Source organism: Oncorhynchus nerka, linkage group LG27 (genome assembly GCF_034236695.1).
Source record: "Oncorhynchus nerka isolate Pitt River linkage group LG27, Oner_Uvic_2.0, whole genome shotgun sequence".
NCBI lineage: Eukaryota > Metazoa > Chordata > Actinopteri > Salmoniformes > Salmonidae > Oncorhynchus > Oncorhynchus nerka.
In genome coordinates this window covers 42,794,734-42,938,912 of record NC_088422.1, presented here as the reverse complement: position 1 = coordinate 42,938,912, position 144,179 = coordinate 42,794,734, and the positions used below count along the sequence as shown (strand labels likewise).

At 45.1% G+C, this 144,179-nt stretch overlaps 3 protein-coding genes across 10 annotated transcripts; all 3 read right to left on the bottom strand.

Annotated features, from left to right (window-relative positions):
- Positions 1 to 26,225: 26,225 nt before the first annotated feature.
- Positions 26,226 to 59,872, bottom strand: LOC115111816 (dual specificity testis-specific protein kinase 2-like). Of its 6 annotated transcripts, none has more exons than XM_029638274.2 (10): positions 59,701 to 59,872; positions 50,773 to 50,888; positions 42,277 to 42,485; positions 40,223 to 40,344; positions 37,672 to 37,720; positions 35,022 to 35,171; positions 29,164 to 29,337; positions 28,923 to 29,006; positions 28,615 to 28,701; positions 26,226 to 28,193 (listed from the first exon to the last, which is right to left on the bottom strand). In XM_029638274.2, exons 2-10 carry the CDS (start codon positions 50,801 to 50,803, stop codon positions 28,077 to 28,079), a joined length of 1,023 nt encoding a protein of 340 aa, XP_029494134.1. In that variant the 5' UTR covers positions 50,804 to 50,888; positions 59,701 to 59,872; the 3' UTR covers positions 26,226 to 28,076. The 6 variants fall into 6 exon arrangements, with proteins under 6 accessions (XP_029494134.1, XP_029494133.1, XP_029494135.1 ...); XM_029638273.2 differs by lacking the exon at positions 59,701 to 59,872 and adding an exon at positions 56,698 to 56,968; XM_029638275.2 differs by lacking the exon at positions 59,701 to 59,872 and adding an exon at positions 56,698 to 56,968 and having other exon boundaries at positions 42,277 to 42,482.
- A 701-nt stretch (positions 59,873 to 60,573) lies between these two features.
- b3galt8 (beta-1,3-galactosyltransferase 8) lies at positions 60,574 to 63,502 on the bottom strand. The gene has a single exon (XM_029638271.2). The coding sequence runs from the start codon at positions 63,305 to 63,307 to the stop codon at positions 62,318 to 62,320; it is 990 nt and encodes a 329-aa protein (XP_029494131.2). The 5' UTR covers positions 63,308 to 63,502; the 3' UTR covers positions 60,574 to 62,317.
- Positions 63,503 to 64,082: 580 nt separating this feature from the next.
- On the bottom strand, positions 64,083 to 129,330 carry tncb (tenascin Cb). Of its 3 annotated transcripts, none has more exons than XM_029638267.2 (22): positions 129,027 to 129,330; positions 115,519 to 116,102; positions 113,951 to 115,171; positions 112,439 to 112,702; positions 111,643 to 111,758; positions 109,541 to 109,694; positions 106,837 to 107,106; positions 105,870 to 106,055; positions 104,424 to 104,513; positions 103,805 to 104,068; positions 73,375 to 73,650; positions 71,795 to 71,917; positions 70,992 to 71,135; positions 70,216 to 70,335; positions 69,518 to 69,661; positions 69,204 to 69,334; positions 68,726 to 68,858; positions 67,392 to 67,543; positions 67,047 to 67,143; positions 66,676 to 66,837; positions 66,251 to 66,414; positions 64,083 to 66,076 (listed from the first exon to the last, which is right to left on the bottom strand). In XM_029638267.2, exons 2-22 carry the CDS (start codon positions 116,003 to 116,005, stop codon positions 65,966 to 65,968), a joined length of 4,809 nt encoding a protein of 1,602 aa, XP_029494127.1. In that variant the 5' UTR covers positions 116,006 to 116,102; positions 129,027 to 129,330; the 3' UTR covers positions 64,083 to 65,965. The 3 variants fall into 3 exon arrangements, with proteins under 3 accessions (XP_029494127.1, XP_029494129.1, XP_029494130.1); XM_029638269.2 differs by having other exon boundaries at positions 73,375 to 73,647; XM_029638270.2 differs by lacking the exon at positions 73,375 to 73,650 and having other exon boundaries at positions 129,027 to 129,329.
- Between the last annotated feature and the right edge of the window lie 14,849 nt (positions 129,331 to 144,179).

Genomic DNA, 144,179 nt, shown 5'->3' with positions numbered 1-144,179 from the left:
TCAGAAAATTACAAAATTACAGACCTCTACATGCTTTGTAAGTAGGAAAACCTGCAAAATCGGCAGTGCATCAAATACTTCTCCCCACTGTACGTAGTGTGGGTGTCTGTGTGTGTGGTTGCGGGCGTGCATTTGTCTATATAGTCTGTGTCTGAAATTCTGTTTGTCCTACATAAAATAATTAATTCCTGTCGAAAAATGAGCGTGTGTGTGTGTGTTTCATTCCTCCTGGCTTTCATTTTGCAGTTGTCAGATTGGGAGCTCCTCCATTGAGGAAGGGCACCACCAGTGATGGGATTAGACCAGAGAGCCCAATGGGCTTGTCAATAGAAATCACTCTAACAGTGCATCCTCACAGCCACTCTCCCCAAAACAACACAGGTTGCAACCCAAATGGCTCCCTATTCCCTCTATAGTGCACTGTTTTTGACGAGAGTTGTTTAGTATTGTTTCTTAGAGCGACATTAGCCTGGGTGCCAACGTTTCTGCTCTCTTGCTAACTCTTTACGGAATTGCCATGTTTGGCTTGACAATGACAGTGGAGTAGGCAAAACCACAAACAGATCTGGGACCAGGTTAGAACGAAATATAATCAGCCAGGAATGCAAAACATTAACAACTGCTCTTTCCATGACATAGACTCACCAGGTGAATCCAGGTGAAAGCTATACTACCTTATTGAGGACACTTGTTAAATCAGTGTAGATGAAGCGGAGGAGACAGGTTAAATCATTATTTTTAAGCCTTGAGACAATCGTTGAATGGGCAAGACAAAACATTTAAGTGACTTATGGTTGTAGGTATGGTATGGTTGTAGGTGCCAGGCTCACCGGTTTGAGTGTGTCAAGAACTGCAATGCTGCTGGGTTTTCCACACTCAACAGTTTCCCGTGTGAATCAAGAATGGTCCATCACCCAAAGGAGATCCAGCCAATTTGACACAACTGTGGGAAGCTGTCATACCCTGTTCCTGTGATTGTCTCCACCCCCTCCAGGTGTCGCTTATTTTCCACAGCGTATTTATCCCTGTGTTTCTTGTCTCTCTGTGCCAGTTCGTCTTGTATGTTTAGTCAAGTCAACCAGCGTGGTTTTCCTGTACTCCTTTTCCATTCTCTTTTTAATAGTCCTCTCGGTTTTGACCCCGGCCTGTCTGCCCTGACCTTGATTCTGCCTCCGCTTCGGTACTGTCATGACGTTAGCCTGTGGGTGAGGTTTATGACCCCCCCCCCCATAAATACCTTTCTCCCTTTCCTCTCTCTTGACTCTACAGAAGGACTCTTGAAAAGCCTTTGTTAAACATAGAGAGTCTGGGAACATCAAAAGGTGGGGGGAAAGGAACCATATTTCGGTAATCCAACCAGCTGAAAATATGCGTTTGTACTAAATGAATATGATGCCAGATCAGTTGACGTCTGAGACCTTTATTACTGATGATAGGATGACATAAACTGTATCTTGGAAAGTCTGCACATTATAGTTATCAGATTCACATGGAATTGTTGTGCAATTTAAATGTTTAAACGTGAAACTATTTGTGAAAAGATGAAACGTAATTGATCTTCTTAATGGGAGAACGGTTTGTCATAGTAAACAATGCTCAACTCAGTGGCCCTGCCCATGTGAACAGACATGGGTTATAAACTATGAAACACGCCCTTCTCTCCCCTCCTATATAAACCCCTTGACGAAAATGTAACTTTGTGTTCCGAGGACGTTAGCGCGACAATCCTACATTAAAGGGGCTCAGATTATAAGCTGTTCCAAGGACGTGTGGACTTGAGGTCCCCACATTGAAAGGACAAAGACCACCTACAGAACTAAGCCAACCGTAGAGAACGAAATTAGCATCGAATTTCAAGGTGACGACCTACGTGCCAGAAGGATGAATTTCGACTATATCAAGATAGCCAGTCAGTTGATTATTGATACGTTTTTCCAACACATTGATAAACAGAGCAAAATAAAAATGGGCCTATAACAGTTAGGATCAGCTTGATCTCCCCCTTTTAAATAAAGGACTAACCGTGGCTGCCTTACAAGCAATGGGAACCTTCCCAGAGAGGAGATAGGCCAGGCGATTTAAGGGGCAGCAGCATTAAAGAAGAAATATGTTTTTTTGGGGTCAAGTTTAAGGAGCTCCTTAAGCACCTTGGACTCAGTTACCGCCTGCAGGGAGAAACTTTGTAGCAGGGCAGGGGAAAAAGAGGGAGGAGCATCGGGGATAGTCGCATTAGAAGATGAGGAAATGTTGGACTATTTCAATGATGATCAAAGAGTACCACCAAGGCCAGACAGAAAGGCAATTATAGACAGGAGCAACCCAGTGAATGATTTTGATGAAATAAAATGTATGTGACCGCTTCCGTATGTACAAAGAAAATGCAGCTGACATCATTTGTTTGCTTAAGCCAAGGCTTTCAACTGACTCTCTTAGGGGAAGGCCCATCTCTCCCTCCCTACAAGTACTGATCTACTTGAGGTTTTTGGCATCTGGAACCTTCAATCGTGAACAGGAGACTTCTGTAGTGTAAGTTAAACGACTGCATGCAAAATAGTCCACAAAGTATGCAATGCTATATGTGAACTGAAACAAAATTACATCAAGATCCCTGATGCTGCTGCCCACAAGGTATAGTTAATTGAATATGGGGACTTCCCTGGAGTCATTGGCTGTATAGATGGATGTCATATTCCCATCAAGTGTCCCTTTACAGCAGGTGCTGAGGAGTACAGGAATCGTAAAAACTGGTTCACAATAGATGTACAAAGTGTGTCCACTCCAAATTTGCAGTTCTCCAACATTATTGCACATTGGAAAGGTACAACTCATGACTCAAGGATTTTCCAAACTCCTCTTTGTATGCTCAGCATGAAGGAGGACAGCATCGTGGAATCCTACTTGCTGACAGTGGGTATTCACAGACCAACTTCTTGTTCACCTCCAATCTTCATGCAATAGGACCTGAGCAACAACAGTACAACCAAGCTCATATACGCACCAGAGGTGTAGTGGAGTGCATGTTTGGTGCATGGACGAGTCGTTTCTAGTGTCTCAGAAACACATTGCGCTTCCAACCAAGAAGATGCTGCGTTGTCATAATTGCAACAGCAGTGCTTCACAACGACCTCAAACAGCATCCTCACATTGAAGATGAGGATGACCCAGATGTTCCCTTGCTTGAGGCAGACAATGACAGCAATAGCCTGCAGAGGTGCTTTTGCTATGGAGCACTTCTCACAACGAAGATAGCTCAAGTGATTGAAGAAAACAATAGCCATGGATTGGTGACCAAATTTTTTTTTTTGAATTCATAAATGGAAATATCGGGACCCCGGACTGGTGCTGGTTTGAGAAGAACATTGGTACTGCCGTTGCTTCATGTTTATCTCCTTCTCCTTCATAGCCGACTCAACATGAAGGATGTGCATCTTCATATCATGATCGTCTTTTAAACACATTCGTTTCCGCTCATGAAATCCCATGGCCGGTGTCTCATGCTCAGGCTCTTTTTTTTTGTCCTCCGACCCAGGTTAGTGACACGACCTTTTCTTCTGGCTGCTGCAGATGTAGCAGGCTGACCTTCATCCAGTTTTATCCCTTCCAGGCTATTGTGATCATATGCCTCCTCTTTATTTTGGGAGTGCAAGAGATAACTGACGACATTACATATTCCCCGCAGTCCGGGATTGGCACATGTTGAATGAATGTGTCCAACCAAATGAGGAGAGGAACAGTCCCACATCTGCACTGTCCAAATGGTCATCATCTGGGATACCTTCCCGGGGTTGCTGACTTTCAATGATCCCGGTCAAACTAGTTCCCCAGCTCATCTGTCTTACTGGGGGGCTGCAACCAGTCTTGAAACGCTCCCTATGAGCAACATTTGTCTTTAAGTAGATTTTTATGTTTCTCCACAGGACCATAAAAAGACAATATAGAAATGATATCAGTAATTGTGTATGATATTGTTTGTGTTACATTTCTGCCCTGAAGAAGGCTGCCCTGATTCCGAAACATTGGGGATTTACCCAATAAATTACTGGGAGATTATATATAAAGTGTGCGTTCTCTGGGTGTTCGCCAGCTCTTGTTTTTTTATTCAACATTTCTGTCACACAAATACATTTATGCCTCACTGTGTTGTTTGACAAACGAAAAACTTAACACTCAAAGAGATCCAACAATAAATACATTTTCTTACCTGAATTTGTTGTAGCGTCTATTTGTTAACTTTTTCATTTGAGTTCAATTCATTACAAATGGTTGTCCAGGCATTCTTTTTCTTGTTTTCTGTTGATGAATCATCCTGTTTTCGAGAACACAATTTGCTTCAAGAGGGAACTTTTCAAAACCCTCACAGAAATTCTTTGAACGTTTTGTTTCACCTCCATCCATGGTATATGGTTTAGGTGACTTGCTCCAATTTCACACAATGCTTAAGTCCCATCCCTGCTTTTTGAGATAATTAGCAAAGACAGCACTGGACAAGCACTTCTGGGGCCTATTTGTCAGAATTAGGCCAATCAGCGAGGAGTTTGCTGTTTTGATTACGTTAAAAGTTTAGATAGCTGGACACTAGACTAATTTACCATTTTAAATAAATACTAACGGACATTGGCAAGTGTGAATTCTATTATTCTAACTCTCAACAGTAAGTTGAGACCCCGACTGAGTTCACACCCCAAATGTTTTAAATAAAATAATAATAACTGTACTGAAGAGCTCAGTGACTTTTATGCCCTGCTAGAACTGCTCCGGTTCACTGTAAGTGCTGTTATTGTGAAGTGGAAATGTCCAGAACCAACAACGGCTCAGCTGTGAAGTGGTAGGCCACAGAACGGGACCGTCAGGTGCTGAAGAGCGTAGTGCATAAAAATCATCTGTCCTCGGTTGCAACACTCACTACCGTGTTCCGAACTGCCTCTGGAAGCAACTTCAGCACCAGAACTGTTCGTCGAGAGCTTCATGAAATGGGTTTCTATGGCCGAGCAGTCGCAACACAAGCCTAAGATCACCATGCGCAATGCCAGGCGTCGGCTGGAGTGGTATCAAGCTAGCCGCCTTTGGACTCTGGAGCAGTGGAAGTGAATAACCATGCTTCACCATCTGGCAGTCCGACAGACGAATCTGGGTTTGGCGGATGCCAGGAAAACGCTACCTGACCGAATGCATAGTGACAACTGTAAAGTTTGGTGGAGGAGGAATAATGGTCTGGGGTTGTTTTTCATGGTTTGGGCTAAGCCCATTATTTCTAGTAAACAGCATACAGTGACATTCCAGATGATTCTGTGCTTCCAACTTTGTGACAACAGTTTGGGGAAGGCCCATTCCTGTTTCAGCATGACAATGCCCCCGTGTACAAAGCGAGGTCCATACAGAAATGGTTTGTCGAGATTTGTGTGGAAGAACTTGACTGGCTTGCACAGAGTTCTGACCTCAACCCCATCGAACACCGACTGCGAGCTAGGCCTAATCGCCCAACATCAGTGCCCAACCTCACTAATTAGCTTGTCCCCGCAGCAATGTTCCAACATCTGGCGGAAAGCCTTCCCAGAAGAGACGAGGCTGTTATAGCAATGAAGGGGGGACCAACTCCATGTTATTAATGCCCATGATTTTGGAATTAGATGTTCGATGAGCAGGTGTCCACATACTTTTCGCAATGTAGTGTATGTGACAGACCAAGCCCTGAATGTGATTTTTTTTTAACAGCTGGGGTATCCATATTTATGGCTTTTGAAATAATAGCACTGGACGAGCTGACCACAGGGGGCTTCCCATTTGTGCTAAGAGTAACATAACTAATAATGGAATTAAAATGTATGGGCACAAGATTACTGCTGCCAATTCCCCTGGGAATATAGTTATCTGTAGCAGTACGACAATAACACTGTGAAACTCAAGGACATTCAGAGCAGGGCTTGAGCTGTTGTTGAGCCAATGCTTTATAATAGCTTCTTCAATGTTGGCTGAGAACTTTGCCCCTCTCCTGTTTGGATGCAAACCATCCCTCTTATAAAGCTGGAGCCTCTCCCAAAAGTGTCAATGATCTCCAAATCGATTGAGGAACAGTAGGATTCAAGCCAGTAGTGTAGATGGCTAAAGCAATCAATTCCGTGACCTATTGTTGGTAGAGGACAGGAAATGAGAACCAGCTTGTCCGTCTCCTTTAGCCTGCCTATGAGCCCTCTGAAGTCAGCTTTGGATGGCTCCGACATATGAAGTTTGCTGTTGTTTGTACCAACATGAGTGATTACTGTGTGAGCAGTCGGGAACTGCTCCATTACAACAGCGACCTGGTGATCTACGTCCCGAACACAGGCTCCAAGGAAGCAGAGGGTCCTTACTTCCGCGATCACTACATCCCTAACTATGGAGCTTCCTAAATCAACCACCTCTAAAAGACGAGAAGGTTGCTGCGAGACTGTGGAACGTGCTCTGGGAGCTGAGCTTCCTAAATCAACCCCCTCTAAAAGACGAGAAGGTTGCTGCGAGACTGTGGAACGTGCTCTGGGGGCTGATCCAGGGGATCACGTTGAACATATCACTGGTCTTACATTTGTGTCCAGATTTCTCTATTGAGGCTTATGTCAAATGGAAGTAAGTTGCTTACTTATAAAAGGACAGACTCGGAGCTTCAAAATGGTATATCGTACACTGTAGTTGGAGGAAACGTGGAAAGTTATGCTGCTTTAAAATTGTATTTGTTATCCCACTTAAAAGACAAGTAGGAGAAAATGCCCGGAGATTTTCACACATTCCAAGAGAGCTCTTCTTTGTTTATGCCCATTCAGCATTGTTTTCACCCTCTTAAGCCTTAGCCCCACCCCACCCACACGTAAACACATTAGAGTCAGCATGGCATTGTCCTCTCGAAAGTAAACTCACTACTTGAACCCAGCTAAATTCAGGGCAGCAATGTTTCTGAGAGATGTAGCAACAATTTTGCTGTTGTCCATAGCTATATCTTTCCCAAAAAATCTGTGGTAGCTAAAATGATCTATATACTGACCGGGGTAGAGCCCATTCTGTTATAGACAGAAGCCTTTGACATGGCAGACCAATCAGGATTCATCTCTCGGCATGTCCAACCAATCATGACTAGCCAGGAAGGATCCTTTAGCTCAGTGCTCTGTACTTGGCTCAAATAGGCTGATAGTTTATCATCTTTATTCATATTTACGGATCCCGTACAAGCTTGTAATTAAGGCACATGAAAGTTCACCTGTTCAAGGAGGCATTGTCAAATGCCTCAGATCCTCTAACCATTCACATTTCATGGCAGAGGAGTATTCAGGCTCGTATTCAGGTCAGGATCAACGCTACAAGAGCCTACCGCGACGCAAGACAAGCATTGCAGGTGACAGCCAGGTAGGATTAGCCTGCTAGCTCTGGCACTTCAGCCAGGAGACAGTCAAATACAGCCAGGAGAAGAGTTTCATCAAAACTGTGTGAAGAACAGCACTAACACCTTCCCTCTTAAACTGCACTATTCAATCTGTTCTGACAGAAAACAAGGATCCCCCTGACACACACTCACACTCACAAACACACCCTGAAGTCAGTCTCTCTGCCGACCGGTTTTTGTTATTTCTTTATCTTTCTTTAAAATACACAAAAGCAATATACCATGCCTGACCCACTCTCTGGTCTTTCATGCACAGCCACTGACACATACACAGACACAGCCACCGACACATACACCGACACATACACAGACACAGCCACCGACACAGCCACCGACACAGACACAGCCACCGACACATACACAGACACAGCCACCGACACATACACAGACACCGACACATACACAGCCACCGACACATACACAGCCACCGACACATACACAGACACAGCCACCGACACAGCCACAGCCACCGACACATACACAGACACAGCCACCGACACATACACAGACACAGCCACCGACACATACACAGCCACCGACACATACACAGCCACAGCCACAGCCACCGACACAGACACCGACACATACACAGACACAGCCACCGACACAGCCACCGACACATACACAGCCACCGACACATACACAGCCACAGCCACCGACACATACTCAGACACAGCCACATACACAGACACAGCCACCGACACATACACAGCCACAGCCACCGACACATACACAGCCACCGACACATACACAGACACAGCCACCGACACATACACAGACACAGCCACCGACACATACACAGCCACCGACACAGACACAGCCACCGACACATACACAGACACAGCCACCGACACATACACAGACACAGCCACCGACACAGACACAGCCACCGACACAGACACAGACACAGCCACCGACACATACACAGACACAGCCACCGACACATACACAGACACGGCCACCGACACATACACAGACACGGCCACCGACACATACACGGCCACCGACACATACACGGCCACCGACACATACACAGCCACAGCCACCGACACATACACAGACACAGCCACCGACACATACACAGCCACCGACACATACACAGACACAGCCACCGACACATACACAGACACCGACACAGACACAGACACATACACAGACACATACACAGACACAGCCACCGACACATACACAGACACCGACACATACACAGACACAGCCACCGACACATACACAGCCACAGCAACCGACACAGCCACCGACACATACACAGCCACCGACACATACACAGACACAGCCACCGACACATACACAGCCACCGACACATACACAGACACAGCCACCGACACAGCCACCGACACATACACAGACACAGCCACCGACACATACACAGCCACCGACACATACACAGACACAGCCACCGACACATACACAGCCACCGACACAGACACAGACACCGACACATACACAGACACAGCCACCGACACATACACAGACACATACACAGACACAGCCACCGACACATACACAGACACAGCCACCGACACAGCCACCGACACATACACAGACACATACACAGCCACAGCCACCGACACATACACAGACACATACACAGACACAGACACAACAGTACAACCAAGCTCATATACGCACCAGAGGTGTAGTGGAGTGCATGTTTGGTGCATGGACGAGTCGTTTCTAGTGTCTCAGAAACACATTGCGCTTCCAACCAAGAAGATGCTGCGTTGTCATAATTGCAACAGCAGTGCTTCACAACGACCTCAAACAGCATCCTCACATTGAAGATGAGGATGACCCAGATGTTCCCTTGCTTGAGGCAGACAATGACAGCAATAGCCTGCAGAGGTGCTTTTGCTATGGAGCACTTCTCACAACGAAGATAGCTCAAGTGATTGAAGAAAACAATAGCCATGGATTGGTGACCAAATTTTTTTTTTTGAATTCATAAATGGAAATATCGGGACCCCGGACTGGTGCTGGTTTGAGAAGAACATTGGTACTGCCGTTGCTTCATGTTTATCTCCTTCTCCTTCATAGCCGACTCAACATGAAGGATGTGCATCTTCATATCATGATCGTCTTTTAAACACATTCGTTTCCGCTCATGAAATCCCATGGCCGGTGTCTCATGCTCAGGCTCTTTTTTTTTGTCCTCCGACCCAGGTTAGTGACACGACCTTTTCTTCTGGCTGCTGCAGATGTAGCAGGCTGACCTTCATCCAGTTTTATCCCTTCCAGGCTATTGTGATCATATGCCTCCTCTTTATTTTGGGAGTGCAAGAGATAACTGACGACATTACATATTCCCCGCAGTCCGGGATTGGCACATGTTGAATGAATGTGTCCAACCAAATGAGGAGAGGAACAGTCCCACATCTGCACTGTCCAAATGGTCATCATCTGGGATACCTTCCGGGGTTGCTGACTTTCAATGATCCCGGTCAAACTAGTTCCCCAGCTCATCTGTCTTACTGGGGGGCTGCAACCAGTCTTGAAACGCTCCCTATGAGCAACATTTGTCTTTAAGTAGATTTTTATGTTTCTCCACAGGACCATAAAAAGACAATATAGAAATGATATCAGTAATTGTGTATGATATTGTTTGTGTTACATTTCTGCCCTGAAGAAGGCTGCCCTGATTCCGAAACATTGGGGATTTACCCAATAAATTACTGGGAGATTATATATAAAGTGTGCGTTCTCTGGGTGTTCGCCAGCTCTTGTTTTTTTATTCAACATTTCTGTCACACAAATACATTTATGCCTCACTGTGTTGTTTGACAAACGAAAAACTTAACACTCAAAGAGATCCAACAATAAATACATTTTCTTACCTGAATTTGTTGTAGCGTCTATTTGTTAACTTTTTCATTTGAGTTCAATTCATTACAAATGGTTGTCCAGGCATTCTTTTTCTTGTTTTCTGTTGATGAATCATCCTGTTTTCGAGAACACAATTTGCTTCAAGAGGGAACTTTTCAAAACCCTCACAGAAATTCTTTGAACGTTTTGTTTCACCTCCATCCATGGTATATGGTTTAGGTGACTTGCTCCAATTTCACACAATGCTTAAGTCCCATCCCTGCTTTTTGAGATAATTAGCAAAGACAGCACTGGACAAGCACTTCTGGGGCCTATTTGTCAGAATTAGGCCAATCAGCGAGGAGTTTGCTGTTTTGATTACGTTAAAAGTTTAGATAGCTGGACACTAGACTAATTTACCATTTTAAATAAATACTAACGGACATTGGCAAGTGTGAATTCTATTATTCTAACTCTCAACAGTAAGTTGAGACCCCGACTGAGTTCACACCCCAAATGTTTTAAATAAAATAATAATAACTGTACTGAAGAGCTCAGTGACTTTTATGCCCTGCTAGAACTGCTCCGGTTCACTGTAAGTGCTGTTATTGTGAAGTTTAGAGGGGCTTCATGAAATGGGTTTCTATGGCCGAGCAGTCGCAACACAAGCCTAAGATCACCATGCGCAATGCCAGGCGTCGGCTGGAGTGGTATCAAGCTAGCCGCCTTTGGACTCTGGAGCAGTGGAAGTGAATAACCATGCTTCACCATCTGGCAGTCCGACAGACGAATCTGGGTTTGGCGGATGCCAGGAAAACGCTACCTGACCGAATGCATAGTGACAACTGTAAAGTTTGGTGGAGGAGGAATAATGGTCTGGGGTTGTTTTTCATGGTTTGGGCTAAGCCCATTATTTCTAGTAAACAGCATACAGTGACATTCCAGATGATTCTGTGCTTCCAACTTTGTGACAACAGTTTGGGGAAGGCCCATTCCTGTTTCAGCATGACAATGCCCCCGTGTACAAAGCGAGGTCCATACAGAAATGGTTTGTCGAGATTTGTGTGGAAGAACTTGACTGGCTTGCACAGAGTTCTGACCTCAACCCCATCGAACACCGACTGCGAGCTAGGCCTAATCGCCCAACATCAGTGCCCAACCTCACTAATTAGCTTGTCCCCGCAGCAATGTTCCAACATCTGGCGGAAAGCCTTCCCAGAAGAGACGAGGCTGTTATAGCAATGAAGGGGGGACCAACTCCATGTTATTAATGCCCATGATTTTGGAATTAGATGTTCGATGAGCAGGTGTCCACATACTTTTCGCAATGTAGTGTATGTGACAGACCAAGCCCTGAATGTGATTTTTTTTTTTTAACAGCTGGGGTATCCATATTTATGGCTTTTGAAATAATAGCACTGGACGAGCTGACCACAGGGGGCTTCCCATTTGTGCTAAGAGTAACATAACTAATAATGGAATTAAAATGTATGGGCACAAGATTACTGCTGCCAATTCCCCTGGGAATATAGTTATCTGTAGCAGTACGACAATAACACTGTGAAACTCAAGGACATTCAGAGCAGGGCTTGAGCTGTTGTTGAGCCAATGCTTTATAATAGCTTCTTCAATGTTGGCTGAGAACTTTGCCCCTCTCCTGTTTGGATGCAAACCATCCCTCTTATAAAGCTGGAGCCTCTCCCAAAAGTGTCAATGATCTCCAAATCGATTGAGGAACAGTAGGATTCAAGCCAGTAGTGTAGATGGCTAAAGCAATCAATTCCGTGACCTATTGTTGGTAGAGGACAGGAAATGAGAACCAGCTTGTCCGTCTCCTTTAGCCTGCCTATGAGCCCTCTGAAGTCAGCTTTGGATGGCTCCGACATATGAAGTTTGCTGTTGTTTGTACCAACATGAGTGATTACTGTGTGAGCAGTCGGGAACTGCTCCATTACAACAGCGACCTGGTGATCTACGTCCCGAACACAGGCTCCAAGGAAGCAGAGGGTCCTTACTTCCGCGATCACTACATCCCTAACTATGGAGCTTCCTAAATCAACCACCTCTAAAAGACGAGAAGGTTGCTGCGAGACTGTGGAACGTGCTCTGGGAGCTGAGCTTCCTAAATCAACCCCCTCTAAAGACGAGAAGGTTGCTGCGAGACTGTGGAACGTGCTCTGGGGGCTGATCCAGGGGATCACGTTGAACATATCACTGGTCTTACATTTGTGTCCAGATTTCTCTATTGAGGCTTATGTCAAATGGAAGTAAGTTGCTTACTTATAAAAGGACAGACTCGGAGCTTCAAAATGGTATATCGTACACTGTAGTTGGAGGAAACGTGGAAAGTTATGCTGCTTTAAAATTGTATTTGTTATCCCACTTAAAAGACAAGTAGGAGAAAATGCCCGGAGATTTTCACACATTCCAAGAGAGCTCTTCTTTGTTTATGCCCATTCAGCATTGTTTTCACCCTCTTAAGCCTTAGCCCCACCCCACCCACACGTAAACACATTAGAGTCAGCATGGCATTGTCCTCTCGAAAGTAAACTCACTACTTGAACCCAGCTAAATTCAGGGCAGCAATGTTTCTGAGAGATGTAGCAACAATTTTGCTGTTGTCCATAGCTATATCTTTCCCAAAAAATCTGTGGTAGCTAAAATGATCTATATACTGACCGGGGTAGAGCCCATTCTGTTATAGACAGAAGCCTTTGACATGGCAGACCAATCAGGATTCATCTCTCGGCATGTCCAACCAATCATGACTAGCCAGGAAGGATCCTTTAGCTCAGTGCTCTGTACTTGGCTCAAATAGGCTGATAGTTTATCATCTTTATTCATATTTACGGATCCCGTACAAGCTTGTAATTAAGGCACATGAAAGTTCACCTGTTCAAGGAGGCATTGTCAAATGCCTCAGATCCTCTAACCATTCACATTTCATGGCAGAGGAGTATTCAGGCTCGTATTCAGGTCAGGATCAACGCTACAAGAGCCTACCGCGACGCAAGACAAGCATTGCAGGTGACAGCCAGGTAGGATTAGCCTGCTAGCTCTGGCACTTCAGCCAGGAGACAGTCAAATACAGCCAGGAGAAGAGTTTCATCAAAACTGTGTGAAGAACAGCACTAACACCTTCCCTCTTAAACTGCACTATTCAATCTGTTCTGACAGAAAACAAGGATCCCCCTGACACACACTCACACTCACAAACACACCCTGAAGTCAGTCTCTCTGCCGACCGGTTTTTGTTATTTCTTTATCTTTCTTTAAAATACACAAAAGCAATATACCATGCCTGACCCACTCTCTGGTCTTTCATGCACAGCCACTGACACATACACAGACACAGCCACCGACACATACACCGACATACACAGACACAGCCACCACACAGACACAGCCACACAGACACAGCCACCGACACATACACAGACACAGCCACCGACACATACACAGACACAGCCACCGACACATACACAGACACCACCAGCCACAGACACATACACAGCCACCGACACATACACAGACACAGCCACCGACACAGCCACAGCCACCGACACATACACAGACACAGCCACCGACACATACACAGACACAGCCACCGACACATACACAGCCACCGACACATACACAGCCACAGCCACAGCCACCGACACAGACACAGACACCGACACATACACAGACACAGCCACCGACACAGCCACCGACACATACACAGCCACCGACACATACACAGCCACAGCCACCGACACATACTCAGACACAGCCACATACACAGACACAGCCACCGACACATACACAGCCACAGCCACCGACACATACACAGCCACCGACACATACACAGACACAGCCACCGACACATACACAGACACAGCCACCGACACATACACAGCCACCGACACAGACACAGCCACCGACACATACACAGACACAGCCACCGACACATACACAGACACAGCCACCGACACAGACACAGCCACCGACACAGACACAGACACAGCCACCGACACATACACAGACACAGCCACCGACACATACACAGACACGGCCACCGACACATACACAGACACGACCAGCCACCGACACATACACAGCCACCGACACATACACAGACACAGCCACCATACACAGCCACCGACACACACAGACACAGCCACAGCCACCGACACATACACAGACACAGCCACCGACACATACACAGCCACCGACACATACACAGACACAGCCACCGACACATACACAGACACCGACACAGACACAGACACATACACAGACACATACACAGACACAGCCACACAGACACATACACCAGACACACAGACACCGACACATACACAGACACAGACACAGCCACCGACACATACACAGCCACAGCAAGCCACCGACACAGCCACCGACACATACACAGCCACACAGCCACCGACACATACACAGACACAGCCACCGACACATACACAGCCACCGACACACATACACAGACACAGCCACCGACACAGCCACCGACACATACACAGACACAGCCACCGACACATACACAGCCACCGACACATACACAGACACAGACACAGCCACCGACACATACACAGCCGACACATACACAGACACACACCGACACATACACAGCCACAGCCAGACACACAGACACACACATACACAGACACAGCCACCGACACATACACAGACACAGCCACCGACACATACACAGCCACAGCCACAGACACAGACACACAGACACAGCCACCGACACATACACAGACACAGCCACCGACAGCCACCGACACAGACACAGACACATACACAGACACAGCCACATACACAGACACAGCCAGACACATACACAGACACAGACACAGCCACCGACACATACACAGACACAGCCAGACACATACACAGACACAGCCACCGACACATACACAGCCAGACACAGCCACCGACACATACACAGACACAGCCACCGACACATACACAGACACACACACAGACACAGCCACCGACACATACACAGACACAGCCACCGACACATACACAGACAGCCACCGACACATACACAGACACAGCCACCGACACATACACAGACACAGCCACCGACACAGACACAGCCACCGACACATACACAGCCACAGCCACACAGACACATACACAGACACAGCCACCGACACATACACAGACACAGCCACCGACACATACACAGCCACCGACACAGACACAGACACACATACACAGCCAGCCACAGCCACAGCCACCGACACATACACAGACACAGACACACATACACAGCCACACACACACAGACACACACATACACAGCCACCGACACATACACAGACACAGCCACCGACACATACACAGCCACCGACACATACACAGCCACAGCCAGCCACACATACTCAGACACAGCCACATACACAGACACAGCCACCGACACATACACAGCCACAGCCACCGACACATACACAGCCACCGACACATACACAGACACAGCCACCGACACATACACAGACACAGCCACCAGACACATACACAGCCCACCAGACACACAGACACAGCCACCGACACATACACAGACACAGCCACCGACACAGACACAGCCACCAGACACAGACACAGCCACAGCCACCGACACACAGACACAGACACAGCCACAGCCACCGACACATACACAGACACAGCCACCGACACATACACAGACATACACAGGCCACCGACACATACACAGACACAGCCACCGACACATACACAGACACAGCCACCGACACATACACAGACACAGCCACCCCACCGACACATACACAGCCACAGCCACCGACACATACACAGACACAGACACAGCCACACATACACAGCCACCGACACACACACACATACACAGCCACAGCCACACATACACAGACACAGCCACCGACACATACACAGACACCGACACAGACACAGACACATACCACCGACACAGACACAGCCACCGACACATACACAGACACCGACACATACACAGACACAGCCACCGACACATACACAGCCACAGCCACACAGACACAGACAGCCACCGACCGACACATACACAGCCACAGCCGACACATACACAGACACAGCCACCGACACATACACAGCCACCGACACATACACAGACACAGCCACCGACACAGCCACCGACACATACACAGACACATACACAGCCACCGACACATACACAGACACAGCCACCGACACATACACAGCCACCGACACATACACAGACACAGACACCGACACATACACAGACACAGCCACCGACACATACACAGACACAGCCACCGACACATACACAGACACAGCCACCGACACATACACAGACACATACACAGCCACAGCCACCGACACATACACAGACACATACACAGACACAGCCACCGACACATACACAGACACATACACAGCCACAGCCACCGACACATACACAGCCACAGCCACCGACACATACACAGCCACAGCCACCGACACATACACAGCCACAGCCACCGACACATACACAGCCACAGCCACCGACACATACACAGACACAGCCACAGACATACACAGACACAGCCACAGACACCGACACATATACAGACACAGCCACCGACACATACACAGACACAGCCACCGACACATACACAGCCACAGCCACCGACACATACACATACACAGCCACAGCCACCGACACATACACATACACAGCCACAGCCACCGACACATACACAGACACATACACAGCCACAGCCACCGACACATACACAGCCACAGCCAGACACATACACCACAGCCACCGACACATACACAGCCACAGCCACCGACACATACACACACAGCCACCGACACATACACAGACCAGCCACAGACATACACAGACACAGCCACAGACACCGACACACAGACACAGCCACCGACACATACACAGACACAGACACAGCACAGCCACAGCCACCACATACACAGACACAGCCACCGACACATACACATACACAGCCACCGACACGACACATACACATACACAGCCACAGCCACAGCCACACAGACACATACACAGACAGCCAGACACAGACAGCCACGACACACACACACATACACAGACACAGCCACCGACACAGACCACACAGCCACACATACACAGCCACCGACACATACACAGCCACAGCCACCGACACATACACAGACACAGCCACATACACAGACACAGCCACCGACACATACACAGACACAGCCACCGACACACACAGCCAGCCACCGACACATACACAGCCACAGCCACCGCCACCGACACATACACAGACACAGCCACCGACACATACACACATACACAGCCACAGCCACCGACACATACACAGCCACAGCCACCACACATACATACACACAGCCACCGACACATACACAGCCACAGCCAGACATACACAGACACAGCCACCGACACATACACAGACACAGCCACAGACACCAGACACAGCCACAGCCACAGACACACAGACACAGCCACCGACACATACACAGACACAGCCACCGACACATACACAGACACACAGCCACCGACACATACACAGACACAGCCACAGCCACCGACACATACACAGACACAGCCACAGCCACCGACACATACACAGCCACCGACACATACACACATACACAGCCACAGCCACCGACACATACACAGACACACCACACATACACAGACACAGCCACCATACACACACATACACAGACACAGCCACCGACACAGCCACAGCCACACACACATACACAGACACAGCCACCGACACATACACAGACACAGCCACCGACACAGACACACACCGACACATACACAGCCACACAGCCACCGCCACCGACACAGACACAGACACAGCCACATACACAGACACAGCCACAGACACACATACACAGACACAGCCACCGACACATACACAGCCACAGCCACCGACACATACACAGCCACCGACACATACACAGACACAGCCACCGACACATACACAGCCACACAGACACAGCCACCGACACAGACACAGCCACCGACACATACACAGACACAGCCACCGACACATACACAGCCACAGACCATACACAGACACAGCCACAGACACAGCCACCGACACATACACAGACACAGACACAGCCACCGACACATACACAGACACAGCCACCGACACATACACAGACACAGCCACCGACACATACACAGACACAGCCACCGACACATACACAGACACAGCCACCGACACATACACAGACACAGCCACCGACACATACACAGACACAGACCACCGACACGACACAGACACAGCCACCGACACATACACAGACACAGCCACCGACACATACACAGACACACAGACACACCGACACATACACAGACACAGCCACCGACACATACACAGACACATACACAGCCACAGCCACCGACACATACACAGCCACAGCCACCGACACATACACAGCCACAGCCACCGACACATACACAGACACAGCCACCGACACATACACACACAGCCACCGACACATACACAGACACAGCCACCAGACACATACACAGACACACAGCCACCGACACATACACAGACACAGCCACCAGACATACACAGACACAGCCACAGACACAGACGACACATACACAGACACAGCCACCGACACATACACAGACACAGCCACCGACACATACACATACACAGCCACACACCACAGACACATACACAGACACATACACAGACACATACACAGCCACAGCCACCGACACATACACAGACACATACACAGCCACAGCCACCGACACATACACAGCCACAGCCACACAGACACATACACAGCCACAGCCACCGACACATACACATACACAGCCACAGCCACACAGACACAGCCATACACAGACACAGCCACAGCCACCGACACATATACAGACACAGCCACACATACACATACACAGCCACCGACACATACACAGCCACCGACACAGACACAGCCACCGACACATACACATACACAGACACAGCCACCGACACATACACAGCCACCGACACATACACAGACACAGCCACCGACACACACACACACACACACACACAGCCACATACACAGCCACAGCCACCCACACGACACATACACAGACACAGCCACCGACACATACACAGACACAGCCACCGACACAGACACACAGACACACACAGCCACACATACACAGACACAGCCACCGACACATACACAGACACAGCCACCGACACAGACACAGCACACAGCCACATACACAGACACATACACAGACACAGCCACCGACACATACACAGACACAGCCACCGACACATACACATACACAGCCACAGCCACCGACACATACACAGACACACACAGCCACAGCCACAGCCACCGACACATACACAGACACAGCCACAGACACATACACATACACAGCCACCGACACATACACATACACAGCCACAGCCACCCACACATACACATACACAGCCACAGCCACCGACACATACACAGCCACAGCCACAGACACACATACACAGCCACAGCCACCGACACATACACATACACAGCCACCGACACATACACAGCCACCGACACAGACACAGCCACATACACAGACACAGCCACCGACACATACACAGACACAGCCACCGACACATACACAGCCGACACACACACAGACACAGCCACCGACACATACACAGACACACACGCAGGCACAAACTTTCCTCCCATTCATTTCCCCTTTCCTCTCTATCAGCACCAACTTCTGCATGTCACTCCCACAGCCGAGTAGGAAATCTATGGCCTCCTATACAGTACGCCTCTTTACAGCTTGTCCGACATTCATCATCCTTGCATTGTTCTCATTCCCTCCTTCCTTCACTCCCACCTTCATTCTTCTTTTCTCTCATTTGATTTTTGTCTCTCCAGTTTTATATCACTCCCCCCCCCTCCTGGCTGAATTTTCAATGTCATCATTTTTGTCCTCTAGACCCTCCTACTCTCTTTATTTACAGTACCTCTGCTTTGCTCTCTGCTCTGGATTGTACAGCAGGGAACCACACTTACTTCACTGTTCATCATTACTCACATAACGGTTAACAATTCAGTATATCTGTATCGATTTGTATGAAGGATGAGATATTTAGGTGTGATATAATTGGAAATATGTAAGTACATAGCCATTACTGTATGATTCTGTATTGTAACTAGAAACAGCCACAGTGGAGTAATATTGCACTATGCATAAAATATTGCACTCTGCCGGGGTGTGTACATGAAGCTAGGGTTAGGCGGGGTATTTAGGACTACATCCAGGCTCAACCCTAACTTCATGTCCATATCCCAGTTCAACCCTAGCCTCAACCACAACCTTAACCCTAGCTTCATGTCCACATCCCAGTTCATCCCTAACATCAACCACAACCCTACCCTAGCTTAATTTCCACATCTCGGTTCAACCCTAAACATAGCCTCATTAACAAAAAAACTCTCAATTTGTCAGGGCATGGACCCTACAAGGTGTCGAAAGCGTTCCACAGGGACGCTGGCCCATGTTGACCCCAATGTTTCCCACAGTTGTGTCAAGTTGGCTGGATGGCCTTTGGGTGGTGGACCATTCTTGATACACACCGGAAACTCTTTAGCGTGAAAAACCCAGCAGCATTGCAGTTCTTGACACACTCAAACCGGTGAGCCTGGCACCTACAACCATACCCCGTTCAAAGGCAATTCAATGTTGTGTCTTGCCCATTCACCCTCTGACTGGCACATGTACACAATCCACAGTCTAAAAATCATTATTTAACCTGTCTCCCCCTCTTCATCGACACGGATTGAAGTGGATTTAACAGGTGACATCAATAAGGGTTCAGAGCTTTCACCTGGATTCAACTGGTCAGTCAATATCATGGAAAGAGCAGGTGTTCTTAATGTACCGTGCATTCAGAATGTATTCAGACCCCTTCACTTTTTCCACATTTTGTTACTTTACAACTTTATTCTAAAATGGATTAAATATAAAAACATCCTCATCAAATCTACACACAATACCACAAAATGACAAAGTGAAAACAGGTTTTTGGAATTTTTTGAAAAAGTATTAAAAATAAAAAAACAAATACCATATGTACATAAGTATTCAGACCCTTTGCTATGAGACTCGACATTGAGCTCAGGTGCATCCTGTTTCCATTGATCATCCTTGACATGTTTCTACAACTTGATTGGAGTCCGCCTGTGGTCATTTCAATTGATTGGACATGATTTGGAAAGGCACACATCTGTCTATATAAGGTTCCACAGTTGACAGTGCATGTCAGAGCAAAAACCAAGTCATGAGGTCGAAGGAATTGTTTGTAGAGCGCTGAGACGGGTTTGTGTCGAGGCACAGATCTGTGGAAGGGTACCGAAAATGTCTGCAGCATTGAAGGTCCCCAAGAACACAGTGGCCTCGATCATTCTGAGCACACAGCCAAGACAACGCAGGAGGGACAAGTCTCTGAATGTATTTGAGTTGCCCAACCTGAGCTCGGACTTGAACCCAATCGAACACCTCTGGAATGACCTGAAAATAGCTGTGCAGCGATGCTCCCCATCGAACCTGACAGAGCTGGAGAGGATCTGCAGAGAAGAATGGGAGATATTCCCCAAATACAGATGTGCCAAACTTGTAGCGTCAAACCCAAGAAGAGATATGGCTGTAATCGCTGCCAAAGGTGCTTCAACAAAGTACTGAGTATAGGGTCTGAATACTTATGTAAATATATTTCAGGTTTTGTTTTTATACATTTGCAAACATTTCTAAAAACCAGTTTTTTGCTTTGTCATTATGGGGTATTGTGTGTAGATTGATGAGAGAAAAAAAAACAATTTAATGCATTTTAACGTAACAAAATGTGGAAAAAGTCAATGGGTCTGAACACTTTCTGAATGCACTGTATGTAGAGGTAAAAAGAAAGTCTTAAAGTACAGCCATGTTGAAACACCTAAAAATACACTCAGTTTGGAAGATACTCAGTTAAGAACAAATTCTTATATTCAATGACGGCCTAGGAACAGTGGGTTAGGGGCAGAACGACAGATTTTTACCTTGTCAGCTCGGGGATTTGAACTTGGAACCTTTCGGGTACTAGTCCAACACTCTGACCACTAGGCTACCCTGCTGCCCCACAATCTAAATTTTGTCATTCAAAGGTTATTTCTACCTCATCGCTCTGTCTCTGCATATCCTCCCCCCTCTCTTTGGCAGGGAAAAATCATTCTTAGGGTGTTATTTTTCACTGTTTGCTTATGTTTCACTCCTCAACTCTCCGCCACATTCCCACTTGACTCTGAAAGGATTTGGCCAGTGGTCATCATATAACAAACGACTCTGTCGCAGAGCTCAACACATTCTTCCAGGGCTCTGCCAGCTCTGATCTATCTTCAAACGTCTGCTTATTGGCAGAACAGTAAATCTTCTGTCACCACGGCACTTCAATTACCGAAAACAACAGTAATGTACAACCCCATTTACACCGAAAGTACTGGGCCGGCCGGGAGAGGAGAGCTTCTTCCCAGAATACCAATGACAGAGCTCCCTTCTCCTTGGTCCATCCATAATGCCTGCATCCCAAATGGAAGCCTGTTCCCTATATAGTGCACTACTTTTGACCAGAGCCATATGTAGTGCACTATATTTGGGTGTAGGGAATAGGGTGCCATTTGGGACGCAGACACTGTGACCTCTAGCTGTAGGTCCTGCAGACAGATTCACTCCTAGAAGCAGGGTTTATAGATCTATCCCTCCCAATATCGATTAACACTGAAACATCCCATCAGACCCATTAATAATTAATTTCATCCCATCAGACCCATTAATTTGCATTCTGCTCCATTCAGCACATTAGGGGTTACTGGTCGTGGTGGTGCTGGTGCTGGGGGAGAATGAATTAGCTGTGGACCTCGTGTGGTTGAATTGAATGAAATACTTTCTGAGGGCTTCAATAACGCACGTAGACCACTTCACCACGTCTCTCCCATGTTTCTTGGAAAGAGCATTATATAAATTATCTAGTAACCTTAATTGGACACAGAGCAGTAAACTGCCTCGTAAAATCTGATTTTATGACTGAGAATTCATCCCCTTTCCCTAGGCGTAATATGAGAGGAAATTGTAATATACAGTAATACTGCATATGCCATTTAGGAAATGCTTTTATCTAAAGAGACAGAGTCAGGCTTGCATACACATATATATATGATGTATAGAAAAATATTCACCATGGCACTCCCTCCAATCCATCTTCCTGATTGATTCTGGTTTTATCTACACATGTTGGGTCACCTCCAGTCTCTCCCTGACCTACTTTGTAAACACACACGCACACATGCACACACGCACACACACACCCAGTTTCTAGCTCGGGAACATGTAGGCATTCAATCTCGCTGACACACGCCCTGACCCTAGCAGCACGCCCCTTATTCTACCCACCAAAGCGTATTATTATACTTATTGATTCATCACTGACAACACGGCTTTTATGCATCATTTCTCTTATTTGAACCATCGAGGTCATATTCATGTCTGTGTACAGCCATGAATATGGATTGACATCATAAAGGTAAACTTGTTCATGCTCCCTTTGAGCTCTGGTCAAAAGTAGTGCAACTTTATATGGAATAGGGTGTCATTTAGGACAATGCTCTTCCCTTCCAGTACGCTTCCATGCCTGGGTTTGACATTTACAGGCTCTTCTTCATCGATCACTGGTTTCATGCACTGTCTACCACATTGACACTGACTGTGCATATATACATGGGCACACATCAACACACACACATGACACACATGCACAGTTCAATAGCCTATATGACATTTAAAACAATGCTTACTTGGTTCAGTAGGCTAAGTGACAGTTGCAGTGCCTGGTCAATCTCAAGTGGTGATTAAGCTTTGGTCGATTTACTGAAACCCAGAAACTCACTCTACTGTATCTGCCCAGTCTTAAGCCCCTATTAAGTAAAAAAAAAGTGAATTTGCCTGCGCAGTGTGAAAACAGTTCAGGTTGTGCTTTGACACACATTTTGTGCAATGCAACAACAACAAACATGTTTCAACTCACTTTTATGGTTTATTTGGAGGTTATTATTCATCTCTGCTGTTTAGTTTGTGGAGATTGTTGTGTGCCGTGTGTTCCCTAAGTAGAATCTTATTTCCTTAGTTCTCACACCTCCCCATATACCCATGGTACCAGTGTTCTTTGTGCTCAGCACAGCACAATCTAATAAAAGAAGAGATATTGCCTCAGTGTTTAATTATTCAACTCTCCGCAGATTTTTCAAATGATATATATTTGCTGTGCAAACAATTACCGCATCGGCTCACCACAGTCACACCAGGAACAACCTCACAAAGACCTGCGTACGTGCAATAAATGGAGTGACATCATCCCTAAACCCCGGCGGAACACCAGTAGAAGATAAAAGGGGAACAACAATGAAGCTATTGTTGAATGAAGGCATTTTTAGCCAAACATTATGACCAGTAAACATATTTGTGTGAAAGCACATTTGCACGGAAATGAGGGGTTTGAATTTGATGCTATTTCACAAAAGCTATACTATACTTACCCTGCTATAAATGACGACAGGGAAGAATAAAACTGAGCAAAAGCAACCAAGTGAGGCCCTTATTCCCAGGAAAAAAGCTAACAAAAACGTGGTCTTTCAAAACATATTTTACAAAACGCTACAACCTTGTGGGCAGTTTAAGTCAGTACATAATGCAATACTTGAATTTTTGGGTAAAGTACTACTGACAACTACACAACACTACACATACCTGCTACTCAGTGGAGGCTGCTGAGGGGAGAACAGCTCATAATAATGGCTGGAACGGAGCCAATGGAATGGCATCCAACCATGTGTTTAATGTATTTGATGCCATTCCGCCAATACTACTCCAGCCATTACCACGAGCCTGAATGAAATAGAAAGGGATTAGGAAACAGATTATCCTAACCAATTATGCTTCTTAAACACCATCATGCATTTCCCCATGCGTCCCCATAAAACCAAACCTCTGTGAGAGAGAAACCCAGTGGTCCCAGTGGATTCTGGTTCCTATCAGATTGTGTTATTGCTCAGGTTAACACCACACAGACATGTAATAAACAACGGAAGCTCCTAATAAACACCCCTGTATGAGAGGAGAGGGATAAAAGCCTTGATCTCAAGGGCCAGAGCCCTTACATTGTGTGGAGGGAACAAAGCTTCATCAGACAAAACCATCAGCAAGAAACAGTCCTTCTGCATAATTCATCAGTAGAAATCTATTCATTATTGTAATTTTGAAAGAGACACAAGCTGAAAGAGAGGTGAAGACCTGGACATCCATCTGAATGATGGGCAGCTCTGACAGCACAGCTGCCTCTTCCTTAGTGTGACACTAACATTACCTCTTCATAACAGCTCACCTGGAGAGAGAATGGGCCTTGTATGACTTCCTGTTGTTGACACATGGCACCCTATTCCCTTCATAGTGCACTACCTTTGACAACCGCCCACGGGACCACGGCCCATGGGGCTCTGGTCAAAAGTAGTGCACTATAGAGGGATGCAGCTTGTTTGTTCACACAACAGGAAGTGAAGAACAGGAAGAGAACAACCAGACCAGGTACTAGGACCATGTTCAGTAGGCAGGGAGGTACCACCTGAAAATGCTAGCTAATTTCAGTTTCAAAACGTTTTGCATGACCCAGATGTTTCAGATAAAGATGTTACGTACAGTACATCATAATCACTTTGTAAATTAACTATGCCAATGACCAAGCTTCAAAGAGCTTAGGGCCAGTCTGAAATCTGATTAGCATGGTCAAGAACACCTGAGGAGGTGGGGAGTTGCCCAGGTAACCAAACATGAAAGCAAAGCCACTTCTGACCCCCAACAAGGTTGTTATACAGTAGTTACAATTCTGGACTTAGACCGCCATTGATGATGTAAGATCCAATCTATGCCAAACACACATCAATCTTACCCTGTTCTAGAAAACAACTTTTATTGAAAGAAGCAATTCATTTGTAAAATACATGTGAATGTTTCAAATATGATATTTTTTTCTTTAAATGCCTATTTTTCATTTCTTACAAATGTATTTAGCTTTTCAGAGTAATGGTACACAAAGTCCAAATAAAGTAAAAACTTCCTTCATAGAATATCAAAGACCTGCCAGAGCGGGGGAGGATGGGGATATTTAATAATATTTTAAAAACCTAAAATGCAAAAAAGTAATGTCTAGATTGTTCAATTTGGGCTACTATTTAATATGATAAAAAAAAAAATTTAAAAGCTCTAAAAATACACTGTTTTACAACAACAAAAAGCAAATAAAATATGTCTCTACTCTTCAAGTGATACTTGAAACATCTGATTGAGATGAGCACACACTCACTGGTAAATACTGGTCACTTGGCAAGAGCATCGACTCCGCTGGAAAGTTCTCACAGACAGTTGTTATTGGCTGACTTTCCTACGTGTCAGCACTTTTTACATTTCCCTTAAAAACTACAGGCAACTACGGGCAAGATTTACAGCCACATGTTATTCATTGACAAGAAATATCAGATTGGATATTGGATGTCAAAAAAATACCGGATACTGTAGATACCGGAATATAAATGTGCACATGTACATTGCAAAAAAAGTGGACAAATAAATAAATAGGACAGATTGATTAAACATGCTGAGGACAAAGTGTTACATTGTATATAAGAACAAAAAATACAAAATCTATTGAAATAAGATCTTCGGCCAGGTAGAGTGAGCTCAGGGACAATGAATTGAGTATTACTGTACTGTAGCTAATGTTAGACCTATCCACTGTATGTAAAGTGTCACTGTGTTTGCTTAACAATAGCCAATAAGAAAAGGTACCCAATTTGATAGCACGCGTAGAGACATTTCAAGCTGAGGTGTGAGGTTACGAAACAAACTCTTGTTACATTGTGTACCCACCCACTGGCATCAGCCTGCCGTCTGCATTGTGCTAGCTAGCTGAACTGACGTCAGCAGGTCAGAATCGGGGCCGTGGCGATGTCTTTGTTGAGCTCCTTGTGGGCTGTGAACAACAACATCTCTACTCACAGCGCAGCCAACTGAACTGAGAGAGGCAATTTCACTTCTGAAAAGAGGTGACATGGAGAATTGAACATGACGTCTCTCTAGCGTCTGGTCATTTAGGTAGAGTTGAATAAACAATAGAAACTAGAGCTAGATAGACAATGGAAAACAACGGGGGAAGGAAAGGCATCAACAGATTAATGTCTGTATCATCAACACAAAATACGGTCATAAACAACAACACAAACTAAAACAAAAAGTAGAAATATTAGATGAATTTAAGGAAAGAACGTTGAAATAAGGTGAGATATGCCGCTAAACAAAATGATGCCCAACTGCTATCCCCCTAGGTAAGATATTCAGCTGCACACAAAGTGTGTGAACTGGTTAAGTAAAGCCTTCCAGCTTCCAAAGAGACCCTCTCTTCAAGAAGACACATATAGTATTTTTCATTCATCAATCCACCAGTCTTAAATTTGAAAGTTGTGGATCCACCCACAGACACATCTGTAGGTGCAGTGTAGGTAGGCACAGGCATAGAGGTCAGCCCCTATAGAGAGGTCATCCTGAGGAATCTCTGTCCCCTGGCCCTGTGCAGCTGTCTATTGTTGAGTCCCAAATGGCACCCTATTCTCTAAATGGCACCTGGTCAAAAGTAGTACACTATACAAGGAACAGAGTGCCATTTGGGATTCAGCCCATATATAAGTACAGAACTTCCTCCAGATGGATGGGTGGGCGGGGGCGTCGGCCAGACCAGGCTGCTCACCCAGTGGTCTGCTCTGAGTTAGGGGGCGGGTTAGGGGGCGGCTCAAGAGTCTCAGCGATCTCCCCCAGTTCATCCAGCAACTCTATGAATGCCGGTCTCCTGAAGGACTCCATCTGAAAATACAGAGGAAACATAAGGATCAGTACTGGGCCTTGTCTGGGGTTTAAAACAAAATCAGAGCCTGTATACACAAACCGTCTCAGAGTAGGAGTGCTGATCTAGGATCAGTCTTTAAGATAAATTAGATATTTTGGACAGGAAAAGACCTGATCCTAGATCAGCACTCCTACTGCTTTGTGAATATGGGTCCTGAAATACTATTTCTGACATATGAAGTCTGTCTGGCATCAGACCAGAGACAAAGAGATTTTGGCTTCCCATTTAAGTTTACACATAGCTAGGGCTCTATACTGGTCATCAGGCTGTCAGCAGCCATGTAACGTTTACTACAGTAAAGTTATGGTACCTAATTCTGTATCTACTATAGCAAGCCATGAACTGTGCTGTAAAGTATACTGCACTGTGTCTACTCACCAGACAGCAGCTGGCTGCCAGCTCCAACACGCGCTGAGGACACCCACTCGCCAGCTCCCTAAACGCACGCACATCCAGGCCGTAGTCCTGTCAAACACGCACATGCACAGCAGACATTACACATGGTGCATACGGCAGAGCTTCCACCCAGGGTACACGGCAGACAACCTGGATCTATGTCTAGAGTCGTACTCTATGTCTCCTGCAGCTCTCTATTCAGTATGTGTGTTTGTGTGAGTGTACATCAAAATGAACAAAGCTTTTTCACTGACGGTCGTACATAAGGCGAATACAAAGTTGAGCTTTACCTGGGTTCTTGGTAGAATCTCCGGGTCTGCAGGGATCCTTGCCAGTATTTCACAGAGTACAATCCCAAAGGAGAATACGTCCACCTGATGACAACACAGAACCACATACCAATCATCTAACCAACAATGAGCTGTGTTCAAACAATGAGAAAATGAAGAAAAAAACGAATCTTTCTATTAGCCTCCAAAGAGTGTTCTTAACCACATCTTATCCAATGAAGGGTCTTGGTGGCATGTATACCTTCCGGTCATAGGGTTCCCCGCGAAGCATCTCCGGGGCCATCCAGAAGGCAGATCCCACCAGGGAGAGCTTCCTCTCTGGGTCTTTAACCGGCAGCTCCACCACCTCTCTGGCCAGGCCAAAGTCTGTGACCAGGGCCTCCCTGCCCCGCGCTGTCACACGGATCAGACAGTTCTGCAGAGACAGACATAAGAAATCATATATTAGTATACAGTGCCTTCGGAAAGTATTCAGACCCCTTGACTTGTTCCACATTCTGTTACGTCATTCTGTGGAGATGGGAGAACCTTCCAGAAGGACAACCATCTCTGCAGCACTCCACGAATCAGGCCTTTATGTTAGAGTGGACAGACGGAAGCCACTCCTCAGGAAAAGGCTCATGACAGCCCACTTGGAGTTTGCCAAAAGACCCTTAAAAACTATCAGACCATGATAAACAAGATTCTCTGGTCTGATGAAACCAACATTGAACTCTTTGAGCTGAATGCCAAGCGTCACGTCTGGAGGAAACCTGGCACCAACCCTACGGTGAAGATTGGCGGTGGCAGCATCATGATGTGGGGATGTTTTTCAGCGGCAGGGACTGGGAGACTAGTAAGAATCGAGGGAAAGATGAACGGAGCAAAGTACAGAGATCCTTGATGAAAACCTGCTCCAGTGCGCTCAGGACCTCAGACTGGGGCCAAGGTTCACCTTCCAACAGGACAACGACCCTAAGCACACATCCAAGACAATGCAGGAGTGGCTTTGGGACAAGTTTCTAAATGTCCTTGAGTTGCCCAGCCAGAGCCTGGACTTGAACCCGACCAAACATCTCTGGAGAGACCTGGAAATAGCTGTGCAGCAACCTGACACAGCTTGAGAGGTTCTACAGAAAATAATGTGAAAAATGTCCCAAATACAGGTGTGCCAAGCTTGTAGCGTCATACCCAAGATGACTCGATGCTGTAATCATTGCCAAAGGTGATTCAACAAAGTACTGAGTAAAGGGTCTGAATACTTATGTAAATGTGATATTTCTGTTTATTTTTCATATTTATTAGCAAACATTAAAAAAAAAATGTTTTTGCATTGTCATTATGGGTTATTGTGTGTAGATTGATGAGGGGAAAAAAAACAATTTAATACATTTTAGAATAAGGCTGTGGCACTTGGATAGGAAGCAGGTGATATGGTCATAATAGACAAAAATAGAGGTCTTTGTCCACTCTCCAATCATAAAACATTATAGAAAAGGGCTCAGTGCCATTATCCTTACAAGGGAAGAGTGCACAATGTATTGAAAAGGAGGGTGCCAATACGTTTGATCTCTTATCTTTCTGAGCGAGAAAAATATGACTTGTTGTCAAACAAAAATATCTTTCTCTGAGCAATTGTATTAGTATAAAACAATATATATATATATTTTTTTTTTAGTATACAATATAGCTCAGTATTTTTTATTTTTTATTTTATTGTCTTTTTTGCTCATCTTTATTAAGGGTTCCAATCATTTTGGAGGTTACTTTATGCCATTAAGCAGACACTTTTATCCAAGGCGACTTACAGTAGTCTGCATACATTTTCATATGGGTGGCCCGGTGGGAATTGAACACCCAACCCTGGCAATGCCACACTGGACCACAGTATCCACATCAATATACCAATAACATGTATCAATATATACTATATAGAAAATGATTATCCCCAATACACAACAGTATGCCAAGATATTTCAACATGACATGGCAAGATCCAGCCGAATAAACAACATATTTAGGAGATTTCATTCGGACCCTTTTGTCCACTACAGTAGTCCTGCCACCATTAAGCATTTCTGTTATGACATCTGCTTGCCAGCAGAGGGCAGTGTAACACAGTTATAGTACGATCACTGCAATAAGCAAACTCTACCATACCGCCACACAACTTATTGAGTAAAGCAAATGTGTCTGAATATACAGACAACTCAACGGAACATTCTCTGCCTTGGAATCTCACACATGATCCTCAACCTGATGCGTTCAACATTACACCTGTCTGTAGGTCTACTTGATGCTTTAGATACCCGAGCAAATCAAATCAGGCGTTTTGAAAGCTGAGAAAACATGATGACAGACATGTCATGGAACAACTCTTAATTCTCTCCATAGTATAGGCAGATAACTGTATGTGCCCCATAGGGCTCTGGTCTAGGAAATAGGGTGTCGTTTGGGACGAAGCCGTTATGAAGGGGATACCCCAGACCAGACAGCCAGACCAGACACTCTTAAAGAGCCTGACTCAATGGAATCTGCACTCATCACCTCCCCTCCATGCTAAATGATTCAGTTCTGACCTGGGTTCTGCTGGTGAGCTACAGAGGTGATAATCCACCTGCTTTGGCATCTATGCTTACAGAGAACAAAGCCCAACTGTGTGTTCGGTGGTGATTACCATAGCAGAATATTTATTGTAAGTGTGGAGAGAGTGCATGGGAGATGACTGGGGCCTGGGCTCAGTAATAGTAGGTAAGCTACTATAGGACCCAAGATTCAACAGTGGAGTGGTTACATAAGTCGAGCAGGTAAAGAGACAGGCAGGCAGAGAGAGAGAGAGACAGGCAGGCAGGCAGGCAGGCAGGCAGCCAGGCTGCTGACAGGTAGACAGGTAGACAGGTAGACAGACAGAGGTAGTGAGAGAGTCAGGAAGAGAGGCATGCAGGCAACAAGCATGCAGGCAGACATGCAAGCAGACAGACTGGCAGAAAGACAGGTAGACAGGCAGGCAGGCAAGCAGACAGACAGAAATATGGGCAGGCAGACAGGGAGACAGGCAAGCAGGGCAGAAAGGCAGACAGGCCGAGAGACAGTCAGGCAGACAGAGCGGTATGGGTGTAGAAAGGCAGACAGACAGGCAGGCGGAGGGAGAGAGAGTCAAGTCGGCAATAAGAAGGCAGGTAGACAGGCAAGCAGACAGACAGTCAGACAGGGGTATGGAGCAGAGACAGCCCAAGAGAGACAGACAAGCAGAAAGGCAGTCAGACAGGGGTATGGAGCAGAGACAGCCCAAGAGAGACAGACAAGCAGACAGACAGTCAGACAGGGGTATGGAGCAGAGACAGCCCAAGAGAGACAGACAAGCAGACAGGGGTATGGAGCAGAGACAGCCCAAGAGAGACAGACAAGCAGACAGACAGTCAGACAGGGGTATGGAGCAGCGACAGCCCAAGAGAGACAGACAAGCAGACAGACAGTCAGACAGGGGTATGGAGCAGAGACAGCCCAAGAGAGACAGACAAGCAGACAGACAGTCAGACAGGGGTATGGAGCAGAGACAGCCCAAGAGAGACAGACAAGCAGAAAGGCAGGCAGACAGGGGTGTGGAGCAGAGCAGGAACTGCTGATGAGGGAAAGCAGGCGGAGGGAGGGAGTGAGTGGAGGGCCCTGTTGGCTGACGACTCCTAAGCATCTGGATCCCATTATAGAGGGAGGCACAGGCCCTCTCTCCCGCTCCAGCGTTTCCATTCAGTAGCCTGTTATTATCTGGAGATCGCTCCAAGCACCAGACCTGACCGCTAAATTTAGCATGGGCCCTCACCCCAGAGCCAAAGAAAGGAAAAGATCTAGAATGGAGTTTGAGGGAAAATAAAAAAAGGTCTGTGCCACTGGAACTCCGAGGAATTGGCATGAACTGCAACCAAGGCTGTGTCCCAAATGATACCCCTATTCCATATACAGTGCATTCCTTTTGACCAGAGCCCTATGATCCCAGTAGTGTACTATAGTGGATAGGGTGTCATTTGACCTTCAGAGCTAAATCTGGATTCCAGTTACTCTTGTAAAGCTCACTAAAATGATCGATGTTTGCAATTCCATCCACCATGCCTTTCCTTACCCTGGTCATTTTACACTGTAATGACTGCTTCTACAGGAGAGATGTCAGAAGCCCTGCGCTGTGCAGCCAAACCTCATGTCTCTAACTGAAGCAGTGATTGGTTTAACCTAACATTACCTCTTCAGAAAATACACTGTACATGTCTTATTGGACATAGTGAATGACCTTGCATGTCTGGCTTGGATCCTTTGTTATTTATAGGCATGGAAGTCTCTTCTTTCACGATTGAAAGAGATTGCACATGAGAAGATGCCTCGTCTTGTCTATAGGCTTCTGTCATACATCCTTACAGTGAGTGTGAGAGTGTGTGTGTGTGTGTGTGTGTGTGTGTGTGTGTGTGTGTGTGTGTGTGTGTGTGTGTGTGTAATGGGCCTCTACTATTGATTCACAGCTCACTGATCCTACTTTCCCAGACTAAGCGAGACTGGCTGGCTGGATGTGTGTGTGTGCAGAGTTGGGTAGGTTACTTTCTCAATGTAATCTGTTATGGTTACTAATTACCTGTCCAAAATTGTAAACAGTAACATCCATTTTGGATTACTTAAATTTAGTAAAGTAATCTGATTACTTTCTCCTTAATAGGCACCAGAAGAAGACAAAAAAGACCCATCAAACGCATTTGGTATTTCATCATAGTGGTCTCTGGCTGTATTGAATGTCATTGAGAAAACAGAAAGATGTCATAATGTATTTGTTTCTCTCGTAAACATCCTTTCTGAATTTAAACGTAATCCATTAAGTAATCATTTAGTTTTTCAAAAGTAACTGTAATTGGCTATTTTTGTGTGTGCTGGTAATGTAACTGATTACAGTTACAAGTTTTTAGTAATCAAATTACATGTAACTGATCACATGTAATCAATTACTCCCCAACCCTGTGTGTGTGTGCATTCATGTGTGTGTACGTGTCTGTGTGTGTGTGTGTGTGTACAATAACACCGCTCAGAGTGGGAGGACATTAGCATGACAATGGACTGTGCTTGTTGCTTGGCTCCTCTGAATAACATAACTGACCTGCACTTCTGTGGAACCTGGCAACCGGGAGAGAGAGTCAAACGATCTTTCTACGCTGTTGTCTTCTCCACATGGGACAGTTATCCTCAGCTTCAGTCTGACTACTGAATGAGCCTCAATTCAACCTTATCCTGCATTGTCCACAACATTAAAAAGACGATTTATTTAACATTTATTTATTCAGGAGATCAGGAGACCTCTTTTACAATCGAGACCAGCCAGTGGGATCACTACATTATGCCACAGCACTGATGTTGCAAACGTTTGACGTAAGAGTAGGGGTTTTCCTGATGTCAAAGAGAGTAGTCAGTGGCTGTAGCCAGGCCAAAAGTAGCGTACTATATAGGGCATAGGGTGCCAATTCAGTGACAGCTAGTGTGTGAGATGACATCTCCTACTGTTTTTCCTGAGTGTGGACCTTCCTACTGTTCCTGTTCATAAAGGGTTACCGTTTGGTCGATGCACCACAAATACGACAATAATCTACATTTAGATGGGCGTGTAGTTTTCCTTTTTCAGTGACGTCCCTTGTCTACTGTACCTTGGAGTTGGGGACCCCAGTCTACTGTACCTTGGAGTTGGGGACCCCAGTCTACTGTACCTTGGAGTTGAGGTCCCTGGTCTGCTGTACCTGGGAGTTGAGGTCCCTGGTCTACTGTACCTTGGAGTTGAGGTCCCTGATCTACTGTTCCTTGGAGTTGAGGAACCTGGTCTACTGTACCTTGGATTTGAGGTCCTTGGTCTACTGTACCTTGGAGTTGAAGACCCCGGTCTGCTGTACCTTGGAGTTGAGGTCCCTGACCTGCTGTACCTGGGAGTTGAGGTCCCTGGTCTACTGTACCTTGGAATGAGGTCCCTGGTCTACTGTACCTTGGAATGAGGTCCCTAGTCTACTGTACCTTGGAGTTGAGGTCTCTGGTCTACTGTACCTTGGGGTTGCGGCCCCTAGTCTACTGTACCTTGAAGTTGAGGTCCCTAATCTACTGTACCTTGGAGTTGAGGTCCCTGTGATAGATGTTCTTGTAGTGCAGGTAGATCATTCCCCTGGTGATGTCACAGGCCAGGTCCACCTTCTCCCTCCAGCACAGAGACACATCCTTCCTGGCTAACAGCTCTTCCAGACAGCCCCCACTCACATACTGCAACAGATAAACAACCCATCAGCCCCCACTAACAAACTGAGAACAGACCAAGAGACCAATCAGCCTCACTTACTAAAACAGACCTGGAAATTAGGTTTAAGTTCAAAGGAAAGGAACACTGCCACAACCTTACTCTCCAACCAATGTGCATGAATTGAGTAGAAAACTGAAGTGAAGTGAATTCTTGGAAGTTGATAAAACTGCTTCATTATTGAAAAACCAACATGTTTTGGCTGCTGCAGGCCATATTTTCCCAGATGAAGGGGCTCACTCACACAGACACAACCCAACCTTATATACACAACATGACCAAAAGTATGTGGACACCTGCTCGTCGAACATCTCATTCCAAAATCATGGGCATTAGTATGGAGTCGGTGCTCCATTTGCTGCTATAACAGCCTCCACTCTTCTGGGAAGACTTTCAACTAGATGTTGGAACATTGCTGCGGGGACTTGTTTCCATTCAGCCACAAGAGCATTAGTGAGGTCAGGCACTGATGTTTGGCGATTAGGCCTGGCTTGCAGTTGGAGTTCCAATTCATCCCAAAGGATTTGATGGGGTTAAGGTCAGGGCTCTGTGTAGGCCAGTCAATGTCTTCCACAACGATCTCAACAAACCATTTCTGTACGGGCCTTGCCTTGTGCACAGGGGCATTGTCATGCTGAAACAGGAATGGGCCTTCCCCAAACTGTTGCCACAAAGTTGGAAGCACAGAATCATCTAGAATGTCATAGTATGCTAGCTCGAACAATGAAAAACAGCCCCAGACCATTATTCCTCCTCCACCAAACTTAACAGTTGGCACTATGCATTCGGGCAGGTAGTGTTCTCCTGGTATCTGCCAAACTCAAATTCGTCTGTCAGACTGCCAGATGGTGAAGCATGATTATTCACTCCAGAGAATACGTTGCCACTGCTCCAGAGTCCAATAGTGGTGAGCTTTACGCCACTCCAGCCGACGCTTGGCATTGCACATGGTGATCTTAGGCTTGTGTGCGGCTGCTCGGCCATGGAAACCCATTTCATGAAGATCCCGACGAACAGTTATTGTGCTGATGTTGCTTCCAGAGGCAGTTTGGAACTCGGTATTGAGTGTTGCATCCGCAAAGGACAGATGATTTTTACGCGATACGTGCTTCAGTACTAGGCTGTCCCGTTCTGTGAGCCTGTGTGGCCTACCACTTCGCGGCTGAGCCGTTGTTGCTCCTATATATTTCCACTTCACAATAACAGCACTTATAGTTGGCCGGGGCATCTCTAGCAGGGCAGAGATTTGACAAACTAACTTTTTGGAAAGGTGTCATCCTATGACGGTGCCACGTTGAAAGTCACTGAGCTCTTCAGTAAGTCCATTCTACTGCCGATATTTGTCTATGGAGATTACATGGCCGTGTGCCCATTTCAAGGGGTGTCCATATACTTTTGCATAACAAATCAAATTTTATTTGTCACATACACATGGTTAGCAGACATTAATGCGAGTGTAGCGAAATGCTTGTGCTTCTAGTTCCGACAGTGCAGCAATATCTAACAAGTCATCTAACAATTCCCCAACAACTACCTAATAAACACAAATCTAAAGGGGTGAATGAGAATAAGTACATGTAAGTATATGGATGAGCGATGGCTGAGCGGCATAGGCAAGGTGGAATAGATGGTATAAAAGACAGTATATATATGTGATATGAGTAATGTAAGATATGTAAACATTATTAAAGTGGCATTATTTAGAGTGCATTGTGTAACGTGACTAGTGATCCATTTATTAAAGTGGCCAGTGATCCATTTATTAAAGTGGCCAGTGATTGGGTCTCAATGTAGGCAGCAGCCTCTCTGAGTTAGTGATTGCTGTTTAGCAGTCTGATGGCCTTGAGATAGAAGCTGTTTTTCATTCTCTCGGTCCCAGCTTTGATGCACCTGTAGTGACCTCGCCTTCTGGATGGTAGCGGTGTGAACAGGCAGTGGCTCGGGTGGTTTTTGTCCTTGATTAACTTTTTGGCCTTCCTGTGACATCGGGTGCTGTAGGTGTCATGGAGGGCAGGCAGTTTGCCCCCGGAGATGCGCTGTGCAGACAGCACCACGCTCTGGAGAGCCTTGCGGTCGAGGGCAGTGTAGTTGCCGTACCGGCTGTGATACAGTCCGACAGGATGCTCTCAATTGTGCATCTGTAAAAGTTTGTCAGGGTTTTGGGTGACAAGCCAAATTTTTGTTGAGCCTTCTTCACTACACTATCTTTGTGAGTGGACCATTTCAGTTTGTTTGTGATGTCTATGCCGAGGAACTTAAAACTTTCCACCTTCTCCGCTGCTGTCCCTTGATGTGGTTGTCCATGATCATCTCCTTTGTTTTGTTGACGTTGAATGAGAGGTTGTTTTCCTAATTGTGTGCATATGTACAGTACATGACTCAGAAATAGACATTAGCATGGCTCCTCACTTATCTCACTGGAGTGTGAACATGTCATGAATCCAAGTTGGAAAAAGTAACAATCACCTCTAATATGGGGTAGAGTTTATTTTCTTTCACACAGATCCCCAGATACCTAGAACAAATGACAAAAACAGAATTATAATGGGGAAACATAATGAAATTCTGAATATAAACTACCGTTTAAAAGTCACTTAGGGTCACTTAGAAATGTCTATGTTTTTGAAAGAAAAGCATTTTTTTTTGTCCATAGAAATAACATCAAATTGATCATACAGTGTAGACATTGTTAATGTTGTAAATGACTATTGTAGCTGGAAACGGCAGATTTTTTATGGAATATCTACATAGGCATACAGAGGCCCATTATCAGCAACTATCACTCCAGTGTTCCAATGGCACGTTGTGCTATCTAATCCAAGTTTATCATTTTAAAAGGCTAATTGATCAATAGAAAACCCTTTTGGAATTATGTTAGCACAGCTGAAAACTGTGGTGCTGATTAAAGAAGCAATAAAAATGGCTTTCTTTAGACTAGTTGAGTATACAGAGCATCAGCATTTGTGGGTTCGATTACAGGCTCAAAATGTCCAGAAACAAAGAACTTTCTTCTGAAACTTGTCAGTCTATTCTAGTTCTGAGAAGTGAAGGCTATTCCATGTGAGAAATTGCCAAGAAACTGAAGATCTTGTACAACGCTGTGTACTACTCCCTTCACAGAACAATGCAAACTGGCTCTAACCAAAATAGAAAGATTTTCAAGACTGGAGTGGGAGGCCCGGGTGCACAACTGAGCAAGAAGACCAGTACATTAGACTGTCTAGTTTGAGAAACAGACGCCTCACAAGTCCTCAACAGGCAGCTTCATTAAATAGTACCAGCAAAACACCAGTCTCAATGTCAACAGTGAAGAGGCAACTCTGGGATGCTGACCTTCTAGGCAGCATCTCTTGTGGACAGACAAAATGTCGAGAAACTCACCTGGGCTGCCGAGATTAACAACCTAAAAACACCATTCTTCACTGAAAGGTTATTACTAATTACATGAACAGGTCAGTCTCCATTTTATTATATTGCTCTGACATCGGAGCCTGAGAACATTTGTCCCAAACGGCACCATATGGGCCCTGGTAAAAAAAAAAAGGGCACTTTGTGGGTAATAGGGTCCATTTGGGATTCAACCACCGTGTCTGAGGAAGGCCATGTTTTCACATCCTTGTTTGAGTAGTGCCCACTCACAGAGGGATGGATGGCCTGTCTGTGCCAGGTACATATTGTACTGAACTCAGATTCGCTTTTATCACGGCTCTCTATGCTCTGACATCAGCAGATAAACTGTGCTGTTTGATTCCCGCTGATACTGTGACCTTGCAAAAAGGCGAATAAGATTGCTTGGACAAACACTATGCCTTCACACCTTATGTAACCACTTCATAGGGGTAGAATGGGCCTATGTGACTATCAAAAACCATGCCAATCATTATCATATTTCCCAGCATGCTCTATTGTAGGTTTATTTTTTTAATTGTTTGTTTCAATGTGTGTTTTTGCATGCACATTGATTGATCTTACGCTACACAAAGATAAATAACGTATATTTTTCTAAACTAATCCAATCTGTTAGTAGTTGGACCTGTTACAGAGATGGTTGTTCTCTTTTAGATGGTGTAGGTAGTCTCATTTATCAATTTTGTCTACCTTGGCAGTCATTCTAAATACATGTTGTTGGTGATTAAAACTTCAAATTCTGGGATATCCTAGCTTTGCCTGTATTCCAATAGGAATTACATATCTCTTTACAAGACAACATAATGTGGCTTGCCCGATGTGGCCTGTACACCAAAAGTTTCAAACCACTGTTAGGGTAAACAACATTTTTTACTTGAAAGGCACACTGGGAAAAAGCCTTTACACCCTACAGTGTTAAAACAATACCCTGAAAAACGTTTTAGACGTAGACGTAAATACACCCTACAGTGTTAAAACAACACCCAATTTTTGCCATTTAAAAGGAACAAACGGCTTTGTCACAGTGGTGGTACCCTAAAAACAAGCAGATTTGTACTTTTTCCAAAGGTACGCTTTTGTGCCTGTACTAACTACCTTGTTCCCTAAGGTACACTATTGGCACTTTTAAGGTACGAACTGCAAAGGTACAATTATGTACCGATAACTTAAGGTACTACAGTGACAAGCGTGTGTGGCCCTTTAAAGAACACATTTCTGAGAGTGTACAGCATAATATAAATCAAATCAAATTGTATTTGTCACATACACATGTTTTAGCAGATGTTATTGCGGGTGTAGCAAAATGCTTGTGTATATAAATATGTAAATACAGTATAAAGATAATACAATATAACACAGTATAATACCCTATATTTTGGACTCGAATACAGGAACAGTATGCCATGATACTGATACTATGCCTTCACAGCTTATCTAACCACTTCAGAGGGGTCATTTAACTAATTGAACTACTATATTCCCGTGCCATTGACTGCACCACATAGAAGACAAATGCATACATTCCCTGCATTCCAATTGTTATCAATAAGGACATGTACCAAAATGTATAAGTGATCATCACAAAAAGGTGGGAGTAACTGACTAATACCTGACTATGTTGGGATGGGAGAGTTTCTGCAGTAGACTAATCTCACGCACGATGCTATCCTGGTCCACGTCGTTCTTATATATCTTCACCACCGTCACCTTACGGGTCGTACTGTGAGTCACCTTAGAGAAACAGACGAGGGTTTACAGTTTAAAGGGCCAATGCAGCCGTTTTTATCTCAATATCAAATCATTCTGGGCAACAATTAAGGACCTGACTGTGACTGTTATCAATTAAAATAAATAAAAAAGGCTAATAAGATTGCTTGGACAAACACTATGCCTTCACACCTTATGGAACCACTTCATAGGGGTAGAATGGGCCTACGTGACTATCAAAAACTATGCCAATCATTATCATATTTCCCAGCATGCTCTATTGTAGGTTGATTTTTAGAATTGTTTGTTTTAATATGTGTGTTTTTGCATGCACATTGATTGATTTGATTGATCTTACGCTACACAAAGATACATAACATATATTTTTCAATTAAGGACCTTACTGTGATTGTTATCAATTAAAATAAACAAAAATAGCATCTCAGCAAAGAGCAATTTCACAAGCAAGAATTTTTCCAGAACTATCTTGGAGTGGTCTGAGTGGGGAGGGAAAAACAGAACATTTGCTGTTATTGCCAGAGGTTTGGAACTCTTTTTCTTATTGGTCTATTATTAACTAATTTACCGCATGGTGATGTCATCATGGATGGCCAGAACTCCAACCCACCAAAGAAGGCTGAAATTTCAGGCGATCTTTTCAAATAGCACTTACACTGAAAGAGTATTATCATAATTTCCACAATCTCACAGTAATTTTCCAACCTTACAGTGTGGAAATATGTATAAAACACAGGAAATCCAGTTTTTTGACTGCCCTGGGCCTTTAACCACTAAAAGACCTGCTCAAGACCTAGTCATGTAACGGTGTACAAAAAAAACAAAAAAACAGTTAGGTGTCTGAAAGGAGATGTTTTTGCAGGTCAATTCATTATGACCTCCATTAATTGACACTGCCCTCATTTTCATTCTGAACAGCCCCCATGGTTTTACAGTGACCTCTGATGTATTACCTCACCATCTCACTGGCACTGCTCAATTATATTAATATTTTAATGTGATTAAATCATCACATAACATAAAACAGATTAATGGCCAGTATTATCTCTCTCTACTCAGAACATCCAGTGTTCAACTCTAGTAGACTAATAGATTAATTCTGTAATCATCCCATCTGTCTTTCTCCCCAGGCCATTCCACTTCAAAATCTAAATGCATGCCATGTTACTCCTCCATTGGCTCTACTTCTGTACAGAGTACAGATTGGGGAAGTTATGTTTTTATTTTATTTTTAATTTTACCCCTTTTTCTCCCCAATTTCGTGGTATCCAATTGTTGTAGTAGCTACTATCTTGTCTCATCGCTACAACTCCCGTATGGGCTCGGGAGAGACGAAGGTTGAAAGTCATGCGTCCTCCGATACACAACCCAACCAAGCCGCACTGCTTCTTAACACAGCGCGCATCCAACCCGGAAGCCAGCCGCACCAATGTGTCGGAGGAAACACCGTGCACCTGGCAACCTTGGCTAGCGTGCACTGCGCCCAGCCCCACGGGAGTCACTGGTGCGCGATGAGACAAGGACATCCCTACCGACCAATACCTCCCTAACCCGGACGACGCTAGGCCAATTGTGCGTCGCCCCACGGACCTCCCGGTCGCGGCCGAGCCTGGGTACGAACCCAGGGACTCTGATGGCACAGCTGGCGCTGCAGTACAGCGCCCTTAACCACTGCGCCACCCGGGAGGCCCCTGGGGAAGTTATGTTAGCTGAAACACAGTGGGGTACCATTGCTCAGGCATCCATGATGGAGTGTAAGCTAATTGTGTAATGTACTGTATGTCCCAATTAGACCCAACCCACAGGATGCTTTGTCCTAATGCATCCCAAATGGCACCCATAGGGCTCTGTTCTAAAGTAGTGCACTATATAGGTAATAGCGTGCTATTTGGGATGCATGCTACGTTCAATACAGATGGCTAGGGAGGGACCAGGTACCTTGTAGACTTTGGAAAAGAAGCCGCTACCGATGAGCTCGGCGGTGAAGTTCTCCCAGAACTCCAGCTTGCGGACGGCGGTGCGGAGCTTCTGCCAGCGGTCCACATGGTAGTATTTGTCAGAGGACTCGCCATAGAGCGTGGGGCTGGTGGGCTCCGAGGACACGTCCACGTCACAGTCACACATCCTGGAGTGGGGAGTGATGTCTGCTATGGTACACAAACACACACGAACATGGAGATGCAAGCACGCATGCACACACAAACACATGCACGCACACACGCACACGCATGCACACACAAACACATACACGCACACACGCACGCACACACAAACACATGCACGCACACACAAATGTTAGCCACACCCCTCACCTCTGTGACAGATTACATTGAAAGAAGGGCTGTCCTTAAACAAAGAGTCTGCAAAACCCCCAAATAACCCCATGCAGAAATAAAGTACAGTGGATGAAAGACAGAGCAGATTAGAACACAATAATTCAATCAAACACTCGTTAACTAGATGGGAGGGAAAGTGCCTACCCTTCATGCCTCTTTATGCAGTGAAACAAAGAGACAATAATGGTTCCCTAAAATAGAGAGGAGCAGGCATGGTCAGTGCAGGTGAGAGACTGTCCAGTGTAGCCTTCTCTAGTCAAGTGACTTGTTTTCCATCTTGGCTTATTAAAAAGATGGAGGGGTTCTATTTTAATGAGATGATATGAGTGGGACATGTAGCCCACACACAGGATGAGAGGGAGACATTTGGCAAATAAAATGTGTTATTGATTTATCTGTAGATGTATCTTTTATTAATTTGTAGCCCGTTTTTTCCTCATAAGATTATGTTCCTCGATTGCATTATTTATAAATGTCAGTGTGTGATTCCATCTTTAAGGTTTTTAGGCCTTCTTTCACCAAGCCCTTATCAGACAAACAAATGTTTGGAATCGCCTGTCACAGGAAACTGTCGCTGAGAAGAGAACCTCTAACAGGAAGCTTGTGCAGCAAACCAAACCACACGGTCACTGTTTTTATAGCAGTAGGATAGGCACCTATGACGTGTGGCACAGACATGTGGTTTACAACATACATAACTGTCCACCGCTTACAACTGTAATGAATAAGATGGAGACAGAGGGCTGGTTCCAAGCGCAGGGCGCAGCAGGTGTTTATTAGCAAGGGACCACAGGAAGAGGCAGGTAGCTGGGTCCAGGTGCAGGCAGAAGGTCATACACAGGGACGCCAAAAAGGTAACAGTACAGGCAGGGAAAAGGCTAAAGAACGTAGTCCGGGAGATCAGGCAAGGGGTTGACGACAGGAAATCTGATTTGAAAAGTACAGGCAGGGAATAGGCAAGGTGTCGTTACTGAGGATGGCCAAAAACTACGATACACAGGAGGACTAATGCAGAGATAAAACAGAGCTCTGAATATAAACGTGTAACAAAACATCACAACTAAATAGTGTGTGTAAATGACATACAGGTGTGTGAACAGGTGATTGGGATCTGGAGAGTGAGCTGCATTCAGGGGATCGATGTGTTTGAGTGTGAGTTGGAAGCAGACAGTATTTTCTCTGTTGATTCAAAAAAAAGTTCATTGTACAAACAATGTTCACCCACTGGACAATCACAAGCCTCTAAGCACGTCACTACATCTTAAAGGTTCTTAACGGTCGGTATTGGGGGGGGGGACACACATAGTTAAGGACAGTGGGAGTTTAGTTTCCAGAAAAACAAACCCAGTCCTGACAATGACACCAGTGAACAGCACAGACTGACATGCTGACACAAGTGTGAATCAAAGCTAGCCCACGCACTCTTTTCAGCTCAACTCCACCGCCTTAACCCAACTGGCTGTCAGAGAAAACACTTACAGTGCAGCCTTATGTCACTCACTGACAACCCATGGTAGATCATAAAGACACCCTCCCCAATCACAGTTACTTTCACAGACAGACATCCAGACTCTCATCCACCTCCCGTACGGCACCCTAGTCCCTATATCGTGCATTACTTTTGACCAGAGCCCTAATGTGGTGCACTATGTAGGGGATAGGATGCCATTTAGAACACTGTTTTGCATGAATACATGTTGGTAGATTAATCAGGCCATTGTGACAGGCCTCCTTAGTGTCACGTCGGTCTAAAAGGGTCGGGAGACAGGCGCAGGAATAGTTTTTTTTTTATTGACCCAAATTACAGTGCGCCGTGTAAAGGCACAGGACCAAACAAATACGTATACAAAACACAGGGTTGAAACACAAACAAAAAAAGCGAGGAGTACCTCGAAGAAACACACAAGTGCACAATGATACCACACGGGACGAGACCCGTAATCATCGGCACAATACAAGCAGCACGGAAGCCAAAACAACACAGCACAGGTACTCACGCGACAGACATTAGAACACAAATCGACAGCCTAATAGTGAACCAAAGGGCACATTTATACAATTACTAATCAATGGGAATGGGGACCAGGTGTGCGTAATGACACAGCTCTGGAGGGATCCATGACACTTAGCATCAGTTTGCTTGCACTTCACGTTAATTGAGAGTGAATCTCGGTGTGCAAACAACAAATCTCTGTCTCTAAACGGAATTTTGGATTCAATTTGTGTTTACAAATCTGTATTCTTTGGGTTGGTCTATTTTTAGCTTTATCTTACAAAGTGCTTTGTTACTGAGCCAAGAGTTACAAAAAAGGAAGACACTTGTTAGTGGGTGTCCTAAATAGCTCCCTATTCGCTATATACTACTTTAGATCAGGGCCTTCGTTAAAGTGATCTCCTGTGGAAAGGCCTGTTATCACACGAAACGAGTTTGACCTTTGACTAAAATGTCCGACCGCAGAGACCTTTATGAGAAACACCACCAGTGGGACCGCCCTACTGACGTCCCACCTACAGATAAGGAATGTGAGGTATGAGACTTTAACAGTGAGATCAGTCCACACCAGGGTGAGGCTGTCCCTCAGGGGAACGACTCTCTTTCTGAGGAAGTTCACGCAGATCTGACTGCTTTCTCAGTTCAGGGCAGCGAGAACGGGACAGTGTTTCTAGTGAATACGCTGTGTGATAAATGTGGCCATCGAGAGAGAAATAGAGTCAGAGGCATCTGAACAAAACCCTTCAGCGAAGCCATTTCCGGACTGAGAGTAAATCACGCCAACGGGTTGATGTCTGAAGGGATTATGCCGCCTTCGCACAGACGTGCAACCGACATGAGTCTCACGACAGAGATTCTGATACGATCCCTGACACTTTCGAGCTGCAACCTTTCACACACAAAGAAAGGGTAGCAGAGCCCTGGTGCTTCCTGTGTACGTCTGCAGTTCTGTGATCAACACAGAAACAGCATGGAAGGATCATGTTGTGTGTCTCTACAGCTGATCAATAGGTCTGAAACATACAGGCCCCAGCCAGACCACACATACCTGTGGCGCTGACTGTGCTCAGTATCAACCATAAGTCACCGCACATAGGTGGAACATGCCAAAGTCACTGTCCTTTTGCATTTAAAATGTATGTGTGTGCCATACATGGCGGTCTGTCTGAGGTTGTCTCTACATTTGGGTTCCTGTTGAGCCTGTAGCTAATGGCCCGAGAGTCCAAACCAAGGCATAACTCAAAATGAAATGCTTTCTAGAGAAATACAGAGCGAGAGAGAAGAAAAGAAAGAAAGAAAGAAAGAAAGAAAGAAAGAAAGAAAGAAGAACTGAGAAATGTATACTTTCATTGAGAACATTTCTGCCATGAATAAGGTAGGTAATTGCATCAGTGTTGCAGCTCCTCTGTATCTTACACAATGTATTTCCTCAGAAAAGTTATATCATTGTGTGGTCATGTGGGTGGGACCTCTAGTATCTCGCATTAACCCGCTATTGGACTAGATCTCAGTACCAGCAGCCTAAAGCAAAGACCAGAGATTTGCCTGGAAATCTTAACTACCAGTCAATCACATTTATTTTAGATAGCCCCTTTTTACATCAGCAGTTTTCACAAACTGACATAGGCCTATCGACATCCATTTCCTCTGTAAACAAAAAAATACAATGTTAATTAAGTGTGGAACAATGTGTATACACTGTACACGGTGCTATAATAGCTATAATAGCTATAATCCCCTGAAACTCAAACTAATTCCCAGTGCCTAATCAAATGTCCTAGGATTATGAAAAGAAATAATAAAATAAAAAGTTGTGATGCAGAACCGGGTTCCGTCTCAAATGGCATCCTATTCACTATGTACTTTTTTAGGGGAAAGGGTGTCATTCGGGACGCACACGAGGTGTAAGTGGCTGACTGAATCAGATAGGCTGCCCTATAGTGCACCCAAGTCATCAAATGAGTCCATAAGTGTTCAATAATGTACTGGGATGAGGTGTTTCATTTAACCAATCAAACCACATCCCGATAGGTCAAAAAGATGGAGGCGTTACTTTCTTGAATCAAAGCATGGGACCAATCATTTCTGGATCGATTGCTTACTGTACGTGTTTTGCTCAGGAATTGGGAGCTCCTAATCAACAAACGCAGAGTTTCATAACACTAAGACAAAGATCGTCTGTCTTCCACCATCTTTCCATGAGGCAAGAGCTTGTTAGATTCAACAAATGATGGTCACATGAAAGAAAAATTGTGAATTTAGCACAGTATCTGTTGCAAGAATAGAGCATATCAATAATGTCAGACAGTGTCCATAAATATGTGAAGATACAGTACCCCTGGAAGATACAGTAAAACAGGGTTCTATATAAAGAAGTAGCTAGACCGTAATGCTGTGCAGTACACGCATTTGCCATTAATGGCCATGCAGCGAGAGCATCAGAAAAGGGCCATGCTTCCCTTTTGAATCCATTGAATTATTTGGAGGGCATTCTCAGCTCTGCCTCAAGCGTCTCTTCACCTCCATTGTTAGGCAGTAACTCTATCCATTTAGGCCTTTCTCAGGCTGTCACAGACTCTGCACTGGTTCACCGCCTCAATGGGAGGCATGGTAGCAGGTACCCAGGGTTTTAATTATTAAGAAGCTGCAGTAGAATACCTACCTGGCACAAACAGCCTAACTCTAACCTATATATTCCACGTATTAGGCTACTCCCAATGAACACTATCCAGTCCAGTCAAAACTATAGAAGCGCGTATACACTGAGTGTACAAAACATTAAGAACACCTTCCTAATATAAAGTTGCATCCCTCCTTTGTTCCTCAGAACAGCCTAAATTTTTCGGGCATGCTACAAGGTGTCAAAAGTGTTCCACCTGGATACTGGCCCATGTTGACTCCAGTGCTTCCCACAGTTGTCAAGTTGGCTGGATGTCCTTTGGGTGGTGGAACATTCTTGATATAAATGGGAAACTGTTGAGCGTGGAAAAACCCAGCGGCATTGCAGTTCTTGACACAAACCGGTGCGCCTGGCACCTACTACCGTACCCCGTTCAAAGGCACTTACATCTTTTGTCTTGCCCATTCACCCTCTGAATGGCACGCATACACAGTCCATGTCTCAAGTGTCCCAAGGCTTAAAAATCCTTCTTTAACCTGTCTCCCCCCTTCATCTACACTGATTGAAGTGGATTTAACAAGTGACATCAATAAGGGATCGTAGCTTTCACCTGGATTCACCCGGTCATTCTATGTCATGGAAAGAGCAAGTGTTCTTAATGTTTTGTACTCTCAGTGCAACTTTGCTTAGATGCTATAGGATAAAAAATATATATATATATATTACAATTGAATTACATATACAGTATAGGCAGAGAAGAAATCGTATAAAAGGCACCCTTACTTTGAGAATGAAGCCTTGTTTACAAATGATACTGATGCAGACTGTGCAGGCCCACAACACACTGTAGTTGTTAACAGTTGTGGAAACGCTGGCTTTGCTCATCATGTATCAATTGTGCACTAAATGCTTTCCGGTAGCATAATGACTTTTGAGAACAACACAGCATTGTGGGACAGGAGGGAGTAGGATGATGTACAGTATGGGAGGTCACACAAAATGTCAGCAGGACACAATGTAGCTCTGTCCCTCTCCAACTTGTGTATGTCCTAAACGGCACTCTATTCCCTAATAGTGCACTACTTTTGACCAGGTCATTCATAGGGCTCTGGTCAAAAGTAGTGCGCTATATAGGGAACAGAGTGCCATTTCAGACACAGCTTTGTCCTGTCTCCTACCGTGCAGTGGTCAAACAACCAACTGGATCTAGGGTTTGTTTAGGAATTGACATTTAGTGAGGGAGGAAGTATTAGGAACGTTGGGAGGGTAAAGAACAGTCTTGGACGGGAGACGCTTATAGGAAGGAACAACATCATTTGCAAGTCCTCTCAGGTGAGGGAAGAGTGGCGTGTCAGTGGGAATAAATGAAAAAACCTCATAGAAATAGTTTTGGGTGTTTAAATACACCACCGGATACATAATTCAAAATACATGCATAATATAGTGCACAAGTAGTGTTGCCATTTGGGATGACAACAGACGTACAGAAACCTGATGTTATCCCCATGCATCCTTCCCTATGTAACATACACTGTGACATCTGTGTGTGAGCTTAAGGCTAAGAAGTTAAAAGGGCAGAACATACATGTTGTAAGTCAGTCTGCCTACTTGCCCAGTAATATGGAAATCCTGGTTCAGAGGAGGACAGACTAAAAAGCCTCAACCCCTCTGATTACATCATCATAAACAGCAACAAACCCAGAGAGAGGAGAGGGATTTATGCCAGCCTGACTCCTCCGGCCTCTCTATTTCTCTCTCCCTCCCCTCCCCTTGCCATCCCCTCTCCTCTGCTCCAAAGTACTAACCCCCACCACAGACAGGCTTCACGGGAACCAGACCATTTGTTTCTACGCTGGTCAGATGGCAAACAGAAACAGAAAAAGGCCCTGCACAGTCTCCATGGCTTCTGTGAAAAAGTATGAAAAATGTACGCAATTACTACTGTAAGTCACTCTGGATAAGAGCGTCTGCTAGATTACTAAAATGCCAAATGTTCTGTAAACATCCACTTAACAACCCACTTCAACAGAAAATGACAATTTCCAGCAAGTCTTCAGGGCACGTATTCATAAAGTGTCTCAGGGTCAGAGTGCTCTGGTCAAGGATCAAGTTAGCATGTTTAATTACCGGTATAATGACTGGACAAGGGGACCTGATCCTAAATCAGCACTTCTACTCTGGTATGGCCCCAAGGGCTATTTTAGATGCTCGAGTCTCTAACGTGCCAGTACATCCCTCTCGTCACATTTATTCACCTGAGGCCTCATTTATAATAATGTTCTTAGATTTATACTTGAACTTAGTCGTAAGATCATTTCCACGTCAAAGTAAGGTTTTTATAAATAACTACCTATACGTGGTTTTCTGCGTAAGTCATACATAAGATCAAAATTGATGGAGTCTGTTTAGAGAATGAGTCTCTGATCTCCAGGAGGATAGATGTATACAAGTGACAGGGTAACGGGACACTTTCCTGACTCAACACCTCTGAAAAAGGTTAGGATATGCAGAAAGGAGTTTCTATATTAGGACAATGCACCCTACTCCTTATGGGCTCTGGTTAAAAGTAGTGCACTAGGGAATAGGGTTCCATTTGAGACACACATTAGTCACACAATATGAGAGACTCAATGTCTAAACAAGGACACAGGGTGAGAAACTGAAGCTCCATGCACATGCGCTATAATCATAAACGCTGCGAAGCAGGCAAAATATTTGATTTAACTGATCGTTTAGGATATAAAACAGTTATGTCTAAAGCTTCGTTTACACCCTGTGCTAACATGTGAGTTTCGTGATCTGAGCAATATGATCCAATCATTATTTGATCAAGGTTTGTCGAGTCTACACATTGCATTAAAATGTGTCTCATCCGTCCACTGTGTCCACATTGTGACCAGATCAACTGGTGCCTCCCTGCAAATGATTTGAAAGATATTATTTCAAAATAATACGAATGTATTCATTTTGAGACAATTACTGATGCCATGAGTCAATGGTGCTACCTGTCAATGATTTTAGAGGCCGGTATAATGATGATTTAAATAGTCTGACCCTCCAGGTCTGTTTACACTTGATTGATATCCAGGCACAATGCATGCTGACTACCTCTGGAGCTGGTGAGGAAGATCTGATCACAATCAGATCACAATGTGTCTTTTATTTGTCTACACCTGTCTAAAAATGTGGCACAATCAGAATGTGGACAAGATCAGGACAAAAGGTACATGTTAGCACCAGGTATAAACAGGGCTTAAAGGGTATTATGTCTAAGGAAGTATCAATCAGACTCATAGGCATATGATTAGGGGTAGAAACAGGCCTTTAGGATACAAATTCAAAGCACTACTTCTGCAAAGCTGTGAAATGTTCCTATATTATACATAGTTGTCATGGGAGAATCATAGGATATGACGGCAGGGGATTTCCATTTGCAAGGGAAAATAGAAGGGCTAAGAAAAAATGGTAGTTTTTACAGTACTTACTCAATTGATTTAATAAGCTATTCATATGCATCTTGAGGATGGGTGAAAATGCACTGGCTGTCAGTCAGTACAATACCCAAGCCAGCTGGGCAGAAGCTATAGTCCTTATCCAGAAGCTGGGGGAAAACCACATACATGCAACAATGAGCACACACAGACCCAGGACTGTTACTGTACAGTGACAAACATTAGGCTTTTCTTTCGTGCAGGCAACATTTAGAGGCGGACATAAACATGAATTCAATAGGCAACCTGTTTCATTCACTTATTTTGACATTTTTAAGTAATTAACTATTTAAAGCTAAAGTCTAGGTATGTTATTTTTATGAAATACATCAAATATTGAAACACAATGGCATTGCACATCTCACTATTAATATCCTCACTATGATGAGGTTGTAATGTAAGGTTCCTATTTTCATTTTCATGTCCAAATCATCCTAAAGTATCAAAACATGACTGTGTAACTCAATGAATTTACGTATAGATGATTTAGATATGATTTGGAAAATGCTAATTTAGGTACCATTGATTGCATTAATATCTTTCTAAACAAGTGTATAATTTATATTTAGGCTCCCTAATGGTATGTAAACGGTGCTTTCAGTATTCACTCCCTTTAATTGTTTCCACATATTGTTATGTTACAAGGTAGGATTAAAATAGATTTCTTAGCTCTATTCCATTTCTTTTTATCCTTAAAAACTCCCTAGTCCTTAACGATGACAAGCATGCCCATAACATGATGCAGCCACCACCATGCTTGAAAATGTGAAGAGTGGTACTCAGTGATGTGTTGTGTTGGATTTGCTGCAAATACAACACTTTGTATTCAGGAAAAAAATACATTCTTTTCACATTCTTTGCCTTGTTGCAAACAGGATGTTTTGGAATATTTTTATTCTGTACAGATTTCCTTCTTTTCAGTCTGTAATTTATGTTAGTATTGTGGAGTAACTACAATGTAGTTGATCAATCCTCAGTTATCTCCGATCAAAGTCATTAAACTCTGTAACTGTTTTAAATCACCATTGGCCTCATGGTGAAATCTCTGAGCAGTTTCCTTCCTCTCCGGCAACTGAGTTAGGAAGGGTGCCTGTATCTTTATAGTGACTGGGTGTATTGATACACAGTCCAAAGTTTCATTAATAACTGCACCATTTAAAAAATGTATTTAACCTTTATTTAACTAGGCAAGTCAGTTAAGAACAAATTATTATTTACAATGACGGCCTAAGAACAGTGGGTTAACTGGTCTAGGAACAGTGGGTTAACTGCATTGTTCAGGGGGAGAACAACAGATGTTTACCTTGTCAGCTCAAAAAAATCAAATCAAATCAAATTTTATTTGTCACATACACATGGTTAGCAGATGTTAATGCGAGTGTAGCGAAATGCTTGTGCTTCTAGTTCCGACAATGCAGTGATAACCAACAAGTAATCTAACTAACAATTCCAAAACTACTGTCTTATACACAGTGTAAGGGGATAAGGAATATGTACATAAGGATATATGAATGAGTGATGGTACAGAGCAGCATACAGTAGATGGTATCGAGTACAGTATATACATATGAGATGAGTATGTAGACAAAGTAAACAAAGTGGCATAGTTAAAGTGGCTAGTGACATAAGAATGCAGTCGATGATCTAGAGTACAGTATATACATATGCATATGAGATGAATAATGTAGGGTAAGTAACATTATATAAGGTAGCATTGTTTAAAGTGGCTAGTGATATATTTACATCATTTCCCATCAATTCCCATTATTAAAGTGGCTGGAGTTGGGTCAGTGTCAATGACAGTGTGTTGGCAGCAGCCACTCAATGTTAGTGGTGGCTGTTTAACAGTCTGATGGCCTTGAGATAGAAGCTGTTTTTCAGTCTCTCGGTCCCAGCTTTGATGCACCTGTACTGACCTCGCCTTCTGGATGATAGCGGGGTGAACAGGCAGTGGTTCGGGTGGTTGATGTCCTTGATGATCTTTATGGCCTTCCTGTAACATCGGGTGGTGTAGGTGTCCTGGAGGGCAGGTAGTTTGCCCCCGGTGATGCGTTGTGCAGACCTCACTACCCTCTGGAGAGCCTTACGGTTGAGGGCGGAGCAGTTGCCGTACCAGGCGGTGATACAGCCCGCCAGGATGCTCTCGATTGTGCATCTGTAGAAGTTTGTGAGTGCTTTTGGTGACAAGCCAAATTTCTTCAGCCTCCTGAGGTTGAAGAGACGCTGTCAGTGTGAGTGGACCAATTCAGTTTGTCTGTGATGTGTATGCCGAGGAACTTAAAACTTGCTACCCTCTCCACTACTGATCCATCGATGTGGATAGGGGGGTGTTCCCTCTGCTGTTTCCTGAAGTCCACAATCATCTCCTTAGTTTTGTTGACGTTGAGTGTGAGGTTATTTTCCTGACACCACACTCCGAGGGCCCTCACCTCCTCCCTGTAGGCCGTCTCGTCGTTGTTGGTAATCAAGCCTACCACTGTTGTGTCGTCCGCAAACTTGATGATTGAGTTGAGGCGTGCATGGCCACGCAGTCGTGGGTGAACAGGGAGTACAGGAGAGGGCTCAGAACGCACCCTTGTGGGGCCCCCGTGTTGAGGATCAGCGGGGAGGAGATGTTGTTGCCTACCCTCACCACCTGGGGGCGGCCCGTCAGGAAGTCCAGTACCCAGTTGCACAGGGCGGGGTCGAGACCCAGGGTCTCGAGCTTGATGACGAGCTTGGAGGGTACTATGGTGTTGAATGCCGAGCTGTAGTCGATGAACAGCATTCTCACATAGGTATTCCTCTTGTCCAGGTGGGTTAGGGCAGTGTGCAGTGTGGTTGAGATTGCATCGTCTGTGGACCTATTTGGGCGGTAAGCAAATTGGAGTGGGTCTAGGGTGTCAGGTAGGGTGGAGGTGATATGGTCCTTGACTAGTCTCTCAAAGCACTTCATGATGACGGAAGTGAGTGCTACGGGCGGTAGTCGTTTAGCTCAGTTACCTTAGCTTTCTTGGGAACAGGAACAATGGTGGCCCTCTTGAAGCATGTGGGAACAGCAGACTGGTATAGGGATTGATTGAATATGTCCGTAAACACACCGGCCAGCTGGTCTGCGCATGCTCTGAGGGCGCGGCTGGGGATGCCGTCTGGGCCTGCAGCCTTGCGAGGGTTAACACGTTTAAATGTCTTACTCACCTCGGCTGCAGTGAAGGAGAGACCGCATGTTTTCGTTGCAGGCCGTGTCAGTGGCACTGTATTGTCCTCAAAGCGGGCAAAAAAGTTATTTAGTCTGCCTGGGAGCAAGACATCCTGGTCCGTGACTGGGCTGGGTTTCTTCTTGTAGTCCGTGATTGACTGTAGACCCTGCCACATGCCTCTTGTGTCTGAGCCATTGAATTGAGATTCCACTTTGTCTCTGTACTGACGCTTAGCTTGTTTAATAGCCTTGCGGAGGGAATAGCTGCATTGTTTATATTCGGACATATTACCAGACACCTTGCCCTGATTAAAAGCAGTGGTTCGCGCTTTCAGTTTCACGCGAATGCTGCCATCAATCCACGGTTTCTGGTTTGGGAATGTTTTTATCGTTGCTATGGGAACGACATCTTCGACGCACGTTCTAATGAACTCGCACACCGAATCAGCGTATTCGTCAATATTTCCATCTGACGCAATGTACGAAACATGTCCCAGTCCACGTGATGGAAGCAGTCTTGGAGTGTGGAGTCAGCTTGGTCTGACCAGCGTTGGACAGACCTCAGCGTGGGAGCCTCTTGTTTTAGTTTCTGCCTGTAGGCAGGGATCAGCAAAATGGAGTCGTGGTCAGCTTTTCCGAAAGGGGGGCGGGGCAGGGCCTTATATGCGTCGCGGAAGTTAGAGTAACAATGATCCAAGGTTTTACCACCCCTGGTTGCGCAATCGATATGCTGGTAAAATTTAGGGAGTCTTGTTTTCAGATTAGCTTTGTTAAAATCCCCAGCTACAATGAATGCAGCCTCCGGATAAATGGTTTCCAGTTTGCAAAGAGTTAAATAAAGTTCGTTCAGAGCCATCGATGTGTCTGCTTGGGGGGGGATATATACGGCTGTGATTATAATCGATGAGAATTCTCTTGGAAGATAATGCAATCTACATTTGATTGTGAGGAATTCTAAATCAGGTGAACAGAAGGATTTGAGTTCCTGTATGTTTCCTTCATCACACCATGTCTCACACCAGCTCTGGGATTCGATCGAGCAACCTTTCGGTTACTGGCCCAATGCTCTTACCACTAGGCTACCTGCCGACCCCCCACCATGCTCAAAGGGATATTCAATGTATGCTTTTTATTTTTTAACCATCTACCAATAGGTGCCCTTCTTTGCGAACTATTGTAAAATCTCCCTGGTCTTTGTGGTTGAATATGTGCTTGAATGTACTGCTCGACAGAGCAGATAATTGTACGTGTAAGGTACAGAGATAGGGTAATCATCTAAAAATCATGTTCTACTAAGCTAACATATGGAATTGTTTTAAAATGGTCATACCATGGATCATTTAACTATTTGATTTGGATTTTTAGGACCCCTTTAGATATATAACAAAATATTCAGTAATTATTTGATAAAATATTGAATTTGGCCTTTCCTACTGTAGCCCATAAAAATAGATTGAATAACACATTCCTAAACGGCAAAAGAATACAGTCCAAAAAAATAAATCATGAGGAATAAAGTTTTGCAGTGTCTGTCCTACATCTATGAGATATATGAAAGCTTAGGAAATATTTTTCGGGTGACACATATTTAACCCCTTTATTTTGTTGGCATAAAACTACCTCCATATTTCCATTAATTTGGAAATATGAGTCCCGTGACATTTGTAAAGGTCATAGAGCAAAACGGAGTACACCATCGTGTTCGCGAGAGTCTCATCTTTCCATAGGGTGGCCAAACTGTTCGGATGCTACAGACGTTTTCATGAGAAGACCAATTTCTGAGATGTCTCCTGGTCTGACAAACAGTTCTGTAGCTCTGCCACTTTCCACCGCAGATGTGGTGGATTGAGGCGCAAGCCATGCAAATGTATAGATTTTGATGGGGACTTTTAATATTATGTTCATTATATTGACGCACAGGACCGTCTATAGACTCTTAATTGACCACTACTATTGTATACCGAGTGAGTGCATGCAACTTACTATGTGACTTGTTAAGCACACTCCTGAACTTATTTAGGCTTGCCATAACAAAAGGGTTGAATAGTTATTGACTGATTACATTTCAGCTTTTCTAAAAACATAATTCCACTTTCACATTATGGGAGTATTGTGTGTAGATCAGTGACACAACATCTCAATTGAATCCATTTTAAATGCAGGCTTTAACACAACAAAATGTGGAGTGTATAGATCTGACTTCATTAGCTTATATACTTTATATATATATAACCTTTTCTAAATGACAAAATACGAGATACATTTACCTTAAAATCGTTTTGTTGGAGTGACTTAAAAAATGTAGATGAGAACGATTACATTTTTAGTTGAGAAAGAGTTGTGGCAGTCAGGGGAAAGTGTTAGGAAAGATTGGTGACATAAGGTGGGTTTCTATGAGAATTACATGGGGGTTACCCAGAGGGCTAGTTGCCCCAAACTACTCTATCTAATAAAAGATTACAATTAAAAGCAGGATTACAAAAGCAAAGTACAGCAGGCTATATGACAAATCTTTAAAAAATGAGATTAGATTTTTGAATAGGAGCCAGCCATTTGCCCAGTCATCATCGAGGCTATTTTCTATGCCTTAGTGGTATGCAGCCTAATCTTCAAGTATTCAATCAATGAATGATTAGTTGTTTTAAGAAAAACAAGGGCAACTTTAGGCTACAACTCCAACCTTTGATACATCTATTTACGACATAGACATACTTAATCGGTATAAATTCTAGCCTACTTACATGGTTATAACAGTCCACTTCGTTTATAAAGGCAAGTAATGTGATCTCCCAGAAATGTCTTGATTTTATTCTACACAGGATATACTATATTGGGCACCGAATTCTGGGCGCGCTTCACTGTTTCCGTGTACGGTGTGCGGCTCTTCAGTCTCCAACCAACGCACTCGCGTCATGCAAGGTTCACAGTCTGAAAGCGGTATGGCGACGGGGGGTGAAACAAACTCGATGAAATACATGTTTGATGGTTTGTCTTAGGATCCAACTTCCATTACGTCGGTTGATATGGCTCAACTCAGTCTCCACCCACTCTACAAAAATAGGCGTGAAACTACATTATGAAATCAGTTACAATAGAATGTTTATTTATTTTTTACTTCTGTGGCCAATTCAGATTTAGGAAATGTATGCCTTTCCTGTGCAGCCTTTCCTATGCACTTCTCAGTAGTTGGTATTCAGACTTACAGTAGGCTACCGTATGCAGCTGCATATTGGGCTTTGCAGCGTGGTTCCCTTTTGCGCGCTGAATACATTTTGTTCAACCACTGAAAACCCACCCACTTGCTAGCCAACAAATGTTCACATGGAGTATTCATTCAATAGGGGTTTCAAAACATTTACTGTATCTAAAGCTATCCCTTTAAATTTGATGTACCTTTAATTAGCATTTTCTTGACGCACTAAATTACACTATATATACAAAAGTATGTGGACACCCCTTCAAATGACAGAATTTGGCTATTTCAGCCACACCCGTTGCTGACAGGTGTATAAAATCGAGCACACAGCCATGCAATCTTCAAAGACAAACATTGGCAGATGAATGGCTTTACTGAAGAGCTCAGTGACTTTCAACGTGGCACTGTCATAGGATGCCACCTTTCCAACAAGTCAGTTCGTCAAATTTCTGTCATGCTAGAGTTGCCCCGGTCAACTGTATGTGCTGTTAATGTGAAGTGGAAACATCTAGGAGCAACAATGGCTCAGCCTCGAAGTGGTAGGCCACACAAGCTCACAGAATGGGACCACCGAGTTCTGAAGCGCGTAGCATGTAAAAATCGACTGTCCTAGGTTCGAACACTAACTACCGAGTTCCAAACTGCCTCTGGAAGCGATGTTAGCCCAAGAACTGTTCGTTGGGAGCTTAATGAAATGGGATTCCTTGACCGAGCAGCCGCACACAAGCCTTAGGTCACCATGTGCAATGCCAAGCGTCGGCTAGAGTAGTGTAAAGCTCGTCATCATTGAACTCTGGAGCAGTGGAAGTGCGTTCTCTGGAGTGATGAATCAAGCTTCACAATCTGGCAGTCCAACGGACGAATCTGGGATTGGCAGATGCCAGGAGAACACTACCTGCCCGAATGCATAGTGCCAACTGTAATGTTTGGTGGAGGAGGAATAATGGTCTGGGGTTGTTTTTCATGGTTCGGGCTAAGCCCCTTATTTCTAGTAAAGGGAAATAGGAACACTACAGCATACAGTGACATTCTAGATGATTCTGTGCTTCCAAATTTGTGACAACAGTTTGGGGAAGGCCCATTCCTGTTTCAGCATGACAATGCCCTGTGTACAAAGCGAGGTCCATACATAAATGGTTTGTTCGTGATCGGTGTGGAAGAACTTGACTGGTCTGCACAGAGCCCTGACCTCAACCCCATTGAATACCATTGGGATCATTTGGAATGCTGACTGCCAGCCATGCCTAATCGCCCAAAATTAGTACCCGATCTCACTAATGCTCTTGTGGCTGAATGGAAGCAAGTCCCCGCAGCAATGTTCCAACATTTAGTGGAACGTTTTCCCAGATAAGTGGAGGATGTTATAGCAGAAAAGGGAGACCAATTACATATTCATGCCCATGATTTTGGAAAAAGATGTTCGACAAGCAGGTGTCCTTATACTTTAGGTAATGTAGAGTATGGAACGGTTCAGAATATTAGGGATCAATTAACGAAATCCATGTAAATATATGCATATTCATCTCCTTCCAGCACCAATATATAGATTAAATAATACTCTAATCTTGTATATTTTGTAGGGTTAGGAAAGTATTTTGGTAAAGTTTTCAAACAGGTTTGGAAAGCCTTTAACGCACAAAATTAGGGGTAGAGGGTGTGACCAGAAATCAGCCTTGGCATTTCTAACCCACCTGCAAAACATATTCCTTGTGGCCCCCATTATTAGCCAGATGTAGCCCCCATTATTAGCCATATAATGATCATTTTGCACAATAAAAACAAGTTAGATAGGCCCACTAGGATTACAAATGGACCAGCCCTTGCACAAAATATATTGGTGAATCAAAAATACAGTGGTTTCATTTATCCCGAAAGTTCCATAATCAATTGTTCCATCCATGAAATATTGTAAGGGGAGAAAAGTGTATAGTAAGGGTTGAATAGTAGTCCTATAACTCTAACCTGATAACCCTCACTAATCATGAAACTGTGATGACAATGGTCCAGTTGTCATGAACCGTGTGTCAGGGTCCAGGTTTAAACTGCTAAGTCTGGTGTGCGTTCCATAATGATTCAAATCGGATACATTAATGCACAACTTGTAATACGTTAGCCTTATATGATCCACTTTTGCTCGCAATCCTCAGGAACAACCACATGAACGTGACAGGGGAAAGAAAGGTAACCTAACGATGTAATGGAATGATGCAAAAATGTAAGGAGACTAACAAATAAAGTTAGTGACAATTATAAATGTACGCGTGGCTACCGATAGTGGCTAATATTTAATACTACAAATTGTAAAAGAAATACAGTGAAAAGTCTGGGCATATAATTAAAACCTTCTAGAAATAATCAACACCGTTGGTTTCCCGGTATACCACCTTCATGGCTTCAGAAGCCTATAGTCTGGGTCTCCACATTTCATCCCGAACTTCACTGTGGAAAAGTGTTGATATGCTTCCGTTTGCTGCCATATGACTGGTTTCACATGTCTCCAGCGATCAAAAGGTAAAATATATATAAAATAATTGTAATTGATACTTACCGTTTTACTCTTATCAATTTATAAAGTATAGTGCATGGAGAATGGTGTTATTTCGTAAATGTTTTTTTATTTTAGCCCTTTTTCTCCCCAATTTTCGATGTTGGCTCATCGTTGCAACTCCCCAACGGGCTCGAGAGAGAGCGAGGCGAAGGTGGTCATGCGCCCCCCGAAACATGACCCGCCTAACGCCCAGAAGCCAGCCGCACCAACGTGTCAGAGGAAACACCGTTCATCTGGCATCCGGGGTCAGCCGCCAGGCACTCGGCCCACCACAAGGAGTCGCTAGAGCGCAATGAGCCAAGTAAAACCCCACCCGCCAAACCCTCCCCTAACCCGGACGACACTGGGCCAATTGTGCGCCGTCCTATGGGACTTCCGACCACGGCCGGTTGTGGCACAGCCCGGGATATGAACCCGGGACTGTAGTAAAACCTCTAACACTACTACATGCAATGCAGTTGCACCGCTGCGCCACTCAGGAGCCGGAATGGTGTTATTTCTATTTGGGAAAGAATGAAGTATAATATACCTTTATGTTGTTCCACTTGGAAGTGAGAGGTTGCTCTACATTATTCAACCTTTCATCGCGTTAAGGTGGTGGAGTAATGAGGGAATGAAATCAAGGTCAGAATACGGTGTATCTGTAGACACACCTCCACCACGCTTTCATTTATATGATATCCACTGGCAATGAATAGCGGGTGAATAGCATGCTATTCTCATGCTTAAGTTCAAGGTCAGAATACACATAGAGAGAAAAGTTAATACAAGGGAATTAAGTTCCATTTACACGTGCTTAGCCCGGGTCAGAATCCCCCCTCCCCATAACACAATATAACAATCTGTAAAATGATGCAGTATTGGAGACATAGACATTATTCTAGCTAAGTCTTTAATATATAATCATTTTAAACAGTATTTTCATAGACAGTCACTGTAACTAAACTCACAAATATTATATGAACCAGCTATATTTCTTGGAACATTTTGATGTCAAACAGAGTTTGCATGAAGGTAACATTGGAGCCGGGAAAGCGGAACATGGTTGTTTTGCTGGCTTGAGTGCACCAGTCTACGCATGAACTCGCTCTGAAAGTGTGGGAACCAAATAAACACAAAAGAGGTAAAGTAGAGTAACAAAGAAAGGCTGGAACTTGCTGTTTGTCACTGTCTCATGGTGCTAATGGTTTAGTGTGACTGGTCCTACAGCCTGACTGTTAGTCAACCATCTGCTGCAGGCTGGCTGAGAGAACCGACTCTAATGTTCATGAGCCTATCATCAGCCTATTTTTGATCCCCCTCACTAACAAATCCCTCTTCTGCTGCAGGGAGATTCTATCATTATATCATCATTTTACCATCCACCCACCCTGTGATTACACAGCATCTGAGGACATCTTCATTCCTCTGTTAACTTGACTATTTTCCCACAGCAATTATGTAACAGTCTCCACCAACAAACACTTCATTATGATGATATGGATTACTATACTAATAACATCAAATAACTAAATAAAGTCATAAATATAAACATTTACCTCAGTTAGATTACATTGCATTAAGGATAGTCAGGTGAATTTGGAGTATGGTCTACTTGTTCAATGACACTATTCAGTGCAGAGGATCAAAATGCATTGTACATAATATGGAATACATGTTCTGAGGTAGTAGTTGGACAGATTCAATATGTTCTATGATCAGAAGGCACTTCAATAGACATGATTAAATAACATATGTGACTTGTAATGATACTCTGGCCATGACACCACACACCATTGCACTGTGACACTGATCTGTTCTCTTCCATGTCATTATAATAGGATAGTGGGTGGACTATGCCACCAGCTGTTTATCAAGTGTAACTGCAGAGCTTTGCTTACCTTTGGAATGATTACATCTCATTTTATGTCAACCTCTTTAGTATTAGAGGTCGATAATAAACCTTTCACCTAATTGTAGCTTATAATTTTGCCAACAAACACCAATCAAGTTCAAGATATTGTGTATGACATCAAAGAACATTGCCTCCACTAGTTGTAATGTCAGAGAAAACCAGTGGTGGAAAGTACTTAAGTAAAAATATTTCTAAGTACTACTTAAGTAGTTTTTTGGGGTATCATTACTATCTATATTTTTTTACAACTTTTACTTCACTACATTCCTAAAGAAAATAATGTACTTTTTACTCCATGAATTTTCCCTGATACCCAAAAGTACTCGTTACATTTTGAATGCTTAGCAGGACAGGAACACGGTTAAATTCCCGCACTTATCAAGAGAACAAGCGGTCATCCCTACTGCCTCTCATCTGGCTGACTCACTAAACAGAAATGCAAAATTTGTAAACTATATCTGAGCGTTGGAGTGTGCCCCTGGCGATCTGTACATTTGAAAAACAAGAAAAATGGAGCCGTCTGCTTTGCTTAATATAAGGAATTTTAAATTATTTATACTTTTACTTTGAATATTTAAGTATTTAGAACCAAATACTTTTAGACTTTTACTCAAGGAGCACAATTGGATACTTTTTCCACCACTGGAGAAAACAAAGAAACATACACATTCATTTGAGGGCTTGTTATTCATTTTAGTGCCTCAGAAAGACTGGATTGAGACATCAGCAGGTGAGATGGCTTTTCTGAAAGTCACCCCAAATGTCCAGCAGCTCATGTGGTTTAAATCCAGTGACAATGACCCGCGTGGCATACGTACACGTCTCATAATCCAACCGATTGATCTCAAACAAGTTCCTGGGAGGAAGCAGTGTTTGAGAGTACACAGGCCGGACCCCTAGAACCCGGAGACACAACCCCACATAGACATCCTCCAGGGGGATGGGTCTCACAAACCTGGATGCCCATGAGATCCTGTTGGCCAGGTCAATAGAGAAGACATACCCTGCTCCAGAGACATATGGGGGGAACGTGTCTTCGGGGTAAATGTCCTCAGACAGATGCCACTTGCTCTTCCTATCCCTACGAGGCCTGCCGTCACTGATGACTGAGCCTGTGATGTACTTATGCCTGAGAGGGCCACCTCCAACTAACAGCTTATTGACCAGGTAGAACACGTTGACGAAAATGTCTGTGTCCACCTTCATCGCATAAGAGGCACCCTGACAGTGGGTGGCGAGCCAGTTCATGATCATCATGGACTTGATGGTCAGGTTGTGGTAGCTGTCCAGGAAGTCCATTTGGATGATGTCAGCGTGTTCTTTGCTCTCCTTCTCCAGGTCCTGTTGAATGTGGGAGCTTTGTCCCTCCGCGGGCATGCCCACATAGAACAGAGTGAGGATATCCACATTAGAGATGAGGCCTGGTCTGCCCCATGTCTTTCTGATAGCATCCCTGGACAACCCATCAGAGGGTGCCACTGGAACCATTAGCACCAGAAATGGGCTTCTTTCCTTACACACAGACACATGGTTGAGAACGTATTTGTAGGTCTCTGGGGAAATCACCCTGTAAAGTTCCTGAGACAGAGGACTTGGTGTTGATAAATCCGTCTTTGGCTGAGCTTTTTTGTTCAGTAAGATATTAACAGCAACTATGAGTACACCTGCAATGATAAAACACTTCACTAACCTCCAGTAAGACGTTTTAAGCATTGCAAAGTAATCATATACAATCGGTATCTCGAGTGTATCTGATTTTAATTCCTAAACATATTCATTCCTAGGTTACTGTTTCTGTATTCGCGAAGCAACAAAAGAAAAGCATTCGCCGTGGCGACAACATCAAGCTTGCATCATTTCCTTGCTACGATTTCATGTTGCCACTCCCAGGCCAAAGAGCAACCAGGAAAATAGTTTCCGTCTGACTCAGAGCTCCTTAAAAGCTCTGACTACTAAACAGCATACGGGTCATACTGGAATGGCCGGTGGTGGTGATACTACCGGTTTTCAGCACGGGTGGTTTGTTTACATAGTGGGTTACGATAACTAATGTAGCAGATTAGGTTAATAAGTTTACGGTTAGGAAACGGGTTAGTTACAACGCTACAGCTGTCAACAACTGTTATCACCGAAGTGACAACTAGATGGCGCTATACGGGTAGCCACAACCGTACAAACTATCAGTCTCCGCAAACCATCAGTATCATAACAGCGGTGCTTTGTTGCGCTAGTGCCCCCTTCACGTGGCATTGATCAATACATGTGATCGATAGACCTTCATATGTAGGCCACCTGTCATAAAAATACAATCTCATTATAAATATGAGGCGTGCATTCTTAGTACTATAAATAGCCCCCAAAATAGGCTTTATAGAGACTCTAAGGCTCCTTCCCATGGGTGCGTCGAAGAGCTATTGACGAGCCAACTCCAAATATCAAAGGTAAAAACACACACAAATGTTTTGCTTTAGACAAGATTGAAGACTCGTCATTTTTAAACAAACTTTGTTTTATTGTAATACGTGTTACAGAGAAACACCTGTTGTTCACCCAGTTATAATCCCCCAAAATGTTAAACCACAGAAGCACAGAAACGTTTCATTACACAGGTATTCAAGGGACGGGGGTCAGTGGTTTCGTCTCCAGGCATGGGGAGGGGGGAGGTGGGACAAAACAGAATGAGAACAACTTCTCTTTAGTTCATTTTGGTGTGCCCAAATATATGTTTATCAGCAAAGTGAACACTGTGACCTTACAATGTCAGTTGGAATTTGCCATTAACCTCTTTTCAGCAACAATTATATTTTGTATTTCAACACAATATTCCCCTCTTAACTAAACTTCTGTAGTTCATTTTGGTGTGCCCAAATATATGTTTCTCAGCAAAGTGAACAGTGACCTTACAATGTCAATTGGAATTGGCCATTAACCTATTTTCAGCATCAATATATTTTGTATTTCAACACAATATTCCCCTCTGACTTGTTGCACACATATATGTATCCATATATGTATTTCACATTTAGCAAAAAATGTAACAATCACCCACCATTTCATTATATATTGAATAATAGGTCCCGCCTTGGATTTTTATAAAGGAAATCAAAACAAATCAAACACATTGACTTTTCCCTCTGGATCCTGTAGCTAATGCATGATAGCTGGAGGAACAAATAGTACACGCTCAGGTAAACGTGTAAGAAACAATTGCACAAGCACTTGCATGGCCCACACAATCAATGGAAACACATCATGTCATCCACATATGTCTGTGTGGGATGCAGCAGATGATCTATGTGCAGAATGTCATTTCTTTTCGCCCGTGTCATTTCAGATGACAGTTTGCAGGTTGAGGTGAAGAAGGGATGTCGGGAAAGATATAAAGGGACAAAGGATGAGTCACACATAGACTGATGAACGACAAGATAGGACTTTCTCTGGGATCTCTCTCCATTTTACACAGACATTTAACATCTTAACGAGTCGTGCGGTTCATGAAGAACATCCGTTTTTTGATCAATAATCTCACTTCAATCCAGGAGATCAATAACATCACTTCAATCCGGATGATGGAATTGAATGTACATACGGCACAGTTTGTGCTTTTATTGGATGTTGTGTTATTCAAAGAATAGAATTTCTATAATCCAGTTTAGAGGTTATCAGTATTATTGAAGAGGCCCTGACACTAAAACAAGACCACATGTATGTAGACAGCCATGCCCTCTCTGCGAACACCCTAATGAACAAGCTACTGTGGCTGGAGGAGATGGACACACTGTAGAGGCAGAAAACATCAGTATTCTACATGTTAATGTGCCATGCCATACCAGACTCAAATGCACCCCTCCGCTTAGTGCTGTAACATTGTGAGAGTGAGAAGAAAGAAAGAAATGCTTTATACTCGGGTTTCATAGATTAAGCTCTCTTTGGTGCATGTTTAATCGGCGTGGGCTGGGTTGGTGGAGTTCATTTTTTTCCACATCAATTTGGCTTTGACAGTATTTATACTGCACACAACCATTTTATATCAGGTGGGGTTGGATAGTGGAATTTGTAGTGAATTTGACTGAATCTGTGCTTATTTCTGTGAGTGAGCAGGAGGAGGGGTGTAATTTGAGGTGGCTGGGCTCTTGGCAGTGGCTTTGGTAGCTGCGGGGGAGGTGTGGGTTGTGTCCCAAATGGCACCCTATTCCCTATGTAGTGCACTACTTTTGACGAGGGCCTGTAAAGTAGTGCACTGCACATGGAATAGGGTGCCATTTGGAATGCTACCCTGGAACCAGCAGGGGCAGAGGATGGAGGACGGGTTCAGGGGTCACGGAGCGGAGCGACAAGGAGAGGGGTCGGAGCGTGGATTGGTCGGTTGGTTTACGATCGCTTCCTTCTTCCCTCAAAGTTCCTGAAGTTGGATGGCCTGATCTTCATCTCAGCAAACTCAATGGAGTGCTCGTGGCCTTTCCAATGGAACCAGTTGACTCCCTGAAGAACAGTTTATTTTATTAACACAAATGCCTTGCATCTTCTCCTTTGCATAGTCAATTTGCATCCAAACATTTCTGTCTATAGTTTCATACTGCGCTACAGAAGTATTTTTGAAATATAGATGTAGAAATTGCTGTTCGTTTTTGTACTTTCAAATATATGTGCGCTCACCTTGCTATGACTGTCATCTCCATATCGTCCCATAAGGTTGACACGATGGCAATTCTTATACCAGAAGGCACCCTTGTAGGACAGGGCACAGTTTGTGACGGCGATGTCATTGTCATGGTCGTAGGTTGAGAATGGGCGACCATGGTGGTAGGTCATAGAATCACCTACACAGGGCAGTAGAGAGAAAGTGATCGGACTTGAGGAAGGAGGTTTTGAATCCATGCTGACGTCATACTCACACCTAACACCATGTCAAGTCCTTTATAACTTCAGTTTATCCTGTCTATTTGAATGTGCATCCCAAACGGCACCCTATATAGTGCACTACGTTTGGGCTCTGGTCAAAAATGGCGCACCATGTAGGGAATAGGGTGCTATTTGGGATGCAGGCATGTAACTAATGGTTGTAGAGAAGGAAGACTGACCCGCGGTACCACTGTAGCCTCCAACGTGGACCTTGTAGCGACTGCGGGGATCAGAGACAGAGAACTTGTCATACTGGGCGTAGGCTACATCCCCCTTGTCTCTGAGGTCCACACGAAGTTCATACTGTCCTGCTACTGTGATCTTATGGAGGTTTGACAGGCCTTTGGAGAAAAAGATATCAAGTCAAGGTGATGTGCTTGACTTTTTATGTAAATGTAGGAACTGTGGACATGAATTTCCTCTGTGGAGGACAATAAAACATATCGCATCTAAAAGATTTCAAACATTTGACAAAATACTCCGGATCACACAGTGGTGCTATAGCTGAATCAATGTGTGTGTTGAAATGTTTTCCATAATATGACCATACCGAGCCAGAACTCGTCGTTCATGTCACCAAAGCCAGCAGTGTAGTTCCTCCAGTTGCGGAAGAACTCCAGTTTACCGCTCTGGCGTCGGACAAAGACCTGCATGGGATCGGGCCAAACTACATCAGCTCACTCATTCAAACATCATATGGACTAAGATCCATTGCACCACATTAGATACATCGGAATCAACACGGTTTAGAACCGCTTATGCGTTTGTTCATATAGTCAGTGTTATAACTCATTTATAAAGCATGATAAAGGATGTGATATAAAGCATTATACGTATGCACTTCATAGGAGGTCTTGCCAAGTTGGGTTGCACAGTTTACTGGCCGGTGACTTACAATCCATCCACCTCCATCCGTGTCCATGTCACAGTAGACCTGTATGGGCTGACCCTCATCTCCACCCAGGTAGATGGTGTGAACACCAGACGCTGTGTCTCCATTCAGCAAGGCCTGGGAGCAGTCCCTAGGGTGTTTGTACAGCACGCCAACTACACACACACACATGCACACGCACGCACACACACACGCACACACACACACACAGAGGATTAGTTACTAAACAGTTCCATCCGCCCAACAAACTCTACGCTTGAGATGAATATTGAATAGAGATGGTCTCAGTGGATGGTGAACAGAACAGAGGTTACAGTGGTAATCCACTGAGGCCATCTCTATTCATTATTCATGACATGTTTTGTCAAACATACAGTACCGTTCAAACGTTTTACGGTCACTTAGAAATGTCCTTGTTTTAGAACGAAAAGCCCGTTTTTTGGGGCCATTAAAATAACATCAAATTGATCAGAAATACAGTGTAGACATGGTTAATGTTGTAAATGACTATTGTAGCTGGAAATGGCAGATTTTTAATGAAATATCTACATAGGTGTACAGAGGCCCATTATCAGCAACCATCACTCCTGTGTTCCAATGGCACGTTGTGTTAGCTAATCTAAGTTGATCATTTTAAAAAGGCTAATTGATCATTAGAAAACTCTTTTGCAATTATGTTAGCACAGCTGAAAACTAGCCTTTATAGACTAGTTGAGCATGTGGAGCATCAGCATTTGTGGGTTCAATTACAGGCTCAAAATGGCCTCTGTATGCCTATGTAGATATTCCATTACAAATCTGCCATTTCCAGCTACAATAGTAATTTACAAATTAACAATGTCTACACTGTATATTTGATGTTATTTTAAGGGCATTTCTAAGTGAGCCCAAACTTCTGAACAGTAGTGTATATTTTCATATTTGAGCGTTTATGGACAGGGACAGTCGGGGAGACAGATCCAGAGGAAAACAGAGAGTAGGGGCCGAGGCAGGATCCATAACCCTATTGCCAGAAGGAAAACAGAGAGTAGGGGCCGAGGCAGGATCCATAACCCTATTGCCAGAAGGAAAACAGAGAGTAGGGGCCGAGGCAGGATCCATAACCCTATTGCCAGAAGGAAAACAGAGATTAGGGGCCGATGCAGGATCCATAACCCTATTGCCAGAAGGAAAACAGAGAGTAGGGGCCGAGGCAGGATCCATAACCCTATTGCCAGAAGGAAAACAGAGAGTAGGGGCCGAGGCAGGATCCATAACCCTATTGCCAGAAGGTATGTTCGGTCCGGAGTCGGCAGAGCTACCACTTGACTCCAGCATCACTATGGTAACACACTCACTGGTGGTGAAGACGGTGGTGATGACTCTGCTCCTCTTGGGCCCTGCGATGGCCTGCAGTCTGACGGAGTACTCAGTGGAGGCACTCAGCTGGGCCATGTTGTAGGAGGTGGCTGTGGGGCTCAGAACAACCTCCTGGAGGAACACCACAACACCACAGTCGTCAGAATATACGCCAGAAATACAGAATTAATAATACATTGGATTTAGATAGGACAGTGTCCATATTACCTGAAACTGTGAGACTGTGTCTGTCCTAACATAGACTCTGTAATATAGTGATTTTCTAGATCCCAAATATGTATTCATCAATAGGTCAATAGACCTCTTGGACAAAACAATAATCTATTCTAGAATTGAAAGGTTGCAAGGTTGTTCCACCCATAGAAATAGGTTTCAGATTAGAATAGATTCTACTGGAATAGAATAGATTATATTTCTACGGTTCCATTTCTATGGCTCCAGCAGACCACTACTTACCCGGATTGTGCCGTCAGCTGACTCGAAGCTGAGGATGTAGCCGGTGATGTCAGCACGTGGGGCCTTCCAGGTCAACATGGCGTTCTCTGTCTGGATGTTACTGGCTGCCAGGCCCTGAGGGGCATCCACATCTAGGGGAGAGAGAGCATAGTTCAGACTGCATACCTCTTATTTTGACATTCTTTTTGCAGGTTCAGGTTGTCTGTTTGAAGTGGTAGGGGGTAAAAAACTAAAACAAACAACTGGCAGACTTGGAAGTGAGAGTTTGTGTGTGGGAGGGAATGTTCTAGGCCTTGGCCCTTTAGGCCACTCACCAGTGGTGAACTCAGTTGTGGTGACGGCGCTCTTAGCGGACGCTCTCATGGCATAGACCTTGACAGTGTAGTGGGTGGCAGGGGTCAAGGAGCTCATCTCAAACTCGACAATGTTCCCAGACACTCTCTCCATCACTGGGGAAACTACACACACAGAACACACAGATACAGTAAGAATACAGAGATAGACAGAGACAGACAGACAGACAGACAGACAGACAGACAGACAGACAGACAGACAGACAGACAGACAGACAGACAGACAGACAGACAGACAGACAGACAGACAGACAGACAGACAGACAGACAGACAGACAGACAGACAGACAGACAGACAGACAGACAGACAGACAGACAGACAGACAGACAGACAGACAGACAAGGACAGACAGTGACAGTCAGAGACAGAAACAGGCAGAGACAGACATAGACAGACAGAGACAGTAAAGGAGAGTATCCGTACAGATACAGTAAGGGCCCGGTCAGCATCTGTCTAAAATATTCTGGCAAGGAGATTAAAGCAATCTGTCAATTTAGATCTCTTCTTAAAGCCAAACAATGAAGGAACATACAACACACGCAATGGGAGGCCTAATGCCTTTTCTCCCACAATCCCTTGTAATATACTGTACAGTACATCCAGATGGTGTGTGTGTGTGTGTGTGTGTGTGTGTGTGTGTGTGCTTGTGATACTGTACCAGTGTCTGCGCTGTAGGTGATGACATATCCGTCTACAGTGGCGATGGCAGGCTGCCAGTGGAGCAGAGCCTGAGTGTCAGTGATGTTGACTGCGGTCAGACCACGGGGCTTGTCCAGAGCTGTCACATAGAACACGCACGCACGCACACAGACAAACAATATGGTTACTCTGAGCAGAACCACATCAAATACCTCCCCAAGGATAGAGACATGTTCTGTTGTTAAACGGAAACACAAAGCCTATCCACCCCCAGCCATGCTCCATCTGTGCACACTAACAGCTTTCACAATGGTCTACGCGCTCAGCCTTTAGAGACGGGTTACCACCATTAGTGTTTGATGCTTTGTTTAGAAATATTGAATGAATCCAACCACTTCTGCAGAGCATACAAAGACATGCCTATAACTGTTGTGAGGATGTACTCTGAGTGTACAAAACATTAGGAACACCTGCACTTTCCATGACACACTGACCAGGTGAATCCAGGTGGAGTTGTGATCCCTTACCGATGTCACCGGTTAAATCCACTTCAGTCAGTGTAGATGAACGGGAGGATACAGCTTAAAGAAGGATTTTTAAGCCTTGAGACAATTCATAGGGTGAATGGGCAAATATTTAACTGCCTTTAAACGGTGTATGGTAGTAGGTGCCAGGCGCACCGGTTTGAGTGTGTAAAGAACTGCAATACTGCTGGGTTTTTCCACGCTCAACAGAATTCCCATTTGTAACACAAATGGACACAGCCCTTGTGTTGTGAACAAGTGTGAATCTCACCTGTGGTGACGCTGCTGGAGCCTGGCTCACTCTCCTTCTGTCCCTTCACAGAAATGACGGACACCTGGTAGGTAACTCCAGGGGTCAGGTTTGGCAGCACGGTCTGAGTCTCAGTTCCACCCACTGTCACAGTCTTGGGAGCGCCTACACACACACACACACACACACAGACACACAGACACACACACACACACACACACACACACACACACACACACACACACACACACGGTCAAAAGGTCAGTCCGACGTCTGATTCTGTATACAAAGTTAGTGTCATAACACATTATAAGTGTGTTATAATGCAAGGCATTCTAAAGCATTTTGCATATGAACTTCATAGAATGTGCTCCCAAAAAGTGTTTTCATTATCATCAAGTAGTGAGCTGAAATAGTGAACCAGTAGCAAAGCAGTTGACATCGAAGTTGTGTTGACACCCTGCTTTCAAACTGCCACATCCTCTCACATAGACAGAACAGCCACTAGAGGGCAGAATGAGACTAACATAGGATTCCACAGGATAGATCAGTTCTTTTTACAGAGACTCTATTTATTTTTCATTGATTAAATGAAAACGAATGCCATATGACCACACCATACATGTCAATGACTTACCCCTGGTTTTGCAGCCACTGTATGTACAGTATAGGTATGTAATCACAGGAGGTTTGTGGCACCTTCCTTGGGGAAGACGGGCTCGTGGTCATGGCTGGAGCGGAATGGTTTCTATGTGTTTGACGCCGTCCTCCCCTTAGCGGCCTCCACTGGTATGTTTAGTATAGGTATATCTGTATGTACTCACCTCCCTGAGCAGCGACATACGTGACACGGTAGCTGTCCACTCGAGCTCTGGGGATTGCCCAGTGTACGGTGGCAGAGGTATCAGTGACTTCAGAGAAACGGATGCCCGTGGGGGTGCCCAGCCCTGGCATAGGATAAATGATAGAGAGTCCAACAAACACACAGAAGACAGGTAGCTAGTTAGCTAAAGACTCCGTGGGCAGGCTTTTAAGTGAAGAGAAATGTATACCAGATCCTAAGATATCAAATAATGCCTCGGCACATTTTTTTATAAAATAATACTGGTTACAAATTTAAAACAAATCATTTTAACAGGAAAACACATCCCTAAAGCTTTCCTAAAGATCCCATCCCTCAATACATCCGTAAAGATCATATTAAATCCCATGAATAACCCAGATAATACACATTATTCTATTCTTTTAGTGTGAGCCGATACACCAGCATTGAGAACCACTAGTTAAAGTAGATAAAAGGAGATGAAACAAAGAGGCCAGCGCCTGTCGTCAGCACTGAGCCACAGTATCTGCGTGACAGACATGACAGGGGGAGATTAACTTGCCCCCATTGCAGACACACTAAAGTGAAACATGCCGCAGGGCCATTGGACCCGAGAGTGAAGCCATACCCCCAGAGAAGGCAGGGGACAGCAAGAGAGAGCCATTCAGGCACTCAACAGACAACTTTCCCTTTACAGTTTAAAGACAATTAGACAAACCCATTTAGGGGCAAGCCAGCCAAAGACAACATTGGAGACAACTTGACAGATAGAGACAAAAAAAACGGAGCAAATTAATAGATGAGTAAATCTCCTGAGCAGTTCTCTGGACCCCCGTGAATGAGAGGCCATCAGAAGCTGAGTGTGGTATTTACACAGACAGACACAGACAGACAGACAGACAGAATCAGACAGAATCAGACAGAATCAGACAGACAGAAGCAGACAGACAGAAAGACAGAATCAAGCAGACAGACAGACAGACAGACAGACAGACAGAATCAAACAGACAGACAGACAGACAGACAGACAGACAGACAGACAGACAGACAGACAGACAGACAGACAGACAGACAGACAGACAGACAGTGTGTTGGTTCACAGACGCTGGGACTGGTTTAAGATGAGAGGACTGCTGGATGATTCCTGTGGAATCACTCAAGAGCGCTGACAGACAAGACAATGACAGGACAGTGAACACAGAACAGACATGCCCAACTGGGTTGACAAACCACATCACACACAGCTGCTGACACATGACACACAAGGCAGCCCAAGCAGGTTTTAATAATTAATTTGCAAAGCTAACTGTTTATAATTCTACCAGATTGCTGCCTTGAACAAATATTATCACACAATGTTATCAGGTTAGTAAACAAAAATGGCTGCAGGGATGGAAGATATTCAACACTGACCCAACGTTGACCCCATTTCCATGCTGTTGTTTTAGGAGTACACATTGAGACGTTGAGAATATACCATTTACAGTATTAAAAGAAGCTGGCACGTTGCAATGAATACATTCCTAACATAATCTATCCAGTAGCCCTAGGCCATTGCTGGTGTGATGTCATACCGCGTACCTGTTTTTACCACCACGGAAATAGAATTGGAGAGCTGTCCCGAAATGACTCCATAGAGCTCAATGTTGTACTCTGTGTCCTCAATTAGCTCAGTAAGCACTGTCGTTCTCTCCTCCCCGGGCACGACCACCTCTTGCGGAGAAGTGAGGTCGTCGCTTGTATCATTGATCATAATGACAAAACTATCAAAGAGGTCCTCTTCCGCTGACCAGGCCAGTTTACAGCTGTCTGGTGTGATGTCGGAGACCAAGAGATACTCCACGATGGGTTCAGCTTCTGGGTGATAAGGGAAGACATGTTGTTTTTGTCCCCTAGACCTCAAGAGTACTTCAATAGGTTCTTATGAAGATTACAGAAGATCAGGAAGTAAAAGTTATTCAAATCTGTGTGTACAATAGACATCACAATTAGTTATGGATCCATATCAATCTATGGATCCATATGAGACAAACAAGAAGAGCAGGTTCACAAGATGCAATAATTAAGAGTTGTTACATACCCCATCCTGGGGGAAATGAAGAGGTTATTTCCAAGAATTATAATGATTTTCATGTTGACTTTGTGTTCACTCATACTCATTGTGTCAGGCATAACTGAAGTGTTTATACCACTTAGGCATCTTAATAGGTTTTGACACAACTATACACGGTTAGAAAACCTTGTGCTTAGTGTATGTGCCTATCACATCCACCGTGGTGAGTGTGTAATGTTACAAAATTCCTGGAATTTCCAATAAATTCCATGGTTTTCCCAAAATCCCGGTTGGAGGTATCCCGGAATCAGGAATGAATAAGCAAGACATCCAGAGCCCTCCAACCAGGATTTCTGGAAAACCAAGGAATTTATTGGAAGTTCCAGGAATTGTGCAACCCTAGGTAAGTATGAAAGTAACAACATGCATTTTATCAGTGTAGATAGGTACATTGTTATTAACCAGCTAGTTTGATCAAATTCAACCCTCAGTTTATCGATGCTGTGACTGCAAAAGAACATACATGGGATTTGTGCATCAGTTCCATAAATACACTGATACGAAAAGTAATCTACATTCAGAAGAAAAGGAACATTAAGACAGACTCAGCCAGAGTTTTACTAGAGTTTTAAGAGCTTGGGTGACGTCAGGGCAGATGGGTCGGTCAGATACAGTGTTGTAAAAGACAACGGTGTTAACTAGTCATTAGCAGTAGCTAATAATGGCAGAGGAAGAGTAGAGGAGCTGAGCCAGCAGGAGTCTACAGCTGTTAGAGGAAGTGCTCGGTAGAAGTCAGAGAGAGAGAGAGGTTAGACCGACTGCCTGCAATGCAGCATACAGACAGCAGCTCATTAAACTAAAGCTGCTTCCTGGAGAAACAGAGTTACAGATGGATAGAAGGTGGCCCACGGTGGTTTGAAAGTATCTCTGCTGTATATGAGAGACGGACTGCCGTAGACCTCGAAGTGGACTCAGTGCCGCCTCAGTGCCACTTGGCTAGATACAGGGACATAACTCATTAGAACACTACACCAAACGTTAGGCTCGCAAGGTCTTGAGCCAGTGTGAACCCAGAGGATTCGGCTGACGTGAAACGAGGGAACTTGTTGTGAGAAGAAGTGGTGGAAAATGAAAACCAGAGTAGGCAAATCCCAGGTGCTGTCACTCTTCGTTAGGAGCGGAGCAGGCCTGCTTTAGAAACAGTAGTCAGCCAGTCAGCCAGTCAGTCAAGGAAGCAGGGAGGGTGGTAGAGAGGGACATGGAGGCCCTGGTCAAAAGTAGTGTACTATACAGTGGGGCAAAAAAGTTAAATTTTCATCATAGGTACACTTCAACTATGACAGAAAAAATGAGAAAAGAAAATCCAGAAAATCACATTGTAGCATTTTTTATGAATTTATTTGCAAATTATGGTGGAAAATAAGTATTTGGTCAATAACAAAAGTTTATCTCAATACTTTGTTATATACCCTTTGTTGGCAATGACAGAGGTCAAACGTTTTCTGTAAGTCTTCACAAGGTTTTCACACACTGTTGCTGGTATTTCGGCCCATTCCTCCATGCAGATCTCCTCTAGAGCAGTGATGTTTTGGGGCTGTTGCTGGGCAACACAGACTTTCAACTCCCTCCAAAGATTTTCTATGGGGTTGAGATCTGGAGACTGGCTAGGCCACTCCAGGACCTTGAAATGCTTCTTACGAAGCCACTCCTTCGTTGTCCGGGCGGTGTGTTTGGGATCATTGTCATGCTGAAAGACCCAGCCACGTTTCATCTTCAATGCCCTTGTGGATGGAAGGAGGTTTTCACTCAAAATCTCACGATACATGGCCCCATTCATTCTTTCCTTTACACGGATCAGTCGTCCTGGTCCCTTTGCAGAAAAACAGGACCAAAGCATGATGTTTCCACCCCCATGCTTCACAATAGGTATGGTGTTCTTTGGATGCAACTCAGCATTCTTTGTCCACCAAACACGACGAGTTGAGTTTTTACCAAAAGTAATATTTTGGTTTCATCTGACCATATGACATTCTCCCAATCTTCTTCTGGATCATCCGAATGCTCTCCAGCAAACTTCAGACGGGCCTGGACATGTACTGGCTTAAGCAGGGGGACACGTCTGGCACTGCAGGATTTGAGTCCCTGGCGGCGTAGTGTGTTACTGATGGTAGGCTTTGTTACTTTGGTCCCAGCTCTCTGCAGGTCATTCACTAGGTCCTCCCGTGTGGTTCTGGGATTTTTGCTCACCGTTCTTGTGATCATTTTGACCCCACGGGGTGAGATCTTGTGTGGAGCCCCAGATCGAGGGAGATTATCAGTGGTCTTGTATGTCTTCCATTTCATAATAATTGCTCCCACAGTTGATTTCTTCAAACCAAGCTGCTTACCTATTGCAGATTCAGTCTTCCCAGCCTGGTGCAGGTCTACAATTTTGTTTCTGGTGTCCTTTGACAGCTTTTTGGTCTTGGCCATAGTGGAGTTTGGAGTATGACTGTTTGAGGTTATGGACAGGTGTCTTTTATACTGATAACAAGTTCAAACAGGTGCCATTAATACAGGTAACGAGTGGAGGACAGAGGAGCCTCTTAAAGAAGAAATTACAGGTCTGTGAGAGCCAGAAATCTTGCTTGTTTGTAGGTGACCAAATACTTATTTTCCACCATAATTTGCAAATAAATTCATAAAAAATGCTACAATGTGATTTTCTCGATTTTCTTTTCTCGTTTTGTCCGTCATAGTTGAAGTGTACCTATGATGAAAATTACAGGCCTCTCTAATCTTTTTAAGTGGGAGAACTTGCACAATTGGTGGCTGACTAAATTTTTTTTTGCCCCACTGTATATGGGGTTCCAGGTAGCCTAGTGGTGAGAGCGTTGGACTAGTAACCGAAAGGTTGCAAGATCGAATCCCCCGAGCTGACAAGGTAAAAATCTGTCGTTCTGCCCCTGAACAAGGCAGTTAACCCACTGTCCCTAGGCCATTGAAAATAAGAATTTGTTCCTAACTGACTTGCCTAGTTAAATAAAGGTTAAATAAAATATAGGGATTTGTGGGAATAGCCATTTGGGACACAACCTAGGAGTGCAAACATTTGTTTCTCGACTTCTTTCAGAAGTGTGTTGAACATACATTACACAAACGAATCAATCAATGGAGACAGACTGACAGTGTTTGCATGGATACTTCATAGTGTTGTAAATTGATTATGTTTAGGCTAATGTCAATCAGCGCTATCTGAAGGAAACACGGTAGCTCCAAAACAGAAACCTTTCAGTAAATGGGGAAAAAACAGCCATATTTTCCCTTTAACTAACATACAATTACGAAACGTTGGGGTTGGTTTCTCTTCAGATCATTAGCATGCAGACAATGGGCTTCAGAGCAGACTTGAATATGTGCCACATTGAGCCATGGTCCCAGCAAGCCGCAACAGTCCCTGGCACCCCAACACCAGGCGCCAGGCTCCTGGCCACAGTGTCAATGTGAGCATGAGAATGAGGAGCAGAGGGTCTGGGAGCGGAGCAGAGCGGTCTGAGTCGAGGGATGGAGGGAGAACTGGGGGTGCATACAGAACAGAGCCTTCACAGAATGAAACAAAAGCTCCTCAGGGACTTGAAGAAACCACTGACTCTCCATCTATCCATTTGCTGAATCATCATTATCTGGGAACAGCTGAACTATCATGTGCTTTTGATGTTTACTAACAATGATACAATACCCGTATTGTTTATACTGCGAGTATGCAATGGAAAAACTTCCCTTTGTCAAAATAAAGAATCATTTCAAATTAGCTTTGAAAGGATCATTTCAAATATATCCCTTTTAAAGTGACCAAATAAGTAGATGAGGGACAACTAATTTGACGTCGGTTTTTTTTAGCAGGTGAGAGGCAAGACAGAAAGCGAGACCTCAATAGAACAAAGCGATGTGTGTGTGCAGCCTGGTCTCTATGTGAGTGTTTTTGTAGAGTGGTGGTACCAGGGGTCTCTATGTGAGTGTTTCTGGAGAGCGGGTGGTACCAGGGGTCTCTATGTGAGTGTTTTTGTAGAGTGGTCGTACCAGGGGTCTCTATGTGGGTGTTTTTGTAGAGTGGGTGGTACCAGGGGTCTCTATGTGAGTGTTTTCGTAGAGTGGGTGGTACCAGGGGTCTCTATGTGAGTGTTTTTGTAGAGTGGGTGGTACCAGGGGTCTCTATGTGAGTGTTTTTGTAGAGTGGTGGTACCAGGGGTCTCTATGTGAGTGTTTTCGTAGAGTGGGTGTTACCAGGGGTCTCTATGTGAGTGTTTTTGTAGAGTGGGTGGTACCAGGGGTCTCTATGTGAGTGTTTTTATAGAGTGGTGGTACCAGGGGTCTCTATGTGAGTGTTTCTGGAGAGTGGGTGGTACCAGGGGTCTCTATGTGAGTGTTTTTGTAGAGTGGGTGGTACCAGGGGTCTCTATGTGAGTGTTTTTGTAGAGTGGGTGGTACCAGGGGTCTCTATGTGAGTGTTGTTGTAGAGTGGGTGGTACCAGGGGTCTCTATCTGAGTGTTGTTGTAGAGTGGGTGGTACCAGAGGTCTCTATGTGAGTGTTGTTGTAGAGTGGGTGGTACCAGGGGTCTCTATGTGAGTGTTTTTATAGAGTGGGTGGTACCAGGGGGCTCTATCTGAGTGTTGTTGTAGAGTGGGTGGTACCAGGGGTCTCTATCTGAGTGTTGTTGTAGAGTGGGTGGTACCAGGGGTCTCTATGTGAGTGTTGTTGTAGAGTGGGTGGTACCAGGGGTCTCTATCTGAGTGTTGTTGTAGAGTGGGTGGTACCAGGGATCTCTATGTGAGTATTTTTGTAGAGTGGGTGGTACCAGGGGGCTTTATGTGAGTGTTTTTGTAGAGTGGGTGGTACCAGGGGTCTCTATGTGAGTGTTTTTGTAGAGTGGGTGGTACCAGGGGGCTCTATGTGAGTGTTGTTGTAGAGTGGGTGGTACCAGGGGGCTCTATGTGAGTGTTGTTGTAGAGTGGGTGGTACCAGGGATCTCTATCTGAGTGTTGTTGTAGAGTGGGTGGTACCAGGGGTCTCTATGTGAGTGTTGTTGTAGAGTGGGTGGTACCAGGGGTCTCTATCTGAGTGTTGTTGTAGAGTGGGTGGTACCAGGGGTCTCTATCTGAGTGTTGTTGTAGAGTGGGTGGTACCAGGGATCTCTATGTGAGTGTTTTTGTAGAGTGGTCGTACCAGGGGTCTCTATGTGAGTGTTTTCGTAGAGTGGGTGGTACCAGGGGTCTCTATGTGAGTGTTTTTGTAGAGTGGTGGTACCAGGGGTCTCTATGTGAGTGTTTTTGTAGAGTGGGTGGTACCAGGGGTCTCTATGTGAGTGTTTTTGTAGAGTGGGTGGTACCAGGGTCTCTATGTGAGTGTTTTTGTAGAGTGGTGGTACCAGGGGTCTCTATGTGAGTGTTTCTGGAGAGTGGGTGGTACCAGGGGTCTCTATGTGAGTGTTGTTGTAGAGTGGGTGGTACCAGGGTCTCTATCTGAGTGTTGTTGTAGAGTGGGTGGTACCAGGGTCTCTATGTGAGTGTTGTTGTAGAGTGGGTGGTACCAGGGGCTCTATGAGTGTTGTTGTAGAGTGGGTGGTACCAGGGGTCTCTATGTGATTGTTGTTGTAGAGTGGGTGGTACCAGGGGTCTCTATCTGAGTGTTGTTGTAGAGTGGGTGGTACCAGGGATCTCTATGTGAGTGTTTTTGTAGAGTGGGTGGTACCAGAGGTCTCTATGTGAGTGTTTTTGTAGAGTGGGTGGTACCAGGGGTCTCTATGTGAGTGTTTTTGTAGAGTGGGTGGTACCAGGGGTCTCTATGTGAGTGTTTTTATAGAGTGGGTGGTACCAGAGGTCTCTATGTGAGTGTTTTTGTAGAGTACCAGGGTCTCTATGTGAGTGTTTTTATAGAGTGGTGGTACCAGGGGTCTCTATGTGAGTGTTTCTGGAGAGTGGGTGGTACCAGGGGTCTCTATGTCAGTGTTTTTGTAGAGTGGGTGGTACCAGGGGTCTCTATGTGAGTGTTTTTGTAGAGTGGGTGGTACCAGGGGTCTCTATGTGAGTGTTGTTGTAGAGTGGGTGGTACCAGGGGTCTCTATCTGAGTGTTGTTGTAGAGTGGGTGGTACCAGAGGTCTCTATGTGAGTGTTGTTGTAGAGTGGGTGGTACCAGGGGTCTCTATGTGAGTGTTTTTGTAGAGTGGGTGGTACCAGGGGGCTCTATCTGAGTGTTGTTGTAGAGTGGGTGGTACCAGGGGTCTCTATCTGAGTGTTGTTGTAGAGTGGGTGGTACCAGGGGTCTCTATGTGAGTGTTGTTGTAGAGTGGGTGGTACCAGGGTCTCTATCTGAGTGTTGTTGTAGAGTGGGTGGTACCAGGGATCTCTATGTGAGTATTTTTGTAGAGTGGGTGGTACCAGGGGCTTTATGTGAGTGTTTTTGTAGAGTGGGTGGTACCAGGGGTCTCTATGTGAGTGTTTTTGTAGAGTGGGTGGTACCAGGGGCTCTATGTGAGTGTTTTTGTAGAGTGGGTGGTACCAGGGGCTCTATGTGAGTGTTGTTGTAGAGTGGGTGGTACCAGGGATCTCTATGTGAGTGTTTTTGTAGAGTGGGTGGTACCAGGGGCTCTATGTGAGTGTTGTTGTAGAGTGGGTGGTACCAGGGGCTCTATGTGAGTGTTGTTGTAGAGTGGGTGGTACCAGGGATCTCTATCTGAGTGTTGTTGTAGAGTGGGTGGTACCAGGGGTCTCTATGTGAGTGTTGTTGTAGAGTGGGTGGTACCAGGGGTCTCTATCTGAGTGTTGTTGTAGAGTGGGTGGTACCAGGGGTCTCTATCTGAGTGTTGTTGTAGAGTGGGTGGTACCAGGGATCTCTATGTGAGTGTTTTTGTAGAGTGGTGGTACCAGGGGTCTCTATGTGAGTGTTTTTCAGAGAGTGGGTGGTACCAGGGGTCTCTATGTGAGTGTTTTTGTAGAGTGGGTGGTACCAGGGGTCTCTATGTGAGTGTTTTTGTAGAGTGGTGGTACCAGGGGTCTCTATGTGAGTGTTTTGGAGAGTGGGTGGTACCAGGGGTCTCTATGTGAGTGTTGTTGTAGAGTGGGTGGTACCAGGGGTCTCTATCTGAGTGTTGTTGTAGAGTGGGTGGTACCAGAGGTCTCTATGTGAGTGTTGTTGTAGAGTGGGTGGTACCAGGGGCTCTATATGAGTGTTGTTGTAGAGTGGGTGGTACCAGGGGTCTCTATGTGATTGTTGTTGTAGAGTGGGTGGTACCAGGGGTCTCTATCTGAGTGTTGTTGTAGAGTGGGTGGTAACAGGGATCTCTATGTGAGTGTTTTGTAGAGTGGGTGGTACCAGAGGTATCTATGTGAGTGTTTTTGTAGAGTGGGTGGTACCAGGGTCTCTATGTGAGTGTTTTTGTAGAGTGGGTGGTACCAGGGGTCTCTATGTGAGTGTTTTTATAGAGTGGGTGGTACCAGAGGTCTCTATGTGAGTGTTTTTGTAGAGTGGGTGGTACCAGGGTCTCTATGTGAGTGTTTTTTGTAGAGTGGGTGGTACCAGGGGTCTCTATGTGAGTGTTTTTGTAGAGTGGGTGGTACCAGGGGTCTCTATGTGAGTGTTTTTGTAGAGTGGGTGGTACCAGGGGTCTCTATGTGAGTGTTTTTGTAGAGTGGGTGGTACCAGGGGTCTCTATGTGAGTGTTTTGTAGAGTGGGTGGTACCAGGGGTCTCTATGTGAGTGTTTTTGTAGAGTGGGTGGTACCAGGGGTCTCTATCTGAGTGTTGTTGTAGAGTGGGTGGTACCAGGGTCTCTATCTGAGTGTTGTTGTAGAGTGGGTGGTACCAGGGATCTCTATGTGAGTGTTTTGTAGAGTGGTGGTACCAGGGTCTCTATGTGAGTGTTTTTGTAGAGTGGGTGGTACCAGGGTCTCTATGTGAGTGTTTTTGTAGAGTGGTGGTACCAGGGGTCTCTATCTGAGTGTTTTGAGAGTGGGTGGTACCAGGGTCTCTATCTGAGTGTTGTTGTAGAGTGGGTGGTACCAGGGATCTCTATGTGAGTGTTTTTGTAGAGTGGTGGTACCAGGGGTCTCTATGTGAGTGTTTTTGTAGAGTGGGTGGTACCAGGGGTCTCTATGTGAGTGTTTTTGTAGAGTGGGTGGTACCAGGGGTCTCTATGTGAGTGTTTTTGTAGAGTGGTGGTACCAGGGTCTCTATGTGAGTGTTTCTGAGAGTGGGTGGTACCAGGGGTCTCTATGTGAGTGTTGTTGTAGAGTGGGTGGTACCAGGGGTCTCTATCTGAGTGTTGTTGTAGAGTGGGTGGTACCAGAGGTCTCTATGTGAGTGTTGTTGTAGAGTGGGTGGTACCAGGGGTCTCTATATGAGTGTTGTTGTAGAGTGGGTGGTACCAGGGGTCTCTATGTGAGTGTTGTTGTAGAGTGGGTGGTACCAGGGGTCTCTATCTGAGTGTTGTTGTAGAGTGGGTGGTACCAGGGATCTCTATGTGAGTGTTTTTGTAGAGTGGGTGGTACCAGAGGTCTCTATGTGAGTGTTTTTGTAGAGTGGGTGGTACCAGGGGTCTCTATGTGAGTGTTTTTGTAGAGTGGGTGGTACCAGGGGTCTCTATGTGAGTGTTTTTATAGAGTGGGTGGTACCAGAGGTCTCTATGTGAGTGTTTTTGTAGAGTGGTCGTACCAGGGTCTCTATGTGAGTGTTTTCGTAGAGTGGGTGGTACCAGGGGTCTCTATGTGAGTGTTTTCGTAGAGTGGGTGGTACCAGGGGTCTCTATGTGAGTGTTTTTGTAGAGTGGGTGGTACCAGGGGTCTCTATGTGAGTGTTTTTGTAGAGTGGTGGTACCAGGGGTCTCTATGTGAGTGTTTTCGTAGAGTGGGTGGTACCAGGGGTCTCTATGTGAGTGTTTTTGTAGAGTGGGTGGTACCAGGGGTCTCTATCTGAGTGTTGTTGTAGAGTGGGTGGTACCAGGGGTCTCTATCTGAGTGTTGTTGTAGAGTGGGTGGTACCAGGGATCTCTATGTGAGTGTTTTTGTAGAGTGGTCGTACCAGGGGTCTCTATGTGAGTGTTTTCGTAGAGTGGGTGGTACCAGGGGTCTCTATGTGAGTGTTTTTGTAGAGTGGTGGTACCAGGGGTCTCTATGTGAGTGTTTTCGTAGAGTGGGTGGTACCAGGGGTCTCTATGTGAGTGTTTTTGTAGAGTGGGTGGTACCAGGGGTCTCTATGTGAGTGTTTTTGTAGAGTGGTGGTACCAGGGGTCTCTATGTGAGTGTTTCTGGAGAGTGGGTGGTACCAGGGGTCTCTATGTGAGTGTTGTTGTAGAGTGGGTGGTACCAGGGTCTCTATCTGAGTGTTGTTGTAGAGTGGGTGGTACCAGGGTCTCTATGTGAGTGTTGTTGTAGAGTGGGTGGTACCAGGGGGCTCTATATGAGTGTTGTTGTAGAGTGGGTGGTACCAGGGGTCTCTATGTGATTGTTGTTGTAGAGTGGGTGGTACCAGGGGTCTCTATCTGAGTGTTGTTGTAGAGTGGGTGGTACCAGGGATCTCTATGTGAGTGTTTTTGTAGAGTGGGTGGTACCAGAGGTCTCTATGTGAGTGTTTTTGTAGAGTGGGTGGTACCAGGGGTCTCTATGTGAGTGTTTTTGTAGAGTGGGTGGTACCAGGGGTCTCTATGTGAGTGTTTTTATAGAGTGGGTGGTACCAGAGGTCTCTATGTGAGTGTTTTTGTAGAGTGGTCGTACCAGGGTCTCTATGTGAGTGTTTTTATAGAGTGGTGGTACCAGGGGTCTCTATGTGAGTGTTTCTGGAGAGTGGGTGGTACCAGGGGTCTCTATGTCAGTGTTTTTGTAGAGTGGGTGGTACCAGGGGTCTCTATGTGAGTGTTTTTGTAGAGTGGGTGGTACCAGGGGTCTCTATGTGAGTGTTGTTGTAGAGTGGGTGGTACCAGGGGTCTCTATCTGAGTGTTGTTGTAGAGTGGGTGGTACCAGAGGTCTCTATGTGAGTGTTATTGTAGAGTGGGTGGTACCAGGGGTCTCTATGTGAGTGTTTTTGTAGAGTGGGTGGTACCAGGGGGCTCTATCTGAGTGTTGTTGTAGAGTGGGTGGTACCAGGGTCTCTATCTGAGTGTTGTTGTAGAGTGGGTGGTACCAGGGGTCTCTATGTGAGTGTTGTTGTAGAGTGGGTGGTACCAGGGGTCTCTATCTGAGTGTTGTTGTAGAGTGGGTGGTACCAGGGATCTCTATGTGAGTATTTTTGTAGAGTGGGTGGTACCAGGGGGCTTTATGTGAGTGTTTTTGTAGAGTGGGTGGTACCAGGGGTCTCTATGTGAGTGTTTTTGTAGAGTGGGTGGTACCAGGGGGCTCTATGTGAGTGTTGTTGTAGAGTGGGTGGTACCAGGGGGCTCTATGTGAGTGTTGTTGTAGAGTGGGTGGTACCAGGGATCTCTATGTGAGTGTTTTTGTAGAGTGGGTGGTACCAGGGGGCTCTATGTGAGTGTTGTTGTAGAGTGGGTGGTACCAGGGGGCTCTATGTGAGTGTTGTTGTAGAGTGGGTGGTACCAGGGATCTCTATCTGAGTGTTGTTGTAGAGTGGGTGGTACCAGGGGTCTCTATGTGAGTGTTGTTGTAGAGTGGGTGGTACCAGGGGTCTCTATCTGAGTGTTGTTGTAGAGTGGGTGGTACCAGGGGTCTCTATCTGAGTGTTGTTGTAGAGTGGGTGGTACCAGGGATCTCTATGTGAGTGTTTTTGTAGAGTGGTGGTACCAGGGGTCTCTATGTGAGTGTTTTCGTAGAGTGGGTGGTACCAGGGGTCTCTATGTGAGTGTTTTTGTAGAGTGGGTGGTACCAGGGGTCTCTATGTGAGTGTTTTTGTAGAGTGGTGGTACCAGGGGTCTCTATGTGAGTGTTTCTGGAGAGTGGGTGGTACCAGGGGTCTCTATGTGAGTGTTGTTGTAGAGTGGGTGGTACCAGGGGTCTCTATCTGAGTGTTGTTGTAGAGTGGGTGGTACCAGAGGTCTCTATGTGAGTGTTGTTGTAGAGTGGGTGGTACCAGGGGGCTCTATATGAGTGTTGTTGTAGAGTGGGTGGTACCAGGGGTCTCTATGTGATTGTTGTTGTAGAGTGGGTGGTACCAGGGGTCTCTATCTGAGTGTTGTTGTAGAGTGGGTGGTACCAGGGATCTCTATGTGAGTGTTTTTGTAGAGTGGGTGGTACCAGAGGTCTCTATGTGAGTGTTTTGTAGAGTGGGTGGTACCAGGGGTCTCTATGTGAGTGTTTTTGTAGAGTGGGTGGTACCAGGGGTCTCTATGTGAGTGTTTTTATAGAGTGGGTGGTACCAGAGGTCTCTATGTGAGTGTTTTTGTAGAGTGGTCGTACCAGGGTCTCTATGTGAGTGTTTTCGTAGAGTGGGTGGTACCAGGGGTCTCTATGTGAGTGTTTTCGTAGAGTGGGTGGTACCAGGGGTCTCTATGTGAGTGTTTTTGTAGAGTGGGTGGTACCAGGGGTCTCTATGTGAGTGTTTTTGTAGAGTGGTGGTACCAGGGGTCTCTATGTGAGTGTTTTCGTAGAGTGGGTGGTACCAGGGGTCTCTATGTGAGTGTTTTTGTAGAGTGGGTGGTACCAGGGGTCTCTATGTGAGTGTTTTTGTAGAGTGGGTGGTACCAGGGGTCTCTATGTGAGTGTTTTTGTAGAGTGGGTGGTACCAGGGGGCTCTATCTGAGTGTTGTTGTAGAGTGGGTGGTACCAGGGGTCTCTATCTGAGTGTTGTTGTAGAGTGGGTGGTACCAGGGGTCTCTATGTGAGTGTTGTTGTAGAGTGGGTGGTACCAGGGGTCTCTATCTGAGTGTTGTTGTAGAGTGGGTGGTACCAGGGATCTCTATGTGAGTATTTTTGTAGAGTGGGTGGTACCAGGGGGCTTTATGTGAGTGTTTTTGTAGAGTGGGTGGTACCAGGGGTCTCTATGTGAGTGTTTTTGTAGAGTGGGTGGTACCAGGGGGCTCTATGTGAGTGTTGTTGTAGAGTGGGTGGTACCAGGGGGCTCTATGTGAGTGTTGTTGTAGAGTGGGTGGTACCAGGGATCTCTATGTGAGTGTTTTTGTAGAGTGGGTGGTACCAGGGGGCTCTATGTGAGTGTTGTTGTAGAGTGGGTGGTACCAGGGGGCTCTATGTGAGTGTTGTTGTAGAGTGGGTGGTACCAGGGATCTCTATCTGAGTGTTGTTGTAGAGTGGGTGGTACCAGGGGTCTCTATGTGAGTGTTGTTGTAGAGTGGGTGGTACCAGGGGTCTCTATCTGAGTGTTGTTGTAGAGTGGGTGGTACCAGGGGTCTCTATCTGAGTGTTGTTGTAGAGTGGGTGGTACCAGGGATCTCTATGTGAGTGTTTTTGTAGAGTGGTGGTACCAGGGGTCTCTATGTGAGTGTTTTCGTAGAGTGGGTGGTACCAGGGGTCTCTATGTGAGTGTTTTTGTAGAGTGGGTGGTACCAGGGGTCTCTATGTGAGTGTTTTTGTAGAGTGGTGGTACCAGGGGTCTCTATGTGAGTGTTTCTGGAGAGTGGGTGGTACCAGGGGTCTCATGTGAGTGTTGTTGTAGAGTGGGTGGTACCAGGGGTCTCTATCTGAGTGTTGTTGTAGAGTGGGTGGTACCAGAGGTCTCTATGTGAGTGTTGTTGTAGAGTGGGTGGTACCAGGGGGCTCTATATGAGTGTTGTTGTAGAGTGGGTGGTACCAGGGGTCTCTATGTGATTGTTGTTGTAGAGTGGGTGGTACCAGGGGTCTCTATCTGAGTGTTGTTGTAGAGTGGGTGGTACCAGGGATCTCTATGTGAGTGTTTTTGTAGAGTGGGTGGTACCAGAGGTCTCTATGTGAGTGTTTTTGTAGAGTGGGTGGTACCAGGGGTCTCTATGTGAGTGTTTTTGTAGAGTGGGTGGTACCAGGGGTCTCTATGTGAGTGTTTTTGTAGAGTGGGTGGTACCAGGGGGCTCTATCTGAGTGTTGTTGTAGAGTGGGTGGTACCAGGGGTCTCTATCTGAGTGTTGTTGTAGAGTGGGTGGTACCAGGGGTCTCTATGTGAGTGTTGTTGTAGAGTGGGTGGTACCAGGGGTCTCTATCTGAGTGTTGTTGTAGAGTGGGTGGTACCAGGGATCTCTATGTGAGTATTTTTGTAGAGTGGGTGGTACCAGGGGGCTTTATGTGAGTGTTTTTGTAGAGTGGGTGGTACCAGGGGTCTCTATGTGAGTGTTTTTGTAGAGTGGGTGGTACCAGGGGGCTCTATGTGAGTGTTGTTGTAGAGTGGGTGGTACCAGGGGGCTCTATGTGAGTGTTGTTGTAGAGTGGGTGGTACCAGGGATCTCTATGTGAGTGTTTTTGTAGAGTGGGTGGTACCAGGGGGCTCTATGTGAGTGTTGTTGTAGAGTGGGTGGTACCAGGGGCTCTATGTGAGTGTTGTTGTAGAGTGGGTGGTACCAGGGATCTCTATCTGAGTGTTGTTGTAGAGTGGGTGGTACCAGGGTCTCTATGTGAGTGTTGTTGTAGAGTGGGTGGTACCAGGGGTCTCTATCTGAGTGTTGTTGTAGAGTGGGTGGTACCAGGGGTCTCTATCTGAGTGTTGTTGTAGAGTGGGTGGTACCAGGGATCTCTATGTGAGATGTTTTTGTAGAGTGGTGGTACCAGGGGTCTCTATGTGAGTGTTTTGTAGAGTGGGTGGTACCAGGGGTCTCTATGTGAGTGTTTTTGTAGAGTGGGTGGTACCAGGGGTCTCTATGTGAGTGTTTTTGTAGAGTGGTGGTACCAGGGGTCTCTATGTGAGTGTTTCTGGAGAGTGGGTGGTACCAGGGGTCTCTATGTGAGTGTTGTTGTAGAGTGGGTGGTACCAGGGGTCTCTATCTGAGTGTTGTTGTAGAGTGGGTGGTACCAGAGGTCTCTATGTGAGTGTTGTTGTAGAGTGGGTGGTACCAGGGGGCTCTATATGAGTGTTGTTGTAGAGTGGGTGGTACCAGGGGTCTCTATGTGATTGTTGTTGTAGAGTGGGTGGTACCAGGGGTCTCTATCTGAGTGTTGTTGTAGAGTGGGTGGTACCAGGGATCTCTATGTGAGTGTTTTTGTAGAGTGGGTGGTACCAGAGGTCTCTATGTGAGTGTTTTTGTAGAGTGGGTGGTACTAGGGGTCTCTATGTGAGTGTTTTTGTAGAGTGGGTGGTACCAGGGGTCTCTATGTGAGTGTTTTTATAGAGTGGGTGGTACCAGAGGTCTCTATGTGAGTGTTTTTGTAGAGTGGTCGTACCAGGGTCTCTATGTGAGTGTTTTCAGGAGTGGGTGGTACCAGGGGTCTCTATGTGAGTGTTTTCGAGAGTGGGTGGTACCAGGGGTCTCTATGTGAGTGTTTTTGTAGAGTGGGTGGTACCAGGGGTCTCTATGTGAGTGTTTTTGTAGAGTGGTGGTACCAGGGGTCTCTATGTGAGTGTTTTCGTAGAGTGGGTGGTACCAGGGGTCTCTATGTGAGTGTTTTTGTAGAGTGGGTGGTACCAGGGGTCTCTATGTGAGTGTTTTTGTAGAGTGGTGGTACCAGGGTCTCTATGTGAGTGTTTCTGGAGAGTGGGTGGTACCAGGGGTCTCTATGTGAGTGTTGTTGTAGAGTGGGTGGTACCAGGGGTCTCTATCTGAGTGTTGTTGTAGAGTGGGTGGTACCAGTTGAGTGGGTCAGGGGTCTATGTGAGTGTTTTTGTAGAGTGGGTGGTACCAGGGGCTCTATCTGAGTGTTGTTGTAGAGTGGGTGGTACCAGGGGTCTCTATCTGAGTGTTGTTGTAGAGTGGGTGGTACCAGGGGTCTCTATGTGATTGTTGTTGTAGAGTGGGTGGTACCAGGGGTCTCTATCTGAGTGTTGTTGTAGAGTGGGTGGTACCAGGGATCTCTATGTGAGTTTTTGTAGAGTGGGTGGTACCAGGGGGGCTTTATGTGAGTGTTTTTGTAGAGTGGGTGGTACCAGGGGTCTCTATGTGAGTGTTTTTGCAGAGTGGGTGGTACCAGGGGTCTCTATGTGAGTGTTGTTGTAGAGTGGGTGGTACCAGGGGCTCTATGTGAGTGTTGTTGTAGAGTGGGTGGTACCAGGGGTCTCTATCTGAGTGTTGTTGTAGAGTGGGTGGTACCAGGGGTCTCTATCTGAGTGTTGTTGTAGAGTGGGTGGTACCAGGGATCTCTATGTGAGTGTTTTTGTAGAGTGGGTGGTACCATGGGGCTCTATCTGAGTGTTTTTGTAGAGTGGGTGGTACCAGGGGTCTCTATGTGAGTGTTTTTGTAGAGTGGTCGTACCAGGGGTCTCTATGTGAGTGTTTTCGTAGAGTGGGTGGTACCAGGGGTCTCTATGTGAGTGTTTTCGTAGAGTGGGTGGTACCAGGGGTCTCTATGTGAGTGTTTTTGTAGAGTGGGTGGTACCAGGGGGCTCTATGTGAGTGTTTTTGTAGAGTGGGTGGTACCAGGGGGCTCTATCTGAGTGTTGTTGTAGAGTGGGTGGTACCAGGGGTCTCTATGTGAGTGTTTTTGTAGAGTGGGTGGTACCAGGGGGCTCTATGTGAGTGTTGTTGTAGAGTGGGTGGTACCAGGGGTCTCTATGTGATTGTTGTTGTAGAGTGGGTGGTACCAGGGGTCTCTATCTGAGTGTTGTTGTAGAGTGGGTGGTACCAGGGATCTCTATGTGAGTGTTTTTGTAGAGTGGGTGGTACCAGAGGTCTCTATGTGAGTGTTTTTGTAGAGTGGGTGGTACCAGGTGTCTCTATGTGATTGTTTTTGTAGAGTGGGTGGTACCAGAGGTCTCTATGTGATTGTTTTTGTAGAGTGGGTGGTACCAGGGGTCTCTATGTGAGTGTTTTTGTAGAGTGGGTGGTACCAGGGGTCTCTATGTGAGTGTTTTTATAGAGTGGGTGGTACCAGAGGTCTCTATGTGAGTGTTTTTGTAGAGTGGGTGGTACCAGGGGCCTCTATCTGAGTGTTTTTGTAGAGTGGGTGGTACCAGGGGTCTCTATGTGAGTGTTGTTGTAGAGTGGGTGGTACCAGGGGCCTCTATCTGAGTGTTGTTGTAGAGTGGGTGGTACCAGGGGCCTCTATCTGAGTGTTGTTGTAGAGTGGGTGGTACCAGGGGTCTCTATCTGAGTGTTGTTGTAGAGTGGGTGGTACCAGGGGTCTCTATCTGAGTGTTGTTGTAGAGTGGGTGGTACCAGGGATCTCTATGTGAGTGTTTTTGTAGAGTGGGTGGTACCAGGGGGCTCTATCTGAGTGTTGTTGTAGAGTGGGTGGTACCAGGTGTCTCTATGTGATTGTTTTTGTAGAGTGGGTGGTACCAGAGGTCTCTATGTGAGTGTTGTTGTAGAGTGGGTGGTACCAGGGGTCTCTATGTGAGTGTTTTTGTAGAGTGGGTGGTACCAGGGGGCTCTATCTGAGTGTTGTTGTAGAGTGGGTGGTACCAGAGGTCTCTATGTGAGTGTTGTTGTAGAGTGGGTGGTACCAGGGGCCTCTATCTGAGTGTTGTCGTAGAGTGGGTGGTACCAGGGGTCTCTATGTGAGTGTTGTTGTAGAGTGGGTGGTACCAGGGGCCTCTATCTGAGTGTTGTTGTAGAGTGGGTGGTACCAGGGGCCTCTATCTGAGAGTTGTTGTAGAGTGGGTGGTACCAGGGGTCTCTATGTGAGTGTTTTTGTAGAGTGGGTGGTACCAGGGGCCTCTATCTGAGTGTTGTCGTAGAGTGGGTGGTACCAGGGGTCTCTATGTGAGTGTTGTTGTAGAGTGGGTGGTACCAGGGGCCTCTATCTGAGTGTTGTTGTAGAGTGGGTGGTACCAGGGGCCTCTATCTGAGTGTTGTTGTACAGTGGGTGGTACCAGGGGCCTCTATCTGAGTGTTGTTGTAGAGTGGGTGGTACCAGGGGTCTCTATGTGAGTGTTGTTGTAGAGTGGGTGGTACCAGGGGCCTCTATCTGAGTGTTGTTGTAGAGTGGGTGGTACCAGGGGCCTCTATCTGAGTGTTGTTGTAGAGTGGGTGGTACCAGGGGTCTCTATGTGAGTGTTGTTGTAGAGTGGGTGGTACCAGGGGCCTCTATCTGAGTGTTGTTGTAGAGTGTGTGGTACCAGGGGTCTCTATGTGAGTGTTGTTGTAGAGTGGTCGTACCAGGGGGCTAACTGATCTGAAATGACAGGTATTATTCTCTCCGTGACAGCAGAAGTATGCAGAGGCCAGGTTCATCCATGTACTCTATGCTGTAAAACAGATGGCTGTAACCAAACTGAAACCCAACTTAATTCCCAACTGAAAATAGATTACTACATTGAACAACACTCAAAAGGCTAGGCCCGGCCCTGAGGGCCCTAAGAAAGATTTGGTTGGGCGTCCCCCCTACCTTGCTGGCAAAACATTTTAGTGGCACCTGTCCGGAACATTTTGAATTTGAAAAGTTAATTTCTTGCAATTCTACACATTTTGCCATGGGTAAACATTTTGCCATGTGGATGAGAGAAAATGTTGCAAATTTAGAACTAATTTCATGCAACTCTACTAGTTTTGCCACTGCATACAAATACTTATTATTACTTATTGTAACTACTGCTTAACTTCTTAGCCCACTGACAGTTTAGAAATGCTTCAGGTGCTTTTTATCTCATGGCACGTCCTGACAGGCAGATAGTGTGCTATGGGTGGATCAACGATTGATTCACCGTAGGCCATGCCAGGCCTCATGTGAACTGAATCATTTTTGTCTGGGTGGGGTGGTTCTTTACCGTGGACGGTTGGTTTCAAAACATCTCTTACAGTCAGTGCATCAAAGTGAGGGAAACACACAATGTGGGAAGAGGTATTGTTAGGTGATAATGGATAATGGGTTATGGGAGAGGCATGATTTGAGTGGCACGTTAAAACGTGTGTTTTTTTTGTGTATTGTGAGGTCGGGCATTAGAGAGGTTGGGCACTGATGATGGGTGATTAGGCCTGGCTCTCAGGTGGCTTTTCAATTCATTCCAAAGTTCTTCGATGGGGTTGAGGTCAGGGCTCTGTGTAGACCAGTCAAGTTCTTCAAATTTGACGAACTGACTTGTTGGAAAGGTGGCATCCTATGACGGTTCCATGTTGAAAGTCACTGAGCTCTTCAGTACGGGCCATTCTACTGCCAATGTCGGTCTATGGAGATTGCATGGCTGTGTGCTCGGTTTTATACATCTGTCAGCAAACGGGTGTAGCTGAAATAGCAGAGGCCTCTAATTTGAAGGGGTTTCCAAATACTTTTGGACATGTAGTGTTTTTCCTGTGTCCCAAATGTCACCCTATTCCAGAACCCTATCGGCCCTGGTCAAAGGTAGTGCACTATACACAGTTGAAGTCGGAAGTTTACATACACTTAGGTTGGAGTCATTAAAACTAGTTTTTCAACCACTCCACAAATTTCTTGTTAACAAACTATAGTTTTGGCAAGTCGGTTAGGACATTTACTTTGTTTACGTACACTAAGTTGACTGTGCCTTCAAACAGCTTGGAAAATTCCAGAAAATTATGTCATGGCTTTAGAAGCTTCTGATAGGCTAAATGACATCCTTTGAGTCAATCGGAGGTGTACATTTGGATGTATTTCAAGGCCTACCTTCAAACTCAGTGCCTCATTGCTTGACATCATGGGAAAAATCTAAAGTAATTAGCCAAGACCTCAGAAAGAAAATTATAGACCTCCACAAGTCTGGTTCATTCTTGGGAGCAATTTCCTAATGCATGGAGGTACAAATCAATCCCAGAACAACAGCAAAGGACCTTGTGAAGATGCTGGAGGAAACAGGTACTAAAGTATTTATATCCACAGTAAAACGAGTCCTATATCGACATACCCTGAAAGGCTTCTCAGCAAGAAAGAAGCCACTGCTCCAAAACCACCATAAAAAAGCCAGACTACAGTTTGCAACTACACATGGGAACAAAGATTGTACTTTTTGGAGAACTGTCCTCTGGTCTGATGAAACAGAAATAGAACTGTTTGGTCATAATGACCATCGTTATGTTTGGAGGAAAAAGGGGGAGGCTTGCAAGCCGAAGAACACCATCCCAACTGTGAAGCACGAGGGTGGCAGCATCAAGTTGTGGGGGTGCTTTGCTGCAGTAGGGACTGGTGCACTTCACAAAATAGATGGCGACATGAGGATGGAAAATTATGTGGTCGCAAATGGGTCTTCCAAATAGACAATGACCATAGCATACTTCCAACGTTGTGGCAAAATGGCTTAAGGACATCAAAGTCAAGGTATTGGAGTGGCCATCACAAAGCCCTGACCTCAATCCTATAGAACATTTGTGGGCAGAACTGCAAAAGCGTGTGCGAGCAAGGAGGCCTACAAAACTGACTCAGTTACACCAGCTCTGTCAGGAGGAATGGGCCAAAATTCACCCAACTTATTGTGGAGTGCTTGTAAAAGGCTACCTGAAACGTTTCACCCAAGTTAAACAATTTAAAGGCAATGCTACCAAACACTATTTGAGTGTATGTAAACTTCTGACCCACTGGGAATGTGTTGAAAGAAAGAAAAGCTGAAATAAATCATTCTCTCTACTATTATTCTTACATTTCACATTCTTAAAATAAAGTGGTGATCCTAACTGACCTAAAACAGGGAATTTTGACTAGGATTAAATGTCAGGAATTGTGAAAAAGGGAGTTTAAATGTATTTGGCCAAGGTGTATGTAAACTTCCGACTTCAACTGTAGGTAATACTGTGCCATTTGGGATTATTATCTGCTCCCATTTTCAGTCATCAGAAGCAACTGTGGCAGGGTCTCAAGGTTTGGCCTTTAGCACATGCAGATGGATATGTGATGGGTGTCACGCCTTGGTCAATATGTTTTGTGTTATCGTATATATTTTGGTCAGGCCAGGGTGTGACATGGGTTTATGTGTTGTGTTCGTATTGGGGTTTTATAGGCATTGGGATTGTGTATGATTAGGGGTGTGTCTAGTTAGGCTTGGCTGCCTGAAGCGGTTCTCAATCAGAGTCAGGTGATTCTCGTTGTCTCTGATTGGGAACCGTATTTAGGTAGCCTGAGTTTCACTTTGTATTCGTGGGTGATTGTTCCTGTCTTTGTGTATTCACCAGATAGGCTGTAATAAGTTTCACGGTCCGTTTGTTGTTTTCATAGTATTAAGTTATTTCATGTATCGTTCCTTTTTCCTTTATTAAAGATCATGAGTAACCACCACGCTGCATTTCGGTCCGACTCTCTTTCTACAACAGACGAACGCCGTTACAATGGGATGAATAAAATAACTTATTATCAAGACGAGATCATTTCAAAAACATGCAGGACAGGCACTTTGTGCTCCATTTGGAGGAGAAATTGTCATGCAACATTTTTTATATCAAAATAGTATCAACAGGACCTCCCGAGTGGCGCAGTGGTCTAAGGCGCAGTGCTAGCTGTGCCACTAGAGATTTTGGGTTCAAATCCAGGCTCTGTTGCAGCCGGCTGCGACCGGGAGACCCATGGGGTGGCGCACAATTGGCCCTTCGTCGTCCGGGTTAGGGGAGGGTTTGGCCGGCAGGGACGTCCTTTTCCCATCACGCATTAGCGACAGGCCAGGTGCAGTGCACGCTGACACGGTCGCCAGGTGCACAGTGTTTCCTCCAACACATTGGTGCGGCTGGCTTCTGTGTTAAGTGGGCATTGTGTGAAGAAACACAGAGGCTTGGTCGGGTTTTATTTCGGGGAGGACGCACGGCTCTCGACCTTCGCCTCTCCTGAGTCATTATGGGAGTTGCAGCGATGAGACAGGACTGTAACTACCAATTGGATACCACGAAATTGGGGAGAATTTTTTTTTTGTATCAAACATCAAAACGTATTTAAAATTCAACAACATTTCCGGTCTTGTTCCTGGAACTTTGGTTTCAGAGGAGGAAGGGGAAGACCATCCTCCTCAGTGAATTTCATCAAAATAAAAATTGTGAAACTTTAAAAACTACAAATTATTTTAGGTAAAACTATACTAAATATATTTGCGTCACCAAATAATTGATTAAAACACACTGCTTTACAATGAAGGTCTACAGTAGCCTCAGCAACACTCTGCAGGGTAGCACCATGGTTTAGCCGGAGGACAGCTAGCTTCTTTCCTGCTCTGGGTACATTGAATTCAATTCAAATCCTAGGAGGCACATGGTTCTCTCCCCCTTCCATAGACTTACATAGTAATTATGACAAATTCCGGAGGACATTCTCCAACCTATCAGAGCTCTTGCAACATGAACTGGCATGTTGTCCAGGATCAGAGAATTAATCTAGTCCTGAAAGCATAAGCTACAGCTAGCTAACACTGCAGTGAATAAAATGTGGTGAGTAGTTGATTTAAATTGAGAGAAAGACAATAGTTGAACAGTTTTGAAGAAATCCTTTTTTTACAAAATGAAGGAGAAGCAAGAGAGAGAGAAAGAGGTTTGATTGTATTTTTTATTTTTATTTCACTTAGCTAGAGAATGCAGCTACCTAGTTTAGCCTACTCAAATATATGGCTCAAAAAGAGAGGGATGCTATGTTAGCTAGCTGGCTACTGCTATCCAACACTGGAACTCTTCCAAGTCAAGGTAAGCTTTTGGGTTCATTAAATTATTGTAACTGCTAAACTTCTTTCTGACTGTACACTGTACTGTATGATTGTAGCAGGTTTACTAACATATTAGTTCTAGTTAGTTCTAATATGTTGACTATGACATGATAAAGGTGTAGTCTGTGTGTAGTGGTTAGCAGTCATGATATGAAGGTTTGACTTGGAAAGTTTTTTTCGCCTGGTCACAGACAGCTGATGTGTTGTGCACTGAAGTCCACAAGTGAAGGTAAAAGATGAGAGGAGGAGAGCGCATAGATAGTTGCGAGAAGTAATCATATAAACAAAGAGCATGTTGTTTTTATGTGGCTGTTATGAAAGTGAACTGTGTTTGTCTCTTAAACGGAAGCGAACTGAGTTGAAAAGGGGATAAAAACATACCGGAATTTGGATGTCGCTTAAGGCAGCCCCCCGCACCTCTCTGATTCGGAGGGGTTGGGTTAAATGTGGAAGGCACATTTATGTTGAATGCATTCAGTTGTACAACTGACTAGGTATCCCCCTTTCCCTAATTTGTCCAAAAGAAACTCTAATTTGCAACTGTTGGACTAATGATTACACCCTAGATCAGCTAGATGCTGGCAAGACTGTGCAAGGCGGTATTGAATGCGTCACTGTCTGTCTCCTCAATTGATTACTCAAAATTCTCTCGACCTGTGTCCACCTACGCTGTAAACTTCCATTCATAGGCTAGGTTTCGCACATTGGCTCTGTACCGGTACCACCTGTATATAGCCTCGCTACTGTTATTTTCACTGTCATTTTACTGTTTTTACCTAATACCTATTTTTTACTTAAAATTCGCTGTTGGTTAGGGCTTGTAAGTAAGCATTTCACTGTAAGGTCTACACCTGTTGTATTCTGTGCACGTAACAAATAAACTTTGATTTGATTTGTAGCAACCTCATGATGGGTACAGGGACAATTTTAGAATCATGTAGTAGCCTAAAACAGAGATTCTTAAGCTTTTTCAGCTCAACCCAAAATGAGAAATGTTCTGTCCTTGAACGACCGAAATTAAGAAGAAATAGTGTGTCATTATAAATGTTTACTCATAACTCGCGACCCACCGCTCACATCAGTGGCGGTCAGGGCCATTTAAGATGAGGGAGGATGTTGTTTTTTTCATGAGCATGGCCATGTTTCTGTTACAGCATATTGGATGACTCTCATTCATATTCCATTCACCCAGTTCAATGTAACAGCGATAGGTTTAGGCTACTATATGATACACAACTTTTCCCTATACCCATCATGAGGTTGCTACAACCTAGCCTATGAATGAAAGTTTCTAAGTTTATACAGTTCCTAGGTGCACACAGGTCGAGAGACAAATTTGAGGTGACAGACAGTGACACTTGGACTGACAGTGACATTGAATACCGCCTTGCACACTCTTGCCTGCATCTAGCTGATATAGAAATAGTTTTTCAACAGAATCGGTGGAATGAATACACCCCTGATCACGTGTAAATACAGTTCACTTTCATAGCAGCCATGTTGTATTTCTTCTCATGCGCTCTCCTCCTCTCACCTCTTCCTTCACTTGTGGACTTCCATGCACAACACGTTAGCTGTATGTGACCAGGCGAAAAAACCTTTCCCAAGCCAAACCGCTACACACAGCCTACATCGTTGTCACCATATTTGCTAAAGTAACAACAAAGATATGTATAACTAAACTCATTGTTATATTTGTGGTAGCATCATAGTCAGCATAGCTGATAGAACTAACGCGTTAGTAAACCCGCTACAATCATGCAGTAACGTTACAGTGTACAGTCATTAAGCAGTTACACCGGCGGGCCCCGGAGGCAATATATTAGTAAACCAAAAGCTTACCTTTAATTGGAAGAGATCCAGTGTTGTCTTGGAAAGTCATAGCCAGCTAGCTAACATATAATTCCTCTGTTTGAGCAGGGTGTTTCAGTAGGCTAATTGCATTTGCTAGCTAAATAAGTGAAATAGAAAGTGAAAAAAATGAAGAACTCTCTCTCTATTTTTCTCTTGTCTCTCCTTCATTTTGGAAGAAATTAATTTGGTCAAAAAAAACTATTCGACTATTGCCTCTATCTATCTTTGAATCAACAACTCACCAAATTTTATACACTGCAGTGCTATCTAGCTGTATGTTATGCTTTCAGTACTAGATTAATTATCTGATCCTTTCATTGGGTGGACAAAATGTGAGTTCATGCTGAAAAGCATCCCGGAGTCGCCTCTTCACTGTTGACATTGAGATGAGTGTTTTGCTGGTACTATTTAATGAAGATTCCAGTAGAGGACTTGTGAGGCGTCTGTTTCTCAAACTAGACACTAATGTACTTGTCCTCTTGCTCAGTTGTGCACCGGGGCCTCCCACTCCTCTTTCTAATCTGGTTAGAAACAGTTTGCCCTGTTCTGTTAGTGCTGAATACGGCTGCTAGAATCCTGACTAGAACCAAAAAATTTGATCATATTACTCCAGTGCTAGCCTCTCTACACTGGCTTCCTGTCAAAGCAAGGGCTGATTTCAAGGTTTTACTGCTAACCTACAAAGCATTACATGGGCTTGCTCCTACCTATCTCTCTGATTTGGTCCTGCCGTACATACCTACACGTACGCTACGGTCACAAGACGCAGGCCTCCTAATTGTCCCTAGAATTTCTAAGCAAACAGCTGGAGGCAGGGCTTTCTCCTATAGAGCTCCATTTTTATGGAACGGTCTGCCTACCCATGTCAGAGACGCAAACTCGGTCTCAACCTTTAAGTCTTTACTGAAGACTCATCTCTTCAGTGGGTCATATGATTGAGTGTAGTCTGGCCCAGGAGTGGGAAGGTGAACGGAAAGGCTCTGGAGCAACGAACCGCCCTTGCTGTCTCTGCCTGGCCGATTCCCCTCTTTCCACTGGGATTCTCTGCCTCTACCCTGTTACGGGGCTGAGTCACTGGCTTACTGGGGCTCTCTCATGCCGTTGCGTCACCTGGGTGGGTTGATTCACTGTTGTGGTTGGCCTGTCTGGGTTGGCGCCCCCCCTTGGGTTGAGCTGTGGCGGAGATCTTTGTGGGCTATACTCGGCCTTGTCTCAGGATGGTAAGTTGGTGGTTGAAGATATCCCTCTAGTGGTGTGGGGGCTGTGCTTTGGCAAAGTGGGTGGGGTTATATCCTTCCTGTTTGGCCCTGTCCGGGGTGTCCTCGGATGGGGCCACAGTGTCTCCTGACCCCTCCTGTCTCAGCCTCCAGTATTTATGCTGCATTAGTTTATGTGTCGGGGGGCTAGGGTCAGTTTGTTATATCTGGAGTACTTCTCCTGTCCTATTCGGTGTCCTGTGTGAATCTAAGTGTGCGTTCTCTAATTCTCTCCTTCTCTCTTTCTTTCTCTCTCTCGGAGGACCTGAGCCCTAGGACCATGCCCCAGGACTACCTGACATGATGAAGTCCCCAGTCCACCTGGCCATGCTGCTGCTCCAGTTTCAACTGGCCTGGGCCCTAGGACCATGTCCCAGGACTACCTGACATGATGACTCCTTGCTGTCCCCAGTCCACCTGGCCATGCTGCTGCTCCAGTTTCAACTGTTCTGCCTTACTATTATTTAACCATGCTGGTCATTTATGAACATTTGAACATCTTGGCCACGTTCTGTTATAATCTCCACCCGGCACAGCCAGAAGAGGACTGGCCACCCCACATATGCTCTCTCTAATTCTCTCTTTCTTTCTCTCTCTCGGAGGACCTGAGCCCTAGGACCGTAGGACTACCTGACATGATGACTCCTTGCTGTCCCCAGTCCACCTGACTGTGCTGCTGCTCCAGTTTCAACTGTTCTGCCTTATTATTATTCGACCATGCTGGTCATTTATGAACATTTGAACATCTTGGTCATGTTCTGTTATAATCTCTACCCGGCACAGCCAGAAGAGGACTGGCCACCCCACATAGCCTGGTTCCTCTCTAGGTTTCTTCCTAGGTTTTGGCCTTTCTAGGGAGTTTTTCCTAGCCACCGTGCTTTTACACCTGCATTGTTTGCTGTTTGGGGTTTTAGGCTGGGTTTCTGTACAGCACTTTGAGATATCAGCTGATGTACGAAGGGCTATATAAATAAATTTGATTTGATTTGATTTGATTCTGTGAAGGGAGTAGTACACAGCGTTTTACAAGATCTTCAGTTTCTTGGCAATTTCACGCATGGAATAGCCTTCATTTCTCAGAACAAAGAATAGACTGACAGGGTTCAGAAGAAAGTTATTTGTTTCCGGCCATTTTGAGCCTGTAATCGAACCCACAAATGCTGATGCTCCAGATACTCAACTAGTCTAAAGAAGGACAGTTTTATTGCTTCTTTAATCAGCACCACAGTTTTCACCTGTGCTAACATAACAGCAAAATGGTTTTCTAATGATCAATTAGCCTTTTAAAATTATAAACTTGGATTAGCTAACACAACGTGCCATTGGAACACAAGAGGGATGGTTGCTGATAATGGGCCTCTGTACGCCTAAGTAGATATTACATAAAAAATCTGTTGTTTCCAGCTACAATAGTCATTTACGACATTGACAATGTCTACACTGTATTTCTGATCAATTTGATGTTATTTTAATGGACAAAAAATATGCTTTTCTTTCAAAAACAAGGACATTTGTAAGTGACCCCAAACTTTTGAACGGTAGTGTATATAAACTCAGCAAAAAAATAAACGTCCTCTCACTGTCAACTGCGTTCATTTTCAGCAAACGTAACATGTGTAAATATTAGAACATAACAAGATTCAACAACTGAGACATGAACTGAACAAGTTCCACAGACATGTGACTAACATAAATTGAATAGTGTGTCCCTGAACAAAGGGGGGGTCAAAATCAAAAGTAACAGTCAGTATCTAGTGTGGCCACCAGCTGCATTAAGTACTGCAGTGCAACTCCTCCTCGTGGACTGTACCAGATTTGCCTGTTCTTGCTGTGAGATGTCACCCCACTCTTCCACCAAGGCACCTGCAAGTTCCCAGACATTTCTGGGGGGAATGGCCCTAGCCCCCACCCTCCAATCCAACAGGTCCCAGACGTGCTCAATGGGATTGAGATCTGGGCTCTTCGCTGGCCATGGCAGAACATTGACATTCCTGTCTTGCAGGAAATAACGCTCAGAACGAGCAGTATGGCTGGTGGCATTGTCATGCTGGAGGGTCATGTCAGGATGGTCCTGAAGGAAGGCTACCACATGAGGGAGGAGGATGTCTTCCCTGTAATGCACAGCGTTGAGATTGCCTGCAATGACAACAAGCTCAGTCCGATGATGCTGTGGCACACTGCCCCAAACCATGACAGACCCTCCACCTCCAAATCGATCCCGCTCCAGAGTACAGGCCTCAGTGTAACTCTCTTTCCTTTGACGATAAACACGAATCCGACCATCACCCCTGGTGAGCGAAGTGCTCTTCAGCGAAGATCACTTTTTGCCGGTCCTGTCGGGTCCAGCGACGGTGGGTTTGTGTCCATAGGCAATGTTGTTGCCGGTGATGTCTGGTGAGGACCTGCCTTGCAATAGGCCTACAAGCACCCAGTCCAGCCTCTCTCAGCCTATTGCGGACAGTCTGAGCACTTGATGGAGGGATTGTGTGTTCCTGGTGTAACTCGGGCAGTTGTTGTTGCCATCCTGTACCTGTCCGGCAGGTGTGATGTTCGGATGTACCGATCCTGTGCAGGTGTTGTTACACGTGGTCTGCCACTGTGAGGTCGATCAGCTGTTCGTCCTGTCTCCCTGTAATGCTGTCTTAGGCGTCCCACAGTACGGTCATTGCAATTTATTGCCCTGGCCACATCTGCAGTCCTCATGCCTCCTTGCAACATGCCTAAGGCATGTTCACACAGATGAGCAGGGACCCTGGGCATCGTTCTTTTTGTGTTTTTCAGAGTCCGTAGAAAGGCCTCTTTAGTGTCCTAAGTTTTCATAACTTTGACCTTAATTGCCTACCGTCTGTAAGCTGTTAGTGTCTTAACGACCGTTCCACAGGTGCATGTTCATTAATTGTTTATGGTTCATTGAACAAGCAAGGGAAACAGTGTTTAAGCCTTTACAGTGAAGATCTGTGAAGTTCCTGAAGGTCCTTTCTTTTTTTGCTGAGTTTATATATATATTTATATGTGTTTTTGTATATTTTGTATAGTTTTATCTGTTTACAATTTTTTTTAAATGGATTCACTGAGGAGGATGATCCTCCCCTTCCTCCTCTGAGGAGCCTCCACTGGCTCACATGCTCAGGTCCCACCTTGGGTCCCAAACCATAGTTTAAGAAACCCTGGCCTAAACCTGTCAATGTTACATTGAGCTGGGTGAACGGAATAGAGAGGGTTCTGTACAGCAGAATCTTAATAAGGCTTTAATAAGGCTTTGTTTACACTTTAGGGTTATACGTCATAGTCTGTATGGTGTGTGCAGGGCACGAAAGCCAATACATGCTGATGTGTTTATTCTATTATTCCAATCCGGTTATTGGCTCCTTTGACTATTGCTCAAGATATGATCAATCAAACAGTTCGCTCTCATTGTGCCTGAGTCTGCCGTTTACACAAAGGCTCCCCACAACTCGGTGAGTCCCTGAATTTGCAGATTAGCCTAAATGATGGTTAAACTGCAGGTTTATTGTCTCCTGATCTTCCTGTACATTTATGACTGCTGGACGGATCTGGTACTTTCAATTTACCAGGACATTTATTACAATACTGGCTCAGCATTTGAAATAGCCTCAAAATTCAGAACCGCTGTTCCTGAGCGTTGTTTTCCCGCCAGAGGTATGTGTTTTTTATTTGCTCAGTGACTCCAGTGGGTCTCCAAACACTTGAACTCAGATTCTTGTAATCCTTTCGATGCCTGATGATTGTCAAACACAAGTACAAGTAAGGCCCAGACCTGGGGGGGCAACCCCCCCCCCCCCCCTTGTCCAATCCCTTTATATCCCTGCTAACATGCAGCGTGCTTAGTGTTTGCATTACCCGTCTGGAGACGATAAAACAGTCGGAGGAACGAATGCTGTATGCGGATTAGAGGAGTGTTAATTTCGGAGACACAATGTTTTTGCAGGGGCTCCCGCATGTGTCCTTTTATCTGATAGACCCACAGTTCATCGTAGTCAAATCACACACAAAAAAACACAGGGGAATGGGCTCACTCTAACAATTATCACATGAATGAGCTTTGTATGGAGCACACACACACTGCCTCCATTCTGCACCTTGGCAGCATGGGACACAGATTCAACAAAATAAAGTTATTTTGAACCATCCCAGCGTTTTCCATCCGAGCGTTTTCAATTTTGCCCATAGCCATATTACTGGCTACCCTGTTACATAACATGACTTTCTTCTCAAATGTTTGGTTTGGAAGCACCCTGACCACTGGGGCTAGCAACAACAAAAAAATCACAATCATCTTTTCTTTTTCTTTCCTTAGTTTCAGTAAAATAAGTCAAATAAACCCACATTCAGTTAAATTAAAGGCTTGAGGGGGGAAACAGAGACAGACAGAAAAGTGGTAACAATGAATTCAATTCATTGCCTAGGTTTGGCTGCAGGCCTCGAGAGCTAAACTGAATCTTTGGTTAATGAGAAAAGGGCTGGGGTCCTACAGTACGAAAGCCTGCAGTACAAAACCATATAATAAAAAACCCTACAGCACCAAACCTCACAAAACACAGCCCAAACTCATTCTCACAGAATAAAAACAAAACTTTCTTCCATACCCCTACTATACAGCATCAACATGGATGATGGACAGTGTAAATCCCTCCTATAGCTTTTTAAGATAAAGTAAGAGGTTGTTGATAGTTAATATAACTGGAAGATGAATAGTGGTAGTGCTAAGGTATAGCCGAACATAATTATTTTCTAAAACTCATCATGTGAAGAGATGTAGCCTAGTCGTCCAGTCTGTTTGTGCTTTAGCCAATGAAGATAGAGTTAGGTCAGACACTGTACATACAGTCTGGAACCAGTCTAGGAGAGGTGTACTGTTAGCCTGGTTCCAGATTAGCTTGTGCTCTTGCCAACTCGTCATTGTCAAGACAGTTATTGTCAATTAAATTGAAGTTTTGGCTTGACAATTACAGTACTGTTTACACTGACCTGTGGCTCGTATACATACTGTACATTCTGAGACCATAAAAATATATGTATGGGACCAGGTTTGGAGAGGTTCTGTCCAAACTGACCTGTGGCTACTGCAGTATGGGACCCTATACTGTAAATAGAATATGGGGACACTCAATATGGCCGCCAGTCCTCCCATTATGGCATAACTGACCCGAATGGGGATACCTGCTCTATTCATTCTAACTCTATGTATGGGACCAAGGCTAGAGACTTCACTGACCTGTCGCTGCTGAGATGGTTGCGGTGCCACTCTGCTTGTGTCCCCTCTCAGCGGTCAGGGTTATAGTGTACAGCATGCCAGGCGTCAGGTTCCTCAGGGTGTACTTGATGTCATTGGAGAAGGGGGTCAACTCAGCCCTGTACCCGTCGGCCGACACATATAGCAACTTGTACTTGTCGATCTTAGCCACCGGCTTCTGCCACACCAGCACCAACTCAGTCTCAGTGGAAGACTCCACCTCAAGGTTTTTAGGCGCATCCAATGCTGAAGATTAGAATAAAGAAGGAGAATATAGAACAAATAATATGAAATATAGAAAGAGAATATAGAACATAGAAGGATAATATAGAACAAAGAATATGAAATAGACAAAGAATATAGAATACATGATATAGAAGGAGAATATAGAATATAGAATAGGAAATATAGAAGGAGTATTTCAGGCTAACAAGACTAGGATGTCTGACTGTAGTGCAAGACAAGTGGAGAAAACTATTTGTGGATTGTAGGAGGTAAATAGTTGAATGGGAATTATAATTAGTAGATTCCTACTACTATCCATGACAGTAAACAACACAATGTATTTATTTACAATACAGTAAAAGTGAATAGATCTCACCTGTAACGGCATTGGTGGTGGAAGGAAGGCTCTCGCGCTCGCTCTTCACGGCAGTCACTCCCATCCCATACTCTGTCCCAGGTCTCAGGCCTACACACAGACAAATAACACGTATTGTACCAGATGTGTGCAAACAGAGTATGAGGAACATCTTTTTGTTGTATTGACCAATGATCAGGTTTTGATCTATGAAAATAGTGTAATAGAAAAACACTCAGCTGTTTACAGCTAATAGCTTCGACAACAATGAAAAAGATTCAAGCACTTCAAGGTCTTAATTGCCTAAAAGAGATTCAAGCATAATTGGGTTTCAGCCTCTTCATCCTGGAACCTGTATTTGGAACCTCTATTTGCACTGATGGCTCTAGAAGAGGCTCTCTATGGGCCAGAAACAACATTTGCTGTGATATAAGAGGCTTTTGAGATCGCTGTGTGCGGTGCAATTAACAGCCCTCAGTCCAACTGCCCTTATTTCCTTTATTAACTCCCACAGAGGTCACTAGGCAGCCAAGCACCAGGAGTCTTGCAGCATGAAATTACACCTAATGCAGAGGAAACTCATTATCAATAAAATCACAAGCGTGAAGGCAATTACAGATAATAACTGTGTGAAAAAAGTGCTGAGGTGTGTGAGGATCAGAGAGGAGCGGAGGGGGACGTCAGTCAGCTAAATAGAAACACTGGGTGTGTCCCAAAATGGCACCCTATTCCCTACAGAGTGCACTTTTTTTTGAGTAGTGCACTATGTAGGGAGTAAAACACTATGTAGATGATGGAATGCCATTTGGAATGCACACACTGCCTTATATACAGGGGATGGGCCTCCCAAGGACAAAGAATGGGCCTCAGACAAAGACACAATTACTGGTTTGCAATCTTTTTTTCTTTTTTTCTCAGGTAGGAAGCCTAATCCTTCAATGCAGTGGCACATGGTTTAGAAAAACACGTCCGTCCGCCCACCTCAAAGCATGGTGCATTCTGGGAGCCGATGCAGGTGGATGAAAAAAGGCCCTCCCTGCTTTTCTTGTTTGACCAGGATGGAGCTCACATGGAATAACACTGTTGCTTGTTTCAATTTAAAGCCCAAATGCACTCTCCTTTTAGCTGTTTTCTAATAAAAACTGAAACTGTACCAGAAGCACAGTTCACTTCCTCACTTCCTGTAGAGTGGGAAACGAGACTAGCACCACCACAGCATCCTGTAACTCTGGACTAGTGGGAGGGGTACTGGCTTACCAAAGGGAAAGGAACACCGCCACAACCTCGCTCTCCAACAAAGCCGATTGAACTGAGGAGCTAACTGAAGTGAAGAGGAAGTTGTCTGGAAGAGAAACTCTTGGAGGGCAGTTGAAGTAGATCAAAATAAAATCTTTATTGATATAACTAACGCATTTGAGCCCTCTGCCTTCGCCAGGGTTTTACAGATATTCAAATGAGATCACTTACCACTGATCTTGGCCTGGGTGGTGTCCATGGGTCCTGTAGGGAACAGCAGCTCCCCGTGGTCTCCTCCAGAGAGGGGGCCGTATTTGATGCGGTAGTTGTCTACTTTAGCCAGGCTGTTCTTCCACTCCAGAGTGATGCTCTCGTCAGTCAGCTCTACCGCCTGCAGATCCTGCGGAGCATCCAGGTCTGGAACACATCCAGTCACAGATCAGTCGGAGTGGGAACAGACCACCACTTTTTTTTTTAACAGAATTTTGCATCCCTAGTGCTGTATGAAATGCTTGTTCCAGGTTCCTTGGCTGCATATCCCAAATGGAACCTGGAACCAAACATTCCCTATATAGCAGGATTGGGGTCAATTCCACAAATTAAATTCTAATTCTATTCCATCCCTGTAAATTCCATTTAATTCAATTATTTGCATTCTGAGATAATTCAATTCCTTTCAATTCCAATGTTAGGTCATTCCAATAAATCATTCCCCGATTCAATATTATCCCCAGAACTTCTACAAATTCAAATGAATTCCCTCAGGCTTTCAGGCTGATCTGTTCAGACAGCCTAGCTGTACTGGAAATATAGAAATACAAGTTGAAATGACTTAAACAAATCATGTAGTCAACTTTTGATACTGCATTAATTATATTAACTGGGACATATACAAATAACAATTAAATTAAATTACAAAGATTAAATGTTTTTACAATTCTAATTCAAACAGTCTAATTACAATTCAATTCCAATTGTGTAAATTGACGATTGTTGAAATTCAAATTGAATTCAATGTACATTCTCCACTTCATGAGTGAAATCAAAAATGGAATTGGAATTTCAAATTAAATTGGAATTGACCCCAACCCTGCTATATAGTGCAATACTTTTGACCAGAGCAATAATGGGCCTTGATGAAAAAGTAGTGCACTGTAAAGGGAATAGGGTGCAAATTGGGACATTGCTCGTGTCTTACCTGTTAGGAAGTTCTCAGACACAGGCACACTAGTCATCTCTCCCCTCTTGGCCATGAGAGACACCTCATACTCTGTGTCAGGGTTCAGGCTGCCCAGGTGGTACTGTGTGTCGCTGGAGGACAGCTCCACTGTGTTCCTGTCTGAGGGGTTGTCGTTGGGCCCGTAGGTCACGCTCACCCCGTCCACCACAGCCACCGGCAGAAACCAGGTCACCAGCGCTGTGGTGTCCGTTACGTCACGCACATCCACCTCTCTGGGCGAATCGATCTCTGCAGAGAGAGGAGGCCAGAAAAGGGGGTGGGGTGAATACAGGGTGCTATTCCCTATATAGAGCACTACTTTTGACTAGAGCACTATGGTACCTGGTCAAAAGTAGTCCACTATATAGGGAATAGGGTGCTATTTGGGTCGAATCCCATTTAATAAGCATTTAGGAAGCATTCATAAGGTTCGTAGGCCAGAGAAGGGGGTTTGGTTGTTAAATTAAGGCAGGTTGCCTATTTAGGAATAAACTGGGCAAGGGAGGAAGTGGTACTGGGTGCAGGTGCCCAGGTAAGACGCCAAGGATTGGGCAGAGAGACTTGGAATCCAGGTTAGAGAGTGTGAGCTCTCATCAGAACCTTTGCTACAGGGTTGAATATGAATAGTGAGAGCATGTACTACCAATAATAGTTTGAAAACACTGCAATTTCTAGTATGCATCCATGCATGCAGTTGTTCATGTAAGTACACATCAAAACCTGGAGCATGAAAGGCACTTTCCCTACAGTGTGATGGAATTGATTTGTCACATTCAGCAACTTCAGGAAAGTCAAACCTTCTGCAAAAGGGAGATAAGACATGGAACCTGCATTGGAGCTTAACACAGATTTAACCCCCAATGAGACTGGCTGTGTGCTTGTGCCCGTGTGTGTGCGTGCATGTGTGCGGCTCCAGGGTTGTGATTGTCTCCTAAGTGGTGCCTCCATCCCACACACATACACACCATGGGGGGAGGGGGAGAGTGAGGGGGGGACGGGATCACTCCATGCAATTAGACCCCCAGAATGCAAATCCCACTACAGTATGTCAATGTGTGTTAATGGCAGACATAAAGAAGCCCTGAGTGACATGGAGATATAGGAAACCCCATCCCTGTGCTGCTGTGTGTGTGTGTGTGTGTGTGTGTGTGTGTGTGTGTGTGTGTGTGTGTGTGTGTGTGTGTGTGTGTGTGTGTGTGTGTGTGTGTGTGTGTTCAGGTTCCATTGTTCAACAGCTCCATAGACTTCATACATGTTGTAAATACTAGTCCTATAGTAGTGACAGTCAATGCGTTAACTTATAAACTACCCATCCGATCCTAAAGAGGAGGTCTATAAGAGGAGAACGTCAGGTAGCTAATGGCTTCTCCTTGCCTTGCTCCGTTTACTCTGGCAAATTGGGGGCTGTTTTCAAACCATAAATAAGCAGAGAGAGCCTGACCTTGCTTTGGGATGGAAGTGAGGCCATAAAGGTTAGTAGAGAACCTTGTGAAACATTTTCTTAAGCATATTGAAATTGCCTTATTCTGATTGGTTGTTACAGAACTCTCTGGGGCAGCGTTAAAAGCTCACACTCTGTTCAGATCCCATTTCAGTGCTGAAATGTTCCACAAATCTTTAAAAAATAATATATATATATATATAATAAAACACCATTCCCGAAGACTACTAGTCTTGAATGTGTTGGTGGTGAGCCACCTAAAAATAGCTTGGCTGGTGAGAGGGTTGGTGGGAACCAAGCTGGCAGTTGGAGTATAGTTTCAACCCCAAAACCTGTAGTTCTATTGATCCAAAACCCAAAGTACTTCTCACTGATACAAGCCATTAGCCTTGATAGCAGCACCCTGATGGAGATATTATTTCCTCATAACTGTTAAACCTTCCAAGGGGGTAGTGATGGCTTTTTACTGCCTCTGGTAAATCAAGACGATGATATGAAAAGTAATGAGCTAATCACTCAACGTTGGAACTTCAGGATGCCTTGGACCGACTGTCCGACTGCATCCTCCTAAATTGTACCCTGTCGCCTACATAGTACACTACTAGTCCCATAGGACCCTGGTCAAAAGTAGCGCACTACATAGGAAATAAGGTGGCATTTAGGACAGAATCTCAGAGCTGCAGGAGAGGGGATATTCAAGAAATCTATTGGATCAATGTGACAATGTGTTTCTGTGTGTAACTTTGACAGCTGAAAGCTGCTTCTGAGTCTGTCTGTATTGATGGAAATCATATTTAAAAATGTATGCAGGAGGTCAGAATGGCGTAAGGGGGGTTTATGGCTTATTCCCATGCAAATATGTCATGAATACAAGGATTACAGTAGACTTGATGCTGGCAGGTCCCTGTGTGAAGCTCTCCATATTTTCAATTAGTTATTTACCTGCATTGGCAGGCATGAAAAAAAATCAAATTCTGAACATTTAATTCAAAGCTTCTTCAGAGATAAGACATTCAAGCCTTGAGGCATTAAATCAAAGGCCTACTGTATATATGATTCTGTAAACCTTGGGTATCACAGTGCGACCAAGTGGATATACTTGGGGGGGGGTCGTCCAATAAGCTACCATCTATTCAGGCTCAACATTCAGGTACATTTTTCAGGTACAAGTTATTTTCAGGTACAAGTTATTTGCCTGGAGGAGTAAATTGTTGTCCTGTAAACAAATGGATATACACTCACTTGTGAAAACGTTCTTGCGTGCCGGGGGTCCGCTGGTGTTGTTCTTCACCACCTCCAGTTTGACCTCGTACTCCTGACCAGGTCCCAGCCCAGACTGCTCGAACATGGTGTCAGGGCTGCCCAGGGAGTTCAGAATCTCCCCGTTCTCCTCTTTCTGCCGACACCAAACAACACCAATCATTAAAATGATATGGCATGTTTCATAATGGCACAGTTCCCCTTGGGGATTAATTAAGTACCTATCTATCTAGTGTATCTATCATTACCCACCTCAAAGGCAAGCTTAGGCTTGAGCAGCTTCCCAAACCCTATTCACTTTACAGTGCACTACTTTTGACCACTGCCAATTGGGCTCAGGTCAAAAGTAGTGCACTATATAGAGAGTAGGGAGCCATTTGGGACAATCCCTTGGTGTGGGAATAGGTCAGCCACATCATACTCAGGGGTCCAGTCTGTGATGGTGGAACTATAGTAGGGTGTGTGGGGGGAACTGAATGTAATTAACTGTGGCTTTCATGTCCTATGACTATTTCTCATAGGCTCTTGAAAAGAAAAAAAGCTTTTAGAAACAATAATCATTCTGTGCCTCATGGCTGCAGTACATGGCCATTAGAGCTGTCAATGGAAGCCTCGCAGAACATTCAGTCACATTTCAACTTAGAGACTTAAAGAAAACAGTCTTTGGATACTGTCTCGGCTAAACTATTTTCCATGAAATACTAACCCTGTTTCACATAATCTCCCTCTCAAATGGCACCCTACACCCTATTCCCAATATGGTGCACTACTTTTGACCAGGACCCATAGACCTATAGGGCTCTGGTCAAAAGTAGTGCACTATATAGAGAATTATGTGCCATTTGGGACGCAGGCACATAGCTAGGGCAATTACTGAAGCTTGAAGTGGGTGTCTGTCCTGTTATGGGGCGTATATGGTTTCTTCCACAGGGAAACGGGGATAATGATAGGCTGTGGGCTTCTGAAGATCTCAACCTCCTCCTTGTGGAATAGGGACAGGAGAGGGGCGTGCTGCCCACTCACAGTGTTTCTGAAGATGAGGGATCTACTGTTGCTAATTCACAGTGTTTCTGAAGATGAGGGATCTACTGTTGCTAATTCACAGTGTTTCTGAAGATGAGGGATCTACTGTTGCTAATTCACAGTGTTTCTAAAGATGAGGGATCTACTGTTGCTAAATCACAGTGTTTCTGAAGATGAGGGATCTACTGTTGCTAATTCACAGTGTTTCTGAAGATGAGGGATCTACTGTTGCTAATTCACAGTGTTTCTGAAGATGAGGGATCTACTGTTGCTAATTCACAGTGTTTCTGAAGATGAGGGATCTACTGTTGCTAATTCACAGTGTTTCTGAAGATGAGGGATCTACTGTTGCTAAATCACAGTGTTTCTGAAGATGAGGGATCTACTGTTGCTAATTCACAGTGTTTCTGAAGATGAGGGATCTACTGTTGCTAATTCACAGTGTTTCTAAAGATGAGGGATCTACTGTTGCTAATTCACAGTGTTTCTGAAGATGAGGGATCTACTGTTGCTAATTCACAGTGTTTCTGAAGATGAGGGATCTACTGTTGCTAAATCACAGTGTTTCTGAAGATGAGGGATCTACTGTTGCTAAATCACAGTGTTTCTGAAGATGAGGGATCTACTGTTGCTAATTCACAGTGTTTCTGAAGATGAGGGATCTACTGTTGCTAATTCACAGTGTTTCTGAAGATGAGAGATCCACTGTTGCTAATTCAGTGTTTCTGAAGATGAGGGATCTACTGTTGCTAATTCACAGTGTTTCTGAAGATGCGGGGTCTACTGTTGCTAATTCACAGTGTTTCTGAAGATGAGGGATCCACTGTTGCTAATTCACAGTGTTTCTGAAGATGAGGGTCTACTGTTGCTAATTCACAGTGTTTCTGAAGATGAGGGATCCAGTGTTTCTGAAGATGAGGGGTCTACTGTTGCTAACTCACAGTGTTTCTGAAGATGAGGGATCTACTGTTGCTAACTCACAGTGTTTCTGAAGATGAGGGGTCTACTGTTGCTAACTCACAGTGTTTCTGAAGATGAGGGGTCTACTGTTGCTAACTCACAGTGTTTCTGAAGATGAGGTTCCAGCCATCAAAGGGGATGTCCAAAGGGTCCCACTGAACCTCCACTGCAGTCTCCCTCACTGATGTGAACTTGAGACCCTCAGGCGCAGGAAGATCTAAGGGGATGAGACGGACAAATAAGACCATATTTGATGTTCTGTTTACTTAACCCTCAGGACACCCAGCACATGGTTACATCTCAAATGGCACCCTATTCCCTATACAGTACACTGATTAGACCAGAGCCAGCCCTATGGGCTCTGGTCAAGGTAGTCCACTACAAGGAATAGGGTGCCATTGAGACCCAGACATGGACTCACGGCCAGCTGGTTCCAATGACGGGTAGATCAAGGGCAACATTGAAAAACTGCACCATCCCAGGTACAAATGAGTGATTGAATGAAATTACATTGGCAACAGATTTTCGCATTAGCCCTGTAATCAATTTGTTGATATTAAAAGTTACATTGGATTTTTATTGACTGCCCTTAATGAATGGCATTTGTTGCATTACCCATAGCAGTCAGGCATCAACGGTTAAGGTTGTACAGTGTCCATATTAGGACAGTCTCAGTCAGACTTTAGTCAGCCTTATCAGGAGTGCCTGCTGAGACAGAGAATGTCCGAAAGTGGGCACCGCAGAGGTGCCTGATGGCTCCGGGGTGAATTTTACCCTAGGTACAGATCTAGGAACGGCTTCCCCTACCCAAATCCTAACCATAACCATTAGTGGGGAAAATGCTAAACTGACCCAAGGTCAGCATCCTGGGTCAAAGTTACGCTCCTCCTGACTTACGTGTTGCCACCCTGGCACTGACAGGGACACTCCTCTTGTTGTTGAGAACAGCGAAGACACTGATCAGGTACTCCACACCAGGCTCCAGCTCACTGATGGTGGCAGTCTTCTTGTCCCCAGGCACACGCATGTCCAGCTCCAGGCCCCCAAGGCCGGTTGGCACATAGGTGACCAGGTACTCTGACACCTGCATCTCGTTAACCCAGGAGAGGTCCACTGTCTCCGGAGTGACCTCTAGCACTGTCAGGTCCTTGGGTGGAGACACTGGAGAGACACAAAACAACAACATGTTGGGGGACATATTCATCTTTTTTTACAAGTGATCATTGTTTTTTGTTGTTTATATCATGGAAGCTTGTATATATCATGGAAGCTTGTATATATCATGGAAGCTTGTATATATCATGGAAGCAAGGAAATTCAAATGTCAAGATAGGCTAAGTGAATATTTTTTGTATGAAAATTACAGCAACACAACTACAGTTCAATGGGGGGGGGGGGGCTTCAACAGTATAATTTGACATTTTTCTCTGATCTGAGTTATTTTGCGGCGACTAATGACCTAACTTCAACCAAATCATCAATTCTCCATGTTGAAGCCAGTGGAAAACTTCAACCCATATGTCATCATTCGACAACCACATTAAACTGCAATATTATTAATTTAAAGCAATATAGAACAATGCTGTGAGGCCAGACACATTAGCATTCCAATGAATGTCATCATGTGGAAATGTTCCTTAAAAATATCAGCCAACATAAACAAATGACATCACATCAAACAATACTCTCATCAACCAAAGGATCTCTCTTTCTCCTATATAGTGCACTACTATTTACCAGAGCCGTATTGGCCCTAGTCAAATATAGTCAGTGGTGGAAAAAGTATCCAATTGTCATACTTGAGTAAAAGTAAAGATACCTTAACAGAAAATGACTCAAATAAAAGTGAAAGTCACCAAGTAAAATACTACTTGAGTAAAAGTCTAAAGGTATTTGATTTTAAATATACTTAAGTATCAAAAGTAAATGTCATTTCAAAAATATACTTAAGTATCAAAAGTAAAAGTGAAAGTATAAATCATTTCATATTCCTTATGTATGGCAAACCAGACGGCACAATTTTTATTTTTATTTTTTTTACAGATAGTTGGGCACACTCCAACACTCAGACATCATTTACAAATTAAGCATTTGTGTTTAGTGAGTCCGCCAAATCAGAGGCAGTAGTGATGACCATGGATGTTCTCTTGATAAGTGTGTGAATTTGACAATTTTCCTGTCCTGTTAAGCATTCAAAATGTAACAGGTACTTTTGGGTGTCAGGGAAAATGTATGGAGTAATGTTGTGGAGTAAAAGTTTTCAAAAATATAAATAGTAAAGTACAGATACCCCAAAAACAACTTAAGTAGTACTTTCAAGTATTTTTGCTTAAGTTTTTTACATCCCTGAACATAGTGCACTATAAGGGGAATAGGGTGCCATTTGGGACGCAAGCCTGTGTCTCTTACCCTCAGAGCAGTCTTCTCCGATGAAGCCTTCGTTACACAGACACACTCCGTTCATACATTTCCCCTGGTCCTCGCAGTCTCCTGGACAGGTCAGCAGAGAACAGTCCAGGCCCTGGAATCCCTCGAAGCACACACACTTCCCGTCCACGCAGTAACCCCTCTCCAGGCAGTTATTGGGACACGTCTTCTCATTGCAGTCCTCCCCAGCAAAGCCCTGGTTGCACACACACTGGCCATTGACACAGTGGCCACGGTTCAGACAGTTGTTGGGACAAGTCAGCTCACTGCATTCTTTGCCTGTGAAGCCCACAAAGCACACACACTTGCCATCAACACACTCGCCGTGTCCCAGGCAGTCTTTGGGGCAGGTCTTGATGCTGCAGTCATCCCCCGCAAAGCCTTTACTGCACACACACTCTCCGTTCACACAGCTCCCTTGGTTCAGACACTTCATAGGGCAGGAGATTTCAGAACAGTCCTCGCCCTCAAATCCTGCATTGCAGACACACTCTCCATTGACACACTGGCCTCTGTTGCTGCAGTTGTCTGGGCAGGACAAAATGGAACAGTCCACTCCCTCGAAGCCTGGGTCGCAGATGCACCTCCCGTTGAAACAGTGGCCTCTCTCAGTACAATCGTTGGGGCAGGTGAGCTTGGAGCAGTCTTCCCCGCTGTAGCCGGAGTGACACACACACTGGCCGTTGACGCACACCCCGCGGTTGTTACAGTTGCTGGGGCAGATAGGCTCCCCACAGTCCACTCCTGTAAAGCCCTCTTCGCAGAAGCAGGTTCCGTTGACGCAGCGGCCGCGGTCGTAGCAGTCGTTGGGACAGATGAGCTCGGAGCAGTCGTAGCCCGTCCACGGCTCGTCACACACACACTCATCGTCCACGCAGCGGCCACGCCCCAGGCAGTTGTTCAGGCAGTTGGTCTGGGAGCAGTCGTTCCCTGTGAAGCCTTCCTCACAGATACACATGGCGTCGATGCACTCCCCGTTGTCCCCACAGTCCATCTGACACAGCTCCATACTGCAGTCATCTCCATAGAAGCCCTCGAAGCAGACACACTTGCCGTCGATGCAGCGCCCCTGGTCCTGGCAGAAGTTGGGGCACTCAGGCTCGGTGCAGTTGGGTCCCTTCCAGCCGGGCTCACACACACAGCTGCAGGTCTCAGTGCTGAAGTTACCACGGCCGTTGCAGTAAGGCTTGGTGGCCACCTCACCTGAGGAAACATGGAGGGAGCAACACAAAATTCAATTTAGGTGATTATAATAGTAGAAGTTCTACCACAAATATTATGCAAAAAGACAAAGACAAGTCTGAATAGGGGTTATTGATCTTTAGAAGAATTAAGACCAATCTAAAAATGTTATCTAAATCGAAACTACAACTAACTGCCCCGAGAGCAGTGTTTCCACATCCTGGTCCTTTTGTTTTTGTCATAGCACTAACATATGTTATTCAATGAATCAACTCATTATTAAACCTTTCGTTGAATCAGGTGTGTCAGGACCAAGATTGGGAAACACTGGCCTAGAGCGTCTGTAGACCAACTGTGCTATACTGTACCTATAATCTGAGCTCCACAGCAGCTGGTTCCACTGCCACACTGTTCTCTGAGGCTGGACAGCTCAGACTCCAGCATCTCCAACCTGCTCAGGATGTCCTTCATGTCATGCATGGGGTTGTCACAGCCGCACGCCTGCTTGGGAATGTTGATGCGGTGGGTGAACACGATCTGGTTCTCCCCGTCCACCGTGTGCTCCAGGTGCTCTGTGGTCTGCATGTCCGACTGGACTGGACTTCCTTTGGGCTTGATCTCGGTTCCTCCGGGGCTCTCCACGTCTACGGAACACAGGGAGCTGGAGGGGACATTGATGTTGTAGATGTGGTTGAAGACCACTGGCTGGTCAGGGTGGGGCAGGGTCATGTTCTCAGAGGGGTCTCTCAGGGTCTCTCTGCGGTGGCGGATGATCTTCTTGACCAGGCCAGCGCTGGAGAGCTGGAGCAACACGGTCACGGTCACACAGCCTAGGAGTAGGCCTTTCATCACCATGATGACCAGGTCCCGTCAAGTCCTGCTGGGAGAGCTTGTGATCTGTCAGGAGAATGGAGTCGTTCTATCTGTGAGATGGCGAAGATGCCCTTGTATCCTAGAATCAAAGAAAAAAAGAAAGCCTAGTGTGAATCGAAGCCGAAGGTTCAGATAAACTGTATGTAAGAGAGAGTAGGGAAAATAATAGGAGAAAGATTGGAGAACAGTAGCTACTTTATCTATTTATAAAATATTGAATGAACAATCTCAACCCACTCTCAATTCTCAAGTTATGAAACTCATTGTTCATCTTGACATTTCTAGTTTGCCCTTACTAGCCAGTATGGATCTGGCAGGGACCAACACACAACAGCCTGATTCACTTCAGATCATGTGGATACAGTGAAATGTCAAAGTATCCTACTAAAAGCAATTAACATTCCACAGTCTCATTTAACAGAATACCTCCTCCAATACATGATCCTGTTGCTGCCTGCCTGTCTGTCTGCCCTGCCTTTCTGCCTAGTTATCTCCTTGCCTGCCCGCGCCCCATCTCAACCCCCCTGCTCACAGTGGAGGAGACAGACATTTTTTCTGAGGACCAACACTGCAGGGGCAATTACTGCAGGGGTGGAGAGTTGTGACCTTGAGTGCTGCGGGATTTTATTCTCTGTCCGGGTTTCTCATGACAGGCTGCCATGAACAGCAGGCAACACCTGCATGTGGGGAAAATGGAACTAACCTTCTCCCTCCCCTTCCCGACGCCCCAGACCACAACCCAAGCTGACAGATTAAAACCGGTGAGGGGGAGACCATCTGCAGGGTTCCGGCTAGCCTTGCAGCACACCGCGCAGGGTTGGCCGGGTGTTCAGGGCTTGCATCCCAAATGGCACCCTATTCCCTTTATAGTGCATTACTTTTCATCAGAGCCCTGGGCGGCTGTAAAGGGAATAGGGTGCCATTTGGGATGCTCTCCAGACGAACATTCAGTTCAATTTGGTAACATGATTCTTTCCACACCAAAAGTTACTGGGCTGTTTCTCTAGGCTCCCGAGACATGTTGCTTCTTTTAAGAGTAACGGTCTGCTGGAAAATGTGCTGAGATTGAGTTATGGTTTGGAGGCTGGCAGTAAAACCTTGTGGTCTGTCCTTTGATCTTGTTGTTACATAAAAAAATACATGTTAGTGAAAATATGCCCCTCTGTGGGCAGCAGAGCTTGAACGTGGAGCGTACATTACATGTTCTTTATCAACAACAGAACAAATCTGGACATATGGAAGGGGTTTGTAAAGACAATGCTGAACAATCAGGAATTAAGTAACTTTGTGTAAGTTAAGAGTGACATACAATTCAACATGTTTTTTTTACCTTCTCATTATTGGTCAGTATAAGGGGGAGGGTAAATACACATTTAACAATGGATTTCCTGCCTTCAAAGAAGAGGTGTTTCCCCCTAGCTAATTATACAGTAACTTTTTATTTTTATTTTACCTTTATTTAAGTAGGCAAGTCAGTTAAGAACAAATTCTTATATTCAATGACAGCCTAGGAACAGTGGGTTAACTGCCTTGTTCAGGGGCAGAACAACTGATTTGTACTGTGTCAGCTCATGGATTTGAACTTGCAACCTTTCGGTTACTAGTCCAACGCTCTTACCACTAGGCTACGCTGCCACCGTCAAAATGCTGACACCATCTATTTGGTGTTTCTCACCTTCAGTAAGAACAGATACACAGGTTGCTCTAAAAGTAGGATTGCTTTCAGCAGTCAAAATAAAATGTTCTCCATGTGTTCCAAAAAGAGACAATTGTTGCGACTCAACACCAATTCAACATTAACTAGACATGAGCCCCTAGACATGTTCCATACGGGTACGTCCCAAAGGGCACCCTATTCCCTGTATAGTGCACTTCTTCTGACCTGGTCAAAAGTAGTGCACTGTATAGGGAATAGGGTGCCCTTTCAGAATCAGCCATGGATATATAATGGAGGGAGTTCCATTATCGTGGGGTGATGAAAAGGGGGTTACCGCCTTGCCGCAGACAGGGTCAGAGTGACACAGAATATACTAACGGTGTGCAGCGAATCATAAATCTTCTCTACACACAGAGAGCGGGAGCCTGACAGCCAAGACAGCCACTGGCACAGGGAGGTCATGAGCAGTAGCTCCTGTGTGTGAGGAGCCACTGCTCTGCTGCTCTCTGCTCAGTCTCCTGAACCTGCACTGACGTGTGATTAGGCTGTCTGACAGATGAGCTCCAGTCCCAGGGATAGAGCGAACGGGATCCCACGGCTGATCTCAGCTTCAGCAGCCAGCCCCTGATTAGACAGACAGGGATGAGTGCCTCCGTGATGGACGCACAGTAAGAGCACTAATGTAGCCTGCTGATGGGAGCGCTGAGATCTGGGCCCTCGGGGGCACGAAAAAGCTACCCCCCCCACCTCACAGGCATACATGCAGGCACACACACACACACACACACACACACACACACACACACACACACACACACACACACACACACACACACACACACACACACACACACACACAAACCACACACTTGCTCCGCTGTGCCTGAGCATCGCAAACCAGGGATTAAATCAACAAAATAGCCAGAAAATTGCTTTGAGTTGCTGCTAGGGTTTTAGTTCTGGGCGGATGGTTGGCTTTCTCACTTTGGAGGCTGGCTGGCTTCTCTCCACATGGAACACTTAGGGAACCAACCCTCTCTGAGAGAGCAAACTAGTCTTTGTGCGAGGCATTATTTAGCAAATCTGTGGCTTTGGCGAAACAAGTGGAAAGGAACCAAACGTGTATTTCTCAAATATCCATAGACAGTAGTCTAATATATCAACTACTTGCAACCATAATTTGATATGCTGCAACGGTTATTATTAGATGATCATTGAAATACACCAGACAGTTCTAGCCTTTTTCCCACCATGGGAACAGAGAAAACAACCTCTCCTCCTGGACTTCCGTCAGCAGACCCCTGTGGCCATGGCACTATGCTAATGCAGTTGGTTGCTGGCACACTCACTCGGACTTGACACAATTTGACTGCTGCTACTTTCTAATTCTCTCACTTTTATTTGACTCTATTGTTAGCTTCTCAGACGGCAACAAAGCCAGTTGGCTGCCATGTGGCCAATGTGTGGGGGATTTTACCAGGGGAACAAGAACCTGCTGGCTGGCACACATATTTAGTGCAACTGATCTAAATTAGCCCAGTATTGTAAGAGTGCTGCTGAGCCGGCAACACTTCAGATTTATATCCACCACACACAGAGGATAGCTGGGAATGGTTTCAAACAAAGTCCCCTCTTCTTCCTAAGCTTCTAATTCAAAACGAATTCTAATTTAAAACGCTGCTGTATATACCGTTCTTCTGAGGCAACAATAATGCCTGTCATAGATTATAGAACAAGGTTTCCGCCAACATACATATGCAAAAGTTTGGATTGGTTAGATAAATGAACGAGACACAGTACATCTCAAAACAATGAAGTCAGCATTGGTCTCTGATCATACAGTATCGGTGATGGGGATCACAGTTATAAGAAATAGTGTCCAGTGTGACAGTGACAACTAAATTGACATGATTTTGACTGATCAAATCAGGATGATCCTGCACAAATCTACATGACGAGAATCTAGAAATCCATATCAAACTGATGAACGGTTTTGCCATGTGGGTGTGAATACAATAAGCATGCTTCTTCCCTGGAGAGTGTACGAGACAGAATTGAGACCCGCAGAGATTAAAGCCTACTCCGTTTGTAACGTGGTGTTATTTCCTCTGTATAAACCACGTTTCCATCCACAGCTGTCATGCGAGTAGAATCACACCGTATAAAAAAATACACCGCGACAGCTGTGATGGAAACGGGCAGGTTCGGTACATCTCCTTCCCATACGGTACCTTCCTGACTTCCTCATTTAGTGTCATGTATAAACCATGGCACTGTGTTATCCATCTCCAAACAATGCAAGCGAAGATCCCCCCCCCGTTACCATTACAGTACCAAACGTTCTTTCTTTCTCTGATAAATACTCCTTTCGTCTCTCCGCTGTGTGTTGCATTTGGAGTCTTGGAGGATCTTAATCCTTCAGTAAATCAAGTGAATGCACTTATTTAACACAAGGCAGAAGGAAGAGGATGAGGGTGGAATATAGGGAGTTAGCAAGAGGGAAAACCCGGACACTTCTACAGCCCATTTAAATCCATATAAGCTACAGTGGTGTATACCAATATTTGATTTAATTCCAAATGGCACTCTATTCCCTTTATACTGCGCTACTTTTGACCAGGGCCTGAGGTCAATAGAAGTGCACTATATAGGGAATAGGCCCAAGTTTTGACTTGTGTTAAGATTTGCACTGTAAATGTTCAATCGCTTAGCATCGCTGCTACCATTTCTCACTTTCACCTCTAGTTTCAGGGGGAATAAACACAGAAATATTTTGTCAATGATTGTTTTTCCAGTGGTACCATGTCTTTTTTTCTTTCCTTCTCCCGTCTTTCAGACAATCAGGGCCGGACCTAGCCTTTTGGGGGCCCTAGGTGAGATTTTGTTGGGGGCCCTAGGTGAGATTTGGTTGGGAGCCCCCCCCCCCATTTTGCTATGGGAAGGACAGAACATTTAGCAATTTTATAACTCATTTCATGCAATTCTACTCTCGTTTTGCCATGGGACAGAGAGAAAGTAAGTTGAGACCCTGACTGAGTTCCCTAAAAAAATATGCCCAGGGCCGGCCCTGCAGACACTGGAAGTTTAGAATTTTGAATTCAATCCCGTCAAGGATTTCAGACGTCCTATGCAGAAGCCAGGATTTCTTTCAAACTCAGCCCAGCCTGGCCCCCATGCTGGCAAACTTAATCATCACTGTAGTCTACCTTTACTAATACCCACTGTGCCATATGGTGCAGCCAAGATAAATCACCAGAAAACACCACTGTTCACCATGCACAGTGCAGGCTGTCACTGTGTAGCCTGTTTGGTGAAAGATGCAAGCTATCGATAGAGCAGGAAGGAAGGCAACCATCCTTCTGCACAGCAGGCACGTGTTTTATGACTTAAATGCAAGCTAATACAGATCATGATAGTTTGCTAATGATAAATAGAAGATATGCCTGTGGGATGGAGTATATGGGAAGCATTCACATGGCTGGAGCGTACTACTATCTAGTATCAGTAAGATAAACTCCACAACAAACAAACTGAATATTGAAGCAGATTGGCCCACTTGATGTGTAAAAACGGTAAATATTCAATGACTTCTTCAACCGACCAACTCCCCAGACTATACATCACCAGTATGTTAAACAGGGGAATGTGGAAAAGCATGCTTTTTCTTTTCATTTCTGTAGAAATCATCAAGCTTGCCTAGTTTTGTAGGTCACCCATGACAACAACGAGCTTTCCTTCTTTGCCACACACACTATTCCTTAATCTGGGTCGCTCGTGAGGAGATGAATGAAAAGTTATTGTCTGGAGGATCTTTTCACCTTGAGAGACGCCATACAAAAATGTCTGGGTGGATGGACCAGGCTCAATGACCAGGAAACGTTGCTCCGTCAAACAAAAATGAAACATGCCACACTGCCATACTAAGAGCACCCATTCATTGCAAAGCCAAGAATAAATCGGCTAATAAGTAACTCTCTCATCACATGTCAAGATCCATCTCTGAAGAGAAGCTCCTCAATAAGGCAGTCCTACTGGCTGATATTGAAATGATTTATATGTACATAAATCATAATGAAACGCCTGCAAGTTGAAAGGGGTTCTACTTATGTCCTCTTCTGGAGCAGTTAAAGTATTGATTTGTTTCAATCCCCACCAAGGTCACAATCAGAGAGAGAGAGAGAGAGAGTGAGAGAGAGAGCGAGAGAGCAAGAGAGAGCAAGAGAGTAGCTGAGGACAGCACTATGGCTGCGAGTTATAATCATCAAACACAAAAATGTATTTCCAGGACAACTCATAACATGGATTGACTGCAAAGAGAGAGACATGGGATCGATTGTAAAATGCCGTCCTCTGTTGCAATGTTGCTGCTCCTCAAAATGGGATTTTAAAGTTATCACCTTGCAACAATGGAAGACTCTGTCCTCTCTGTCTCAACCTATCATACAGTGCACGACCTGTGCTGATATTGCACAGGGTTCAGGATGCCCCAGGAATTCATATTTGATAACACAGAGGATGAAGCAGTCAATCAATCTCATCTTATCTGTCCAAAGGGGAGGGGAGGAAGGCACCACATACTGTAGAGCAGGGCTGGGCAAACTTTTTCACTCGAGATTTTGAAATTCAACGGAGGGATGCATTTTTTGGGGGACTAATTGTTTGTTAAAATCAATTTGCCAGGGCTTCCCGAGTGGTGCAGTGGTCTAAGGCACTGCATCGCAGACCTGGGTTCGATCCCAGGCGGTGTCACAGCTGACAGTGACTGGGAGACCCATGCGGCGCACAATTGGCCCAGCATCGTCCGGGTTAGGAGAGGGTTTGGCAGGCCGAGATGTCCTTGTCCCATCGCGCTCTAGAGACTCCTGTGGCGGGCCAGGCGCATGCACGCTGACACGGTTGCCAGGTGTACGGTGTTTCTTCCGACACATTGGTGCAGTTGGCTTCCGGGTTAAGTGGGCATTGTGTCAAAAAGCTCTCGACCGCCTCTCCCGAGTCCGTACGGGAGTTGCAGCGGTGGGACAAGACTATAACTACCAATTGGTTACCATGAAATTGGGAGAAAAAAAGTATAACATTTTGTTTTTCTTTCTTTTTTTGTAAATGTCTTGCGTGCTGGATTAAAGTGCCGTACTTTGCCCCCACTTGCCTTAGAGGGATGAGGCTAACTGACGGGACTGACTGTGCTCATGACCTACAACCCTATAGGAGCCTCAAATGGCACCCAATTCCCTATATAGTGCTCTAGTTTTAAACGGAGCCCTATTGGAGTTGGTCAAAAGTAGTGTACTACATAGGGAATAGGGTGCCCTTTGGGACGCACCCTGCAACACAGTCCACTGCCTCCAAACAAGCCCTCTTAGTCTAGTCTGCTAGTGGACGACTGGACGCCGACGCCCCTTAGCCGTTTATTTTGTCTGGCCTGGACACCCTTAATAAAAGGGCAGTCGGTCGTGGCAGGTCAGGTTTGGGTTCGCTGATTGGATTGTTTTGAGCAGTCATAATAAACACACAATACACTTCCATTTGTTCAGATGAAAGGCCTGGTGGGTCACAACACAGAAACGGACCCTGGCTGGTTATCATGTCTGGCTGTTGGACAAGTCACAGTATTTCCATATTGTGTAAATTTACATGGTGACAACTTTAGTTGAATAATTGCAGAAATGCAATTAAATCCCAAAATATTAACTTTAAGAAACTTTAAATTGTAGACGACTCTCTTTTAATATGCTGGCTTTCAAAACTAAGGGGAAAACACTCCAAGAAGCGAGAATATGAAATCAATTATGTGTTGCAATGTTTTGATTACTTCCCCTCTTGGCATATAGCTTATCAATTTCCCTCTTATGGGAAAAGCATAAAATTACACAAAATGAAAATTAAATCGAAATATGGTCTGGGTTTTTTTCTTGGGATGAATTGGTTTGGTTTCATATAAATTAAGGCCCATGTTATTGGTCCTCCATGACCCTGGTGTATCTGATGGCACACATAGCGCGGGAGTGGGGGGTTGGTGTGTTCACGTCTGATAAGACAGGCCGGGGGTGGAGGACTGTGATACCAGCACAAACACTTATCTCGCAGCACTGTGCTACGTCCCAAATGGCACCCTATTCCCTATATAGTCCACTACTTTGACTAGAGCCCTATGGGGCTCGGTCAAAAGCACTGCACTATATAGGGAATAGGGTGCCATTTGGGACGAAGCCAATACACTGCAGTGAGATCACTTTGCCAAGGGTGAACAGTATCACCCTGACGGAACCACAAGGTTGCCCTGGAGCCCTCCTACCTTATCTGACTGTTACAAAAATAAACACACATTCATTTAACAGAAAAGCCATTTCCAAATCTGACATTGAGATACAAAGACAAAGTGTGATACTGTGCATGCACATGGGAGGGGAATGCCTCGGCAGATATCTGAAGACTCAATTCCATTTTACGATGTCAAGATTTCGCTCATCTCTGGACAGTGAGCCCATCAATATTCTTCACTGCTTCATGGCCCGACGTACAGTAGGTCCGTCTCACGCTGCTCTTATAGCCCAGTCCAGCTGGAGAGGATAGATACTAGTCATTGTTCATGAGCTCTTTTTTTACATGTTGAGGACTGTTGACCTCCTGTTTTTTAGTCTAACCTCATCTGCTACCTTTACAGAACATCTAATCACTCATTTGTCTAGACGGTCTTAACAACTTAACCCTCCATTCATTTATCCCACTTCCTTTCCCTTAGTTTGAGCAATTCCAATAAAATCTGCTTGTGTTGAACTGTATTCCAACTATGTCGTAATGTGGTGAAAAGGTATCTTATTGAGGCTGGCTGATAAACTTTCCAAGTAACCGACACCTTCCGTCTCAGGTCACCAAATCTAGCTGCAAGACGAACTCGACCGAGATCTGATTGCAGTACTATAACAAGAGAGCTAGGAGCTGTGTGGGCTTCATATTAGTTACCTCTAGAGAGTGATTTATTACTTACCAGAGCCCTGGGACACAGCATGCCTGTGTTCCGGGGCCTCTGTGTTACCAACATAGTCACTGCATTGGAGGCGTCCAAGAGATGAACAAATTTGGCTAATAACACGGCTGTGACTCTTTGCCTTCACCAGTGACCCCACATATTGGAATACACCCACCATAGCATAATGTTCCCGGGGTGGGGTTATATAGCTCATACAAGTGTGTGAACGGATGGTAGTACTTCCCATTAGGACACGCGACACACTTTCAGCCCTTAACGACATGCCGACAAGGACAAACAGATGTCTTCATATCACAGCCATAGCTGTGATATGCCTACACATGCAAAAGTGACACTAGGATCACACACGAGTGAAGGGGAAAAAAATCGGACAGCATGATCCAATTCCTTCACAGACATGAAGACAGAAGATACCTCAGCTAGGCTCTTTAGTGGCTTTATAGACCAATAACCTTCCACTTCCTGGACTGTGGTAGGCACAAGGCAAGAACAATCTGGGTGTTCATGTTTACTTGGGAGAGGAAACTATCAACTGTGGACAGAGAATTCCCTTTTCCTGGAGAGGGAGCACCATGTCGTCTGGGGAGCGTCTCGTGGTGCTGCTCCCTGACTTTGCACTGTAGTAGTACATTCAGACAGAGGAGAGGACAACTTCCTCTGTCCTTGGTCCTAGTTCCTCCCTCGCAAGCTGCACTGGCAGCAGTCCAGTATTTCCAATATGGCAAATGTGTTAACGATGTACAGCAGACAACTTGATGAAAAGGTATAGAGTAATAAAAATGATGCTCTCTTCATTCACTTGCAAATTAATCGAAGGGATGTTCAGGTTATTCAAGGACATCCAAAGTACTGTAGACGTATCTTTTCAGGACTGAAAAGAGGGAGATTCTTCACAGCATTGACAGGCTTTATGACTTTCTCCCACCCTATTCTCTAACAGGAAGGAGAGGTTTTCCCACTCGGAAATCGAGGCAGGAATGTTGGCTGTGATATGAAGACATCTGTTTGTCCTTGTCGGCATGTCGTTAAGGGCTGAAAGTGTGTCGCGTGTCCTAATGGGAAGTACTACCATCCGTTCACACACTTGTATGAGCTATATAACCCCACCCCGGGAACATTATGCTATGGTGGGTGTATTCCAATATGTGGGGTCACTGGTGAAGGCAAAGAGTCACAGCCGTGTTATTAGCCAAATTTGTTCATCTCTTGGACGCCTCCAATGCAGTGACTATGTTGGTAACACAGAGGCCCCGGAACACAGGCATGCTGTGTCCCAGGGCTCTGGTCAACAGTAGTGCACTATTTAGGGAATAGGGTGTCATGTGGGACGCACAAACCGGCTGCCAGTGCTTCCCCTCTACTCAGCTCACACATTAGCATCAGAGGAGCATTAAAAACCATCTGTGATTTCTGCACTTTAAGACATTGGATTCTTTTTGAGAGAATCTTTGTGTCTTTGTTCCCGTGGTGATGACTCATCTGTCGGGAGCTTTTTGTCTCAGAGGGGCCGTCACCATCAGGGGCCAATTCTGGGAGTGACATAGGAAAGAGGTCTTTTATAAGGCTTAATACATGCGTATGTGTCACTCTCAAATGTGTTCAGCAAATATAACATGAAAACAAAGCACAAATACAAAGCATGATACTACAGAGGTCAATTTACTGGATCGAAGGCTTAGTCTGTGTGTACATGAAGCAAATAGGTCCTCTCAAAGAGGTAGATTGATGCTATTCATTCATTGTCAATGGTGGGATTTCATGAGTCACAGGAACTCAAACTACTACAAGCACAAACAATTACTTCTTCACTCCAGAAAGGTTTTGGTCTTGCAGTCAAGCTCCACATTGTGGGCTATGTGTTCCCAGGTACTGGGATCTGATTAAATCTCTGTGTTGTAGCTAACATCTGGCAGACAGACATGCCCTACTGCCAGCGGCTGGGACATACAAGGTGATATGCACGACTTCCTTATCAGAAATACCAACACACATTTACCAACCTGGAATAGTCTAAATGAACCGCAGCAGGTCAATTACTGAACATCATTCAATTCAATCAATGAGACATATGCAGGAATGTAATTATGTCATACGGTCAGTGAGAGCAATGACTGTGCAAAGAGACACAGAGCGAGAGAAGGAGAGAGAGAGAGAGAGAGAGAGACGGAAGGGAAGGGGGGTTGCAGTTGTTTGGTCCAGCCCCCCAAAAAATCACCATTTGGTCCTGAGAATCATCCAAATTCAACTCATTTGCTATCCTTCCCTCTCCTCGTGGGCGTGTACAGACCAACCTCTTCAGGTCATCATGAATACACGTGTAAAAACAGTTCATTTCTCCAAGTGCGTTGATTATCAAGCGTGGGGTGTTAGAGGATACAGCTGTCCAAACAAAGGACATTTCCCCACTCGTCTCTGGAACTGGGTGTCACTGTCAATGGGTCCCCCCTCTGCACATGGCAACAGGGTCATAAAACATTCCTACCCCAAGCCTGAGCAACCACCGAAGGCAAGCAGTCGGCACTCAAACGCCACCAATCTGACACTGGCTGTACACACGTCAAGTATATGAGAAAGTGGTTGACAGAGGAAAACCCTACATTGAAGTGTCATATGTCTTAGCTCACGGCGATAGAATAAAAACCCACACAAATAAACCAAGATAACTCATGTCGAAAATAATCCCACAAGCATTGGAATTGTGTGTGGAAAAAGTTAAATATCGGCCAATTAGGTACTGAATATCATTGTGTTGCATGGGTTGAGCCTGTTTCAACCGTTATTTATCTCCCCCTAATTTCGCAATTACCATCCAACAGTATCCTGGGAGTCTCCTCCTTCACTGCACCCCACATCTCCATACATATACACACACACAGCGCCTCAAAATACACAGAGCACACCACACAAATATCTCCACACACACACACACACACACACACACACACACACACACACACACACACACACACACACACACACACACACACACACACACACACACACCACACAAATATCTCCACACACACACACACACACATACACACACACGCACACATGCACACACGCACACACACAGCTCCATACCCATCCTCTCCTCCACTCTCAGTCATCACAGTCACAGGGGTGTAATCTCTTTGTGGGACGTTATCGACAAACCCCCCAATAAGCTCCTTACATCCCTAATTTCTCTCTCTGAGCGTGCTGATATATTTGACATCTGTGAGGAGTGAGGACCACGTGCACACACACACACACACACACACATGCTGAACAGCGTGAACAGTACATTGCTATAGGCTAGAGGGAGGGAGGGAGTCGGCGGAGCTGCCAGCTAGTACTGCGTACCGACCGTACAGTGAGAGAACCTGGAGAGAGGAGAAAGAGTAGATAGAGTAGAGAGAGCAGAAAGAGTAGAGAGAGCAGAGAGAGCAGGGAGAGAGCAGAGAAAGCAAAGAGAGCAGAGAGAGCCGAGAGAGTAGAGAGAACAGGGCGAGAGTAGAGAGAGCAACTCAAATGCACAGCATCTGTCTGTCTTCCGGGCTACAGAAGCCCGCTGTCTGCTGGCACACATTTAGTAGATTTACAGAGGGCTGGACAGACTCAGATCTGGCAGGCTGCAGCAGGCAGCACCCACGGAAACAACCATACCCCTATCTGTACTCCTAACACAACCCGAGCCGACCGCAACTGAACACAACACCTTGCAGAATTATTCAGTAGTTAGCTGATGTCTTGGATCCCTCAATTGACACATTTTCCTCTGTTCAGGTAAGAGCTAACCTCATCCTCAGGCTCTAGAGAGAGAGAGCCGGATGGTGGAGGAGATTCGGTAAGAGCTAAATAGTAGAAGCATGTCAAAAATGTGGTGAACAACATCCTTCATAAACTGTAATGGGCACCTTTGAACATGTAAAGTCAATTTACTGTCGGTAATGATGGAACAAAACCTAGCCGGTCTCAGAAGTGTCTGCTTGTTAAATAATAATGAAGGTAAACAATAAAAGATCCCACTTCGATTGATGAAATCTATCTAATTACAATCCACAGTTTACTATTTCAAAATATGTTGCTACGACAATAAACAGCAATTTCTCTGATGTATCTATAGAATATAGATTGATATCTACATATTTTGCAATAAATACGTCATTTCCTGTGAAGATTTAGAAACCAAAATCATGAAATTGATTGTATTTTCCAATTTGATACTTCTCTAATTTGAATACAAATCCACAGTCACAGTCACACTAACAATAGTCTTAAATGATCTGATTACACAAAACCTAGACATCAGCACTCATTCTATTTCGAACAGAGCATCAAAGTGTTGCAGCCAGGTAAAGACAGGAGCAGCTTACCTTCTACTGAATTCACAGAATCTTTCCACTGGAGCTAAATCAATGTAGTAGAGTTGGGCTCAAATAAAACAAATGTTCTTGTGGGTCTGTCTTTGCCTTCTAAAGCAATGACAGTTATGTCATTTTCCTCTCTTTCTCTCAGTCACTCTATTCCTGCCACCTAGAGAGCCAGCCTGCTGATGCTGTAGCCAGTGAGAGAGAGAGAGAGAGAGAGAGAGCAGCCAGGAGATCTAGGGACTGAGTGAAAGAGAGACGGAGGGAGAATTCCCTTTCTCTTAAACAGTAGACTCTGCGGTCAGACCCCACTCCTACCTAGCGCTCTTAAATACCCCCCCCACCCCTCTTACGGGAAGCTGAGGAGTTGAAACGGGATGCCTCAAGGCTGGCTCCTGCTCGCTCACGGTACAGAGAGGGAGAGAGAGAAAGGGACGGAGTAGACGGGGGGGCATATTAGCCACAAAGTAAGGCAGCCAATGGGAAAAAAATGAGTGAATGCAGGGCCACATTAATATACAATTTTAGACTTGAATATAGAAGAGAAATGCAGCTAGTGACTGTCTCTTTATGATGATGATAATAATAGTGGTGGTGGTGGTAATGATGATTATGATGATGCCAATCAGATCTTTGTCCTCTTATCCCTTCTCACCGACTACCTTCCCCAAGTATACCAGGAGACTGAAACCTCATACATGGCATCATACAGAGCGAGCCTGCTCTCCCTACAGTGCTCCACCAACCACACAGCCCTTGATTAGTGTGTGTTTAGATACAGCCTGCGTCCCAAATGCCACCCTATTCCCTTTATAGTGCACTACTTTTGACCAGGACCCACAGGGACCTCCATCCCTCTGGTCTACACCCAGGTCTGGGGTGAATGTAACACTTCCTTCTTTAGGGTCCACTACAAGTACGCCAGTAGAGCAGAACCCGGTGGATGCTGGTAGCAATTACCAGCCGTGAGCTGTGCTGCACTGAGCATTTAGTGTAAACAGACAGCCCCACTTCAAATAAACACAGGAACAACCAACGAGGACGAGGCAGGACCCAGCCAAGCCAAAGCCATACTGCTCCCAGGCAGTGTCCCCTAATTCAAAAGCGGATGTGCATCAAAGATATTTCATAAGAGCCAGAGGATCCAGCATGGAGAATGGAGTGACCCGGCCTGCAGACTAATCGGGAGCTACAAAGGCTATGGTGCTGATAATGGCCGTGGTGCATGGGGGGGCTTACCTTGTGGAACCCCCATTAGCTTCCTTCTCCTCAATATATCATGAAATAGAGCTGCTGTGACAGAAAAAAACATGTCAAAATGTGGCATATTCTAATGGTGCCAGTTTCTGGATGTTCTCTGTATAAAACAATCTGAAAATGGAAGCACTTTCCATGTCTTCCTTCCTCTCTATGGCTGAATAACACTGGGTGTGTCCCAAATGACACCCTATTACCTTAATAGTGCACTACTTTTGAGCAGGGCCCATATGTCTCTGTTCAAAATAAGTGCACGATATAGGGAATAGGGCGCCGTTTGGGATGCATGAACAGTGATAAGTATGCCTGGTGTGTGAGGCAAGGGACGTAGCGGTGTGTGGTGAGGGGAGACAGAGAGAGAGGCTTTCTCAGCAGGGGACATGATCCCCTCCGTGTTATTGAGAGCCAGTGACCAGTCAGATAGAAAATATCCCCCTAATCCCATACAAAACCCAATGGCACATACTGTATGTTGCTTGGCCGCTGGGTAATAAAGCATATTCCATGACTCAAGTGGCCTGATTCCTTTTGCTTTGGCTCCCCTGAGGGTAAAAGGGAAAGAGGATCTAGTCTATAGATGTATAGTTGTGTTAACAATCAGTGCTTAGGTTATAATCAACGCCGTCATTAACTATAGGATGAAAAGAAGCTGTGGAGCCATGTCTAAGTATAGCACCTGTTTTAAATGAGTATGTCTGTACACGCAGAGAGACCCTACGTTCCTGTGGAACACGTACTGCGACTCTCCATCTGTTCCTCTTCTCACCTTCCTGTCGCACTCTCCACTTCTCTCTCTCTTTCACCGCAGCGCAGTCAGGGAGGAGAGGGAGGATTCACAGGGAATTGCAGTGGGAGCTTGACTACTCCCTGTTTGTCATGCTTCTACTCCTACCTCTGTCTACTGACTTTTCACAAAATGCGTGGAGCAGAGTTTGATTTCCCTGCTGACGTGTGTGTGTGCGAGCGTATCCTTCCCTGTCATCCATTCTCGTAGCTATCCGGAACCCAGACACTCGCTCAAGGGAGACACGTTTTTTTTTCATTAAGTGCAGAAGGATGTTCTGATTTAGATTGTCATTTAAATGTACTGTCCTGTACATGTCTGATGTTTATCACTGCTACTTTAATTCTCCTAACCTGCTACGTTAATTCTCCTAACCTGCTACGTTAATTCTCCCAACCTCCTAACGTTAATTCTCCTAACCTGCTACGTTAATTATCCTAACCTGCTACGTTAATTCTCCTAACCTGCTAACGTTAATTCTCCTAACCTGCTACGTTAATTCTCCTAACCTGCTACGTTAATTCTCCTAACCCGCTACGTTAATTCTCCTAACCTGCTATGTTAATTCTCCGAACTTGCTACGTTAATTCTCCTAACCTGCTAATGTTAATTATCCTAACCATGCTATGTTAAGTCTCCGATCTTGCTACGTTAATTCTCCTAACCTGCTAAAGTTAATTCTCCTAACCTGCTACGTTAATTCTCCTAACCTGCTACGTTAATTCTCCTAACCCGCTACGTTAATTCTCCTAACCTGCTATGTTAATTCTCCGAACTTGCTACGTTAATTCTCCTAACCTGCTAATGTTAATTATCCTAACCATGCTATGTTAAGTCTCCGATCTTGCTACGTTAATTCTCCTAACCTGCTAAAGTTAATTCTCCTAACCTGCTAACGTTAATTCTCCTAACCTGCTAATGTTAATTCTCCGAACCTGCTATGTTAATTCTCCTAACCTGCTAATGTTAATTCCCCTAACCTGCTACGTTAATTCTCCTAACCTGCTACGTTAACTCTCCTAACCTGCTACGTTAACTCTCCTAACCTGCTACGTTAACTCTCCTAACCTGCTACGTTAATTCTCCTAACCTGCTACGTTAATTCTCCTAACCTGCTAACGTTAATTCTCCTAACCTGCTAACGTTAATTCTCCTAACCTGCTACGTTAATTCTCCTAACCTGCTAACGTTAATTCTCCTAACCTGCTACGTTAACTCTCCTAACCTGCTACGTTAATTCTCCTAACCTGCTAACGTTAATTCTCCTAACCTGCTACGTTAATTTTCCTAACCTGCTACGTTAATTCCCCTAACCTGCTACGTTAATTCTCCTAACCTGCTAATGTTAATTCTCCTAACCTGCTACGTTAATTATCCTAAGCTGCTACGTTAATTCTCCTAACCTGCTACGTTAATTCTCCTAACCTGCTAACGTTAATTCTCCTAACCTGCTACGTTAATTCTCCTAACCTGCTAACGTTAATTCTCCTAACCTGCTACGTTAATTCTCCTAAGCTGCTACGTTAATTCTCCTAACCTGCTACGTTAATTCTCCTAACCTGCTACGTTAATTCTCCTAACCTGCTAACGTTAATTCTACTAACCTGCTACGTTAATTCTCCTAACCTGCTACGTTAATTCTCCTAACCTGCTAACGTTAATTCTCCTAACCTGCTATGTTAATTCTACGAACTTGCTACATTAATTCTCCTAACCTGCTAATGTTAATTCCCCTAACCTGCGACGTTAATTCTCCGATCTTGCTACGTTAATTCTCCTAACCTGCTAACGTTAATTCTCCTAACCTGCTAACGTTAATTCTCCTAACCTGCTGATGTTAATTCTCCTAACCTGCTAATGTTAATTCTCCGAACCTGCTATGTTAATTCTCCTAACCTGCTAATGTTAATTATCCTAACCTGCTAATGTTAATTCTCCTAACCTGCTAATGTTAATTCTCCGAACCTGCTATGTTAATTCTCCTAACCTGCCACAAAAGTCAAATCTGGGTTTTCATTTGACAAAAGCTGGATCCTTTTTAGCCATGACCACAGCATGAAAATGGCCAGCTAGTACATCTCTCTCCAGATCGACATTGAATAACTTGCTAGTACACAAGCCAGCCAAAGGAATTGTTTCTTTCTAAGCAGCAAATTAGAATGAAATCAATACAGCGCTCTAGTCACTCATTGGTGGTGGAGCAGCTAGCTAGCCTTCCGTCTAATGTTAGCTGACAGAAAACATCATCTGGCTAGAGTGAGAAGAAAAACTAAGGCAAGGGTTGCCTGGAGCATATTTAATAAGGTCTTCTTGCCACTGTATAATTGGTGGCACTCGACTTGAAGGCGAGGAAAAGGACTCGGCGGGAAGTGAGACACTTTCTGTCAATGACAGTGAGACCTAATTATAAGATGGAGCCCCTGCAGCAATTCTGTGTGTCAAGGCAGGGAGGTACTGTAGTGGAGGCAGGCAGGCAGCAATGAGGCAGCTGATGGGGAAGACACACCACCCACTGAAGGTGCAGATGACCTGGAAAAACCTGTTTACCTCATTAAAATTGAATTCCCAGGTAATAATGGGGACTGGTCACTTTGCCTCCCTCCCGATGTCTGTCCTTCATCTATTATGCACTAGCCGCTAGCTGGCATGGTGTGGGTTAAATCCTCAGGGAAGGTCAACCTGGACAGTAGCAAGAGTAGCAAGGAGCGGAGAAGTCCTGTAGATCCTCCAGTCTACAGGAACCCATGCTGCTTAATGCAGTAGTGAGACAATAACACAGCGTTGGGAGGCAAGGGATGTGCTAGTGGATCTGTAAGTGGCTAGTGCTCAGCTTGGGTAAAGTGAGTGTGCCATTAAAATCAGACATCAGCACAATAAGCCCGTGGCTGCAGTAAGTTAAACAAGGGAGAAACTGCCTATTAGAAGGAATCCATAATTCATAACCCAGGGAGGGAAGAGACATGGCTCCAGGATAGGCTCAAGCAGAGCCACACCGTGAGCTGGAGGACAGAGGATCCTTTCTTCCTCTTTCACTGTTCAATGGCTCTTCAATCTCTATGAACGATGGACATTTGGCAAAAGCAAATACTGCAGAAATGATGGAAATACACAACTGGAACCAATTAGACAATACTTATTCATGAGCATTCCTACGTGTGAAGAAATGGGATGATCAACACACAAGGAAAGTACTTGTTCAAACAGAGAGCCCCTGTCAAACGTCGATATTGAGTATCGTCTAATCTACATTGTTGGAAGCCTGGAGGTCTGATGCTGTGGGCCACACAAGCGCACACACACTTAGTTGTGATCAGCCTTATAAAACACCTGTACATTTCCCAACACAATGACAAGACCTTGTGAGTTTACAGCCTCTGTGTGACCCCAGTAAGCAAGGACCTCCCACCTTTTGTGTTGCCACAGTTGGCACTGTGTCTACAGTAGGGGTGTGCCGACCTGGCCATGGGCTACTCGGATTCGTTATCGTACTCCGTAGACAGACCGTTGATAGTCTTATTGGATCGGATAACACGGACGTGTTTTAATATGCCTAGACAGGCTAGATGTTGGCACATTCATAAACTCAAAAAAGCCGCAGATGAGGAACAGGGTGCAGAGGGATGTGTGTGTGTGACTGTGTCGGGGCCGGCGTTATGGGCGGGCCTAAGGGGGTCCTACCGTACCTCCTTGCCCATCCAAATAAAATATAGAAATATTTCTAATTTATTTGACCGAGATGAGCGCCTAAAGAAAGACGCATCAATCTCAGATAAAGTGTCCGTGTGAGCCAGACAGCGCTCGGTAGTATGTGTAGATCATGTATCTGGATGAAAAGAGTATGGCATGACATATTTTTTCTGGCCAGACAGGATCAGATACATACATGTGCTACATAGAGTACAGGTCAAAAGTTTTCTACATTGTAGAATAATCGTGAAGTCATCAAAACTATGAAATAACACATATGGAATCACGTAGGAACCACAAAAGTGGTGGTTGAGAGAATGCCAAGAGTGTGCAAAGCTGTCATCAAGGCAAAGTGTAGCTACTTTGAAGAATCTCAAATAGAAAATATATTTTGATTTGTTTAACCCTTTTGTGGTTCCTACATGATTTCATATGTGTTATTTCATAGTTTGGATGACTTCACTATTATTCTACAATGTAGAAAATAGTCAAAATAAAGAAAAACCCTTGAATGAGTAGGTGTGTCCAAACTTTTGACTGGTACTGTATAGTAAGACAGATGGGCGCTGTTTGGCTCGCTCGGATGCTTTCTCCAGTGATAGATTCAGCAGAGAGCGAGCAAGAGGTTTCACTCTTGCCAAAAATCTGTCCAGAATACGTCCAATGTGTTTTCATGGTCATATTATGCAGACCTAAGCTTGTAGCTTGCCTTCCCGACTTTGGGACAACAACTCCTATTGTTAGGGCGGAGACATGAACATCTCGTCATTATATACAGATCTCTGGTTTCAGCCTCTTGCGAATTGGAAAGGAAAGTTGGTGATTGCACAGTGCATTGTTCGGATGCTGGCTTCCCCTAAACTGAATTGATGTTTTGCCAAAATGATATAATTACTCCAGTCTAAAGACAGCATGACAAAGGATAATTAGCTTCTTTAAAAAAAATAGCTGTGGATTGTTTCAAATCCCAAGTTTGTAGGCCTATGTCTATTTGGGAGGCCCACAATTTGGGCAGAGCATGTGTCAATAGTCCTAGCTGATTAAGTTGTGGCTGTCCGTGAAAAGCTTCTAAAATATGTGTTAAGATAATGTTTCTTGAGTATAATATAAAAATGTTGAAACAAGAAGAAGGGGAGGGGTGTGTGGAGAAGACATGGCATGTGGCTCTCCAGAATACCTGTACTCAGCTCTCCAGAATACCTGTACTCAGCTCTCCAGAATACCTGTACTCAGCTCTCCAGAATACCTGTACTCATCTCTCCAGAATACCTGTACTCAGCTCTCCAGAATACCTGTACTCAGCTCTCCAGAATACCTGTACTCAGCTCTCCAGAATACCTGTACTCATCTCTCCAGAATACCTGTACTCATCTCTCCAGAATACCTGTACTCAGCTCTCCAGAATACCTGTACTCAGCTCTCCAGAATACCTGTACTCAGCTCTCCAGAATACCTGTACTCATCTCTCCAGAATACCTGTACTCAGCTCTCCAGAATACCTGTACTCATCTCTCCAGAATACGTGTACTCAGCTCTCCAGAAAACCTGTACTCAGCTCTCCAGAATACCTGTACTCAGCTCTCCAGAATAACTGTACTCATCTCTCCAGAATACCTGTACTCAGCTCTCCAGAATACCTGTACTCATCTCTCCAGAATACCTGTACTCAGCTCTCCAGAATACCTGTACTCAGCTCTCCAGAATACCTGTACTCATCTCTCCAGAATACCTGTACTCAGCTCTCCAGAATACCTGTACTCAGCTCTCCAGAATACCTGTACTCATCTCTCCAGAATACCTGTACTCAGCTCTCCAGAATCGGCTTAGCTGTTTCCCGCCAATTCTTTCACATTCATTTTGTGAATTGTTTGCCCTTTTGATTGTATATTTATTTATCAATTCCCCATTACATATGTCACCAGCAGGCCCAGTAAATGTACCATTAATGATCCATTAATTGGTTACATTAATTTCTGTTAATGCATGTATTAATTACAGTCATTTAGCCTACCGTTTCATTATCGGAGTGGAAACTTTGAGTTCTGTCACCATCGTTACGCGCATTATGACACTCACCTGGACTCCGTCACCTCCTTGATAATCTTCCCTAAATATGTCACTCCCTTTGGTTCCTTCCCCAGGCGATATTGTTTCTGTTTCATGTCTGTGTGCTGTTCGAGTTTCTTGTTTGTATTATGTTCCATTTATTTATTAAAACACTCACTCCCTGAACTTGCTTCCCGACTCTCAGCGCACATGTTACAGAATAACGCCTCACCTAAGGGAAGCATCAGGGAGTGTTTTTTTTTGTTTTGCTTTTATTTTGGAGGTGATGTCGGGTCCGGGTGTCAGAACCGGAGCTACCTGGGAGGCCTTAGCCGGTTTGTCGGATTTCCATGCTTTGGTGGGTTTGAAGGGTTTCCCTGCCTCAGCTGGCTCGACGGGTTTTCATACCTCAGCGGAATCGATAGGCTCCCATGCCTCAGCTGGCTCGATAGGCTCCCATGCCTCAGCTGGCTCGATAAGCTCCCATGCCTCAGCTGGGTGAACAGGTTCCCGTGCCTCGATCGAGGCAACTGGGGAGGTCTCAGCCGGTTCATCAGATTTCTGCATCTCAGCGGAGGCGACCGGTACGCTCCTGATCCCCGGGATCGTCCCTATGGTTGTTTTCCTGCGGCTGGAGCCGATCGTGCCGGAGAGGGGGTACTGTCACATGTGCTCCCTCTCCGGCCTCTAGGTCACCAGGCTGCTCGTTATGGCACACGCCATACACTTAGTATTAATTTCTTAGCTACAGTGTACATATCTCCCTAGAATTTTACACAATTTATGCAGCAGCATACACAACATTTTTGGACTCATTCTGAGTTGGATGACCATTCAAAACTTATATTCCCAGTCAGAGTTAGTTTTTCCCCATGAGTGACAGAACACTGAGCCAATATCGGACTGCTTTTTTCCACTACATCACTGGATTCCTGCCGCAAGCTCTGGACCATTACACCGGATCATCGCAGCTAGCTAGCTGCTACCGAGTGGCTATTGTGGCTAACGCCCTTGTCCAGAAGCAAGCACCAGTTAGCCTCGAGCTAGTCCCGAGCTAGGCCCATCTCCCGGCTATCAAACGAAGTACACCAACTACAATACCTCTCTTGCCAATTGACCTGGACCGTTTGTGGACACGGAGCCCCACCGATCCATCATGACTGGTCTGCTGGTCTGCTGATGTAATTCGGCCTCTGTGCTCTCAACCGGCCTCTGCATCGTGGATATTGGTGAAGACCCTTCTTCTAGCCCCGGCCAGCTAGCTTCCTGAACGCCGTGTCTCCCGCACGCCTAGCGTAGTAACGACTACCGAACGTCTCCCTGTTTCATCTATTGCTGCTCATTGGACCCTTTGATCACTCGGCTACACAGCTGATGTGTCACGCGGGACTAGGTGGGTGAGGAAGGAATCAGGCGCAGAGAGTTCCACAGGGAAAAGGTGCACTTTAATGCGACACAAAACAACAAGCCCACAACACAGGGCGCGGACAATAATGTGGACCACCCAAAACACAGGCTGCACACTGCACTGAGGCTAGAAACACTGTCACCACCGATAAATCTATGATAATCGATCAGTTCAATAAACATTTTTCTACGGCTGGCCTTGCTTTCCACCTGGTTACCCCTACCCCGGCCAACAGCAACTTGCCCAAGACCCTGCTTCTCCTTCACCCAAATCCAGACAGCTGATGTTCTGAAAGAGCTGCAAAATCTGGATCCCTGCAAATCAGCTGGGCTAGACAATCTGGATTGGAAAGCTGCCGCGGTCCTCCCCCTCTTCAAAGGGGGAGACACTCTAGACCCAAACTGTTATAGATCTATATCCATCCTGCACTGCCTTTCTAAAGTCTTCAAAAGTCAAGTTAATAAACAGATCACCGACCATTTTGAATCCCACCGTACCTTCTCCACTACGCAATCTGGTTTCCGAGCTGGTCATGGGTGCACCTCAGCCACGCTCAAGGTCCTAAATGATAGCATAACACCCATCGATAAACGACAGTACTGTGCAGCAGTCTTCATCAACCAGGCCAAGGCTTTCGACTCTGTCAATCACCGCATTCTTATTGGCAGACTCAATAGACTTGGTTTCTCAAATGATTGCCTCGCCTGGTTCACCAACTACTTCTCAAATAGAGTTCAGTGTGTCAAATCAGAGGGCCTATTGTCCGGACCTCTGGCAGTCTCTATGGGGGTGCCACAGGGTTCAATTCTCAGGCTGACTTTTTTTCTGTATATATCAGTGATGTTGCTCTTGCTGCTGGTGATGCTCTGATCCACAAAACCATTTTGTATACTTCTGGCCCTTCTTTGGACACTGTGTTAATTAACAAACCTCCAAACGAGCTTCAAATGCATACACACTCCTTCCGTGGTCTCCAAGTGCTCTTAAATGCTAGTAAAACTAAATGCATGCTCTTCAACCTATTACTGCCCGCTCCAGCCCGCCCGACTAGCATCACTACTCTGGACGGTTCTGACTTAGAATATGGGGCCAACTACAAATACCTAGGTGTCTGGATAGACTGCAAACTCTCCCTACATACTCACATTAAGCATCTCCAATCCAAAATTAAATCTAGAATCAGCTTCCTATTTCACAACAAATCCTCCTTCACTCATGCTGCCAAACATACCCTCGTAAAACTCACTGTCCGACCAATCTTTGACTTCAGCGATGTCATTTACAAAATAGCCTCCAACACTCTACTCAGCAAATTGGATGCAGTCTATCACAGTGCCATCCGTTTTGTCACCAAAGCCCCATATACTACCCACCACTGCGACCTGTATGCTCTCGTTGGCTGGCCCTCGCTACATATTCGTCGCCAAACCCACTGGCTCCAGGTCATTTATAAGTCTTTACTAAGTTAAGCCCCACCTTATCTCAGCTCACTGGTCACCATAGCAACACCCATCCGTAGCACACGCTCTAGCAGGTATATTTCACTGGTCATTCCCAAAGTCAACACTTCCTTTGGTCGCCTTTCCTTCCAGTTCTCTCCTGCCAATGACTTGAACGAATTGCAGAAATCCCTGAAGCTGGAGTCTTATGTCTCCCTCTTTAAGCATCAGCTGTCAGAGCAGCTTACCAATCACTGTACCTGTACACAGCCTATCTGTAAATAGCACACCCAACTACCTCATCCCCATATTGTTATTTATCTTCTTGCTCTTTTGCACCACAGTATCTCTACTTGCACATTCATCATCTGCATCATCTTATTTCGCCTTTATGGCCTATTTATTGTCGTACCTCCCTACTCTTCTACATTTGTACACACTATACATATATTTTGCTATTGTGTTATTAACTGTACGTTTGTTTATTTGTAACTCTGTGTTGTTGTTTTTGTCGCACTGCTTTGCTTTATCTTGGCCAGGTCACAGTTGTAAATGAGAACTTGTTCTCAACTGGCCTACCTGGTTAAATAAAGGTGAAATAAAAAACTTGAGAAGACCCATGAAACCATGGTAAAATTTTACTGGTAAAATGCTCACGACGGGGTACTTCAGGGGTACTCCGGACAGACAAAAATTAAGTTCGTGGGACACTAACCGAAAAAGGTTGGGAACCACTGGACTAAATGATCCGACCAAAACATGCAAGGTGAAGTGATCGGGTGGAGGAAGCAAAGCAAGTGGATGGAGAAATACAGCTTCACTCTATCCAATCAGAGCAGCAGGATCAATGTACATCCCACCCTTCTCTTTACAGATAGGAAAACTAGCCAGTTGAGTTATTTAGACCACGTAGCATCTCACACTTGATAGAAAGATGTGCGCTGGCACCCCCCAAAAAAATTGGGGCACAATCACTGATGGTGACAAAAAATACTCTGTCATAATCCAATGAGGACAATTGCCCATATCCATTACAATATATGTTTTAATCAAACTACTCCGCAAACCCCTGGCCTACAGTAGGTTTTCAAAATTCCATTAACTTTCAATAAATTATCTGGTTTTACAGAAATTATGGTTGCAGGGAATCTTCCAACCGGGATTTCGGGAAATTCCAGGGAATTTATTGAAAGTTCCCTGCATTTTGCAACCTTAGTCTACAGTGACTGACTGACCTCTACTTTTCATTACACAACTGCTGATTAACATCTCAGGGCTCAGGACACTTTCATGACTGGCTGACATGCATGACGCTCATACATACACTTTATATTTAACATTTAACATTTAAGTCATTTAGCAGACGCTCTTATCCAGAGCGACTTACAAATTGGTGTGTTCACCTTAAGACATCCAGTGGAACAGCCACTTTACAATAGTGCATCTAAATCTTTTAAGGGGGTGAGAAGGATTACTTTATCCCATCCTAGGTATTCCTGAAAGAGGTGGGGTTTCAGGTGTCTCCGGAAGGTGGTGATTGACTCCGCTGTCCTGGCGTCGTGAGGGAGTTTGTTCCACCATTGGGGGGCCAGAGCAGCGAACAGTTTTGACTGGGCTGCGTGGGAACTGTACTTCCTCAGTGGTAGGGAGGCGAGCAGGCCAGAGGTGGATGAACGCAGTGCCCTTGTTTGGGTGTAGGGCCTGATCAGAGCCTGGAGGTACTGAGGTGCCGTTCCCCTCACAGCTCCGTAGGCAAGCACCATGGTCTTGTAGCGGATGCGAGCTTCAACTGGAAGCCAGTGGAGAGAGCGGAGGAGCGGGGTGACGTGAGAGAACTTGGGAAGGTTGAACACCAGACGGGCTGCGGCGTTCTGGATGAGTTGTAGGGGTTTAATGGCACAGGCAGGGAGCCCAGCCAACAGCGAGTTGCAGTAATCCAGACGGGAGATGACAAGTGCCTGGATTAGGACCTGCGCTGCTTCCTGTGTGAGGCAGGGTCGTACTCTGCGGATGTTGTATATCATGAACCTACAAGACTGGGCCACCGCCTTGATGTTAGTTGAGAACGACAGGGTGTTGTCCAGGATCACGCCAAGGTTCTTAGCGCTCTGGGAGGAGGACACAATGGAGTTGTCAACCGTGATGGCGAGATCATGGAATGGGCAGTCCTTCCCCGGGAGGAAGAGCAGCTCCGTCTTGCCGAGGTTCAGCTTGAGGTGGTGATCCGTCATCCACACTGATATGTCTGCCAGACATGCAGAGATGCGATTCGCCACCTGGTCATCAGAAGGGGGAAAGGAGAAGATTAATTGTGTGTCGTCTGCATAGCAATGATAGGAGAGACCATGTGAGGTTATGACAGAGCCAAGTGACTTGGTGTATAGCGAGAATAGGAGAGGGCCTAGAACAGAGCCCTGGGGGACACCAGTGGTGAGAGCACGTGGTGAGGAGACAGATTCTCGCCACGCCACCTGGTAGGAGCGACCTGTCAGGTAGGACGCAATCCAAGCGTGGGCCGCGCCGGAGATGCCCAACTCGGAGAGGGTGGAGAGGAGGATCTGATGGTTCACAGTATCGAAGGCAGCCGATAGGTCTAGAAGGATGAGAGCAGAGGAGAGAGAGTTAGCTTTAGCAGTGCGGAGGGCCTCCGTGATACAGAGAAGAGCAGTCTCAGTTGAATGACTAGTCTTGAAACCTGACTGATTTGGATCAAGAAGGTCATTCTGAGAGAGATAGCGGGAGAGCTGGCCAAGGACGGCACGTTCAAGAGTTTTGGAGAGAAAAGAAAGAAGGGATACTGGTCTGTAGTTGTTGACATCGGAGGGATCGAGTGTAGGTTTTTTCAGAAGGGGTGCAACTCTCGCTCTCTTGAAGACAGAAGGGACGTAGCCAGCGGTCAGGGATGAGTTGATGAGCGAGGTGAGGTAAGGGAGAAGGTCTCCGGAAATGGTCTGGAGAAGAGAGGAGGGAATAGGGTCAAGCGGGCAGGTTGTTGGGCGGCCGGCCGTCACAAGACGCGAGATTTCATCTGGAGAGAGAGGGGAGAAAGAGGTCAGAGCACAGGGTAGGGCAGTGTGAGCAGAACCAGCGGTGTCGTTTGACTTAGCAAACGAGGATCGGATGTCGTCGACCTTCTTTTCAAAATGGTTGACGAAGTCATCTGCAGAGAGGGAGGAGGGGGGAGGATTCAGGAGGGAGGAGAAGGTGGCAAAGAGCTTCCTAGGGTTAGAGGCAGATGCTTGGACTTTAGAGTGGTAGAAAGTGGCTTTAGCAGCAGAGACAGAAGAGGAAAATGTAGAGAGGAGGGAGTGAAAGGATGCCAGGTCCGCAGGGAGGCGAGTTTTCCTCCATTTCCGCTCGGCTGCCCGGAGCCCTGTTCTGTGAGCTCGCAATGAGTCGTCGAGCCACGGAGCAGGAGGGAAGGACCGAGCCGGCCTGGAGGATAGGGGACATAGAGAATCAAGGGATGCAGAAAGGGAGGAGAGGAGGGTTGAGGAGGCAGAATCAGGAGATAGGTTGGAGAAGGTTTGAGCAGAGGGAAGAGATGATAGGATGGAAGAGGAGAGAGTAGCGGGGGAGAGAGAGCGAAGATTGGGACGGCGCGATACCATCCGAGTAGGGGCAGTGTGGGAAGTGTTGGATGAGAGCAAGAGGGAAAAGGATACAAGGTAGTGGTCGGAGACTTGGAGGGGAGTTGCAGTGAGGTTAGTGGAACAGCATCTAGTAAAGATGAGGTCGAGCGTATTGCCTGCCTTGTGAGTAGAGGGGGAAGGTGAGAGGGTGAGGTCAAAAGAGGAGAGGAGTGGAAAGAAGGAGGCAGAGAGAAATGAGTCAAAGGTAGACGTGGGGAGGTTAAAGTCGCCCAGAACTGTGAGAGGTGAGCCGTCCTCAGGAAAGGAGCTTATCAAGGCATCAAGCTCATTGATGAACTCTCCGAGGGAACCTGGAGGGCGATAAATGATAAGGATGTTAAGCTTGAAAGGGCTGGTAACTGTGACAGCATGGAATTCAAAGGAGGCGATAGACAGATGGGTAAGGGGAGAAAGAGAGAATGACCACTTGGGAGAGATGAGGATCCCGGTGCCACCACCCCGCTGACCAGAAGCTCTCGGGGTGTGCGAGAACACGTGGGCGGACGAAGAGAGAGCAGTAGGAGTAGCAGTGTTATCTGTGGTGATCCATGTTTCCGTCAGTGCCAAGAAGTCGAGGGACTGGAGATGAAGAGATGAACTCTGCCTTGTTGGCCGCAGATCGGCAGTTCCAGAGGCTACCGGAGACCTGGAACTCCACGTGGGTCGTGCGCGCTGGGACCACCAGATTAGAGTGGCCGCGGCCACGCGGTGTGGAGCGTTTGTATGGTCTGTGCAGAGAGGAGAGAACAGGGATAGACAGACACATAGTTGACAGGCTACAGAAGAGGCTACGCTAATGCAAAGGAGATTGGAATGACAAGTGGACTACACGTCTCGAATGTTCAGAAAGTTAAGCTTACGTAGCAGGAATCTTATTGACTAAAATGATTAAAATGATACAGTACT

Excerpts from the sequence above, each read along its gene's own strand:
- tncb (XM_029638267.2), bottom strand. The coding sequence starts at position 116,005 with ATGGTGATGAAAGGCCTACTCCTAGGCTGTGTGACCGTGACCGTGTTG. Across the intron at positions 104,514-105,869 it reads CACCCAGGCCAAGATCAGTG|GCCTGAGACCTGGGACAGAG; the intron begins GTAAGTGATCTC and ends GTCTGTGTGTAG. Across the intron at positions 69,662-70,215 it reads CACCTACAGCGCAGACACTG|TTTCCCCAGTGATGGAGAGA; the intron begins GTACAGTATCAC and ends CTGTGTGTGTAG.
- b3galt8 (XM_029638271.2), bottom strand. The coding sequence starts at position 63,307 with ATGCTTAAAACGTCTTACTGGAGGTTAGTGAAGTGTTTTATCATTGCA.
- LOC115111816 (XM_029638272.2), bottom strand. The coding sequence starts at position 42,546 with ATGTGTTTGTGTGTGCATGCGTGCTTGCATCTCCATGTTCGTGTGTGT. Across the intron at positions 37,721-40,222 it reads TCCCATCCCAACATAGTCAG|GTATCTGGGGATCTGTGTGA; the intron begins GTATTAGTCAGT and ends CATTTGTTCTAG. Across the intron at positions 29,338-35,021 it reads ACAGGGACCTCAACTCCAAG|AACTGTCTGATCCGTGTGAC; the intron begins GTACAGTAGATT and ends CTGTCTCTGCAG.